Source organism: Muscardinus avellanarius (genome assembly GCF_963383645.1).
Source record: "Muscardinus avellanarius genome assembly, chromosome: 12".
Classification (NCBI taxonomy): domain Eukaryota; kingdom Metazoa; phylum Chordata; class Mammalia; order Rodentia; family Gliridae; genus Muscardinus; species Muscardinus avellanarius.
In genome coordinates this window covers 95559683-95703861 of record NC_137798.1, presented here as the reverse complement: position 1 = coordinate 95703861, position 144179 = coordinate 95559683, and the positions used below count along the sequence as shown (strand labels likewise).

Genomic DNA, 144179 nt, shown 5'->3' with positions numbered 1-144179 from the left:
TGAGCAGGACCCTGTTTTCAAATAAAAAATAAAAAGGTCTGAGAGTGTAGCTTAGAGGTAGAATGCCCCTGTGTTCAATCTACAGGAAGGAAAGAAGGAACGAAGGAAGGAAGGAACCCAAGGGAGGCAGCCTTTAAGATGACCCCCGATGGTCCTGGCTCCTGATTCTCACATCTTTACTGAGCGCCCTTTGGCTTGGGTCCATTGACTCACATCTCATCAGTAGAATACAGGAGAACCAGTGAGATATCTTTTCCAAGACACAAAAAATAAAAAGACTGTTGCCTCTTTTGGGGACCTTGGTCTCTCTTTGGGTACCTAGTCCTGGGGGAAGCCAAATGTCACGATGCGTGGGGCAGACTATGGAGAGACCGGCAGAGTAAGGGGCTGAGAATTGCCACTCACATGGAAATGAGGGCAGAGGCAGAGCTCCCACTTCTCAAGCCTTCATGGGAGACTTAAGCCCTGCTGACCTACCTCTTGACTCCTTCAAGAGAGGAGGAGACCTTGAGCCAGAAACCTTGAGCTAAACCATTTCTTTTATTTCTGACCCTCAAAGACTGAGCCCATAATGTTGTTTTAAGCCGCTATGTTCGGGGGCAGTTTGTTATGCAGCAAGAGATAACTAATACACAAGTGAAACAGACTGTCAATGTCAGTTTGCACATTCCGAACTGGTAATAAAGAATACCTTCTTACATTTCACTCACCTTCTCTTACCTGTCAGACATTCTCAAGATCTCGCCACCAGGGTTTCAAAGCAGCACTGTCATTTGTTACTGGATTGGATTTGCACTGAACATTCAGACCATGTGTTATAATAACAGCTACAATGTGATAGATATGTTTCATGTCCCAAGTGGAGTGTTGGGCACCATAAAAATTAATCCTGCCTTACAAATATTAGGTGTGACAGAGGAAACCTGAGTTTCCCTGGCTGTGGGGCCAGACATCCCAAGGCCCCAGCTCCCAAGGTACCAGTTAATTTTTACTTTTACTGAAAGTATGAGCAGAGTATAGAATACAACAGTGCCCTAGAATTTTCCAAGACTTTCCCAAACACAATCTATAAATTCCCAAAGCCAGGTTTAGGAAACACATTCGGATACTGCCAGAAAATCTTGTTCCCTAGGAGGAGTGAGCCCAGGCTGTGTCTACTTTGTTCAGCCCCCCCGTGTAGGAAAAGACAAAGGGCACCTTCGGCAGGAACGCTTGTTCGGGGCCTCTTTCCTAAGGCTGCTCGGGCCTCGCTGTCAACACCTCAGCCTCCTCCTCTGCTGTCTCAGGGCCCCTGCGGAGCAAACACCCTATGCTGAAGACTCCCAGAAGGAAGGCGAACCGGAGAGACTGGAGAGACTCCGGACAGCCAAACAGCCACTGGGCTCACCTGACTGAGCCCGATTCCCAGAATCCTCCTGTGACTTTGCAGGAGAATAAAGCCCAGGCCCCTCAGCCAGGCCTGGGGTGAGCTGCGCGCACAGGGCTGTTAGGAAAAGACAGAACGGTCTGCAGCTGCCTAGATTCGGGTCAGCACGGGAGAGGGCGAGCTCAAGGGGTCTCCCTGAGTCCTAAGGCCCCGGGCGGCCTAATGGGGCCCTCGCCAGAGGGCCAGAGCGGATGGTGGGAGCGATGGTCGAGGCTGGCCGGATGCCGCTGGGTCTGTCTCAATCCCAACCCAAGTCTTTTGGTGTTATTAGTCCCTATTTGACGAGAGGGGCTCTGTCGTCTTCCGGCGGGACCATCCACCACGACGTTTAGGCAAACGGTGTTTCTGATTCATGGTGGTACTCAGCGACTGAGTCCCCACAGACCCCCCCGGCAGGGCCCTGGAAGAGAAGCTAGGGCGTAAAGTGATGTTTTCAGGAAAAGCTCAGTTCATAGCTGCTTATCTAGAATTTTCCCCACCTGACTCAGCCCGCTAGTTATAGCCCAGGGTGGAAGGAGTTAACTACTTCTGCCTCTAAAGGAAGAGGGGAGCTGATTTTGCCTGAGCCCCATGTGCTAGGAACTGCGCCAGGCCGGGTGTCATAATAATAGTTCCACCCCACGAGCACACGTTACGCGCTGAGCACTTTGCATATGTCGTGTGGGCCCCGGTTTGGTGCTGAGCGGGATTCTGCTGGGCCTAGTCACGTCTGGAAGTCGCTTGAGGCCTGAGAGAGCCCAGGGAAGAAGGGAATCACATGTATGAGTGAGTGGGCCCATGTCTTCCGTGAGGATTAGTTCCAGCTGAATATAGGAGGGGGGACCCCTCCAATTAGCAGTAGCTTAAGCAAAACGCAAGCGTCTTTGGTTTTTGTTTTTCATGCACAAGAAGCCCGGTGCTGGTCTGCAGACTCCATCACGTTATCAGGGACACAGATTTCAGTCTTTCTCCTCCGCTGTTCAAGGATGTAGGTTCCCTGTGCACTGCTCTCCTCCTGATGCCAGGTGGCTACTGGTGCCCCAGCCATCACGACTCAGGCTCTTGGCTGAAAGGCAGAGGAAAGAGCTCAAAACGAGGCCTGCTTTCTGCTGATTCCTGTTGGCCAGAATTTGGCCATATGGACATACTGAACTTTGAGGGAGGCTAAAACATCTTTGTCTTTTATTCTAGGTGACAAGAAAACCCACTGAAAATCAGGATTCACTTTTAAGGAAAAAGAATGGATCTGTGGACAAAGAGCAACTCCAGCCGGGGTGAGCCAGCCCCCACCAGGCAGTGAGGTTCCACAGTCAGGCCTCTTTCTCCTGGGCATTTGATCAGGGATGGTGTCTACCAGCTGGCTCTCTTTGTGGGTGATCAGAATTCAGAGGTGTTCCAAATTTTAGGTTAGGCTGAGTTAGGACCAACACCAGAATCTTTCGTGGTGTTCATAAAATTTGTCCTCTGAATTCATCCCACCGACCCGCACCAAAGGCTCACCGAAATTAGTTTTCCCGAGTTGAGACAGAAAGCTCTGCTCTAAGCTTTCCTGTCTTTTAAGATAATCCTTTGTATTTGCAAATTTACAATTGTCCAAAGTGCTTTTGGACGCAGTGGGTCACCCAGATTCCCGATGACTCCCGACGAGGACAGATAGTATTTTCCCGCATTTTACAGATGAACAGATTATTTTAGAAGAATTAAAACAAACTGAATGGATTTGCCTGGTACCACACAGTACCCGTGCAATCGAAGCAGGACTTGGAGCCGCCTGGCTCCCAGCATCCCCGGGGAAGCTACAGGGTCGGCGGAATGACATCCAGGCTGAGTGGCGTCCAGGCCGAGTGACGTCAAGGCCTCCCGGCAGCTGTTTGTCTAGGCAGAGCTTCCATTCAGAGGGCAAGAGATCTCAGCGCTCGGGAGAGAATTGCCTTTGAGCTTCCTTTGCTGAAGGATGCCCTAGCAAAGTGTAGGCTAGTGCCAGGCTCAGCCTAGGGCTTTTCACGTTCATCGTGTTGTGGGATTCTTGCTACTCAACGTGGCCTCCCACCAGCACCGCCAGGGAGCTTCTTACAAGCCCCATCCCAGCCCACTGTATCAAGTCCACGTTTGAACAAGATGCCCCAAGTGACAACGGGCGCATTAGAGCTGGGAAGTTCCCCTCTGGATGATTCAGATTTGGGGCTTCATGACTTCACGTTCTCAAATAGTGCCTGGGGGGTTGGGGGAAAGTGCATTTGTACGTTCAGTTAATTTTGAACAGGGTAAGTCAAGTAACTAAAAAATTTTTTTTTTATTTTTGGGTGTTGGGGATTGAACTCAGGGCCTTGAGTATACTAAGCACAGCCTCTACCACTGGGGAGTTACCACCCCCCAGACCCCCCTACAACAACTTAAATTGGTGTCAAAGCAGCAGACAGGGAGAGGTCAGTCTTTGTGTGTGTGTGTGTGTGTGTTACTGGGGTTTCTGTAAGCCCTTATACCTCTGGGCTACACTCCCAGACCTATTTTATACTTTTTATTTGGAAACAGGGTCTCTTAAGCCAGCACTGCTGACTTCGAACCAGCGCGATCCTCCTGTCTCCACCTCCCAAGCGCAGGGATTACAAGCGGGCGCCACCACGCCCACCCGGCGTGAGGTCAGTCTTTAGATAAATCTATTTGAAGGCCTAACCATTGCGAGCAGAGGCTGCCTTCTGCCCAGAGACCTCTGGGTACACGCCGTACCCTGAGGGCGTGGTAAGTCATCGCTGTTCCGTAGATGGGAAACTGGATCTCAGAGAATGGGGGACCGCCTCAAGATCACACTGCATGGGGGGCAGAGCCAACTTCAAACCTGGGGCTATCCGAGCCTCTCTTGAGGGGCCCACGTCGCGCCTCAGTTCGGTGGTCCCCAGGCCTGCAGCCGTGGCACCACCTGGAAGGTTACTCGCAATGCAGACTCCTGGGGCCCACCCATGGAGTCAGAAAGTCTGGGGGTGGGACTGGGCTAGCCACGCTCCACCAGACCTCCAGTCCTAGTGCACTTGAATGTCAGAGAAGCTCCATCTGCGAGGCCGAGCCTGGGGAGATGCAGGGATGGAGGACCGTGTGCATCCTATCTACCAGACGGGACTAGAAGCCATCACACTCGAAGCTCTCCAGCCTCGCTGGGCACAGTGTGGACCCCTGCTGTCCCAGCTACTTGGGAGGCTGATGCAGGAGGACCATAAGTTTGAGGCCAGTCTGGGCAACTTAGCAAGATCCTGTCTCAAAATAAACAAATTTTTAAAAAGGGGCTGGAGATGTGGGTCAGTGGTAAAGGTGCCCCTGGTTTCATTTCATTTAAACTCGAGAGTGTGTGTCTGTGTACTTGGGTCAGTTTGCCCTCTCTGGCCCAGGATCGCTGGCAAAAAGATTCTAGAACGTTCAACTGACCCTCACAGCAGCTTACCGGTGCATGCGTGACCTTGGGAGTGTTTTGATTTGCTGTGAATCCACTGGAGAGCGTGCTTGACTCCTTTCTGTGGAAGGAGACCGGTGTCTCTGGATCAATTCCCAATCAAGAGCTCTTTTCTGGTTGCTCTTCTCTCCCCGCCCCCTGCCCCTTCCTGCTCCCCTCTAGCTTATCTACTTACAGCAGACAGCGGAACCACTGTCTGCTGGGGACTTGCTAGACACACAGTGTCCAGGGCCCCGCCCGTACCCAGCACAGAAGAACCCACAGGCCAAGAAGGTTGCCGTGCATCCTTTTTTTGGGGGGTGGGGAGGCTAGAGGCTGTACCCAGAGGCAGTCTACCTCCGAGCTACACCCCTGCCCTATTTTATTTTATTTTATTATCTTGAAATTGGGTCTCACTAAGTTGCTGAGGGTCGCACCGAGTTGCTGAGGCTGGCCTCGAACCTGTGATCCTCCTGTCTCAGCCTTTCAAGCACTGAGATTGCAGGCATGTGCCGCCACACCTGGCTCTCAGGGCAGCTGCAAGTGGGAGAAGTGCTCAAGGGCAGTGGGCTCCAGGTGTGACGTCTTCGCTCCTGAGCGTGAGCTCCATCCAGCTTCACCCGCTCCTTGGGTCCTTTTAGAACTCCCAGCCACGCAGCTCCTGACTCGACTTTAAAGCAGCTCAAAATGAGCCTCAGTCAGCACCAGCTCCTCCTGGGATCCTGCCCCTGTCCCTGAGACATCCTGGGATATGAGGATGCCCTGAGAGTCTCCAGGGACAGAAACCAGGAAAACAATAAAGAAGCTGACCGCACTGCAGCTGAGGCTGAACATGTGGGTGGGCTAAGGGCGGGAGCGACGGCGGCGAGAAAAAGGAAGAAGTCTATGACTTAGAAGATTCAGTCTGCAGACACCTGCCGGTGCACCATGCGGACAGCCGCGTGGTGGAGAACTCCATCCTACTATCAGGGTTCTGCCTCGATCTCCCACCATGCACCCCAGCCTCTGCCCTAGCTGTGTCTTTAAGAGCCAGCCCGATGGCCAGTGTCCCCCACCCCGCCTTGTCTTCCAGATCCTATCTGCCTGTGGCCAAGACCACCTAGAGCACAGTGAGATCGTACAGAAACAAGGGCCTGAGAGAGCGCTGAGAAAGAGAGTCGGTTCATCCGCTGACAGGCAGGGAAGACTGACAGAGACAGAGAGGTGACCAAGACAAACCACCCCAGCTAGGGATCATGGGAAGGGAACAGAAGTTCAATCCCAGTGGTAAAAGCATATGTGCTTTGAGGGAAATCTAATGTGCACACATCCGGGACTTCTAAATCATCAGATCACTTTCTGGTGAGAGCCATTTGATATCCAGGAAGGCTTTGGAAATGTTTTCTTTAAGTAGTCCTTGTTAAGTTCTTTATTCTCAACATCAGGAAGTTGTGTTCTGCCAGGAGAGGATTACTTGGACATCAGACTGAAGCCTATAAGATTCCAGAAAAATCTAGCATGGCCCTAACGTAGGTGGGACCCTGCTGGCCGATTTGACCATGCAGCCTTCCTGGCTTCTTCTCCGTCTGTAACTTGTGGATTCTGGTGTCCTCATCAGCTAGAGATACTATGACAGAATATCACAGGCTTGGTGACTTATATGCTAGAAATTTCTTTCGCCCAGAAGCTGGAAGCCCATGATCACGTGGCAGCGGGGTTGCTTCCTGGCGAGGGCTCTCTTCCTGGAAGGCCACCTCCTGGCTGTCCTCAGCTGGCCTGACTTATAACCTCCTTTAACCTTAGTTAGCCCCTTCAACGGCCTGTTTTTGAACACAGCTGCATTAAGGGTTAGGATTTCTGCATAATCATTTAAACAAGAACAATGGAGTCCAAGCCACACCAGCTGGACCACTTAGCAGGAGGCAGCAGGTGGAGGATGCTCGGGGGAGCATCCTGAAGGCTATGGGCCTCCAGAGTCACCCGCCTTCCTGAGCTCAGTGTCTTTCTCTGTCAAGACTAAAGTGGGACAAAAAAGAAAACGGGAAAAAAAATCTATTGGGATGCTAGGGCCCCACCACTCCGGCCCTGGTTTTGCACTATTCAACTAAATATCAGCCTTAGAGATAGAAAGCAGACAGTGACGGCCAGGGGCTGGGGGGGTCGCGCGGAGGGACAGCCAACGGCCATGGGGCTTCCTTTTGAGATGATCAAGACGTCTTGGAACTAGAGGCGGTGGTTGCATGATACTGTTAATGCACTAACTACTGCTGAACATTTAATGGTTCATTTCATGTTATATAAATTTTAATTTAAAAAAAAATCAGGGGTCCACTCCAAGTGTTCATTCGGGATCGAGAGAAAGACACTCACTGTGATTTTTTTTTTTTTTTTTTTTTTTGTGGGTCTGGGGATAGAAGCCAGGGGGCATTCAACCTCTGAGCTACACTCCCTGCCCTAGTTTTCTAATGCTTTAATTTGAAACAGGTCTCACTAAGTTGTGGAGGGCCTCTCACTAAGTAGCTGAGGCTGGCCACAAACCTGCAATCCTCCTTTCTCACCTCTCAAGTACTGGGATTATGCCAGGCCTGGTGGCGCACGCTTGTAATCCCTGCACTTGGGAGGCGGAGACAGGAGGATCGTGCTGGTTCGAAGCCAGCCCTGCTGGTTTAAGAGACTCTGTTTCAAAAAAAAAAAAAAGCATAACATAGGTCTGGGAGTGTAGCCCAGAGGTAGAAGGGCTTCCAGGAACCCTAGTACCACCACCAAAAAAAAAAAAAAAGTACTTGGATTACAAGCATGTGCCACCACACCCCACATGAATATCAGCTTTTTTATGATCCATTTTTCTCCTATACTAAAAGAGATATTAACGCTATAACAAAAATTAACCTACCAGGCATGGTGGCACACACTTGTAATCCCAGCATTTGGGAGGCTGAGACAGGAGACTGGTTTGAGGCCAGTCTCAGAAACTTAGTGAGGCCCTTTGCAACTTAGTGAGACCCTGTTTCAAAATAAAGAATAAAAAATAGGGCTGAGGGTGTAGCTCAGAGGTAGAATGCCCCTGGATTCCATCCGCAGTACCACACACACACAAAAATATTTTTCAATCCTCAAATAAAATATTTTATGATTCTTTTTTATATTTGCCACACTTAAATTAAAATTATAGTCCTTTTCACTTATTGCACTCTGGTAAAGAATGTAAATTTCTACCACTGAATACAGTAGCTCTATCCAAATATTCTTTCCTCAAGTAAAGATTGTCCAAACATGATTAGAGATTATGCTACGATGCTCTCCCTTGAGTTTGTTTGATTTCTTTCTTGTTTTCTCAGGGATAAGTCTTTATGTCTTTCTGATTGCAAGCTTTGCTTTCAGCTATTGCAGTTTGCTGAAATATTTTAAAGCTAGAGTTTTATTTTTGTGCTCCAATTATTGAATATCTCTATAAAATATTTACAAATGATTTTTAACCAAAATATAGAGTGCACACACACACACACACACTCACACACACTCACACAGAGTGGTACCATTGCAAGACTCAAGTTAATTTACAAAGTACAGGTAGCCATCCAAATCCATGGATTTTGTCCCTAGGGATTCAACCAACTGCAAATCAAAAATATTTGAAAAAAAATGCATCTATCCCCAACAGGTCTACACTTTTTCCCCTTTTTATTGTTCCCTAAACAATACAATATGTCAATTGTTTATATCACATTGGCACTAAGGCTGGCATTCCAAGTAGTCTAGTAAAGGATATGGGAGGGTGTGCAGAGGTTCTAGGCAAATACACTATTTTATATATTATTTTATATAATGGACTGAGCCTCGGTAGGTTTTGGAATCCACAGAGGGTCCTGGAACCAAACTAGCTTTATATTTCCGCAGCTGAGAAAGGGAGTGTGCGCTACAGTGCCAAGAATTTTTTAGTAAGTATTTCTTCAGCATTATCACAATGACTCTAAGTGTACAGAAAATATTTGTAACATTTAACAACTGCAGCTTCTGTTCGCAGCATAGAATACCACAGCTGCTTTGAATGAATTAAAAATTACATGTTTATGACAACCAACTCCAGAGCCATTTCTACTGGATAGTTAAATTTAGCCAAAAAAAAAAATCAATTTTTTTGAAACCAGGAAGCTGTGCTTCACCTAAACATGTATTTGTATTGCGATCACAAAAGCAATTTCATCTTCACCGCTAGACGTTTTAACTAAATCTCTGACAGTGCCTACACTCGCTCGGAATGCATCCTCTTTGGCAGAACAAGCTTCCCGCAGCTTTATTTTGATCCCAGGGATTGATGGGGGGAAAGCAAACCCTCAGCAGAGCCAAGTGCTCTTCTGCTTGACACCTCAGATGGCACCGATGTCAAATTGGCATCATCTGTTTGCAAAGTTGTCCTGCCAGCGAAGCCCACACATGAACAGCTATCACTTATCATCACACGCATGCAAGAAAACTTGGAATACAACCGAGCAAGAATAGGCTTTTATTGTGGTTAAAATAGAACCTAACATCGACCCTTTGAACTATTTTAAATTTTTATCTTAATTATTATTTTTTTCATTAACATGTTATAGCATATGTGGCTGGGGATGTACAAGCTCACTGGTGGAGTGCTTGCCTAACACGCGTGAGTCCGTAGGTTCAATCCCCAGCACTGAAAAAAAAAATTATTACACGTGCTTACGGGGTACAAAAATGATGGAAGTACCCAGTCAAGTGGCATTAAGTACACTCACATGGCTGGGCTATCGCTACTAGGCAACACCAGAACTTTAATCTCCAGGACATTTTTGTCATCCCCAAGCTGAAACTTTGCACTTTAAACAATAACTCCACTACTCTCTGTACCTCCGATGAGTACCCTCATATACAAGCTGTTGTTTGGTGGCTGCCTTATTTCACTTAGCATAGTGTCTCCAGGGCCCATTCCTACGGTAGCTTGTGTCAGAACCTCCTCCTGTTTGAAGGCTGAATAATATTCCACTGTCTGTAGAAACCTTTACATTTGGTTTATCTGTTCACCCACGATGGCCCTTGACTTGCTCTCACCTTTTGCCTACTGTAAAGAATGCTGCTGTGGACATGGGCACAGGACATCTATGAGTCCTGACTCCATTCTTTTATGTACAGACTCAGAAATGGGGCTGCATGCCGGGCGTGGTGGCGCACGCTTGTAATCCCCGCGCTTGGGAGGCGGAGACAGGAGGATCGCGCAGGTTCGAAGCCAGCCGCGCTGGCTTACGAGACCCTGTTTCCAAATTTAAAAAAGTATAAAAATAGGTCTGGGAGTGTAGCCCAGAGGTAGAAGGGCTTCCAGGAACCCCAGTACCACCAAAAAAAAAAAAAGAAAAAAAGAAAAAAAGAAATGGGGCTGCTAGATCCCATGGTCATTCTCTGTTTACACTTTTGTGGAACTGATGTACTATTTATTTTCTACTGGGCTATATCATTTTTAACATTCCTACCAGCAATGCACAAGCCTTCCACTCTTCCCACATCCTCCCCAACTCTTGTCATTTTATTTGTTACATTATTATTATTATTATTATTATTCCATCACTGTGCACTGTGCACTGTGCACTTCCCTGATAATTAGTGCTATTAAGCATATTTCCATGTGCTTGCTGGCCATTTGCTTTGGAACAATGTCTAGTCACTCATTGCCTCCCAGATGAGTAAGATTGCCTTTAAAGAACCATCAGTTCAGACAAACGAAAAGTCACGATTCCCAGAATTGTATATGAATGTACTACTTTGCTGTCTCTGCATGTGTTAAACTGTCCTATTTGGGCATCATGTTCCAAAGACAACCAGTACCTCCCTTTAGTACATGTTGTTGCTTCTTGGGAAGATTTGTGTCTTCTGGTTTTCATGTGGTCAGTGACTCTAGCCCCATGGTGTGTTGGCAGAATCAACATTTTGTGCTAGATACATGTTTGTTATATTTAGGTATAGAACATTCCCTGAAGAGAGAATACTGATGCTCAGAATTGATATATGTTCAGATTATGTTCAGGACATTATGATTAATGTTCAGAGTTGATATAATTAATTCATGAGGTTGCAATGGATTTACTAAGCAGGTTGGATGCCCTGGAGGGGGTGGTCCCTAGGACTGTGTCTTGGGGACTGTGTTTGTATCTCTGAATCGCCCGGCTTGCTCTTGCTTCTGGCCTCTGTGATGTGAGAGCAGAGCCTTTGCCACCAGGCCCTGAGCTCCAGAGACCTGGCCTGACATAGACTGAAATTTTGAAATCTTCAAAAACTGTGAGCAAATAAATCTTCCTCCCTCTAAGTTGTGTGGTCAGTTGTTTTGGATTACAGTAGTGGAGTGTTGACTGAGACAGTGTTTATCATCAGCTTTCTTGAGAAACAGAAATGATCTCAAGTTTTCATTAACGTGCACATAAATGTTTTGAGCCCATTATGGCTGGACGGGTTTACTAAAAGATATAAAAGTGTTTCCAAATTATACAATGACTAAGTAGAGAGTTGAACCATGTCATAAATGACAAGAGTATTCAGACTTCTCTCAATAGCTCTCAGATAAAAATGTTCAACCTCTATTTCCCATACAGACTATAAAAATTTAGTGTTTCCAGATTTTCTTTTGATACCATCACTGGAAGCTTGGTGGCTTTAAGCATTTTGCAAGCCATGGTATAGACTTCTGGTATATGCCATTGGCAGAGGTGGTGGGAACACCAAGTGCTCACAGGTGCAGCAGCATCAAATCAAACACTTTCTCCTCCCATCAGAACAAACTGACAGCTGTTATCTTTCCCTGATAACTCACGGCATCGTACCTCCTATTTGTGAGCATCCTTCATGCTGTCCTTGAAACCAGGGTGTTGCTTAATTTATGCAACAAGGAAAGAGAGATTTTGCTAGGAAAAAACTGGACTTACTCATAGATTAATGTGTTCCCACACTGCTCTGCCTCAAATGTGCCCCTCAAAAGTTCATGTGTTGGGAACTTAGTCCCCAACTTCCTATATTAATGGCATTAGAGGTAGGCCCTTAGGAGGTGATTAGGGTAGGATGAGGTCACAGGAGTGGGGCCCCATGATGGCATCGGTGGATTTCTAGAAAGAGGAAGCAGGACCTGAGCTGGAACACTCTCTGTCTCACCATGTGAGGCCTTCTACCATATTATGATGTTTCAAGATGGCTCCCACTAGCTGCTGAGCAGATGCTGGCACCATGATTTTGGACTTTCCAGCCTTCAGAACCATGATCCAGCTAAACTTCTATTCTTTGTAAATTACCCAATCTCAGGAATTCTGTTATAGCAACTGAAAACAGGCTAAGACATATGCTATATACACCTAGATGAGACCATGATAGAAGCCAAGGGGAGCTTTACCAAACCCATCCAATATTAATATAATGTACCTTGTTTAAAATTGAAGTGCTAAACCAGATGACACTCAAAGCCCAAGCTGGAACTACCCCCAGGAATCTAGGGCAGGTGGTCATTTACCAGTGGCCCGAGACTCTTCTACAGGAAAATACACACCCTTTTCCAGGACCAGCTCTGGTCCTAAATACAGTGGCAACTCTTTGTTTCTCTGCTCAGGCAGCGCTCAGATCCATCTCTCTTGTCTAAAAGATTTTCCAGGCAGGAATCAAACATCAATCTACAATGCTTTCCAATGGCCTCACCACACACACACACACACACACACACACACACACACACACACACAGATTGCTCCCACTTTGAGGTGCAGCTCACTTAACTGCTGAGTGACAGGGAACCAGAGAAGACTCTACAGAGGCAGCCGAGGGGCACGTTCTGGGGTCACACTGCCTGGGTCGCAGCCCAGCCCTCTACTTAGCAGCCGTGTGAACCTGGATAAGCTACTCAACTGCGCTGTTTGCTTATCTGCAACATGACATTATTTGCCTTGTAGTATGTAGAGTTGCCAGATAAAATGGAAATTCATTAAATTGGCATCGCAGATAACAAATCATTTTTTAGTGTAAGTATGTCCCAAATTTGACTGAGCATCTTGGAGGCTATGTGTTACTGAGGAATGAATCCAGAGACATTCTACCTCCAAGCTACACCCCCTAGTCTGAAGCACCATCTCGCTCAGTTGCGGACGGTCTCCCTCCACCTGCCCCTGCTGCCGTGCTGTTTCTGTCTTGCAGCGGGTCAACTATGGACTGAACCTCTGAAACCATAACACCAAAACCACCCTTTCCTTCTCTAAATTGTTATTGTTAGGTACTTCGGTCACAGTGGCAAAAAAAAAAAAAAAAAAAAAAAAAAAAAAAAAAAAAAGCTAATTCAGCTGTACAACCATCCATTGCTAAATTCCTGCATTTTTACTCATGTCCTTCAGCTCCTGGTCACTAATGTTGAAGCAAAGACTGGCCGCTGGTGCCGGTTTAGGATGCTCATCATTCATTCATGATGGAAATCACGTTATGTCAGTCTTCTGTCCAGCACCCCAGTGACTTCTGACTCACTCACTAGAAAAACCAATGTCCTTAGCCGCCCCGGCACCCTGCAGAGTCTGCCCTGCCCTGGCCAGCTCTGGGTGTCCTCTCCATTTCCACTCCCCACCCTTCCATATCCTACTGGGAGGCTGACCTTCAGCGAGCTCTCTGGCTTCCAGCTGGGCATGAACAATAGAGAGACGGGCTGGAGAGAGGGGAGGGGGCCGGGGTCCCTATTCCCCCAGCTCCCTCCCTGTCACTCAACCAACAAGCAGGTCTCCCCAGGGCTCCATAACTTCTCTCTGCTTTCCCCTCCCTGGTAAAGCTCCCCTTGGTACTCCATGGCTTTTTCCATTACCACCCTTTCTAGGGTGGTAATGGCATCCAAGGGTCCTCAGTGCTCCTTGAGGGAGTCCCTACAGCATGCTCACCCTTCGCAGTAAACCCCCAGCCATCGCCCCTGTCAGCTGTCCAGTGGCTGCCTGCTGGGACCCTGGCTGACATTCCCCTTCTTAGTCCTCTGACCTCATCTCTGTCACTCCCCTCTCTTCCCACTTCAACCACACCGGCCACCCCGCTGTGCCTTGACTTCCCCGGGGACGCTGGCACTTTGGGCAGGCCCTTTTCTCTTCCCTGTAGCAGTCCTTCCTGGAGGTCCATGAGACCAGCTCCTGTGGCTGTTGGAGCCCTTGATCTGCTGTCCACACACCGCCCTGGCACTCCCAAGCCCCCTGGCCTCCTGGCCTCCCTAGGCTTTTCAGAGCACGCATCTCCTTCTGCCATACCACATAACGTCTGCGCGCTATGTTTACTGCCTGTTTCCTGGGTCACTAGAATGGGATCTCCAGAGCAGCAGGAGTGTCCGACTGTTTTGTGTTTCACTGATGCATCCTAGGACCACCACGCTGGAATGAATGAGGTGCCTGTTCACTCGGTCACATGCTTATGCAACAAATATTTCCTGCACATCATACTGGGTGGGGCACTGTTCCGGCACACAAATGGTCTTCATCCTCATTCCTGGCCTGGTTTCTCTCCCTTACCTGGCCTCTGGCTTGGATTGCCCAGGCCCTCTGGCCTCTGTGTGTCCCACACTGCCCTGAAAAGTGCCAGCCTTCTAGGCCCAGCCAGAGTGGAACCTGCCATCTGTCTTTTTCATGGAGAGAGAGAGAGAGAGAGAGAGAGAGAGAGAGAGAGAGAGAGAGAGCCTTCTATGCAGCGTGATCAAAGACCAGCCTCCCCTAATTTCTCCTGCTGCCCTTTGTAGGCTGAGCCCTCTGAAGCTCAATTCTCTGGGTCTGCTCATTTTTAAACAATGACAGGTTTACGCACTCAGCACTTCTGCACGGGCCCTCTGGCAGCCGCTGGCCCGTTTCCTTCCAGCTCAAATAAATTGGCTTCTGAGCTCATCTCTTTCCAACTTAGCAGCCTCTCACCTGTAAAACTCACGTAATCAAAGTGGGACAAGACCATGTGTGCAGAGGCATGAGGGAGTCTCTCCACAGCATCGCTCAGGCGGAGTGATCATGGAGTTGGCCAGAGTCTCTTGAGACTTTCCCTCTGGGCTTCTGGAAATGTAGCTAGAAGTAAGCCAGCGATAACAGCAACAACAGACATCTATGCGTGCAGAATAACCTTGTCTTAGCAGGTATATTGCTCCTTCTACTTTGTAAAAACAAAGGGGCTGGCGATATAAACTGGGGGCTTTGCTGTCAAGGGCCTTCAGGCAGAGTTAAGCCCTAAGGGGACTGCAGATGAAGACGGGCCCTGGTACTGAAGAGTGCTGGAAACCTGTCAGCACAGCACAGGGCATCGCCTGCAGTGGGCAGCAGGTTTTCCTGGTGCCTCCCTGGACACAGGAGGATAGGACGTCTTCTGTATTCTCTAGTTCCAAGTGACCGTGAGGAAGGACACGCAAAGCATCCTGAGGGGTTGCACTGGGCTAAACACATTGCTTCATACGCTGGGGCAATGGGGTTGTGTTCTCCCTGGGCGGAGTACAGAGATCAAAGGGGGAAATGTGGCTGGAGGGAACTGAGAGAAAGCAAAAGGCTGTCACGTGGAGGCAGAACTGAAGCACCTCTCCCTGTCCCTCCTCTAAACACAGGCACTTTGTGGTCCGCTGCCTGCTGCCCTGAGGATGCAGAGAGCCTGAGACACCGCTGGCTGGGCAAGGCGCCTGTGACACCAAGACCCATGAGGACCTTGGAGAACATAACACAGGGCCCTGGGGATTCTGGAAGACGGCAACTCTCAGTGTTGGGTTCAATGTGATCGTTTCAGCCTTTGGATAAAAGTCTTTCTCTACACCTTCTAACCCCAAAGAATACAAAGGATGCACAAAGACCCTCAGGAGGTTTGGGTTCACCTGAGAAAGGGGAGAAGGGTCTTTAGTTCCTAGGGAAGTTGCAGGATCCTGGTAAGGTGCCAGCATCACCTGAGACTCCCCAGCTACTGGACCACAGCCCGGCATGAGGGGCCTCCCCTCCCCAGGGCCATTGCACCTGGGGCCCTACACGACATCCTAGAGCTGGCTCCTCCCAACTCAGGAAGATCCTCTGGGGCTCATCTGCCCGGGCCCTTCTGAAGCCTGCTGCCTGTGAAGCGTTCTTACTGGTACCCTCAGGGAGGGTGTGAAGATATGCCAGGGCACCACCCCATGGTGCTCCCCCAGTGCCAGTCCCAGGGAGCACAGAGCCTGAGGTCCTCTGGAACCCACAGCAGCGGGCAGAGTGCTCCTCCTCCTCCTCTTCCTCCTCCTCCCCTCGGCTCACGCTGAGCGTCAGACGAGCCTCACTGAAGTGTCTCCAAGGACTGCCTCCCACACTGCCTGTGGATCCACAGTTCTCCCCTGTAAGGCCAGGCCAAGAGGGACCCGAAAGAGATTCCAACAGGACTTTTTTCCTCTCTGGAGCTGGGGCAAGACTTCTCTCCTCCAGCCCCAAAGCCTCGTCAGCGCCCTTCTCGGCTCTGCCCGTTGGTTCATTGTACTTCGCAGACTTAGCTGTGCCACTGAGGGGCCGCTTCCGCCTGTCTCTTTGTTTACACCAGTGTTTCTCAACAGTGGGCTGGAAGTGTCAGCAAGGTGTGTGTTGGGGCGGGGACAGGGAGGGAATGGAGGTGCCTGGAGCACTGGAGCTGGAGCCTTAGAGCTGTGTATAGCCTCAGTCTGAACCTCTGGTTCTGTCCCCTCTCCTCTCGTCTTGGTCACTCCTGTGATGTGTGTGTGTGTGTGTGTGTTACCGGAAATTGAATCCAGGAGCATTCTACCTCTGAGCTACACCCCCAGCCTTATTTTATTCTGAAACAAAGTCTAAGTTGCTGAGGGCCTCACTAAGTCACCATGCACTGGCCTTGAACCTGTGATCCTCCTGTCTCAGCCTCCTGAGTACTGGGATTGCAGACATGGACCACCATGCCCGGCTTTGTCTTGCTTTTGAACCTTCTGGCCACAGCTCCTGTGATTTGTGTCCTGAAACCTCATCCTCAACTTGCCTGTGTTCATAGACACTGTCTTTCTGGCCTTGACCTTGGCTTCTCCTTGACAATTTTCTGGCTCGCGCCCCTACACGCCCCGGGCATGCTATCTTTAACAAACGTACTTCCCTGCTCAACCTGGTCTGAAACACTTTTTTACTCTGGAACTGTCTCATTGTTACCCATTGTCTGCTGTGGGTCATCCGGTGGCCAAGGAAACTGCAAGTGGACAACATTCCTAAACTTAGCAACCTGGGAAGGAGGGGTTATATAACCTGAGCTCATCTGCTGGGGACTTAGGGTGTGGGAAAACGTGTACTGAATGTGGTTTTTGTATAATCTGGAATACAAACATCTCAGGAAAGAGGTTCACGGTACAGTTCAATTGCACAGATAGGCTGTTTCTACACCCGCCCATGGTGGGAAAGTGAGGTCCAGAGGCTGGGAACAGGCCAGGAAAAGGAAACGGTGACAGGTGCAAGAACAAGAGCCCTCCTGTACTCGGGAGACCGTGCTACCTGCAGGGTGCCCCCACTGACATAGTGTCTCGGGAAAGGGACCGAAGGGGGTGAACGTGAGACTGACGGAGACTGCGGGTGCAGGAACATGCTAACAACCCGACCAGTGGGCAGGTGGCATAGACGTCAGGTTAAAGGAACAAAAGTCTAGTGATTATGCCTAAGGATTGAGACTGAGTTAGCCGATGGTGGGTTTCAGAGCCAGGCGTGGAACGCTTCAAGTTTTGGGAACAGACAGGTGACCTAAATGTCACACAGTGCAAAGGGGGAGGATGGAGGTTGTGGCCCACGCAGAGGACCTGTCTCTGGTTGTCATCAGTGCTGTTCCCCATGGTGTTGACGTGGCTTTCTAGCCACTTTATAGGACTAGTCCCACCCCCTCTAAAATTAGGAGAGTCATGTGACTTATCTGGCCAATGAAATCTTGGCAGAAGGGCCAGTGTCCTGTCAGGAGGAAGCTTTGAGAAGCAGCAAGCTGTTCACGCTGCCTGCAGGGGCTCTGCCGGCAAATGTCAAGAGGAAGGTGTTGGGCGTGGTGGAGCACCCCTGTAATGCCAGTATTTGGAAATCTGGGACAAGAAGATCGCAAGTTTGAGGCCAGCCTCAGCAACTTAGTGAGACCATGTTTCAAAATAGAAAATAAAAATAAGCCAGGTGTGGTGGCATATGCTTGTAATCCCAGCATTTGGAAGGCTGAGACAGGAGGATCGTGGTTCGTGGACAGCCTCAGCTACTTAGGCCCATTGCAACTCAGTGAGACCCTGTTTCAAAATCAAGAATAAAGATTAGGGCTGGGGTGTAGCTTGGAGGTAGAATGCCCCTGGGTTCCATCCTCAGTACCACAAAAAAAAAAAAAAAATAGAAAAGAAAAAGGGCTGAAGGTATAGCTCAGAGGTAGGATGCCCCTGGGTTCAATCCCCAGTACCAAAAGTAAAAATAAAAATAAGGAAACTGGCATTTAGCCTGAGTCCCTGAGTGTGCACTGAGCAAAATCCCCTGCTGACACTTCTTTGGACATATGCTCTGAACAGGGAATAAACTCCAGTTGGGCTAACATACTCAGTTTTAAGAGCTGTTTGTTACTGCAGCTTAACCTAACCTAGTCTAGCAATTGGAAATTCAAATGTTTTTTAAAACAAGTTGCTGCCCAAGCAAAAATTTGTAGTGAAGGAATTTAGCCCACAGAGGGGCTGGCTTATCACCTTTGGCTAGAAACTGAAACTCAACTACCGTGAACTGCCCGAAAATGATGACCAGGGTTTTAGCAGTGGTGACTCACAGAATGAAGAGTGCTTCCTGCTTTCCCTGCCTCTTCCTCCTGGCCCCGCATCCTCTCTCCTTCCCATCACCACCTCTGTGACAACTTTCCCCCTCCCTTCTGCTCATAGTCACTGTGATGGGGGTCAAGAAGTGTTCTCTGGGCAGGGGCTCTTGAGCATGTCTGTCTGTGATTAAGAGGATCACCGGGCCAGGCGTGGTGGCGCACACTTGTAATCCCTGCCCTTGGGAGGCGGAGATAGGAGGATCGGGCAGGTTCAAAGCCAGCCGCACTGGCTTAAGAGACCCTATTTCCAAATAAAAAAACATAAAATAGGTCTGGGAGTGTAGCCCAGAAGTAGAAGGGCTTCCAGGAACCCAAGTACCACACAGAAAAAAAAAGGATCACTGCCAACAGGCCATGTCACTAAGTTTTCCCATTTCACTGGTGAATTGTTACCAACACCCCAGGCCTGATGCCTGACTCTGGGGGTCCCAACTAACCAGGTGGGCCACTCGCCCCAAACATGGAACAGAAAAGGCACTGTTGACAAGCAGGAAGTGAAATTTAGTCAATATTAAACTGTAAGCATACTGGGAAGGCAAAGTGAGACCCGGTATCCCAGCCCTGTCCTCGGGTGCTGAGTTTAGATAGAGAAAGAATTGGGGCAGGGGTTGAGCGTGCACGCTGAACAGCCCTGGTCACACTGCGGGCTGGCTGGTCACTCTCTCGGATCTAGTTGTGTGGGAGGTGGCTCTGGAGAAGTCCTGGCTTGCAGGGGCGATTTCCACTTGCTGCTCAGGGCATCTATCAGACCTGTGACCCTGGGAGGCGGCTAGACACCAGCCAGGGCTCTGAAATAGGAGGCTGTGAATCTTGCCTTGGTCTTCAAGGGAGACAACACAGGTTGGGGAAATTCAGGGTTGTACACCTTTTATTACTTGTGTTTAGATGAGCACTCTTTAAATGATTAACGGGAGAAGCTAGCTGATCAGGGACCTGACTGGAGATGGTAAATGTAAGAAGTGAAAAACCATCTTTTCCTGTCGAAGTAGCAAATTACATAGAAACGTACTTTCATTTTTTTGTAACTGTAACATGTAATAATACATGTATCTGTATGTTCTACTTCCTGAATCTTCCAAAAACCAACCTTCTTAGTTTTAATTGTCCATCTTAGCTCATAGTTGCTCCCAGAATGTTAAACTTTGTTTCCTATTTACTGTCTGTCTTGGAAAGTAGCCAGGAATACAGAGTTGTGAACCCAAACCCTCTCTAAATCAGGGGGAGGGACGGGATGGCATTAGGAATAAAAGCCGACCAGACTGCCTTCTCTATGTGCCTGCTAACTGGACTCTAGGTCCATTGCACACCCTTTTGGAGAAATAAATTGCCTTGCCAAGTTACTTTGGGTTTTGTGTACTTTATTTTCAGCATCCCTGAAATCCATTTCTAACAATGTGGGGCCATGCCCAGGATCCTTGCCTTTTGAGTGCCCCGGGCTCCCCACTTAAGGGGAGACTCACCCTTCTGTTCATTGTGGTGGCCTCTGGGTGCCGGGAGCAACTTGGCAGATCCCTAACTGGCAGAGACATAGCAGAAAGTTTCTTGGCAATGTGGGGGAAGGGTTCTAGTAAAAAACACTGCAGTGGCCAGGTAACTTCATGCATAGAGCAGGGTAAGAAACACCACAGGAGGTGTAAAGTATTTCCTTGGTGGTTGGGTCATCTTTGGGATTTGAGTGCAAGAAACTTCCAGCTAGCCAGGTGTAGTGGCTCACGCTTGTAATCCTAGCATTCAGGAGGTTGAGACCAGAGGATCACAGTTCTCAGACAGCCTCAGCTACTTAGCGAGGCTCTTCACAACTCAGTGGACTCTGTTTCAAAAGATAAAAAGACTAAAAAATAGGGCTGGGGTTATAGCTCAGAGGTACAATGCCCCTGGGTTCCATTACCAGTACTGAAAGAATAAGAAGAAGAGGAAGAGGAAGAGAAGGAAGAAGAAGAAGAAGAAAAAGAAGAAAAAGAAGAAGGAGGAGGAGGAGGAGGAAAGGAAGGAAGGAAGGAAAGAAAAGAAACTTCCAGTTAAAGGGGGTCAAGCCTCTGATAGGGTTGTGTGTGAGTGTGAATGAGACATGTCAGTCAGGAGAGAGAGCACCCTTTCTTCTACCTTTACCTAACCTGTATTAAAAACCTGCTTAAGCATTGTGATTGGAGTATTTCCGGTTCATTATTTTTATATTAGCTGAGGAAAAGGACCCACAGCAACACCAAAACCATTACAGTAGAGGAGACAGGTTCTAGATGAGGATAGAGAGGCCAAGCCTCATGCTTCTTTTAATTACACATAGGGCATCTGTTGGCCTAGGTAAGGAGTCTCTGCTTTTAGCAAAGGTAATGTCTTCAAGCCCCTGTTGCAGAATCATAGAGTCAGTGTTTGATGGTGAGCATCAAGGAGCAGAGAGCAGCCTGGTCCAGACAGAGGCAGGATGGGGAAGAGCTCTGGCTGCATGGTGGTCCCTGGGTACAGACACTGCCCAGCACACAATTCTTCAAGGAAGCCAATGACACCAAGCTTGGTTCTAGTTGGTGTCCCTCTCCCAGGAGGGAGCCGATCCCACGTGGGTCTGTCAAGAGGCAGCTGTGAGGGTTAGCGGGAAGAAGCCCCAGGGTTGAGCTACCTCCTCTCTGTGGCCTGTTTTCTCATCTGTAGAATGAGACAGTACAGGGCCAGCAAAGACCCCCCTCTATTAGAGACTGTGATAGACCCTGGGGCCACAGTAATTCAGACAGCGATGGTCTGTCAAGTTTTGGATTCGTTTCCAATAAGTTAAGGAGCTTCCTCTAGAATGTAAATACATTTTTGTCACTAGGGCACACCATCTACACCAGCTGACTTTTTTCTTTTCTTTTCTTGGCACTGAGCATTAAACCCAAGGGCATTCTACTTCTGACCTACACCCTTATTATTTTCTTTTATTATTTTCTTTTATTATTTTCTTTCTTTCTTTCTTTCTTTCTTTCTTTCTTTCTTTCTTTCTTTTTGCAGTACTGGGGATAGAAACTCAGGGGCATTCTACCTCTGAGCCACACCCCTAATCCTATTTTTGATTCTTTATTTTGAAACAGGGTCTCACTGAGTTACTAAGGAGTAGCTGAGACTGTCCGTGAACCATGATCCTCCTGTCTACAGGGTCTCACTGAGTTAGTAAGGAGTAGCTGAGGCTATCTGCGAACCATGATCCTCCTGTCTACAGGGTCTCACTGAGTTAGTAAGGAGTAGCTGAGGCTATCTGCGAACCATGATCCTCCTGTTTCAGCCTCCCAAATGCTGAGATTAAAGCATGTGCCACAACGCCCGGCTATTATTTTCTATTTTGAAACAGACTTCACTAAATTGCCAAGGCTGGCTCTGAACCTGCAATCCTCCTGTCTCAGCCTCCCAAATACTGGGATTACCACCAACACCCAGCTCCAACTGGTCCTTTTATAGCAAGACTTTCTCAATGAGGGATGAAGGGAGTTGATTACAAATTCTGTGGGGAGCCATTAAGGTTTTCCCCTAAAAGAATATTTTTTTTTTTTTTGGTGGTACTGGGGGTGAAACCCAGAGGCTTTCTACCTTCAGGCTATACTCCCAGACCTATTTTATATTTTATTTAAAAACAGGGTCTCACTAAGTAGCTGAGGCTGGCTTCAAACCTGTGCAATCCTCCTGTCTCAGCCTCCCAAGTGCTGGGATTACAAGTGTGCGCCACCACGCCCGGCATAAAAGAATATTTCTGACTCAGCTGACTGTCCTTCGCCCAGAGTTAACAAGGTTTGGGGTCATGGAAAGTTCAAAGTAAAATGTCTAAGAGAAGCTCAGGTGGTGATGGCATGAGGGATTGATTGACCTGGAACTGTATAAATAGGACAAGAGAGATAAACGCAGGATCGGCCAGTAGAGATATCGACCCGGGAGTGGACTGGCAATCCTTCCATGCTAAAATTAAATATTTTTTAATTAAATTCTTAGAATTGAATTCTTTCATCCTCACTCCTCTCTTTGGAACCCGTACTTTTGCCGGCTGGCTCCGGCAAAATTCTTCACCATGAACAGCAATGGCAAATAGTTTGTGACACTAAGCTATTGACTGTGCTTTGAATAGTACAGCCTAGGAGTGCTGAGATCTACTATGAAGAGTTAGTGAACTAGTTGCTGGTACAGCAAGAGCAGAAACTGTGGATGCCCCTCTCCAGGACCCCGGCACTCAGATTGTGCTGCAAATGGCGGCTCCTAAAGCCCCCTCCTGTCACACCTGAGGGCTTTTTCTGAGGCCCAGCATGAGGACAAGGCGGAAGTGCTGGAGACCAGCTGCCCTGCACGTGTCTGCCTCTGCCCCGAGGCTCCTCCCTGGGTCTTCACGGTGATACAGCTCCTCGCATGGCACCACTCAGTTCAAATGTGACTCCTCCACTGTGAGGTCCTCCCTGGTTACCCTATCTAAATGGCCCCCTACACACACCTCACCAACCCCAGTGATTTCCCATCATAGCACCCTGTTGATTAGCTTTATAGCAAGCAGTTAGCATTAATCAACTCTTACCTTGTTTAATCATTGAGTTTGAAGACCTGGTGCATAAGGGGGGGGGCAGCCAGATGCAGGAGGCCATTGGTGTGGCCCAGGAGAGCTGGCGAGGGCCTGGTTGGGCTCCCACCCACATTGCAGCACCCCTAATGGAATAACAGCCAGCACCACCATGAAAGTTTAGATTTGTCTGCCTCCTTCTCGTCCTCCTTGTCCTCGTCCTCGTCCTCGTCCTCGTCCTCCTCCTCCTCCTCCTCTTCCTCCTCTTCCTCCTCCTCCTGGTGCTGGGGATTGAACCCAGGGGTATTCTACCTTTGAACTACACCCCAGTCCTTCCCTTTTTTTTTTTGAAACAGTTCTCACTAAGCTGTGAGGCTGACCTTGAACCGGCCATCCTCCAGTCTCAGCCTCCCAAGTACTGAGATTGCAGGCGGGCACCACCACTCCCGGCTTACCTGTCTTCTTTTGTTGCGCCGCCAGCACATGGACAGGGCCTGACACACAGTAAGTGCTCAGAGCACATCGTCAGCGTTGTTTCTTTATTAGAGCAGAAGTTTCGTTACATCCCTTTATCATTTGTAGTAAAATAGACATAACATAAAGTTTACCATTTTAGCCCTTCTTGGTGTACAGTTCGGTGACATTAAGTATGTCCACACCATTGTACAATCATCCATCTCCAGAACTTTCTCATCTTCCCAAACTGAAACTCTGAACCTGTGAAACACTAACCCCCTCCTTACATGCACTGGCAACCACCGTGCTGCTCTGTCTCTTATGAAGGGAATCACCAACATTTTATTTTTGTGTCCGGCTTATTTTACATAACATAATGCTTCTGAGCTGCATCCATGTTGTAGCATGGCTCAGGACCTCCTTTTTGAAGGCTTAATAATGTTTCATTCTGGGTATAGACCACATTTTGTTTATCTTCCCATCTATCAATAGACAATGTTTAGATGTGATTCTTAAATCCCAGTATCTCTGAGCCCCACCTCTTACAGTTACTATGTGACTCCATTCAGGATATTTAGTAAGATTTCATTTCCTCAAGCATAAAATGAAGATGCTGTAGGAATTTCCTTATATAAAGCTTCCAGCGCAATCTTACACACTTTGTTCAGCTACACAGAACCAAAAAGTCAACTCCTGGGGAGTTAAACAAGCAGGGCTTTGTTAACTCACAGAATCAGAAAGCCTGTATTAGGGAAGTTCCGGGCTGGTTCTCATCGGTGCCATCAGGGACTCGGTCTCTCGTCTTCCTGCTCAGTCTTCTTAGCCCCGTCGTTTGGCCCTAAGCTTGTCTATGGTCACAAGAAGGCTGCCACCGTCCCAGCATTACTCATAAATGCAACATCCGGCTGGAGAAGAGCATTCCACCAGTGCAGCTCCTGGGATTAGGGAGGAAAGCCTTACCCAGAAGACACCAATAAACCCTACCTTTTACTGGTTCCATTGGCTAGGATTAGAGGATATGCACGTCTATCTTTGTTGCAAAGGAGGAGAGGAAGAGGAGGATTTAGCCATTTCGGCCTCTTCGTGGGAAAAGAAGAAGAAGGGGTGGAGAAGGTTTGATGGGTGTTAATCTAAAACTTTGGAGACCATAAGATCTCTGAAATAAAAGGGTTTGATGAACCATGACAGACACCAGCCAGAAAAATAAAGGACCAGATCCTGGGGGGAAATTCTGCATGCTTGGGTGTGGTGATTCACACCTATAATCTCAGTGCTTGGGAGGCTGAAACAGGAGGATCTCATCTTCCAGGCCAGCCTCAGCAAGTTAGCAAGACCCTGTTTAAAAAGCAAAAAATAAAATAAAATAAAACGGGCCTAGTGGTGCACGCTTGTAATCCCAGCATTTGGGAGCCTGAGACTGGAGGATGGTGGTTCACAGACAGCCTCAGCTACTTAGTGGGGACCTCGGTAACTTAGTGAAACTCTGTTTCCAAATAGGGCTGAGGTGTAGCTTGGAGGTCTAATGCCCTGGGTTCCATCCTCAGACCTGCAAAAAAAAAAAAAAAAAATAGGGCTGGGGGTGTAGCTCGGAGATAGAATACCCCTGGGTTCAATCCCCAGCACCACCAAAAAATAATACTGCATGACCAGCAGCGGGGATAGGCAGCAGGTAGCAAATGGCCACCAGATGAGCTAAGAGCACTTTTTATAAACTCTGGAGAAGAAAAGAGCTGTGACCTGTGTTAGCTACAGGTGAGAGGGGTGGGGAGGCTACTCCATAAGGGGAAGTCCTTGGTTGTTCTGTATTAAGTCCTGGAGCCTGATGCCGTGATGTGCACTTGGAATCCCAGCTACTCCGGAGGCTGAGGAAGGAGGATAGCAGTAGAAATTCAAGGGCAGCCTGAGCAATTTAACAAGACCCTGTCTCAAAATAAAAAAAGAAAAAAAGGGAAGGGCTGGGGGTATAGCTCAGTGCTAGAGCGTCCCCGGCTTTAATCCCCAGTAGTGCAAAACCAAAATAAAAACAGCCCTGGAAGTTTATGGGGAAACAAGGCCTGCTCCGATGGGATCTAAATCAAGGTCTCGACACAAACCCTCTTTGGTTGCTTTGCTGCAGCCAATCACTGATTAACGTCCCGATCTCTTCCCTCTCCACTCTCTGGCTTGGTAATGAAATTGCAGAACTCTGGGCATCCTGGAGTTTCCGGCCTCCCCGTCCTGGGCCTCCTTTCTCCGAGGCCTCCCAGTCTTTGCTGGGAGGGCTGAGCAGCAGGCTCTGCTGGGGGCAGCTGTGTTACTCTCTGCCTGCCAAGAGCAGCCTCAGGTGTGGTGCGTGGGCCTGAGGGAGGAGGAGGAGGGGGAGGAGGAAGGGGAGCAGGGGAAGGAGGTGGGAAGAGAGAAAGGGGGAGCAGGGGGAGGAGGAGGAGGCCGGGATTGTTGGAGCATTTGGAGAATGTACCCAGGGTTAGAAAGGAGGAGACAGAGAAGGTCCAACAGGGAGAAGACAGATGAGAACCAGAAAGGGGAGAGGCAACTCCGGGCAGGATGGCGCACACTTGTAATCCCTGCGCTTGGGAGGTAGAGACAGGAGGATGGCGCAGGTTCATAGCCAGGCTCGCTGGCTTAGGAGACCCTGTTTCCAAATAAAAATATATATTAAAAAATAGGTCTGGGAGCATAGCCCGGAGGTAGAAGGGTTTCCAGGACCCCCCCCCGCCCGCCCAAAAAAAAATGGGAGAGGCTGAGCTTCCTGGGCCAGAGCTTCTCAGGGAACTGGATGAGGGGAAAGGGTTTTATTTCCAAGCCAGCTCGGCCTCCCCTCTTCCTCCTCACACCAACCCTGTCCTCTGTCTCCTCCCTGCTCCTTCTGGGTCCTAAGCTGCTTGAGTCCCCGGCCACCTCTCACCCCAGGACCGGGAGCCCTTGCCTTCCGGCTCCTCCTCCTGTTCTCTGGGACCCGTCTGCTCCTTCCTGACTGAGGACGCACATGGTGCCTCAAGGTCCAGGTGGGATCTCAGCGTAGATGGCGGGAGAGGACCAGCCGGAGGGCGGGGGGGGGGGGGCAGCTCGCATGATGGAGGGAAAGCGTGTGAGACGATCATGGGATCCTCTAGCAAAGGAAGAGCGTGACTTGGGCTTCATTATGCAAAACTGCCATTATGTGTGCTTGTATTTTTTTTTGTTTGTTTTTTGTAAAGACAGCATTTCCTGGCAGTTGTGCATGCCAACCCTTCCCCAGCATCCCCTTCAGTCAGTGAGGCGGAGAGGCCGTGAGGCCATGTTCCCACTAATGGAAGCACAGCACAGAAGCCCCACGCTGGAAATAAAGCGCCCAGCAGTTTCCCACCATGCCGTTTCTGTGCACCTGACTTACGGGTGGCAGGATCCCTTTTACAAAAAGTAAACTCACCTTGCTGAGCTGCTTTGGGATATGTGTCTTTTCTTACCACGCCACCGAAATGTGTTTTTAACAAGAGTCCGCGTGACTATGTGTGTGGCCACGCGTGGTCGTGTGCCCAATCTTCTAACCTATTCCTCACTCAGTGGTTCTGGGTCCTGGGAGCAGCCTTTCGGTACCACCGAACACCTGTGAGGTAGTAATGAAGCTCTTGGCCCGGGTTGGAAGGAAGGGCTGGAAACCCAACTTTCCCACTTGATGGTCATGGGGAATGTTCATTATCTCTTTTGGCTTCTAACATTGGAACCTTTTTATTCTGTTATACATATCCTGAAACGTTGAAAATGGAGATAGGGAGTCATGAAGGAGGTAAAATACCAGCCAGGTTATCAAAAGCTGCTGCAGGCCGTGGGGGAAGGGACCAATGAGCCACGCGTTTGGAGAGTCAGTCGCGTGTAGTCCCAATTGGCTGGCGGAGTGGAAGCACCGATGTTTCATAGGCATGCCGATTCTCTCGCGTCATCTGTAGTCTCGTGACCTCTGGAGTCTGTCTCGCGATGTTTGGAGTCTCGTGACACCTGGAATCTCGCGATATCTCCACTTCTGGCTTCCGGGGTCTGCCTCCTGTTCCCACTGAGGGGTGACGTGGGGGACCCGACCTATCGTATCTCACGATATGGGATATAATGGGAGCCTGCCTCCCATTATAGAAACAGAAGAAAACCTGTGGCCCTTTCTGTTTTCCTGGCTGAACACTCACTGATGGTGTCCAGGAGACTCTGGGCATTGTCCACCCCGCCCCCCCCCGGTAGTCCCCAAATGAGTTCTCTGGCACTCTTAAAGACCTCATTTTTTTTTTCAGGTTTATGGAGGTATATTTTACATGCAGTGATATTCATGTTTTTAAGGCATACAGTTCTGTCGATTTTGTCAAGTCATACAGGTTACACAGCTCTTACCACAATTCTGATGGAAAACATTCCCTTCTGCCTGGCATGGTGCACACCTGTCATCCCAGTACTTGGGAGGTTGGAAGAGGAGGATCGCAGGTTTGAGGACAGCCTCAGCAACTTAGCGAGGCCCTCACGAACCTAGTAAGAATCCATTTCAAAATAAAAAATAAAAAGGACTGAGGGTGTGGCTCAGGTGGAATGTCCCTAGGTGTTTGAGAATATAATTAGATATGTTCTATAAAAAAAATAGCTTTACTTGGGCTCCGTTTTGTAGAACTGCCCTTGCGTAACTTTGTATGTGTAACAGTGTGAGATGTCGCCGTGGGTTCTTGTTCTTAGCTAGTTTAGAAAAAAATAGCCAGAACTATACTGCTATAAGCTTAAGCAATTTTTATTATTACAAAGTTAGAAAGAAGGAACAGAATAATAAGGCACTACATCAGAGGGACATAGTGTAATGCCTTGAAAATAAGACAATGAAGGTTTTGAACATAAAACAGTTTTTATATGGATTCATTATCTTCTACCCTGCTTAACCAACAGATAGTCTATCTGCTCCTGAGGTAGGTGTGGGCCCGCCCATTATCTTTTGGTATCATTATGAGGATTCACTATCTCCCATCCTGCTTGACAAAAGCCTTTTTCTCTGCTAGAAGTTATTTATTATGTAAACTTGTCTTTAAAATATGAAGGCCCCGGGCTACAGCTCTTGTGTGTACTTGGTAATCACTTTTGGTAACAGCTGCCTCCTCTCCCTCCTTGAGTGCCTGCGTAGCACCCGGGCCCCGGCTACTTTTTACATTTTGAAATTAATACCAAAGCCGTTTTCCAATACTGACACATTCCCCATCAGTATGCACTTGTATCTTTTGTAAAGAGAGCATTTTGCGGAAATTGTGAGTGCCAACCTCTCTCCTGGCATCCCCTTCAGCCAATGGCATAAAGATTGTGAGGTCACGCTCCCACCAACTGGAGCACAGCACAGAAGCCCGTGCTGAAAATAAAATCCCCGGCAGTTTTCTGCCACGTTGTTCTTACTTACCTAACTTTACTGGTGGCAGGATCCCTTTTGGCAAAAATCAAAATTTGCCTTGCTGAGCTACTTTCAAATATGTGTCTTTTCTTACAACACAACGGAAATTTATTTCTAACAGGTTCAATCCTCGGAAACACACACACGCACACACACATGTACACACCATGTACACCCACACAAAGCTTTCCTCCAAAAAGCTCCCTTTGTAGTCAGTCCCCTCCCCGTAACTCGAGCCTTGGGTCACGACTGCCCCGATTTCTTTCCCTGTATTTCTGTCTGTTCAGAATGTTCTGTAAATAGCATCATACAGTCTGCGCCTTTTGAGTCTGGCTTCTTTTGCTTGACATAAGGCCTCGGAGAGTCATCATCCCTGTTGTCGCACATGTAAGTGGTTTCATTTTACCTCTGAAGAGTATTTCTTTTATTTATTATTTATTTATTTATTTGTTTATTTTTGCGGTACTGAGGATATTGGTGGACATTTAGGTTATTTCCTGATTGGGACGTTTATGAACAAAGCCACTATAAACTCACACATAGGTTTTTGTGTAGACAGTTACGTGTGGTGCCTTGTTTAAATTTGGGAGGCACCAAGGAGGCCTTCAGGGAACCCCAAAAGCGATTGCTGACCACCAGCCCCAGAGAGTCCCATCTGCTGTGTTACAACTTCAAGGACTTGGCCCCATGGTGAGCACATCTGCACCACCATCAACAGAGCAGAAGGCCATCTTCCCTTGAGGGTCCAGACAAAGAAAGAGCCCAGGCCCACACCCTGCAGGCTCAGCATAAAGGGCTACAAAGAGGGCCCCCTGCGTGGCTCCCGGGGTCTCGTGGGAGCCATCCTGAGGCTCTTCCCAAGGCTCACCGCTGGGGAAGACAGTCTTGCCACCCAGCACTAATGCTAATGCTTTTCTTTTAATAAAATCTATCAGTACCTCTGTCTGTCCTTTGTCTTGGAACTTTTTTTTTTTCAACCCACAGTCAGTGCCACAACAATACCTCTTCATTTTCTTTGGGTAAATAACAAGGAGTTGAATTATGGAGTCATATGATAAATGTATATATGTATACATGGATATGTATCCTGAATGCCAACATCTCTCCTGGTATCCCCTTCAGGGTTTTTTAAATTTTATACATATACATATATACTTTGAAACTAAGGTTTTTATTTTATACATATACACATATACTTTTAAAGAAATTACCACTGTTCTCCAAAGTGGCCATACCATTTTTTTTCCCACCAGCAACATTCAAGAATTCCAGTTGTTTCACATCCTCACCAGTATCTGACATCATCGGGTTTTAAAAGTTTGAACCATCGTCACACTAGTGCACTAGTATCTCATTACGAAGTTTTGTGTTTCCAGTGTTTTATTTTTATGGTACTGGGGATGGAATCCAGGGATATTCTGCCTCTGAGCTACACCCCCAGCCCTATTATATTCTTTTTTATTTTTTTTTTTTTTGGTGCTGGTGGTACCAGGTTTCTGGAAGCCCTTCTACCTCTGGGTTACACTCCCAGACCTATTTTTATATATATATATATTTTTTATTTAGAAACAGGGTCTCTTAAGCCAGCGCGGCTGGCTTCGAAACTGCACGATCCTCCTGTCTCCGCCTCCCAAGAGCGGGGATTACAAGCATGCCCGGCTATTACATTCTTTTCCTTTGAAACAGTCCTCCTTACTAAGTTACTTAGGCTGGCTGAAAACCTGTGATCCTCCTGACTCAGCCTCCCAAGTACTGGGATTACAAGTGTGTGCCACCATGTCCAGCTGTTGTTTTGGTTTTTGATGTGGGTCTTGCCCGAGCTGGCCTCAAATTCTTGGGTTGAGCAGCTTCCGGCCTCCGCCTCCCAGTGCTAGGACTGCAGGTGTGCACCAGTGCACCCAGCCTCACTATGGTTTTGATGTGCATTTGCCTAATTATAAAAGACGCTGTTGTGCATCTTTTCATGTCCCTGCCACTCATAGCTCTCCTTTGCTGACATGCTTTATGGATCACGCAAGTCACTAAGGCAAGCCTGGATCCCCAGTGAGGAGCATCAGACCAGCCTTTCAATGAGAGATTAGCCAAGACTTTATGGCCACCTTTAAGGTACCACTTGTCTTTTTTTTTTTTTTTTTGGTTTTGTTTTTTGGTGGTACTGGGGTTCCTGAAAACCCTTCTACCTCTGGGCTACACTCCCAGACCTATTTTATTTTATTTTATATTTTATTTTATTTTTTTTTTGGAAACAGGGTCTCTTAAGCCAGCGCGGCTGGCTTCAAACCTGTGCGATCCTCCTGTCTCCGCCTCCCTAGCACAGGGATTACAAGTGTGCGCCACCACGCCTGGCTAAGGTACCACTTGTTTCAAATGATAAATATGTATTGAGCACCTGCTGTGTACCAGGAGCTACTGTAAAGTGCTGGGGACACAGACAAAGTTCCTACTTCTACGGGGATTACATTTTAGTGTGTGGAGATGGATAATAGATGAGAAACAAAGCTAAACAAGCCATATATAATTAATATTAATTGCTTACATGTTAGTTAATTAATTGATGTCTCTCTTTCTCTCAAGTCCCCAGAAGCTTTATCTGTACTTGCTTTGGGCCCCGCTGTCTTTCTGCCTTACATTTCAGGTATTAATATGCTAGTTGGTATCTCTTTTTGGGGGGTGGGACAGGCCATTTCTATCTTGGCCATGTCTAAGAGCCATGGGGAGGAGCCCTTAGGATCACTCAGCAGTGACTGTATTGCACAGTGGTTAGCATATCAGGGCCTCAGAGTCGGACAGTGTGGGTTCAAATCCCACCTTTGCACCCTGCAGCGCTGGTCACTCAACTTCTCTGTGCTTCGGTTTCCCCATGTATAAACCAAGGAACTCGGGTTAAAAGTAGAACCCACTTAGGGCCATAATGAGAAGTGACATTTGCAAACCTCTTGCAGTAGTGCCTGGCACACATGGTGGGGTACCGGGCTGGTGTTCCTGGGATAAACGATGCATCCTGAAGCCTCGGCCACATCGGGTCAGCTCTTCATCATACGGCAGGTGGTCCAGGCGCCATGTGGAAATCAGGAGCAGCAGCCACCAGCACGCAGGCCTGCGAGAGTGAACGCTTGCCGTGAGGCCTCTGAAGGTGGGCTCCGCAATGTTTGTTCCCAAGTAATCCTTTGGTGCTGGTGATGAGCAGGCCAGCTGCACCTGTCATTTCAGAAGAAGTGAGCAGACACTCCTCTCAGAAGAAGGCCGCTCTAATAATTGACACCTCGTGGCAGGGCCTAACGTTGCCCTCAGTGGAGTTCATGGTGCACTGCCAGAATTCAAGTCCCAAAGCCCTGTGGCCTGGGACGGCCGCCAGCCGCCAGCTCCCGGCCTGTGAAAGGGGAGCGCGAGCTCCCACCCTGCAGGCAGCTTGTGCTGGTGACATGCTGTGGGTCCCAGCCCTGCCATGCCGCGGTTAAGCTGGGTGGCTTACCTCGTGTGCCTTCCAGCCCAGCGAAGTAGGCTAAGGCCAGCCTGGGAGATTATTTGCAGGGAATTAGCGCAGGCGAGAGCAGGATTAGGGCAACGTTCGGGCCAGAGGCTCAGCAGCTCCCATCTGCAAAGGATGGGTGGCACCTTTACCCCAGAAGGATCACCTGCTGCTCTAGGTCTTTGGAAAGGCTTGACAGGCAGAAGAAGCAGTCGTGAGCTGGAGGAGCTGCTGAGCCTTCTGAGGGACCTCAGGGTGGGTACTTCCCTGAGCCTCTTCCCTCCTCACACCGCTCTGGGATCTGGACCCTCTCTGGGCCTCACCTGCAAAGTGACCTGAAAGGCCCAGCCACCCATCTCTCACGCATGCGTGGATGGAGAGGCCCTCACCCAGGCTCAAAGGCTTGCGGGCTTGGAGCTTGCTCACTCACTCGTGCCGCCTCCACCCCCGTCTCCATCTTTAGCTTTCTTCTGTGTTGGCTTCATCCTCAGGCAGGCTGGCCTTGAAGTAGTAGCAAAGAGGCAAAGTTGCCCACCATCCCCAAGTTTAGATCCTACCCATTTTGCAGCCTGGCGGAAAGCAGAGGCCTCTCCCAGCATTGCTTTAGAGTTTGGTCTGGGGCTAGAATGTAGTCCAGTAGCAGAGTGCTTGCCTAGCACGCATGAGGCCCTACTTTCAATCCCCAGCACTGAAAAAAAAAAAAAAAAAAAAAAAAAAAGCCCATCTGGGGCGAGGACTCAGCACTCAGTGGTCTGGCCTGAATCACGTTCTCAAACCTCAACTGTCACTGTGACTCTCTCTTGTCTCACATGCTCAGCCTAGAGCCGAGTCTGCGGTCCTGCCCTTTCAGAGCTGGGAAGGGATGGGATTTTCAGAGGAAAACCAGATGTCATTCCCAGCAGAAGGGGAATGGAGGCCGGGGAGGCAGGACCCTCAAAGGTCCATTTACATTCACCCTCAGTCAGCAGGTGAAGCCAGGAGGCACGGTCCTGGGTCCCACAGCCAGACTCGACTCCGGATCTTGTGGCCCACTTCCACCTTGGTAGAGAGAAATCCGGAGACCTGCCGTAGAGTGGTTGAACTGAGTCGGGCATGGTGGCACATGCCTGTAATCCCAGTATTTAGGAGACTGAGACAGGAGGATCACAGGTTTGAAGACAGCCTCAGTAACAGAGTGAAACTCTCAGCAACCTAGTGAGACCCTGTTTTCAAACAAAAATTAAACAAAACAAAACAAAACGAATAAAAGAAGGGACTAGAGATGTAGCTCGGAGGTAGAATACCCCTGGGTTTAATCCCTAGTACCAAAAAAAAAAAAAAAAAAAAAAAAGTGGTTGAACTGGCACCAGAACACAGCCCGTCTGACCCCCTGTATAAACTCACACTCATTGTCAGAAACCCCAGCCTGTCTCCTCCTACCACATTCTCATTCCTCATTTAGAAAGAATATGTTCTTGGGTACAAGTTAAACCAAGGGTCGAGCCACCTCACGCTCCTCCTTTAGATTTGCTGTGAGACAGAGAGAGAACGACCCAGCCGCCCTCCGTCTTTCCGAGGCTAGCCCTCCGCCCCGAGCTGCGGGGACAGGAGGCGGGCTCACTAGCTCTCCCACGTCCCTCTCTCTCTGTCGCCCTGCTCTTGGGCATCTACCTGACGGGTACAGTTGCCATCCGCTGAAGAGACTGCTGTTCATATGCTTAAGCATATTCAGTGGCAGGTAAGGGCTTCATTTCTTTACCCCTCCTCTCCCCACTCAATGACTAGCCTAGCATGATGCATATGGTCGTGGTGTGTGTGTGTGTGTGTGTGTGTGTGTGTGTGTATGTGTGTGTGTGTGTGTCTGTGTGTGTCTAGCCCTATTTTCTTTCTTTTTTTGTGTGTGGTATTGGGGGTGGAACCTAGGGGCTTTTCTACCTCTGAGCTGTACTCCCAGACCTATTTTTTTATACTTTATTTGGAAACAGGGTCTCACTGAGTTGCTGAGGCTAGCTTCGAACCTGTGCGATCCTCCTGTCCTCCCAAGCGCTGGGATTACAAGCGTGCGTCACCACGCCCAGCTTATTTCTTTCATTTTGAAACAGGGTCTCGCTAAGTTACTGCACGCTGTCCTTGAACCTGCGATCTTCCTGTCTCAGCCTCCCATGTACTGGGATAACAGGCAAGCACCACAGCACCCAACTATGGTTGGTTTTCAGTAGGTGATTCTGACTGCCCACTTTGAGAGCACTTGAAGGTTAACATTCAACAGACCAAGAGAAGGCACAGTGCATGATGGGTATTACTCATTTCTAAATCTTCTGATCATAGATTGTTCCAGAAGCTACACATTGTTCAGCATGAATGGGAGCTACTTCACAAGCATTACATACTACATGAATCTGTTTTTGGGTTATTTTGTTAAAGCATCATTTGGTAGCTTTATGGCATATAATTAAAAAAATAATTTCCTCAAATTGTGTCTTTTCTTAGCCTAGTTCTTCACTATAAAAGAGTTCCTCTTTTGTATTTTCATATTCTTTCTGGAAATAGATATCTATAGGTTAATTAATGGATTTCATTCCCCTCAAATTTTTTCTGTCTTCTCTGGATTCTATCCCCTTCTTTGGGCTGAGAAGAGAGAGTTGGATTATCCACAGCATGAAAGATTTATCACATCCACCACTCTTTATAGAACTTCTCTTATTTCTAGGGAATATCTATCTCATTTGCTTAGGTTATTTTGCAGAAGAGTTTAAAGGAGAATTAATGCCTTTCTGGAGCCCTGTATGAGTTTTTAAAAATCTGTAGAATGGTGAGTTTTTATTAACTCCAACTAATTACCATTTTTAAGATGAGGTGCTAGGTTGGAGCCTTTGAAAACTACTAATAAAACCAATTTTTATTAACCATTTGGGGTCTCAATATGAAAATACCTGCAAAGAACAGCCATTTGTACAAGAAAGATTTGCCCTGGTTCATGTCTGGGGGTTCTGTAGTAAATCTATCCAACAAAGGAGTGTAGTTTCCCCCATTGCTGATAACAACGAGCTGAATTAATGTCGTGTTTGTTTATAGCCACTGAATGATAATGGTAACGGGGAAGGGAAGAGCGATGTGGAGGATAACAGCCGTGGAGACCTGGACAAGCTCTCATTTGCCACGTCTTACATGTATTACTTAGTTCCCAGTGTCCTGGATCTGAACAATAGATTGGCGTGCCTTCAGCAGCCTGATATATGGGACTAGGATGATAAAAATGTAATGCGGAAGAGCACCTTACGAGGCAGGTGTGGTGGCACACGCTTGTAATCTCAGCATTTGGGAGGCTGTGGTAGGAGGATCACAGTTCAAGGACAGCCTCGGCTACTTGGTGAGGCCCTTTGCCGCTCACTGAGACCATTTCAAAATAAAGAAGAAAAAATAGGGCTGTGTGTAGTTCGGAGGTTGAACGCTCCTGGGTTCCATCCCCAGTACTGAAAAAATAAAATAAAAATAAACAAACAAACAAACAAATAAATAAAATAAGAACAAAAATAGGGCAGGAGGTGTAACGTGGAGGTTGAATGCCCCTGGGTTCCATCCCCAGTACCACACACACACACACACACACACACACACACACACACACACACAAAAGGAACATATGAATTATGCAGTCTAACCTCCATCCCAGATCCAGTTTACAGATAAATTGAGGGTCAGAGAGAATGGGAGAGTCAGCCAGAATCCCACAGAAAGTAGTCTTGCCAAGCCCTCCAGACAGACCTCCAGTGCCTCCCTCCATCAGATCATCTGTTCTTACTCATCATGCTTGTTACCTGCGTGACGTAGTCAAGCTGTGTAAGACCCAGAATACTGCTCCCAGACCAGGAGTCTATGCTCTTAAAACCTCTCACCTGAAACCATATGGAATAGTGTGTGCCAGGCTTTTTATTTAACTTTTTTAATTTATAAGTTTTTATTATGCATTGTAGTCATACATCTCATTGGGGTATAAAACTTGTGGAGATAAGCATGCACACATCACCCAATTAGCCCTTACCCAATCCCTAGCCCCTTCCCTCCCCCTCCCTCCTTCCCATGCTTGGTCTCATGATTGATTTTGCTGTTTGAGTACATTGTGTGCTTTAAGGAGTTTCCCTTTCCCCCTCTCCCATCCCCTCAGAGAGGGCACCTTCATCGCTCCTCTATAGGATCCCTTCTTCATCTAGAGTTCCTCCTGTCACCCATCTCTCTCCAGTTTTCGCACATTAGGGGAAGCATCTGATTTCTTATTTTTTGTGACATTTCCCTGTAAATGCCATAATTTTGTTCTCCTTTATGGCTGGGTAAAATTCCATTGTGCATATCCCATAGTTTTATAATCCACTAATCTGTTGATGGAGATCTTGGCTGGTTCCACAGTTTGGCAATGATGAATTGTGCAGCTATGACCATAGATACTCATGCAATAGTTTGGGAGTTTGGTTTTCATTCTATTGGGTAGATACTCAGAAGTGGTATTGCTGGATCACATGGTAAGTTCGTTCCCATTCTTCTGAGGATCTAGCTAGGCCAGGACCAGGGCCTGCTGCTCAGCGAGGCCAGGCCTGGAGCCAGTGAGGCCAGGACTGGGGCCTGCCACTCGGCGAGGCCGGGACTGGAGCCAGCGAGGTGGGGACCGGAGCCTGCCATGCAGTCAGGAAGCACTAGAAGCTGATGCTGCATCACCTAGTCTCTCAGCAGACTCCCAGATCCAAGTGAACTCTATTAAAAAAATGGGTTGTGAGTGGATCATCTTGTCAAAGTTACTGACCTTCTGGCTTTCAGGATTTCAGTAAGCAGGAATCAGTGTGGAAAATAAAAAAAGGACTTCCAAGGGAGAAAGAAACTGTAATTGATCAGATGTGGAGAAGTAGAAACTCCAATACATTACTGGTGGGAATGTAAATTAGTGCAACCACTTTGACCAGGCTTTTTAAAGGGCAATGGATTGCATATTGAAAATGAGATGGGCATAGATTAGACAGAATTGTGTTGTACTGAGAGAGAAGGGCCCACTCTTTACCAGGGTAGGCAGTGGGGACCCAGGGCAGTGATGCGCTGGGGCGGTGCCTCCTGCTCCTCCTCCCTCCCCGTCATCTCTCTAACTCCATTGCACCCTTGCACTGAACACAGGGGAGGTGAGCATTCTCATGTGACATCTACAAGGTTCCTTTCAGACAAAGTCCTCCTAATTGATTCATAAAATCAATTTATGAATTGGGTAAAATTCATAAACCAAGCTGGGCGTGGTGACACATGTTTATAATCCCAGCACTTGGGAGGCTGAGACAGGATTGCAGGTTTGTGGCCAGCCTCAGCAACTTAGTGAGGCCCCGTGAAACTTAGTGAGAATCTGTTTTAAAATAAAAAATGAAATACCAAGTCAGGCATGGAGTTTGTGGCCAGCAATTTAGTGAGACCCTCCACAACCAAGACTCTGCTTCAAATTAATAAAATAAAATAAAATAAAATAGGGCTGGGAGTGTTGTGCAGAGGTAGAATGTCTGTGGGTTCAATGCCCAGTACCACAAATAATAGTAATAATAACAACAATAATAATATACAAATTAAAAATTCATAAACTGAACACTTGAAAAAATTCATCTTTAATGCAGGGCCATGTTAAGACTCTCCATTCAGCCGTTTACATATATAATTTTGAAAAATAGCCTTACATGCCGGGCATGGTGGCACACACCTGTAATCCCAGTACTTGGGAGGCTGAGACAGGAGAGTCACAGATCCCAGGCCAGTCTCGGCAATTTAGTGAGACCTCAGCAACTTGGCAAGACCCTGTTTCAAAATACAAAAAGGCCTGCTGTGTGTATATAGCTCGGAGGTGGGATGCCTGTGGGTTTAATTCCAGGTACTCCTCCAGTGGCCTTACATACACATTATCTACAACTTACTTTCATTTTATTTACTCATTTTTGTGATACTAGGGATTGAGCCCAGGACCTCATGCTTACTGTTATTTTAATGTGAACAATCTTCCAGATCAGTATGTAGTATCAATCTATCCATTTAAGTTCTTTCCTTAAATAAGGGCCAGTAGCCCACAGTGTGGATGTCACTATCGAGTTCCCACTCTCCTGTTTATGAATTTCAGTGTTAATCAGATTCACTTTGCAAACATGCAATAATAAAGTGTCTATCCCATTGCCTGCCATATAGTGAATCCAAATGTCAGATCCTCTACTCCCCTTGGCTATATCTGTGCCTTCAGCCAGGGAATTAGAATGAAAGTTAAGGTTAATGATTCCAAAGACCTACTACTAATCACTTTGTACACCTCTCCTTGCTGCTTGCTGAGTTTGGATGTTTTTCCCGAATTTCTGAATTTGCATTTGACACTAGCCCTTTCCCTACTTTATTTCAAATGTAGAGACCTCAAAATGTCAAATCTACTACCAGCAGAAAGATGCTCCCTAAGAGAGGTAGGTGAGCGTTGTCTTGCCATGAAACCATTTACTACAGGGGAGACATCCTGTGGGTCTGGGTTAAATCCCACCTTGAACTAAAACGATCATTGTTTTATTTTGAAATGGTGTTGAGAAAAGCAAGCCCAAAACTCAGGAAATCCAATGGAGAGAGAAACATGGAGGCTTCTTTTTTTTCTTTTTGTGGTACTGGGGATGGAACCCAAGGGCATTCTATCTCTGAGCTACACCTCCAGCTCTATTTTTTATTCTTTATTTTGAAACAGGGTCTCACTGAGCTGCAAAGGGCCTAAGTGGCTGAGGCTGTCCGCAAACCGCGATCCTCCTGTCTCAGCCACCTGAATGCTGGGATCACAAGCGTGCGCCACCACGCCTGGCTAACATGGAGGTTTTCTAGAAGATAGGAAACATGTTCATCTTCCTTTCTGAATGTTTTCACACCCACCTCTCAACCCATTCCTCCAATGCCTTCCTTCTCCCTGAACCAGCCCAGTTGCCGCCGCCTTGGGATAGGTCTACGGTTTAAGCCACTCTTGAAGTCTTTCATTTTATCCTAGTGCAAGTGTGCACTTGGGGATATCCAGAAGTCTGGATTTGTAGCCCAGCGATGGTTCTTATTTCATCATGGAGGCCCAGGGAAATTCTCAGCCTGACTCTCCTCTTCCTCACTGGCAAAGAGGTCAAGCTGGATCTGGCCTGGGCTGTGGGGAGCATTAGGCCAGCACTGATGACAAGCACCGGGCGGGGAGCCTGCGATTCATAGCAAGCGTTCACTAATAGCCCTGGTCGTTCTAGGCCAGTGACTCAGTGGAAGCACTGGGCCTGCTTACTGCAGCGGGCACGTGCCCCGTCATTCTGCCATACAATTGACTTCTCGCCCTCCATTGATCTCCGTAGCATGGCCAGTGCTTAATCCTTTCAGAGCGCTGAAGCGAACTATGCTAATATTGGCCTCCCGCCTCAGGACAGCAAAGTCTGGGGATGGACTCACCTGGCTTCTTGAGCTGCCTGCTGGAGGCTGAAGGGTGAGTTTGTACTTACCATGGCAGCCCTGATTTTTCCCCCAGTCAAGCATTTATAATTACTAGAAATAAGGTAATGAGGAGAGGGACTGTTTGAACAAATATGCCTCCTCCAGGACGGTCAGGGTCAATATAAAGACCCTAGTCGGGCGTTTGAAAAGCAAAAAAATAAAAATAAAAATAAAACGGGCCTAGTGGTGCATGCTTGCAATTCCAGCATTTGGGAGGCTGAGACAGGAGGATCGTGGTTTACAGCCAGCCTCAGCTGCTTTCAGCTACTTAGTGAGGCCCTTTGCAAATTAATGAGACCATTTCAAAATAAAAAAAAAAAATAGGGTTGGGTATATAGCTCGAAGATAGAATGCCCCTGGGTTCCATCCCCAGTACAGAAAAAATACACACACACACACACACACACACACACACACACACACACACAGAGAGAGAGAGAGAGAGAGAGAGAGAGAGAGAGAGAGAGAGAGAGAGCGCGCGCGCGCAAGCTTAAAAAAAAAAAAACTTTTCCTATTGTAGTACTGGGGATGGAATCCAGAGGCATTCTACCTCCAAGCTACACCCCCAGCCCTATCTTTTTTTTTTTTTTTTTTTTTTTTTTGTGGGTGTAGGGATGGAACCCAGGGGAATTCTACCTCTGAGCAATACCCCTTGCCCTATTTTTTTTTTTTTTTGGTCTTTATTTTGAAACAGGGTCTGTTAGAGGGCCTCACTAAGTAGCTGAGGCTGTCTGCGAACCACGATCCTCTGGTCTCAGCCTCCCAAATGCTGGGATTACAAGCGAGTACCACCATACCTGGCTCTTCTTCATTTTGAAACAGGGTCTCACTGAGTTGCAAAGGGCCTCACTAAATAGCTGAGGCTGTCACTAAATAGCTGAGACTGCGATCCCCTGGTCTCAGCCTCCAAAATGCTGGATTACAAGTGTGTGTGACCACGCCCGGCTTTTTTCTTTGTGATACTGAAGATGGAATCCAGGGGCATTTTAACTCCGTGCTACACTCCCAGACCGATTTTTTAGTCTTTTTTTATTTTTTATTTTTTGTGGTACTGGGGATGGAACCCAAGGGCATTCTACCTCTGAGCTACACCCTGACCCCTATTTTTAATTCTTTATTTTGAAACAGGGTCTCACTGAGTTGCAAAGGGCCTAAGTAGCTGAGGCTGTCCTTAAACCCGGATCCTTTTATCTCAGCCTCCCAAATGCTGGGATTACAAGCGTGCATCACCACGCCCGGCTAGTCTTTATTTTTGTAACAGCGTCTCACCGAGTTGCGAACGGCCTTGCTAAGTAGCTGAGGCTGTCCGTGAACCGCAATCCTCTGGTCTCAGCCTCCTGAATGCTGGGACTACAAGCGTGCGCCACCATGCCTGGCTTCTTTCTTTTTTACAGCAGCAGAAGGAAAGGCAAATATAGATAATCTACGCGTAAGATGCTATTATGCTAGTGCCGGGGCCGGCTTGGCACAGTGATGCTTTGGGAGACGGTGGTGGGAAGGTTGCCAATGCTCGCATCCAGTGTGGTGCTGGGGATCGGCTCAGGGCCGGTGCGTGCAAGGCAAGTGTTCTAGGCTGAGCTACCCCTTGAGCCCTCACTGCACTGTTAGATGCTGAGGACTTACTTCTTCCCCTGAGTGTAGGGAAAGCACTGAAAGCTAGGTCACTATTGAGGAGAACAGTGGGCTGACCTGGGGACCAGCTCCTTGGAGGCTTTAGGTCCTTAGCTCAGTTCTTTGGAAGGTACTTTCTTCTCTCTCCCCAAACTAAGCCTTACGGCGTACTCCAACCTAAATATCCTTAATTCTTATTTTCTGTGCCTTCCAGGTCCTTCAACAAACTGGTTATTCTCCTTTTGACCTAAGTCAGTTATTAATGTTCTTAAAAAGTGGTAAACTATTTACAGTATTTTTGCCAGTATTAATATCACCACGCATGATATTGTTTCCAATTGCAGAGAAAAAAAAGTTGAAAACTATCTAACTGGGAAGAGCTGAGGAAATATTGACATGGCCATTTGATGAAGTAGTTGTAGCCATTAAAAGATGTTTAGATGCCAGGCGTGGTGACACACACCTGTAATCCCAGTATGTAGGAGGCCTGTAAATTGAGGCCAGCCTCAGCAGCTTAACAAAACTTGGAGCAAGCTAGTTGAGACCCTGTTTCAAAATAAAAAATAAGGAGTTGGGAGTATGGCTCAGATGTAGAGTGCTTCTGGGTTCAATCCACAGTGACACACACATACTAACATAACACACACACAAAATTATAAACAAGATTTTCTATAAGGCACAATACAAATTGCATACATATCAAGGATATTTTAGTTGGGCACAGTGGCATGCACCTGTATCCCAGTGACTTGGGAGTCTGAGGCAGAAGGATCACAAATTGGAGGCCAACCTTAACAACTTAGTGAGATTATGTTTCAAAATAAAAAGGGTTGGGGCTGGGCATGGTGGTGCACGCTTATAATCCCCGCACTTGGGAGGCAGAGACAGGTTCGAAGCCAGCCTCAGCTACTTAGTGAGGCTCTCAGCAACTTGGTGAGCCCCTGTTTCCAAATAAAATATAAAATAGGTCTGGGAGTATAGCCCGGAGTAGAAGGCCCCTGGGATCCACCCCCAGTACCACAAACAAACAAATAAATAATATATAAAAAATAAAAAGGGTTGGGAATGTAGTTCATCCACAGAGTGCTCCTGGGTTCAATCCTGGTAAGATCCTCCACACACACAAAAACAGATGGATACAAGGCAAAATGAAAAAGTCAGTACATTTAGTATAGAGCTTTCTTTGTTGTGTTTTCTTATACCTTGTCCATTTTCCATAATATGCATTACTTCTTAGAGGGGAAGGTCCAGGGAGGGTGTGTGTACCTAAGAGGCTGGGTGGATTTTCAGCGCTCAGATGAAGCAGGCCCGAGCACCTGCGTGTCCACGTCTGTAAGCGCAGAGCCCACGAGCGTCAGTGCTGCGGCCCTGCGCTCATGGCCTTTTCTGGCAGCCATCTCGACTTTTAGTTCTGCAAAAGGCTGCTTTTTAAAACCTGGAACTCTAAGCTCTATCTCTCCATTATCTATCTGTGCCGTTGACTTAGACAGGTGACATTTCATTTTCTTACATTTAGCCCACTGTCCGAACTTGTCAGAATCCTTTCAGAGATCTGTCTTCTTATGCCACAGCTACTTCCTCCAGCGGCAGTCATCTGTAGATTTCTTAAACTGCCCCCGATATCCTCACCCGGGAAATTTATACAAATGTCAAGTAAAGTAAGGTAAGGACAGAGCCTGCAAATTCAGACTAGCACAGATTCACCAATGAACAACCTCTGAAAATAGCTTTGAAAGAGTTAGAAATCCACTTGACAGATCCCAGCCCTCTTATAAAGATTGAGAAACCGAGATAGCCTTTTAGATTCTGTATCTGAGCATTCCTGAATAAACATGTTCTAAGATTTTCAGGCAGTCTGTGGGTTTTCTTATTTCTGAGTAAGAGCTGCCTGTTTTCTGTTATTCTATGGTGAGTAGCATAAAATCAGTAGTAAATATGAGAAAGGATTTAATATCTTTAAGACCAGTGCATTACCACATTGGCTAAACGAGCAAGTTTGCTGCGTTTAAATTGTCTTAAAAAAATGTCTACGGATAGAAAAGCCTTAGACCTCCATTAGGTCATATGGTACAAATCCCACCGCTATTTAGAGGAAATTGTGGGTAATACACTGGAAGTTATTTTGAAAGGATTCGTGTCTCAAAGTTAAAAGGATAAATAATAGAGTGCTTTTTTGCAGATCAAGTGGTGGTAAAAGCACCAATTCACCAATAATAGGCTGTGTGACTTTGAAAAAGCCACTTATCCCCCTCAGAGCAAGATTCTTCCAGTGTAAAAACAGAGGTGACATTGAGGCTTGGCGGTCACGACGCAACATGGGGCGGCGTGTGTGAAAGTGGCCCTGGATGGGGACCACCTGTGGAGGTGCTCACCAGCTGCCTCGGCTGGCTCCCATCACTCACGCCGGGAAGGGCGCAGATACTGGCCCCTGAGATCTTAAGTGCCAACACAGAAATCGACCCCACCCACACAGCGATGGCCTTGTGGTCCGAGGCCTCCTCTCCAGAGCCCGCACCTCAAAGACTGTGTCCACACAGTGGCTATTCGCTGTTGTTCCTCCCAGCGCCGGTCTACCTTTTGCCAACAGCCTCTCACATCCTGGAGAGAACCCTCCCCAGCGTCTGATCGTGTAAGACTGACGATGAAGGAGCCCTCCCACCACCAGGGTTGGCCCAGAACACAAGACCAGCCAATGCCAGGTTTGCCTCGTGCTGGGGACCCACCCTGCAGCTGATTCGTTCTCTCAGTAGAGGGACTGTTGGACCTGCTGCCGAGGTCCCCAGACACCTGCGGTTGTCATCTCAATAAACACACTTTTCTTCCTAAGGTAGCTGATAGTGCCTTTTGCTCAGACTTGAAGAATGCTGATAATTCATCAAAACCGTGACACACTGGAAACGGGGCCAAAGTACACATGTGCCTCCATCCTGATGATGGAGACAACGCACAGAAAGTACTTAGCACAGCATTTGGTGCAGAGAAAATACTCAGCGAGAGGTACTATTACTAGGGGCTCAGTTATTTTTATGTTTTTTGTAAAAGGGCACTTGAGCAATCATTCCCATTAGGTGAACCAAATCTCCCAAATGGAAATAATTACGGTCACTGAATCCATTTTTCCCACAGGTAGAAATGGTATAACAATTATTACACAGGTTGCCCACATACATCTCTTACATAATTGGACTCCATCCCGAGCTTGCCGAGGAATCATTTGTCCAGGGGCATGATATTATTCCTCCCACTCCAAATTGTTAAGACAGAAGAAAAACTGACTGTTTAATAAAGGAACACCTCAGCACTCAGCATGGTGAACTTGGCCCTGACATTCCCAACACTCAAGTTAAGGGGGTGGATGATCCGAATGCTGAGCTGACAGTCACAGTTCCTTGGCAAAAACGGTTATAAAATAATCTGAACACATGACTTACGGTCTTTGACTGCTAAGGTGTCCTGGCTTAGAGAGCACTGTGGATGGAGACCACGATGTCATCTCCTTCATTTCCAGACTTTCCTCTACCAACCCCATCCACAGCCATCGTTATTTTGTCTGATGCTTGAACATTACATGCAAGGCTTAACTACAGAACAGAAAGCAGAAGGGGTATGGGGGAATGAACCTAGCGGCATTCAACCAAGCTATACCCACAGCCCCTTTAACTTTTTGTTTTGAAACAGGGGCTTGATAGGTTGCCAAAAGTCTTGCTAAGCTGTTGAGGCTGGTCTCGAACCTGCAATCCGTCTGTCTCAGCCTCCTGAGTTCTGAGATTCCAGGTATGCACCACCACCCCTGGGGAGGAAAACATTTTAACAAAATAGCCAAAATAAAACACCAGGAAATAGTCCCAAAGCAGGAAAAACCTGCACATATTTCTAGAACCATTGTTGAAGCCCCACATAAAGTAAACATCTATTTTGGCACTAACAGCGGAGCCAAAGGTACCAGCTTTAAAACACCCACTGCAGGGTTCAACCGGCAGGCGTTGCCATGGATCGGGGAAAGGGAGGAAACTCGGTGCCCGCAGCAGCAACTTTCGGGGCTTGGTGCAACAGGCCAGCACATTAAGGACTATGAGTTCCGTTTTCAAATGTAGGGAAAAGGTGAGGGTAATTCCTGTGAAGAAAGAGAGGACTCAGAGTCGGCGTGAACTTGCGGTTTAAGAGTCGGGGTGGGTGAGGACGCAAGAGTATTCGCACCTATTCCCAAGCCCGTCCCTACGATGACGTCGCAGCAATAGCGACAATGAGCACAGCCCAGTGGCCAGAGCTCGGCCCTGAGTCCCATTCTCCACCAGAATGAGCCAGGACTGGCCAAGTGGCTGATCCCAGGGTGGGGCAGCGGAAACGCGAGCCTGGAGCCTCTTGTGGAGGCAGAACCATAAGGGAGTGCTCAAAGAACCATGGAGCCAGCATGAACGTGCTGCCACCCGCCAGATCTAGGATGACGGAGCATCAAAACGAACCCCAATGAGCAGAGGGAAGGCAGGAACCCGGGTTCCACATGGATCCGGGGACACAAGCTGGCAAGAAGGTCAAGTTCTAGCTTATAACAGAGCGCCAATCAACGCAGAAGCAATGGCGGGACTGGAATCAACATCTGGTGAGAAGTGATTCAGGTGAGGATCATCAACAGGTGCTGAAACTAGAGGGTGAAGATGTGAGAAAGAACAGGATATCGCCATAGTATCAAAGGAGCGCCCATGAAGTACCTACTTCTGTTAATTAAAAAGTCATCCTTAGTCATCACGGCTATGCATATGAAAAGGCATGCTGTAAGCCGGGCGTGGTGGCGCACGCTTGGAATCCCCCGCGCTTGGGAGCCTGAGATGGGAGGATCGCACGGGTTGGAAGCCAGCCTCAGCTACTTAGTGAGGCTCTCAGCAACCTAGTGAGACCCTGTTTAGAAATAAAGTATAAAAAAATAGCCAACTGTCAATCACTGAATTACCAACCACTACCTTTGTGCTACAGACACTCCTGCCCTACTTTCTAGATTTCATTTTGAAACAGGGTCTTGCCAAGTTGCTGAGGCTGGCCTCAAACCTACAATCCTCCTGTCTTAGGCTCCCAAGTACTGGGATTACAGGCATGAAGATAAACCACAGAATGGGATACAGTATTTATAAATCATAAAGGTTGTGTATCCAAGATATATCTTTAAAAACTTATAACAATAGCCAGGCGTGGTGGGCACGCTTGTAATCCCAGCATTCGGGAGGCTGAGACCTGAGGATCGCGGTTCGCGGACAGCCTCAGCTACTTAGTGAGGCCCTCTGCAACTCAGTGAGACCCGGTTTCAAAATAAAGAATAAAAAATAGGGCAGGGGGTGTAGCTCGGAGGTCAAATGCCCCTGGGTTGCATCCCCAGACTCGCAAAAAAAAAAAAAAAAAAAACCAAACAAAAAAACTTATAACAATATAAATAAACTGAAAACCAAGAATTTAAACAGCCGTAACTTCAAAGACTGTATGCAGCCAATAAGCAAGAAAAGACGCTCAGCATCGCTACTGAAGGGGATGCCGCCAGACCTCAGTGAGGCCCTTCACTCCTTCACAGGCACTAGGATGGCTGAAAGAAAAGAGGCAGGTGACAGATGTAGATAAGGAAGTGGAGAAAACGAAACCCTCATACGTCTGTTGCTGGGAAAGTGAAATACTACAGCCACTCTGGAAAACATTCTGGTGGCTCCTCAAACTACCAGATTAAGATAAGCAGAGTTGCCAGGCGTGGTGGCGCACGCTTGTCATCCCCGCGCTTGGGAGGCGAGACAGGAGGATCCCGCAGGTTCGAAGCCAGCCACACTGGCTTAAGAGACCCTGTTTCCAAAAATAAATAGGCCTGGGAGTGTAGCCCAGAGGTAGAAGGGCTTCCAGGAACCCCAGTACCACCAAAAAAAAAAAAAAAAAAAGATAAGCAGAGTTAACATATGATCCAGCAATTCCATTTTTAGGTATATACTCAAAATTTAAAATACATGTTCAAATAAAAAAATCCCAAAACCATGGACACATATATTCAAAGTAGCATTCTTTGCAATGGCCCCAAATTGGGAACAAGTCAATGTTCACTAACTATTAAATGGATAGAACATATGTGGTATCCATACAATGGGATATAATTTAACCCTAAAAAGGATTCTGATACCTGCTGCATTGATAAGCCTTGAAAACGTTATGCTAAGTGAAAGAAGCCAGACACAAAAGGCCACATGTCGCATGATTTCATTTTTATGAAACATCCAGAAGAAGTAAATCCAGAGATAGAGAGATAATGACTGACGAAGGTGAGGGAGAAGTGAAAATGGAGGTTAATTGCAATTAGGCATGGAGTTTCTTTTTGGAATGACAGAATGTTCTGGAATTACATAGTAGTAATGGTTGTATAACCCTGTGAATATATCAAAAACAATGACTTATACACTTTAAAAGAATTAATATTTTATGATATGTAATTGTACCACAATTTAAAAAAAAAAGTGAATGGCTGTCTTTACATTATTGATTTCCTCATTTCTATTTCAGGTCTCTTACAAAACCATGAAAAGAAAGAATTGCAATGGTATCTGACATGTATAATCCCACTATAGCACATACAGTAAGATTTCTTTTTAACAAAATTATTTGCAGATATCAGGCGATAATCCATATACTGCTTCTAAACAATGAAAATCTGAAAGTTTAAGTTCATAATTTATCTCATTTTTAAAACTTAAGTTTTTCTTAAGTAACTAAGGCTAAAACAAGTCATTTCATAAATTTTAGTAGTATTGTTATCTTGAAACAAACAAAAGTATTGCTCTAATATATTTAGTACAGCCACCTTCAAGCAGTACTATTAAATTTAATTCCTGTTCATAGGACAATAAAAGGCCGGACAAGAAATAATTTTCTCAATATTGGCATTATGATGTAGTATGTACAACCACATGCTTTAAACCATGAAATAACTACAGACTCGCCCCTGGTAAATACAGACAGAATGATAGGCTTACTCTATAGTGACGGGTTCAAGAGAGCTTTTCTCAAGTGCTAAGAAGAAAACATACTTGTCATGTTCATCTTTAAAACACTGTACGTCTGGTTCTCAGTACAAGGCTGCACACTATTCTTCTTGTCGTACAGGGTGAAGCCCAGGGCCTCCTGCATGTTCGGCAAGTGCTCTATGACTAAGCTAGCGACCCCTGCCCTTCTTAGGAAGGTTTGAGACAGGGTCTGGCTGAGTTTCCAGGCTGGCCTTGAATTTATGATTTTCCTGCCCCAGCCTCCAAAGTAGTGGGGATTACAGCATGTGCCCCTGTGCACAGCTAGGAGGCTGTAAACTTTGCATAAGCACAATATTCCACAAGAAAAGTTTTGTAAACATTTGAAGCAGAATGAAAATGAAGTCTAATCTGATCTCACTGGTTTGAAATACACATAATGCTATACAGATTAAACAAGACGGACGGGCCTAAAACTGTGAAGTGTAAAGAGGCTTAAACACTTGAGAAATAGCATCAAAGTCTACTTGTTACAAGTACCGTAATTGTTACTTTTGAAAAAAATCACCATTGCAATAGGGCGACATGATTTCCATTGCTTAAGTTCAATGAACACTGCATCAGTTTTTACTCGTTGACAAGAGTGGTTTATTCTATACCACAAAGGATGGCAGAGGATGATTTCTGTAGTAATGTGAATAAAACCCAACCATGGCTCAGATGACCTTAGGAGCGAGTAATCCTGAGAGAAGAGACGTTGGCATCTTTTCATTAAATTACAGTTACCTTATAAAAACGCGAGGTCCAACATTTGTTTTCTTAAAAATAGAGCAATAAACAAATAAAATCACCTAGGTGATAGTTAAGACGTGCCTCGAATGTACGTGGAATCCTTAGACTACAGAACATCAAGGAGGAATGACAGATGTTCAAACAATAGTGTCACACAAACTGACTTCTGAATATAATATACACTACCTCACACCAGAGGGACTCTGGGAAATAAAGTGGGGAGCAAACAGTGTCCACGTGGGAACAATTGCATTTTAGATCTCAAAAGAAGAGTCACAGCACACATGCTTTATTTTAATCCCTAGCCTCAAAAAACTTTATCAGATTTGTTTTATTTTATTGGTAGCACATCTTTTCTATATAATTCTCACTTTTCATAAGAGAAAATATGAGAAACAGTTTGCGGTAATGCGTGTAAACAAGTTTCTATAAGGCCATGAGCTGGTTTGCTAACTTGCATTGTTTTATTTAAGTACCAAGTCCTAAAGTAAGGGGTCTGTAAAGGGAACCACTCACCTGCAGTTCTTGGACCTGTACACTTGTTAGGACCTCTATCACTCTGAACGCCAAAAGGTAAGCTCCTTTGATCATTAGCAAAATGGTCTCTATTTTCTTTTCTTTCGTTCTTTCTGTGCTGGGGATTGAACTCAGGGTCTCAAGAATGCTAGGCAAGCACTCTACCGCTGAGCTATACCCCTGGCCCTCTATTTACAATTTTAAAAATCTAATACATGTTCAGTTTTTCTGGCAGATTCTTTTTGTATGTTACGAAGCCAAACAGCAAAAGCTTGAAAAAAGGTAAGAATCCTTTCTCTTAGAAAGGTCAAGCAGATACTTCTTGACATTGTGTCCTTCACACAATGGCATACTGTTCATATAAAAGGTCTCTTATCCTATAAAAATCTTGACAAAGGCAGCCTTCTAATCCGATGCGTCCAGTTTCCGTCTAGAAATCAAATTTAAAAAAAGTTCTTTAGTACATTTTCTATTCATTAATATGCAGACATAATAGCCAAAATATATTAAATAGATTATTTCATGATTGGTCAGGAAATGGGTTCCTCTGATTCATAGAACACAGATATAGATTCAAGTAATGGATGTTACACTGACATATAAATGTCAAAGGATTTAAATAATAAAAATCTGCCGGGCGTGGTGGCGCACGCTTGTAATCCCTGCGCTTGGGAGACGGAGACAGAAGGATCGCGCAGGTTCGAAGCCAGCCTTTCTGGCTTATGAGACCCTGTTTCCAAAAATAAAAATATAAAATAGGTCTGGGAGTGTAGCCCAGAGGCAGAAGGGTTTCTAGGAACCCCAGTACCACAAAAAAAAAAAAAAAAAACAAACAAAAAAAACCCCACCAAATTACACATTTCTTTGAGATTGACTTTTATAAGCCTCCCAAGTTGTCATTATGAATATAAATTACTCGTCTTCAGTTCTGTGAGGTTACCAATCAAGAATTACAGAATTCAAAATGACAACTCATCAGAAGCACATGTTTATTAATTCATCCCTCCTTAAAAGGAAACCAAATTCAGCCAGGCGTGGTGGCACACACAAGTAATCCCAGTACTTGAGAGGCTGAGACAGGAGAATCACAGGTTTAAATCCCATTTCCCAATAAAGAATAAAACAGGGCTGGGGGGTATAGCCTGGAGGTAGAAGGCCTCTGGGTTCCACCTCCAGTACCACAAAACAAAACAAAAACTCACTCTGCGGACTGCTACTTGATTGTTGCAAACAAGTACACCTCCGACAAATTCAGCTTGGATCCCCTCGCGTAAGAGAACTTGCTTGAAGTCTGACAGTCTTGGTTCATTCATAAAAACCGACTGATGTCCAGGAACCTTGCATCGGGTCAAAGGGGAAAGAATGACTTCCAGCAAAACCCCAGACACAAAGTTGTACTGGATAAAGTGAAATACCACTTGTTCTTTTATTATTCCCTGCGGTCCTTTGACAGATGGCTTTAAGACGGTAACTCACACTCCAAGTCTGTTATTCTGGATTTTACCTCATTACTTAACATCACAAAGAACTTCACATCTTCTGCGATTTCACAATTGTGTTAGTCATGCCTCCTAATAAAGGAGACAGGTGTGATACTGTTATGCTCTTCACCCACCCACTGCCAGGGAGGGTCAACCAGAGTGCCAGGAGGCAGAGCTCAACTAGAATTCATTTCCACAGCCCAGTCCTTGGCATAGCTCAGAGGATAATTCTTCCTTAATCCCAATTCTACTTTCCCTCCTCCCTGAGTGAATGTGACGGATGCCATGGGTTTGGAATCAGAAAGGCAAGTGGTGCTTGTCTAATGCTGCTACTTTGAAACTGCCTTGAACAGCACTAGCTTTCGCACAGAGAAAAAAGATTCTTTAATTTTCCCTGCCAATTTCAAGAGTAGTATCAGAAGGGAATGTGGTGACAGAGGCTATCTCTCTAAGTCTCACTTCACAGCAGGGCTAGAGACTTCCTCTGCCAACACAGGCAGGACTCTCGGCTTTAATACTGTTGTAAGTTTAACTACCTAAAATCTTTGCTAATTAACTAGTCCCTTCTTGAGATCATGTAAATATTAGGCTAAAATTAAAGCTATTCTTAATAAAAAATTTCTATTGGTATCAAAACCAAAAGTGATTTAAGTTGAACTGATGAAATACAAAAATGGAATGCAAGGGTATGTATGACAGTCTAAGAAAACTGTAAATCTCTGATTGGAAGCAGGTAGGGATCCTCATAACCGAGCTTAATATTTAAAAATCCACACTGAAAAAACCAGCATGAAACAATTATATACCTTAAAAGAGGCTTTGTTAGTGGTTTTTTTTTTTTTAACCTGTTTTCATTCCCAAGCCAGAGAGAAGAGAACCAATACACACAGACATACACAGAAACAATGCCTTGAGCGATCTTTTTTAAGAACCTCAATCCCAGCCTACACAAGACATGTTTTAAAAGATTAAAAAAACATAAAAGGAAAACCAGAGGGATGACAAATTAAGGAGAGAGAAGGCGCAGGCCCTACCTCGTGAGGCGGCAGGGGCTCCAGAGTTGGGATGACCTCGCTCTCCTCCCCGGGCTCTTTCTCATCATCGCCAAACAGGCTCTTCATGGCTTTCTGCTGCGCGATCACGCTCGCATCGGAAGGGGCGTCCACTTGCATTTCCGGGTCGTCTCCATCATCCTTGAGTTCTCCTTCTTCTAAAATAACTCCTGTGTCGACTTTGGACACTCTCATGTCTAGAACACCGTCTATCCATGCCAATTCAGCATCTTTTGCCTTACAAAACTGAAGGGAGCTGACAAGTGAGTCTTTTAATCTCACCTGGATGTGCGAAGGAGAGGACATATAAAACCCACAAAGTGTAAGCAAATTAAATATGACCTCTTACTGGTCTTTTCTAACTATGGTACTATTATTAAAATTGGAAAATCTTCTACTCATCTGACCCTCACAATGACCTAATTATCTTTAAGATCATCAGGGCCCTTGGCTACATCCCAAAGTAAAGGTTCTTACCCCTGACTGCACATCAGAATCGCACGGCAAATGTTCTCTCCCACACTCATGCCGGGCCGCAGCTCCAGGGCTCCTAGTACTGGTGAGATGCAGCCAGCGCACCAGGCGACCCTCCTGTGCAGCCAGGCGAGAGCACTGGCCTCAGCTCTGGTTCCCAGGGCGCTGCAGGGCACCACACTGTCCATGCCTCCTGTACCAGGCAGCTCACCCTCTGTGCTCCTGGAAGGCTGCTTCCCTTCCTCTGCCCACAGTAACTTTTCTGCCTGTTAAGTTCTGACCCATCTGTTCCAGATACAGGCACTCCTCCTGCCTTAGACTGCCACTCTGTCCCCCAACGAGGTAAAAGCCTGCCTCTCCCCGTGCAAGTCTGTTTTCTTGCCTGGCTCCATTTGTTCCAATTTTAGCAGAGGAACCTTGACACCGATGATTTTTTTAACTTTGAATTCTTAGACACTCTTCCTTCCGTAAATACTGTTCCCTCTGCCTGGACCCCTCTTTGACCCTCTTTTTCCGACTCCACCTGTCCTGACAACCTATCCTCACAGCTCTTAGGATCTTAGTTAGCACTTCTTCCAGGAAACCTTCCCCATACCTCCTCTGCCTCTTCACACTCTCGTGGCATCCCACTTCCTCCACTGGAGAGAGCCGTGTGGAAATGGTGTTCGTTACAAACTCCGTGCGACCCCGGGTCTAGGGCAGGCCCCGTGCCTGTCTCAACCTGCCTGTGTTCCTATGCATCCGCCTAGTCTGCAACAAAAGCACTTGCTCCCTGTGGCCCCGCTGCGGCCTGTTCACCTGGTAGATGTGCGTCTCGCTGGTGGCGTCAACCGTTTCATGCAGCTTTGGCACGTACACTTTGATGTCTTTCCCACCAAACGCGCGGCAGCACTCTGCCAGGTCTCGGCTGGCCTCTGGGGGGCCGTGCACGATGATTAACTGGCGTGGCTTCATCTGGTTAATGATTTTTTTAATGGAATCCCCATCAGAACGTCCTTCGTAGTCTATGTAAGTAACCCTGGCTCTGTAATTAGACATGATTATTTGAGCCTACTTTTGTGATACACTAATACTGAAACTAGGCTTTTAAAAAAATGAGTTTCATCATCAAGAAAGATGTATACAACATATAAGAGGATTTAAAAAATACATGTTATGCTACTGTGCCTTATTTACATTGTGGATAAACCGAAAATAAAAATACAAAAGATTATCATTGAACAAATACTTTGCTCTTTGAGGACAAAAACAAAAACAAAAAAAACCCAAAACAACCATTTATTGGTATTATTATCTCTATTAAGTAGAAAGAGAATGGATGAAACTGGAGAACATTATGCAAAGTGATATTAGTCAGTCACAAAAAGTAAAAAATCAGATGCTCTCCCTAATATATGGAAGCTAGGGAGAAAAGGGGTCCTAGGAGAAACTTCAGATGAGCAAATAAGGCGACCAAGCTGAGGGGGATGGGGGGGGGGGAAGGAAACCCCATAATGTACACGATGCACATTCAAAGCCTATCAATGCCGGCGTGGAGGCGCACGCTTGTCATCCCAGCATCTGAGGGGCTGGGACAGGACTGCTGGTCACCACAGCCTCAGCTACTACTTAGTGAGGCCCTGTGCAACTTAGTGAAACACTGTTTCAAAATAAAGAATAAAAAATAAAATAGGGCTGGGAATGTAGCTCAGACGTAGAATGCCCCTTGTCCCATCCCTAGTACCGCAAAAAAATAAAAAAATAATATAATAACCCAAACAAACAAACAAACACAAAGTCAATCACTAAGCCAAACATGAGAAGGAGGGTGGGGAGGGGATGGGGTGGGAACTGAGGGAGGACCACATGAGAGATGTGTGCATGTCTGCCTCTATCATCTTGTACCCCATTAAGATGTATGACTATAATGCACCAATAAAAGAAAAAAGTAGAAAAGGAAAAAGGGTTTAACTACTTCAGATCATATGAAATTTTCTAGACATTAGGGCACTAGAGATGTTCAAGTCAAGGAGAACAGTTTATGAAATGAGCTGTTATTCAGAAAAATTCAACTCACAAGTTACAGTATTCTCTTTCAGAAATAATATTTCTTCATATAAATGTACAATTTAATGTTTAACTCTCTCCCCCTCCCATCAATAACTCAATTACTTTGGCATTTAAATATCATTAATGAAGAGAAAATACCACCATTCTGTACAAGTCTTTTCACAGAAAAGATTACACCCAGGACGCTGGGCACACTAGGCAAGGACTCTACCTCTGAGCGTGCCTAGCACGCCCAATGCCCTGTGAAAAGGGCCCCAGCCCAGAAACTGAATTTTACCTTATAGTCTACTGCCCACATACAACAAAAAGACTTACTTTATTTCAATAGACTCTGTCGTAGAGATACACTTAGTGGGAACATCAGATAAATCCTGATCCATGGGTTCATCTCCATTTGTCAAACCAGATTCTAATTTGCTTTTTTCTTCTTCAGTAGCTTGAAGTTCTGGCACTAAGAAGTCCTCTGGTCTGAATAATAAGTTTCTAATTAGAAGTAGTAAAAAGCAAGCTAATATTATATAATATGTATAACTAACTAGTAGGTGGCATAATTTTTAGACTCTTCATGTATTTCAAGGCTTAAATATACATTTGATCTAGAGCCAGTACAATTTCATAATCTCAATTAGCAGATGACTACATATATTAAATTCCTCATAACCACTGAAGAGTGCTCTTCAAAACATACCAAATGACTAGTAAAAAGCCCCTATCTAGGTCATTAGAAGATCTCAGTGGCTACAAGTACTGTTGCAATCTGGCCCTGCATTCTTTTCAATAATTTTTTTTTTTTGCCAACTTCTATGGTTTCTTTCACCAAGCCCCAATACCTATAAATCTCAGAGCTCCTCTGATGTCTTTAAGACCTCCAATTATTTCCTTTCTGCCCAAAGAAAGCAGACATTATCAACAAGATTAAGACACAAAATCATTATCTTCCTTATAAGCCTTCATTTTTATTTCAGAATACTATTGCACATTTCTCTTCCCACTTTTACTCCCAATGTCAGAGTTCTAATAGTAAAAACAAATCAATCTCCCCCCCCCCCCCAGGGAATCCTACCTCTGAGCCACACCCCCAGTCCTATTTTTTATTCTTTATTCTTTATTTTGAAACAAGGTCTCACTGAGTTGCAAAGGGACCCCCCAAGTAGCCAAGGCTGGCCACAAACCACAATCCTCCTGTCTCAGCCTCCCAAATGCTGAGATTACAAGCGTGTGTCACCATGCCTGGATCCTATTTTATATTTTATTTGGAAACAGGGTCTCACTAAGTTGCTGAGAGCCTTGCTAAGTAGCTGAGGTTGGCTTCAAACCCACATAATCCTCCTGTCTCATCCTCCCAAGTACTAGGATTACAAGCATGTGCCAGCATGCCCAGCTTCTTTATTTTTTTACAGTACTGGGGATAGAACCCAGGGGCAGTCAACCTCTGAGCTACACCCCTAGCCTGATTTTATACTTTTGTTGGAGGGCCTCATAAAGTTGCTGAGGTTGGCTGGAAATCTGCGTTGTTCTGGCTCAGCCTCCCAAATACTGAGATTATAAGTACCACCACGCCTGGCTCAAAAAAAAATTTTTTTTGGTGTGTGTTACTGAGGATAGAACCCAGAGCATTGTACCTCTGAGCTACACCCCCCAGCCCTATTTTTTAATTCTTTACTTTGAAATAGGGTCTCACTGAGTTAGTTGCAAAGGGCCTCACTAATAGGCGAGGCTGTCCACAAACTGCGATCCTCCTGTCTCAGCCTCCCAAATGCTAAGATTATATATAAAAAATTATTTTTTTAACATTTTCTCTCTAACTTCCTGTGTATGCATAATTCCCAAATCTACTCTCATTCCTGGGAATCCAGGCCTCTGTCCCCTCAACACCCAGGTATTTACAGAAGCTTCTTAGTCCAAATACCTCCCTGCAGCCCAGTATCTCCAATCTAAAGAATAACAATAGCAGTAGCAACCACTTAAAGCACATTTGCTGAGACAGGTTCTACACTAAGTGCCTGAAAAACACATCTCACGGGTGGCGGATGTAGCTTAGTGACACAGTGCTTGCCTAGCATGCACGAGGTCCCTAGCACAAACAACAACAACTAAAAACAAGATCATTTAAGTTTTATCCCCATCCTTCAGGTAAGAAAATTGGAGCTAAAAAGCAATGTCCATATGTCAAACAGACGGGTTGCTCATCAAGGGAATAGTAGGCAAACCTGTCAGTGTAAAGTTGTATTTCCTCTCTATTGTTTCAAAAGACAATGAAATTTTCCCAATTAATCCCAAGAATGACCTAAGACCACTCTGTGCTGGAGACAGCGTTATGAACACAGAAAGAGAGCCAGGCGCAATGGTGAGTGCCTAAGGCTGCAGCTCCTTGGGAGGCTAAGGCAGGACATCGCTGAGCCAAGGAGGTTGGGACCAGCCTGGGCAGCACAGTGAGCCCTGTCAGAAGGAGAAAGGGAGAAAGGGAGGGGATATAGAGAAGCAGTAGGAAAGTAGGAAGAAGCCAGACGGTGGGAGACATGGTGATTATGCCGAGACACCTGCCACTTACTAGGGAGGCAACAGGAACAGAGTGGAAAGGATATATGCAGGTCAGTAGTGTTTTCAAATCTGCAATTAGAACATCTGATTCCAGTTGTTTTCTAACAGTGACTGCAGATTTCGCAGGTTTTCTGATCCACTCATGCTATCTCATAATCTTTTGGTAACTAAAAGACAAATGTACTATTTGGGTCAATAAACCCACCTATCAGACTGCATACAGTTATCACCCAAAGTCCTTTTTATTCTGCATCGTTCTCCAAGACATGTCCCTTACCTCTCGTAAGTGGGAAGAGTTTTGTTTTTTGTTTTTTTTGGTGGTACTGGGGGTGGAACCCAGAGGCTTTCTACCTCTGGGCTATACTCCCAGACCTTTTTCATATTTTATTTGGAAACAGGGTCTCACTAGGTTGCTGAGAGCCTCACTAAGTAGCTGAGGCTGGCTTCGAACCTGTGCGATCCTCCTGTCTCAGCCTCCCAAGCACGGGGCTTACAAGCGTGCGCCACCATGCCCGGCTCAAGTGGGAAAAGTTTTGATCCTCAGTTTTTCTTTATATTAATTTTCTAGGTGTCCCTCAACATTTCAACTTTTTTTTTTTGGTGTGTGTGGTACTGGGGATGGAACCCAGAGGCATTCCCATGAGCTACATCCCAGCCCTATCTTTTATTTCTTTATTTTGAAACAGGGTCTGACTGAGTTGCAGAGGGCCTCACTAAGCAGCTGAGGCTGTCCACAAACTGCGATCCTCCGGTCTCAGCCTCCTGAGTGCTGGGATAACAAGTGTGTGCCACCACGCCCGGCTTACATTTCAACTTTCATGTTTCAAACTACAAATATTCTGCATCTTTTGAGCAGAGATGCTCAGAAACTAACAAAGTACATAGTGACTAAAAGCACTCGATTCACTGGGCTGAGTCAGCTGCGACCTCCTACTCAGACAAGAGCAGAGTGTTGCTCACATACTTGATAATCTCTCCATACTCGTCCCATTTAATTCTTTCTTCTGGGGCGGGAAACATAGGGTAGGACTTCTTTGCCTGTTTGAAGAAACTGCCTTTGCGGCTGCCCTCCCCCTTCATCATCAGGTCGTGCTTGGCCTTGTGTGCCGACGGCTGCTCGATGTCTTCCTCTACGTCACTCTCGTCGCTGGAGTCTATGTCTGCCCTGGGAGGGTTTGGAAGAGATCAAGGCCATCAAGTTCCAGAGACTTCTGAACTAACATCTGTAAATGATCACTGACTTCATACCTAGTATTACTGATGCAATATTAATCCAAGTGATAATATTCAGTATTACTGGATCAATATTTTAAAAAATGTAACTTTAACATCCAGTTGAGAAACACATATTGTCAGCACTGAAAGGATTTGGTGTTTTAGGCATTTGAAAGATGTTTTGTGGCAAATGTTATGAAGTTCTAAGAAAACTGAAATATTTTCAACTTAATGTTAAGTCTTAGAAATACGTTACTTACAAATTACAAGCATTATCCTATAGTCCAGGAAAACAACTCACTCTTTGGATTGCTCCAGTTTTTTAGCAGCTTCTTTCTTTAGTTTCTCTTTTTCCAAGTATTCCTCAAGTTCTTTCCCTTCAAGCTTCACACGTTTCCTTAACTGAAGAGCGGACAAAAGGAGAGATCACTATCAGGTGGGAGAGATGCTGTAGTTCTGAAGTGACCCATCATCTCTACTTTCCACTACATCTACATCACCACCTTTCCACTACATGCAATTACAGGCTCTACTGAGATTAGTACTAAAACTGAGCTGTTTATGTCTAGGCTGGGTTTCAATTAAACTGGCTAAACTGTACCAGTGGGTATGGAAAAGAAAATACAGAATAGATGGGGCAAATAAGACCCATATATGACATAATAATCAAAGACTTGTCCATAATGGAAAAGATGATAAATACGCCAACAAATACAATCTCCAACATTTTAAATCTCATAAAATCAAAAGCTGGAAGTAGTAGTGCATGTCTGTAATCCCAGTACTTGGGAGGCTGAGATGGGAGGACCACAGGTTCAAGGCCAGCCTTGGCAACCTAGTGAGGCCCTCAAAACTTGTGAGAGCCTGTTTCAAAATAAAAAATGAAATAAGGCTTATGGTGTAGCTCAGAGGCAAAAGTGTCCCTTCAATTCCCAGTCCCAGTAAATAAATGAATATAAAAGAAATGGAGAAAATCATTTCCCCCCCCTACTTTCCTAAGAGTGTTTCCAAATAAAAAAAAGATACATGTCAAAAAAGACAAACTATGCCGGGCGTGGTGGCGCACGCTTGTAATCCCAGCATTCGGGAGGTTGAGACTAGAGAATCACGGTTCACTGCCAGCCTCAGCTACTTAGTGAGGCCCTCTGCAACTTTTGTGAGACGCTATTTCAAATAAAGAATAAAAAATAGAGCAGGGGGTGTAGCTCGAAGGTCAAATGCCCCTGGGTTCCATCCTCAGACCTGTGCATGCGCGCGCGCACACACACACACACACACACACACACACACACACACAGACAAACTATATACAGGTAATTTATTAAACAAGAAAAATGCATAACAAATAGCCATGGAAAGATATCTAATTGTACTGATTTCTGAAAACTAAAAAACTAATGCAATTTAAAAATTTACAAGAATAAAGAAAGGTGCCATCTTCTACTAATCCATTATTTTCAAAATCAGCCCAACTACATTATGTGATTTGTTAAAATCTAAAAATAAAAATGTGTTTGCCATTTGACACAATTTTCCTGTTTCTAGGAATTTAGCTTATTGAAATAATCACATAAACGCGTACAAAGAAAAAAGTACACTGTAGGGATGGACATGAATAGCAAAAAACTGGACACAACTCCACAACCTGCTATTATGCAATAAATCAGTTCTTACACTTTCATCCCCCAACTACCTTAGACTCTTAAAAATTAGAGAATCACTTTGGCTGAGAAGAAAAAAGGGAGTAAAGCAGTAAACCTAGAAAGGCCATGGAGGGACTGCTGTGGAGATGCGGGGCAGACCCCTTAGGGCACGGCTGGAGGCCAGGGCAGCACTTGCTGATGGACTGGTTGGGTGGAGAGGTTGAGAGAAAGGTAAAACGTTAAAAAATAAGTTGTAATAATCCGTGCGGAACAGTGGTCACCCTTGGAGGAGGGAAGAGGGAGTATCTGGGCCAAAACGGGAATGGACGGGGAGTTGGTGATATTGTATTTCTTCTTCTTCTTTTTTTTTTTTTGGTGATCCTGGGATCCTGTTTTATTTTATTTACTTATTTATTTATTTTGCAACAGGGCCTAAGTAGCTGAGGCTGGCCACAAACCTGTGATCCTCCTGTCTCAGCCTCTCAAGTACTGGGATTATTTATAATCCATCAGGCCGGGCTTGAACTTAAAATTTTTAACTTCACTATTTCATATCTCTTAAATTTTAGTTTAACATTTCAAATCTCATGAAACTGCTTCAAGTACTTCTGAGTCCCTTTAATTTGGTTTTTCTACCTTATTTTGATATGTTTGATGTGACTCCTTTACTCAACAATTCTGTATTGAGATGAGCGTGGTGGCGTACGCTTGTAAATCCCAGCATTTGGTAGGCTGAAACAGGAGGATCGCGGTTCTTGGATAGCCTCAGCTACTTAGTTAGGTCCTCTGCAACTCAATAAGACCGTTTCAAAATAAAGAATAAAAATAGGGCTGAGAGTGTAGCTTAGAGGTAGAATGCCCCTGGGTTCCATCCAGCACCACAAAAAAATTGTTTTGGGTATTAATAGTGGATGCTGGAGACTGAACCCAGGGGCATTCTACCTTTAAGATACAACCCCAATCCTGTTTTTTATTCTTTATTTTGAAACAAGGCCTCACTAAGTAGGTGAAGCTGGCCGCGAACCGGGATCCTTCTGTCTCAGTTTCCCAAATACTAGAATTATAAGCATGTGCCACCATGCCCAGCTCAGATCTTTTTTTTTTTTTTTTTTTTTTTTTTGCAGTGCTGGAGAGCCAACACAAACCCTTACTCATGCCAGGAAAGCATTCTACTTTTTTTGTGTGTGTGTGGTAGTAGGAATGAAACCCAGGGGCATTCTACCACAGAGCTACACCCCAGCCCTATTTTTTATTCTTTATTTTGAAACAGGGTCTCACTGAGTTGCAAAAGGCCTCATTGAGTAGCTGAGGCTGTCTATGAACCGCGATCCTCCTGTCTCAGCCTCCTGATTACTGGGATTAAAAGTGTGCGCCACCATGCCTGGCCCGGCTCAGATCTTAATTCTTAATATTGTGTCTTTTTTTTTTTTTTTTTTGCAGGTCTGGGGATGGAACCCAGGGGCATTTGACCTCTGAGCTACACCCTCTGCCCTGTTTCGAAACAGGGTCTCACTAAGTTGCAGAGGGCCTCACTAAGTAGCTGAGGCTGTTCACGAACCACGATCCTCCGGTCTCAGCTTCCCAAATGCTGGGATTACAAGCATGCACCACCTTGCCTGGCTATTATTTGTGCTTTTTTAAAAATAGAGTTAAGTAAGAGAAAGATATCACTTAGCTCCAAAGTTTGTATTACTAAAATCCCTGCTATTCTTTTATTGTATTTTATTGTATTTTTAATTCTTGAAAAAATCCTGAAACATCAAGTTTTACTTTTGGTCACTGAATTTTATTTACTATTTGGTACTAGGAATTCTTCTTCTTCTTCATTGGTACTAAGGATTGAACTCAGGGGCATTTTATCTCTGAGCTACACTACCAGCCCTTTCTAAAAAAATTTTCAAACAGGGTCTCTCTAGGTTCCCAAGGGTCTCGTTAAGTTGCTGAGGTTGGCCTTGAAACTGATCTCCTGTCTTTAGCCTCCTTAGTACTGAGATGATACACATGAGCTACCACGCCCAGCTTGGTCACCGATTTTTTTTTTTCTTTTCTGTGGTACTGTGGATGGAAGCCAGGGGCATTCTACCTTTGAGCTACATCCCCAGCCCTATTTTTTATCCTTTTAGTTTTGAAATAGGGTCTGACTGTGTTGCAGAGAGCCTAAGTACCTGAAGCTGTCCAAGAACTGTGATCCTCTGGTCTCAGCCTCCCAAATGTTCGGATTACAAGCATGCACCACCACGCCCGGCTTGGTCGCTGATTTTTATACAACACATGTAATGTATCCTCCAAACAGTTCTAAGATAAAGTTTACATACAAATGCTTACCTCTATTTCTGTAATCTTTTCAGAAGGATTATCAATTAGGAAACGTGCTAACGTCCCAGGAGTAGTTCTATAAGTCAGAATGATTGAATTCTTAGGGTCCTGACACCACTGAATGAAGAGATCCCGTGAAAATCCACATTCCAGGTCAGGCTGGCTGGCAAGCACAACTTTGGGGCTAGGTACTCGAGCCAAGTCAGAAAGACCGTGACACAGAGAGAGATGGCGAAACTGGAAAGGGTTATTTCTTTTGTCTTCAAAACACCTCATCAATTTATCACTCATCCATTCTACCTGATACAGGAGAAAAGATGACAATTAGAAAATAATAAACCTTCAACATACTCTACAGCAGCCAGGGAATCCACGTTCTGTCTTGGTTCACATTCCCCCCACTAGTTGCTTAAACCTGCACCATCTGACAAGCAGCTCAGCTTACTTTCTGCTTCTCCCCCTCACTAGGTCCCCTTCAGTTTTCATCCCGAAAAGTCCAATTCGGCACTGTTTCACCAGTTAGTCACCTGAAATACTTTTGAGAGGACAGCGTATGTGTTTTAAATAAATATCTTACCCTTGAGATTGCCATTTCAAGGGAAGGGCTTGTCCAAAAGAAAGAACAATGAATGAATATTTATATCCTGTGAGCTAGGTTCTATTTTAGGCCCAATTTTATAGACTGAGTTAGCAACAGTTAGAAAAGAAACGTGCTCAGTCGACAAAATGGAGACAAAAATAGACACTACTTCATAAGGTATGTACAAATTAAGTAAAATCATACAAGTAAAGTACACAGGACGGTAAATAGTGTTTAGCTATTATTATTAACAATCTCTTCAGAAAACTAAAATCCAAAGGCAATTAAGATGCAATATCCCATAAGCCCAGTCACTGTGCAAACTTCTTTATGACAAATGATAAGATGAAAGCAAACCTGGGACTTGGAAAACTCCACCACATTATAACTGACGTTGTTCAGCAGAGCCAGTGAGTACACGCCCAGCCCCGCATCTTTAGTTCTCCAAATCTGATCAAGAAGTTGAGCAAGTTCCAAAACTCTGCCTGCTGTGTCCACAGCAATGAGTACGTTTCCATCGCCTCTAAGTGTTTCCAGAACATTTGCTAGAAAACAGGAATATAAAATCCTTAGAGACCCAAAACAACACTTTGCCACAAAATTAAAGATAACTTTGTCTGCCTGATTTTATGACAAACACTGTAACATGAATAAGAAATTATTAGGCCAAGTACCAAATGAAAGAATTTTGTTTAGGTCAGTAAACTACTTCTGATTCTATTAAATTTATCTTCATAGGAGTGAAAAAGAATGCCACCAACTCAATTTTTTAGTTGAATAATTACGAATCAGTAGTTCCCAACACTTTCTGCACCAAATACGGATTGAAAACGGTATCTGTATAACACTAAGAAAATTGAATGACTAGGCCAAACACAAGCAGCCCGGAGCTTCCAGGCCACCCTGGACTCGCCTGTCCACCCTAGTGAAGTATGTTATGATTAGTTTCTGAATTTTTATAGACATACAAACACAGACACACACCATATATATATATAGTGTGTGTGTATATATATATAGTGTAATTAAGATACAATATATGGTGTATATATCTATAGAATAAAATATAGATTTTATATTTTATATGTACAAACATACAATTTATACATATTTTGTATGTTTACCTATAGAATAAAATATAGATCATATTCCCTTCCAACAAACACATCTTTGATCTAGGTCTGCTTGGAATTTTTTTTTGCAGGTCTGGGGATGGAACCCAGGGGCATTCGACCTCTGAGCTATACCCCCTGCCCTATTTTTTACTCACTCTTTTCTTCTCTTTCTTTCTTTCTTTCTTTCTTTCTTTCTTTCTTTCTTTCTTTCTTTCTTTCTTTCTTTCTGTGGTACTGAGAAGAAACCAGGGCTTTTCTACCTCTGGGTTATACTCCCAGACCTTTTATATTTTATTTGGAAACAGAGTCTCACTAAGTTGCTGAGAGCCTCACTAAGTAGCTGAGGCTGGCTTCGAACCTGTGCGATCCTCCTGTCTCAGCCTCCCAAGCCACTGGGATTACAAGCATGCGCCACCACGCCTGGCTTATTCTTTATTTTGAAACAGGGTCTCACCGAGTTGCAAAGGGCCTCACTAAGTAACTGAGGCTTTCCGCGAACTGGGATCCTCCGGTCTCAGCCTCCCAAATTTTGGGATTACAAGCATGCGCCACCATGCCCAGCTGCTTGGAATACTTGGTAAAAGCAAACTCTAGCAAAAACTAACAACAAAAAAGCCCCAAGAATTGAAGAGCTTTATAAAATCCATGAATCCGTGAAACGCAGTATACTACATACTTTTACATAAATAGACAAAGGCAGCAGTTGCTGATGTGTTTAAAAGTGGAATCGGTTTTCGCGCTGAACTCTCATACAGCTTACTAGAGAGTGTGAATGAAGCAGCTCAAGTCACAGCGGAGGCAAGTGGAGGCCCAGGATCCTCTACACCCAGGACGGCTGCATTAGAGTGGAACACCCAGCACCAGAGCGTGGGCTACCGCATCTGCATTCGGCTCTTTTATTCATTTTCCTTTTGGAGCATGTTTTCCAATAGATATATGAGGTCTTTACATATAGATATATACCAACAAGTGCCCGGGAGAGAGACAGCCATGTGCCAAATGGCAGAAAGAAGCCAATCTTTACATCTGTTCCAGAAAAACATTTTGTATGCGAAATACTAATATGACTACATAATATTTCTCTAAAAATACTACAGACAAACTCTTGTAACCAAGTTAAATAAAACAAACACTTCCACAGCACTTTAAAATAAAGAGTTGGAGCTGGGCGTGGTGGCGCACGCTTGTAATCCCAGTGCTTGGGAGGCTGAGACAGGAGGATCACACAGGTTCGAAGCCAGCCTCAGCTACTTAGTGATTGCTCTCGGCAATTTAGTGAGAACCTGTTTCCAAATAAAATATAAAACAGGTCTGAGAGTACAGCCTGGAGGTAGAAAAGCCCCTGGGTTCCAAACCCAGTACCACCACCAAAAAGTAAATAAATAAATTAATTAATTAAATTAAATAAAGAGTAGCTATACATACTCAGAAGTTGCTCATCTCTCTGTTTCCTTCTAGGCTGCACATATGTAGCATTAAATGAATCTGTGATCAGTAGAGAGGGTCTGCTTAGCATTTCCAGAGAACATCCATTTAAATGGCTATAAAGAAGTTGAAAAAGAATATTTTATATCATTTCAAATAAACAATAGTTTTCCTTAAAAAATAAGCAACTGCTTCTATAAGGTATTTTCTCCTACTATTAAGATATACATACTTCATTTAAGTTTATCATATTAGAGAAATATATGGTAAATTAAAACTTCACAGACACTGGGTGTAGTGGTACACAACTGTAATTCTGGTGCTAGAAAGACTGAGAGAGGAGAAGCACAGCTTGGAGGTCAGCCGTGGCCTCTTACCAAGGCCTTCAACAATGTGGTGAGACACCTTTAAAAAAAAATAGCCGGAGCCGGGCGTGGTGGCGCACGCTTGTAATCCCAGCATTCGGAGGCTGAGACAGGAGGATCACGGTTCGCGGACAGCCTCAGCTACTTAGTGAGGCCCTTCGCAACTCAGTGAGACCCTGTTTCAAAAAAAAAAAAAAAAAAAAAAATTGGGCAGGGGGTGTAGCTCAAATGCCTCTGGGTTCCAGTCTCAGACCCGCAAAAAAAAAAAAAAAAAAAAAAAAAAAAGCTGGGCATGGTAGTGCACACTTGCAATCCCTGTGCTTGGGAGGCGGAGACAGGAGGATTGCGCAGAGACCCTGTTTTCAAAGAAAAAGTATAAAATAGGTCTGGGAGTGTAGCCCAGAGGTAGAAGGGCTTCCAGGAACCCCAGTACCACAAAAAAAAAAAAAAAAAAAAAAGATAGAAAGAAAAGAAAGAAAAATGAAGAAAAAAACCCCCGCACATGGCGGCACACACTTGTCATCTCAGTGCTTAGGAGGCTGAGACAGGAGGATCGCAGGTTCACAGCCAGTCTCAGGTACTTAGTGAGGCCCTCGGCAACTTGTCAGACTATGTTTCAAAATAATGAATAAAAAATATGGCTGAGGGTGTAATTCAGAGGTAGAACACTCCTGGTTCAATTTTCAGCACCTCCCTCCAAATATAAATAAAAATAAAAAAATAGAAGTTTGACATGGTGATGCATGCCTGTAATTTCAGTACTTAGGAAGCTGAGAAAGGAGGATCGCAAGTTCAAGGACAGCCTCAGCAAGTAGTAAGACACTCATTAATCCAGCGAGACTCTGTTTCAAAATAAAAATAAAATTGGGCTGGGGGTATAGCTTGGCAGTAGAATGCCCCTGGGTTCAATCCCCAGTACCACAAAAACAAAAATTAATAACAACAATAATTTCACAAAGGAAAATAAAATCTTCCAGAGGAACAGTATAAAACATCATTAATACACTACTTTGGGAATATCCCTCTAAGCATACAAATCTTTCTATGCATATACACATGAATTTTATTTTTGTATTTTGCAGCAATGGGGATTGAACCCAGGGGCAGTCTACCACCGATCCATACCCCCAGCCCTAGTTTTTTTTTTTTTTAACAATTTTTTTATTGAACATAAATAGTATACATTTACACTATATTTGGTGCCCTCTCCCCCCCCGCCCCCATTTTCACTTCCCCCCTCCCACCAATGGTTGTCCAGGTTAACCATGTCTTATTCATAATTTTACACATGTTCAGGTGTAGACCCTCATTAATCAAGATCGGCCTTTTTCCTCTCCTATCTTTCCATTAAAACTTAGCTAGTATTTCCCCTCTAATATCTGGAGTCCCACTGGTATCCTTTGTGTTTTCTAGTTTGGGCATATTAGAGGAAACATGTGTATCTTCTCCTTCTGTGCTTGGCTGATCTCACTTAACATGATGCTCTCCAGGGCTTTCCATCTTCTTGCAAATGATATAATTTTGTTCTTCTTTATGGCTGAATAGAATTCCATTGTGTGTATTTCCCACAGTTTTGCTATCCATTCATCTGTTGATGGTGATCTGGGTTGGTTCCATATTTTGGCTATTACAAATTGTGCTGCTATGAACATAGGCATGCATATGTTCCCAGCCCTAGTTTTTATTCTTTATTTTGAAACTGGGTCTCACTAAGTTGCGGAGGGCCTCACTGAGTAGCCGAGGCTGGCAGTGAACCCAAGATCCTCCTGTCTCGGCCTCCCAATTACTGGGATTACAAGTGTGCACCTCCACGCCTGGCTTACATATGCATTTTAAAAAGCAGAGATCCCATGTATGTTCCTGTATATAGTTCTGTATCTTGCTTCTTTGTTCCTATGACATTAAAAGATTTTCTAAACCCAATTTTTAGGAAATTGCAAAACTTTCTATTGTGTCTGTACTATATTTGATAATTTCCTTTTCATAGATAGGTTGCTTTTTTGCCATCATAATCTTCCAAAGAACATTTTGGCAAAAAGTTTCAGTTGCATTTCTTTAGAAAAATTCCTAGAAATGTATTTCCTAGAAATACAAGTATTGCTAAACAGCTCCCCAGAAGGTTTAAACTTTGACAGAAAACTCCCCTTTCTAGGAAGGTTCAATAGAAAGACCGACCAACTCACTAAATACTTCCCAGAAGGCTCCACCATTTAAAGGTATTTTAATGTATCTAATAAAGAAACATTATCATTTAAATTTCCTCTTTCTGGAATTTAACTTTTGCCAATTTTGCAACTAATACATCTTTAATTAATATCTGACCATATATTGGCCAACTTGCTGTAACTATTTTTTCTAGTTTGCTGGTTTTATAATTAAGTATATTATTTTAGATTCCCTAAATCTAAATGCCAAGACATCCTGCTGCCTCGGCATCTATGTGTTGAAGACCCCACTCCACATAGTAAAAATCGGCAAAAAGCCCCGAGAAAGAGGTATCGTCTCTGGCAAAAAATATCCCCCACTTTAGATATCCTTCATAACTATTATTCTCTTGGTATTCTTTTAACTCTCTACACGAATTGTTCTGATGATGTGAGATCAGAAATTGAGTCCGTGGAAATAAACGTCCTTGGCTTTGCTCAATAGTAAGGAAAAAACTGGCCAGAATTCAGATGCTGTGATAAGCATTCCAGCTGCAGCAATCACAAAGGGTCTCCGGCCCTCACTCCTACCCTGTTTACCCTTGAGACCCTGCCTAGAAACTTTGGGTGTGACTTCAAAGCAATTTGACTGAAGGACAGCTTAATTGCCAAAATACAATAGAGCCAAGGAGAAAGATTGTTGACCTTTACGCCCAGTAGGAGTGTCCCCGAGACAGTGAGAATGCCGCATGGCTAGAAATGAAAGTGACAAAATAAAGGACAGACGTTTTAAATATATATGTATGAAGGAAAGGAAATACTGTAAGAATAAGAAAGCACTTTTTCATGAAGAAGAGCTTATCATAAGAACGTCCCGACTGGGAAAGAAAGGAATTAGAAAGTTAGAAGCAGGTTGCAGAGGGTTTGTGATAGGGGCAGTTAAGGAAATACATCTGACAGCTAAATCCAAGAACTTCATGGTGTTGTTTGTGGTGTCTTATTTGCCAAGCTGTGTTGTGAGTTTTTGTAAGCTTTCAGACTTCAGAAGGCAAAGCGGATGAGATCTGAGAGACTCCCATCGCATCTCCCTGGACCGCCACATCTCCCCATGCTTGTCATATGGATATAGATGGGAACTTCAAAAAATAAAGCAAAAGAAGATTCCATGAGAAGGCGTATTCTCCAAGCCCTGGGCCTTGGGCGTGCCTGTATTGCCTTTGGAATTTGCCCTTGAACCTGCCCTGCTGCAATATCGAAAGAAAGAAAGATCCGGGAGTTAATCTCTTAAATGCTGGACTAATCATTTACTTTGTTTATATGTAATTCACTATTGTTTTGCTGTGATTGCCCCCCTTCCCTTTCTTTTTTCTCCTATTATTAATCTCACTGGTTAAGGGTATAAATTTCTCTGGGTTCCTGTAATAAATTGTCATTGGCTCAAGAAGCCTTTGTCCACCTCAGATTTCTTTCCCAAGCGTCGTACCCAAAAACTTAGGGAATTCATAGAGGGAAAGGAATCGCTGCAGATAGGTTTCTGCAGAACTCCACCTGCCTTTTGTGCCATCTTTCTGAGGATTTGACCGGGAGCTGACAATAAGGACCCAACTGAGATTAGTTGGCGACATCTAAATGTGATTGAATCTATCAGATTTTCCCCTTGTAACTTGCTCCATTATCTTTATGCTTACAAAGACTTTTTAAAATCAGAGAGCAGACGCACCAATATCCCTTCCTGTTGTATTTAATTATAAGCCATCTGAAATTTATTTTGTTATATCATAAAAGATACAAATTGAGCCAGGCGTGATGGCACAGACTTGTAATCCCAGTACTTGGGAGGCTGAGACTGGAGGATTGCAGGTTAGCAGCCAGCCTCAGCTACTTAGTGAGGTCCTTCGCAATTTAGTGAAACGCTGTTTCTAAATAAAGAATAAAAAATAGGGGTGGGGGTGTAGCTCAGAGGTAGAATGCCCCTGGGTTCAATTCCCAGTACTGCAAATAAATAAATAAATGATAAAAGACACACATTGAAATTTCCCAAACGGTTGAATTCATTCACCATTGACTCGAATATCCATGCTTTCCTCATTGGTATATGATATAGACGAGAGTCTAAATTCAACCTATTAGGTCTTTTATATTTCTGAATATAAAGGCTTTGAGGCTACTATAATCTAATACAAAATAACTACAAACTTAATGTACAGATACAACGAAAGCCTGTATGAAAATGAACACCAAAAATAGTTATGCTGAGCACCAAATGAATATGTAAAGTTATAACTACTGTGTTCAGTTTTAAAGGGAATCTGACATTAATATATGGTTATATTATTAGAATTGGCTAAAAATATTCAGCAAAGTAGGACAGAAGATCAACATACAAAAATCAGTAGCATCTATAACACCAAGAAATCAGGAAAGCAATCCCATTCAAAATAGCCTCAAAACAAGGAAAAAAAATATAATATCTAGAAATAAACCTAATCAAGGAGGTGAAAGGCCTTTACAATGAAAATTCAAAAACATAAAGAAAGAAATTAAATAAGATACTAAAAGACAGAAAGAACTCCCATGTTCATGGATTTGGATAATACGGTTAAAATTGTGAAACTACTGAAAGAGACCTACAGATTCATTGAACTCTCCAACAAAAACCAGTATTCTTTACAACTAAAAAAATACAATCCTTAAATTCATATGGAATCACAAAATACTCTGAATAACCAAAGCCATACTGAACAAAATTATTTCAACACATACTACAAAACCATAGTAACAAAAATAGTATTTTATTGGCATAAAAACAGACATGTCCAGCCGGGCGTGGTGGCACACGCTTGTAATCTCTGCGCTTGGGAGGCTGAGGAGGGTCTCACAGCTTCAAAGCCAGCCTCAGCTACTTAGTGAGACCTTGTTTCCAAATAAAATATAAAATAGGTCTGGGAAGCTGGGCGTGGTGGCCCACGCTTGTAATCCCTGCGTTTGGGAGGCTGAGACAGGGGGATCCTGCAGGTTTGAAGCCAGCCTCAGCTGGCTTAAGAGACCCTGTCTCCAAATAAAATATAAAATAGGTCTGGGAGTGTAGCCCAGAGGTAGAGGGCCTCTGAGTTCCATCCCCAGTACCACCAAAAAAAAAAAAAAAAAAAAAAAAAAAAAAAAAAAGTCTGGGAGTGTAGCCCAGAGGTAGGAAGCCCCTGGGTTCTACACCCAGTACCACCAATTAATTAATTAATTAATTAATAAAAATAGACATGTCAACTAATGGAATAGAACAGAGGACCCAGAAATAAACCATGTACCTACACTCACCTGATCCTGGACAAAGGTGTCAAAAAGGAATGTTGGAGAAAAGACAGTCTCTTCAACAATGGTGCTAAAAAAACTGGGTATCCACAAGCAGAAGATTAAAACTAGAATGCTATTTCTATATAAGAATCAACTTGAAATGAATTAAAGACCTTAGTGTTAGAACCTCCAATGTTGCTGGGTATGGTGGTACACGCTTGTAATCCCAGCGTTCAGAAATAAAGACAAAAAAAAAAAAAAAAAAAAAAAACCAAAAAAAACCAAAAAAACCCAAAACACCGGGCGTGGTGGCGCATGCTTGTAATCCCTGCACTTGGGAGACGGAGACAGGAGGATCGCGCTGGCTTAAGGAACCCTGTTTCCAAATAAAAAAAGTATAAAAAATAGGTCTGGGAGTGTAGCCCGAAGGTAGAAGGGCTTCCAGGAACCCCAGTACCACAAAAGACTGGGGTGGGAGGTGTAGCTCAAAGGTGGAATGCCCCTGGATTCCATCCTTAGTACTGCAAAAGAAAAGAGCTCCAATATTTAACCTTCCGATGTTAAAAATGTGAAAACTAGATGATTAAAAAGGGGGAAACACTTCAAGATGTTGGCTCAGGCAAGTTTCCTGCATAGAAATCCAATACCTCAGGAAATAAATGACAAATGGGATTACATCAAATTAAAAAGCTTCTATACAACAAAGGAAGCGGTCAAGAGGGAAGAGATTATCCAACCAAATGGGAGAAAATCTTTGCCAGCTATTTGTCTGACAGGATTAATACCCAGAATATATATAGTGCTCAAAAACTTAAACAAACAAGTAATCCAATAAAAAATCTAAAAAAGAAGGCAAACAATCCGAATGAGCCTTTTTCTAAAGAGGTATGAATAACACATCCATATGCAAAAACATGTTCGAAATATTTAGCCACCAGGGAAATGCAAATCAAATTGAGATTCCAACTCACCCCAGCCAGAATGATGACTCCCCAAACAACAAAACTAACAAAGGCTACAAGGATGTGGAGAAAGAACATGTACCCACTGCTGATGGGAACATAAATTAATAGCCACTCTGGAAAGCAGTATGGAAGCTCCCAAAAGATGAAAACCAGAACTACGTATGATGCAGCGCGCCGCTCCTGGGTGTTTTCAAAAGAAACGAAGTCAAGCATACAAAACAGAAAGCTGCGTGTCATGTTCATCGAGACACTATTCACAAGAGGCAAGGTAAGGAATCAGTCTAGGTGCCTGGCAACAGGTAAGTGGGCAAAGAAAATATGGCATATATATTTACAGTGAAATATTATTTAGCCATAGGATGAATGAAATTATGTTATTTGCAGGAAAACGAATGGAATTGGAGGATATGTTAAGCAAAATGAACCAGACACACAGACACAGAAAGACAAACGACACAAGTTTTCTCTGATGTGTGGAAACCAAAACAAGCAAAAAACCTGCGAGAAGGGGAAAAGGATGAGCGGGGATTCGGGAAAGGGGAGAGATGGGAGCCGAGGACAGAGGGCGGGGCGTGGTGGCGCACACCTGCAATCCCAGTACTTGGGAGGCCGAGACAAGAAAAAGGCAGGTCTGAGACCAGCCTCGGCAACCTAGTGAGACTGTCAGCAACCTTGCAAGATGTGTCTGAAAACAAAAAAATAAAAAGGGCTGGGGTGTGCTCAGAGATGATGCCCCTGGGCTCAATCCCCAGTACCACACACACAAAACAGGGTAGAAGGGAGGGTGAGGACGATAAAGCACAATATGCACATACGGAAATGTCACAGTGAAACCCAGAAGTTTGTACAATTAGTATGTATCGACAGCTATAATAAAATGTACAGTTATAACAGAGGGCAATTACTAACTTTACAAAACTAACTACTCTCCCACAAAGTTCTGTTAAGTTCTAAGATAAGAGCATAAAAAATTTATGTACAAAAATGCACTTCCTTTGTAACACTCCTAGGGAGATATTTGCTTTCATAGATACTTAATATGTAATATTTTAAATCTCCTTTATGTCCTATGCCAAATGTTTCCCTATACAATGCAAAAAATGAAAACACCCATGACCTGAGATTTGATGTTTTTAGATTACTGTAAATTTGTGGTTTTAAAAAAACAACAAGCCAAGCTGGTTGTGGTGGCGCATACTTGTAATCCCAGTATTTGGGAGTCTGAGACAGGAGGATCGTGGGTTCTCGGTCAGCCTCAGCTACTTAGTGAGGCCCTCTGCAACTCAGGGAGACCCTGTTCAAAATAAAGAATAAGCCAGAGCTGTCGTGGTGGCACAAACTTGTAATCCCAACATTTGGGGAGCTAAGACCAGAGAATCGTGGTTCGTAGACAGCCTCAGCTACTTAGTGAGGCCCTCTGCAACTCACTAAGAATAAAGAATAAAAAATAAAGAATAAAAAATTGGGGAGGGGGTGTAGTTCGTAGGTCAAATGCCTCTGGGTTCCACCCCCAGACCCGCAAAAAAAAAAAAAAAAAAAAAAAAAAGAAAAAAAAAAGAATAAGCCAGAGCCAGGGGTGTGGCATATGGTTGTAATCTCAGCATTTGCGTGGCTGAGACAGGAGGATCACAGTTCGTGGACAGCCTCAGCTACTTTGCAACTCAGTGAGATCCTGTTTCAAAAAATAAAGGATAAAAAATTGGTCAGGGGTATGGCCTAGAGGTAGAAGGCCCTTGGGTTTTATCCCCAGTACAAGAAAAAAAAAAAAAAATAGGGCTGGGGTATAGCTAGGAGGTAGGATGCCTCTGGGTTCAATCGCCAGTCCTACAAACTAACAATAACAACTCTGCAGTCAATGTGGTGGTGTGCACCAGTAGTTTGAGCTACTTGGAAGGTGGGAGGGTCCTTTGGGCCCAAGACCTACCTGGGGATCGTACCACGTTCCCAACCCAAAACACTCCAGGTTGCTTCTAATTTTTCCTTCCCAAGAATGAAATACTGATTCATTTCCTTTAGCTTTGTCTTAATGTACCTACATCTCCCTCTTGTGGTTGAAGTCCACTGCATAAACAATTTCTTCTTCTCCATCTTTGACTATTTTCCATATTGTTCCACCTATCATATGGCCGGCGGGCAGGGGGGTGATAGACAAGCCATGTCCTTTACCTGTGTCAACAAGAGGACAACGTTCAGATTTCTTTCACAACCCCGAAGAAAGGTTGTACTTCTAAGCTATATTATAGGTAACATAAGCAATGACACGTAATTCAGAAGTGAAAATGTGTACAGTGAAAATTAAGGTTCACTCTTCTGTCCCTAGTTACCCCACTCTCTCAACAGAGGCAAACACCTTGGTATTTTATCATGTATTCTTGCAGAGATACTTGTGCTTATAACCTGAAGGGTAGAGACTGGACTTTAAGCTGGTACACTATTAAATCACTTAGTATGAACTAATAAGTTTTACTTTTAATTTATTTATTCATTTACTTACTTTTGTGGTACAGGGGAATAAACCCAGGAGCAGTTGATCTCTGAACTACACCCAGCCCTTTTTATTTTTGTTTTGAACAGGGTCTCCCTATGGTCCTGAGGCTGGCCTTGAACCTGCGCTCCTCCTGTAACAGCCTCCCAAGTACTGGGATTGCAGGCTTGTGCCACCATGCCGGGCTGTTTATTTTTCAAACATGCTAGGCAAGAGTCTCATGCATGCTTGGCAAATACTCTACTATTAATGTTCACTCCCACTCTAGGCTTTAATATTTACATTATAAAAACAATTTTCAACTGTTTCCATTTCCACAAGCCTTTAACAGAATTGCAACTCAAATCTTACTAGGAAGACTTTATCATATAGAAAAACTAAGTATGGGTGGGCATGGTAGTATACATCTGCAATCCTAGACTCAGGAAGCTGAGGCGAAAGGATCACAGTTTAAAGCCAGCCTCAACGACTTAGGAAGATCCTGCCTCAAAATAAAAAGCTTTTAAAAAGGGCCAAATGTAGCTCAATGGTAGAGCACCCCTGGGTTCAACCCCAAGTACAACAAAGAAACAAGAAAAAAGAAAGAGCTAAGTACAAAGAAAGCTATTAAGACCACTGTCACTTCTTTAGAGTCCACTGTTACACCTGTTTTCAATCCCAGAGGCCATCTTTAAGCAACTCTCTAATTCAGTTCGTGCGGCATCTTGACCTAATCAAATAGCAAACTTTTAAATGCCCAATTGTAGAATTCAGTCCTTTTATTTATGGTACAGAGAACTGAACCCAGTGGCAGCCTACCTCCGAACTACACCTTCGGCTCTTTTCAGTTTTTTATTTTGAAACAGGGCCTCATTAAGCTCCAGAGGCTGGCCTTGAACCTGCAATCCTCATCTCTGCCTCCCAAATATTGGGATTGCAGGCGTGCGCCGCCACACCTGGCAGGTTGAGTCATCTTCTACTCTGCTGCCGTAGCACTTTACTTCAGTTACTACATTTGGACATCTGAGTTGCTTTGCCTCCTGAATCCAACTGTAAGCTCCAAGGAGGATCCAGACACATTACTGTTGTTCATTCTGCACAGTGAAGAGTTAAGTAAGTCTTTCCCCAACCAAAGAGTAAAACGCCCAAGTATTAATCTTTTGTTAGTTTTTAGTCTATAATGTTTTCATTTTTATTAATTAATTAACTACTTATTTTTGCAAGTCTGGGATGGAATCCAGGGCCATTTGACCTCCAAGGTACACTCCCAACCCTATTTTTTATTCTTTATTTTGAAACCGGGTCTCACTGAGTTGCAGAGGGCCTCACTAAGTAGCTGAGGCTGTCCACGAACCGCGATCCTCCAGTCTCAGCCTCCCGGATGCTGGGATTACAAGCGTGCGCCACCACGCCCGGCTCTATAATGTTTATAAATTCAGGAAGATCAGAGTTCTAGATCAAGGCAGAAAAATGCTAACTTTTTATTCTCTGACCACAGGGCATATAAGTTTTATTACAAATTCTCCTCAGTATTTTGTTGAAGGTTAAATTCCATTAGTCAACTGGGAATGCGGCTCAGTGGCAGAGCACTTGCCTAACACGTGCAAGGCCCTGGGTCTAATCCCCCAGCCTGTGAAAAACAAACCTCCATCCGCACAACTAATGTTTACGGCAGAAACACTTTTACCTTTCAGATTCACAATCTGAGAGAATTTTAGCTGCTGTATTTTATCAAAGGCCGCGTCCACATCATCTAGTGTAAAGAGCGTAAAGTCTTCTGTATTGTGTCGAGACTAAAAGAATAACACAAATAAAAGGTTAAATATGATCACTGTGGGGATAGGAAATGTTTTTACTAACTGTCTGAATTACCTGATAAAGATCATACATGAACATCTGTCCCATTTTGTAAACAGGGATGGTCGCATAGATAGCACAGTTCAGCCCCAACTTTCCCACAGCGTACGGGAGAGCTCCAAGATGGAGAGGATCGGGGTGAGACAGCAGCACCGCGTCGATCTGGTGGACGTGCCTAGAACACACCAACACGGCTGCTTTCGTGATTCTTGTTTTTAAGGGCAAAGGCAGAATAATCAAGATTATTCACCCATTCTGGACTGAGACTATGCTGAGGTAGAAGAGCAAAATAAAGAGCTCAAATTATGATGGCCACGAATTTCAATTATTACTACCCTGTCCTGCACAAATATCAAAATTATGGTATAACCTATACTTAAATATATGGTGTCTAGACACATTAAAAAAAAAAAGAGTAGACACCACAAGTAAGTTGATCCTGAATGTTACCTCGTATATTATTAATTTAAGTTCAAGAACTCAAGTTCAGGATTTCAGAAATTATTGAGGAGGATATTTAAATGACCACTGATTTAGAATGGATTTTTGCCTCAGCTTTTTAGCCCGGTGATCAACAGCATATTCCTTATAGTAAAATACCAATTAATCGAGAAAGCATATGTTATCAATGACCAAAGGAATTAGATGATTTCTTTTTGGCTTCAGGTTCTAAATTTTTAAAAATATTTAAGTCCTACTTCCTTCCATAATTCATACTGTAAATATAAATGAACGTGTTCTGGTGGATTAGGACCCTCTTATATATCATAGCAATGATTCTGAGAACCAGTCACAGTATTAGGTATCACAGGATACAGAAAGTGAGCTAATGTGATCCAGATCCAACTGCAGGACTTCCACGTGGAAGGCGCTCCCTCCTTTCCAATCATTTTTTGTGTGGGTCTTGGGATGGAACCCAGGGGCATTCAAATCTCCGATGCCCTATTTTGTATTCTTTATTTTGAAACCGGGTCTCACTAAGTTGCGGAGGGCCTCACTGAGTAGCTGAGGCTGCCTGTGGACCATGATCCTCCGGTCTCAGCCTCCTGAATGCTGGGATTACAAGCGTGTGCCACCATGCCCAGCTTTCTTTCCAATTTTTACAAACTCGCTCTTCCCTAAAATCAGGGAGCAAAACGTCCAATGAGGCCAGGCATGGTGGTGCACACGTGTAATCCCAGTACTTGAGAGCCTGAGACAGTTGGATCACTGTTTGTGGCCAGCCTCAGCTACTTAGTGAGGCCCTGTCTGAAAAGAATAAAAAATAGGGCTGGGGTGTAGCTTGGAGGTGGAATGTTCCTGGGTTCAATTCCCAGCATCACACACAAAAGAAAATAACCTTGTACTGAGCTCCATTACCGAGTAACAACTAACTTAATGTTGTTGAATCTCAACAAACAAAGCTTAGAGGTCTCCCAAAGTTTACAAGGTAAAATGGTCACTATGTTTTTAACATGAATAAAACTCTTAATATAAACTAAAGTAGTACAAACACAGCAGCACTATATAATATCAAAAAGGAATTACAAAAGTGTAGAGAGGAAATATATTTTTAAAGTTCATGTACTAAGAGTCTAGAAATATAAAATGTAACTTACTTTCTCAGGGAATCTATAATATCCATAGAAAAGTGCTCATCCCAGCCACAGTCCAATAAAAATCGAAACTCATCAACCTGGAGGAGGTAGCAGAGGGCAGACTCCTCTTGGACCCCAGAGAGGGTAGTTAACTTGATAATAGATGTCATCTTTTTGGTCCAGTAACTGTAACCTAAAAGGTTCTGTTAGAAGAAATATATAATTAAACATAAAAGCACAGTCTAACATTTAATAGACAAATTAACTTAAATTATTTCAAGTTTTAAGTGCACAGAAATTCCATAAACATGAAAAGCAAACACTGTGAAGAGCCTTTCCCATCACTGTCAAGTTTAAAAATACAAGCATGATCCTCCACTCGCCTGTTCAGTACTTCAGTCTCCCCAGTGTGCCTGGATGAAGAGAAACTCTAGAATGAGACCGATCCAGGTAGGAATCCACTTCCAGATGGTTTGGAACAAGTTAATGAATCTTTTCTCACTATACGCCATGTAGATATATATACGTATAATGGACGTTAGGAAATTACAAATATTGTATAAATTATGTACGACAGAGACTACCACATCCAAGTTCCTTCTACACCTAAACATTGACTGGATTAAAGAACTCATTGCTCAAGGTGAATCTGTCCCTCTGTGATGGTACTGATTCTACTGGATCGCAGTGACTAGTAGACAAGTTTTTCTCTATTAGATCAGTGGTCCTTAAATAGGCCTCTCTGAAAATGTAATAAAAAGCTATGGACTCTTTTTATCCTGAAATCCTCAAAACACTAAAACCTATATATATATATACACACACACACACAGAAATCCACAAACTTTTCAGAGTTTAATCTTAAGAACCCTTGTCCTAGAATGTAAACAATTGGAAAACAGAGGTGGCATCTATGTCTTTTTGTCTATTTGGCAATTCCCAAAACAGAACCTAATACATAGTAACTACTTAACATTTATCAGGACAATATCTTATTAAGTGAAACAAGCCAGATTGGCAAAGTCAAGGGTCATATGTTTTCTCTTATATGTGGAAGCTGGACAGAAATAGATGGGAGACCAGTAGAGCAGAGGATGGGGAAAGTGTGGGCAGTACTATGCAATAAAATTGACCACATTACGTTATGTGCATGTATGAATATATCACCATGAATCCCACTATCTCTATAATTATAATGTATCAATAAAAAACTATAACTTAATCTTTATACAACCAATGAAAAATAAAGCTGTTGCCATACCAGCTTTTGCAATTGCAAAAAATTCTGCAAAGAAAAACTTTACCCAACATTTAATTATAATTGCTGGGTGTGGTGGCGCACGTTTGTAATCTCAGCATTCAAGAGGCTGAGACTAGATGATTACTGTTTGCAGACAGCCTCAGCTACTTAGTGAGGCCCTCTGCAACTTAGTGAGATCCTGTTTCAAAATAAAGAATAAAAAATAGGGCAGGAGGTGTAGCTCAGAGGTCGAATGCCCCTGGGTTCCATCCTTAGACCCGAAAAAAATAATTTAATAATTGCTAACATAAAAACAAAAGCTAACATTTAAGTGCTTTTGATATCCAAGTGCCACAGCCTTCATGTAAACTAAATATACTACAATATTACCATTAAAAAAAAGTCCATCTATTTGCTAGAATCTATGTTAAGATGCCTACTACATATTCTAAACAGAGAGAGCATGAAGACATCTTTTGCGATTTACAACTGTGTGCGAGTAAACATATAAAAATGTTAATTCATAGCCAGGCGTGGGGGCGCACACTTGTAATCCCCGCGCATTGGGAGGCTGAGACAGGAGGCTCGCACAGTTTGAAGCCAGCCTCAGCTACCTAAAGAGGCTCTCAGTAATTTAGTGAGACCCTGTTTCCAAATAAAGTATAAAATAGGGAGTATAGCCCAGAAGTACAAAGCCCCTGGGTTCCACCCCCAGTCAGTCAGTCTGTCTGTCTGTCTGTGTCTGTCTGTCTGTCTGTCTGTCTGTTTCTCTCTCTCTCTCTCTCTCTCTCTCTCTCTCTCTCACACACACACACACACACACACACACACACACACACACACACACGTTAATTCATTAACAAAATTCAACTTCACAGCAATATTTCAGATTTTAGCTCCCTAAAATTGACCTTTCCTAGCTGGGCATGATGGTGCACACTGGTAATATCAGTACTTGGGAGGCTGAGACAAGAGGATCACAGGTTCATGGCCAGCCTCAGCTACTTAGTGAGGCTCTCAGCAACTTAGTGAGACCGTTTCCAAATAAAATATAAAATTGGTCTGGGAGTATAGCCCGGAGGTAAGAAGCCTCTGGGTTCCACCCCCAGTACCACCAATAAACAAACAAACAAACAAACAAACAAACAGGGTTGTGAGCCAAGCATAGAGGTAAACACTTATAATCCGAGTACTTGGGAGGCTGAGACAGGAGGATCGCAGGCTCACGGCCAGCCTCAGCTACTTTACTTAGTGAGGCCCTTTGCAACTTAGTAAGATCCTGTTTCAAAATAAAGAATTAAAAAAAAAATAGGGCTGGGAATGTAGTTCAGAGGTAGAATGCCCCTGGGTTCAATTCCTAGTATCACAAAAATAAATAAATTGACCTTTCCTCATTAATTATGCAAGCAGGAGAGGAGGTCACTGAACTACCCGAGGGTCTCTCTCCCACTACTTGAGGTCATGGACAACTAAGGTGGACTGTCCCCTTTCATACACAGCACACTGACTGGGGCTAACCCCACCGTCCTCCCATTCCTTTCTGCCTAGTTACAGGCAGCAGTCAGAGTCCTGGGCTATCCATCATCTCTGCTGCATATATATCTGAGCTGGACCCAACCCATGACCTCTTCTCCCAGATCCTTCCAGTATGCTCTCTGGAACTAGACTATACTCACCTCTCACTTCAACCTCTGAAAATTCTCTACACCTGCTCATCTTCACAGCAACCTGGTGGCTCCCTAATGACAGCAGCTTTGCCCGAGACCTTCTCAAAGGCTTTATTTTTAAGTCTCTTCTACCCACACCCCTGGGTATCAAAAGCAAGAAGTATGTGTTCCTCACTTCTCACCAAGCCTATATGGGAGGCTCACTCACTGCATGGGAGGCTGAGACAGAAGGATCCCACGTTCAAGGCCAGCCTCAGCAAGTAATAAGACTCATCAACCTGATGAAATCCTGTTTCAAAATAAAAATAAGTTGGGCGTGGTGGCACACGCTTGTAATCCCAGCATTCGGGAGGCTGAGACCGGACGATCACGTTCTCAGACAACCTCAGCTACTTAGTGAGGCCCTCTGCAACTCACTGAGACCCTGTTTCAAAAATAAAGAATAAAGCCAGGCAAATAAAGAATAAAGCCAGGCGTGGTGGCACACGCTTGTAGTACCTGCACTTGGGAGGCTGAGACAGGAGGATCGCACAGGTTCGAAGCCAGCCTCAGCTACTTAGTGAGGCTCTCAGCAACTTAGTGAGACCTTGTTTCCAAATAAAATATTTTAAAAAATACGTCTGGGCGTGTAGCCCGGAGGTAGAAATCCCCTGGGTTCCATCCCCAATACCACACACACACACACACACACACACACACACACACACAAAATAAATAAATAAAAAATAAAAAAATAGGGCTGTGGGTGTAGCTCAGAGGTAGAATGCCCCTGGGTTCCATCCCCAGTAACACACACACACACACACACAAAAATAAATAAATAAAATAAATAAATAAATAGGGCTGGGGGTGTAGCTCGGAGGTAGAATGCCCCTGGGTTCCATCCCCAGTACTGCAAATAAATAAATAAATCAAATAAGACAGGGCTGGGGGTGTGGCTCGAAGGCAGTGAGGGCTCAAAGCCCAATACCACAAAAACAAAAACTCCGGTCCCAACAAAGCTCATGCCACCGCGCTAGTTCCCTGTTAGCTCAGACCTGGCCTCCTAGACTCTGGCTGCGCAAACCTGACCTGGTCCACCGAGGACTGGAGCGGCCCAGCCACTCTCCCTCCCAGTCACTTCAATATTGATTGAATATTCCTCGACTTTTTTCATTTCAATAATATTCTTTTTACTTCAGCTGCCACCACCACAGTTACACGTACGCTCTAAGCCCTACAACCACTGCACCTTTTCTGTTTCCTTTCACAGCAAAATGTCTCAGGTTTGCCCACACGTGTGCCTGTACTTCGCTCCCTCAAATCTACTAAAACTCCCAAGTGTGAGAAGCCAGAGGGCTGCACTCTGGTTAGGTGGTGTGGAGGCGTTTGCAGATGGCCTTACGAAAGCAAACCCAGGGCTGTGCTTTGGTACCAACTAGTCTGATCTTTTTATTCTTTATTCTGAAACAGGGTTTTACTGAGTAGCAAAGGGCCTCACTGAATAGCTGAGGCTGTCCGCAAACCGTGGTCCTCCTGTCTCAGCCTCCCGAATGCTGGGATTCCAAGTGTGCGCCACCGTGCCCGGCCAGAAAGCTACATCTCTATCAGATACTCACTACTTACTGATATCTCAGTTGCACATATGGTGACACACCATGAATTCAGAGGAAGAGTTCTTTATTAATCTAAAAAACAAGCCAGAATCTCATGAATGTCATGATTTGCTTCAGTTTATGACAAGTTGAGATACTCTAATAAAAGACATAAAAATAAGCGATAATGAGCCAAGTTGGTTATAGTCAGGGGTTTAAATATGTGGTTTAGAAATCTGATTTTGAAATTTCTCAATAGTTTTGGTTACTGAGACTCATAGAGAAGGTGGATCTAAGATTATTCATTAAGGATACGTAGGACCTGGGGAGAGAGAGACGGTTTTCAAAACGAGGAATAACATGAGCACAGGCACAAAGCAAAATATACACAGAGCACCAATGGGAAATGTAGCTTGGCGAAAAATCAAAGGAAAGGCTTCACGAACAAAAAGCGGCCAGATAATGAAGGGCCTTGGAAGCCCTAGTTCTACAGGCAACAGAGGAACATTTTAAGGTTCATTAATAATAGATAACTCTGTAGCTTAGGAAAATCAGCTGGTATGTACAGCTGAACAGGTAAGAGAAAGCAGGGAGATACAAAGCGCATTTAGCAGACGGCCTCCTCCTCAAGTCTGCAGTTCCTATTTTTGGGATGAATGTTCTTTGGCTTCAAGCATTTTATGATTCCATAACATCAATTCATCCTAAGTAACCCAGGCTTGCAAATCCCCTTGTTTGATGCCTCCCTTTATTTTTCCTTGGACAGCCTACTACCAATTCCAGGCCATTCTCCCTCAGAATGCCCTGTACACCTGCCACTCCCTTTCTAATCCTATGGCCAGTTCCTGGATGTAGATCCAGCCTCACTACTTTATATTTGGGTTTCTACATATCTCTGCCTCCAACTTTTTCTCCCTGCATCTCAACCTACACATCGCTGCCAGATTAATCCACAGAAACACCCCTACATCTGCTACCCCTTGTGCAGAAGTCTTTGAAGATTTCTTACGGGCTGAGAAACAAACCTGAATGCCTTGCGTAGCTACTGAGGGTGGCAGGAAGCAATCCTAGCTCACCATCGCCTCAAGGACCAGCTCAAATTCCACCTCCCCACTAATTCCCCGTCCTTAGTCTAAACTAGTTTTGTCAATAGAAATTATAATACATGCCACAGATGTAACTTTAGGTTTTGCTCAGTCATACTGAAAAGTAAAAATACGTGAACTATAATGTTTTACTTAACCCTATACCTAAAATATTATTCAGCATGTGATCATTAAAAAACACTGCAGTGTTTTGTATACCGAGTCTTCACAATCCAGTATCCATATTTACAGCACATACCAACTCAGACTAACCACATTTCACATGCGCAATAGCTCACGTGGCTAGCAGCCACTCTAATAGCGTAGGTCTAGACTCTAACACCAATGCTTCAGACCACACGGCATTGGTTTGCCACTACTGAAGAGCTGGCTGGCACCACCCTGACTTTATGTACGTATCTCAGACTGGATTTTAATGGTATCACTAACAACCCAGACTGAAAGCCAGTCACTCGCTGGTTTACCAGCAAATTAGTGGCCACCAGCTAAATCCTGTTTGGCATTTACTTAGCCTGCCATCCTTTAGGGCCCTAACTCAGTGGGGGTACTCATCGCCTTACCAGAATGATCAGGATTCTCCCCGTTAGCTTTCCTGTTTCCCCACACCACCGTGAGCCCATGCTAAGTGACAAACATCCCCAGACCCCTGCCCCCTTGCACATGCTACCTACTGAGTAAAACTTAAACTCTTCAGTTGGAAGTCAAGGTCATGCCCAAGCTCTTGCTTCTTCACCAACCACCTTGCACCGCCTGCTCAAACACCCTTACTGTCCCGCTGGCCCTAACTGGACCCCCAATTCTCAAAGTTTCATTCCTGTTTTACATCAGAGTGAGCTCCACCTGAACTTAGCAAATTCCTTTTAATCCTTCATGACCCTGCTAAAATATATATACTCTTCTATAAAGTTTTTTTCAGTCTCCCCCCCACACACACATGGAAAGCTGGTTATCTGTACTTAGCACAAAAGAGGCACAAAGAATTTGGCCGCACAATGTACACGCGTGGAGCAAGGTGCTCATCTTTGTTCTCTCCACTAGCGGGCACAGTGTTGGGCTCAAACCAACACGCGTGTGTGCTGAAGACTGACCCCTCACCATAGAAATTCCTTAAACATATTTATCAGTTACTTGTGCGCTCTCAGTAATGATCATGCATGCCATGACAACTAAGAAGTCGTCTGCAGAATCCAAGAGAAAAGAAAGGACCCCGGATGAGATCTGGAGCTCACTGAGTTGGAAAAGTTTCTTCTTGGTCATTCGGGTAAAGCAGCACTTCTTAACAGGGTCAGAACAGGGTCAAAGGGGTTGTAAGATAAAAAATTAGAAGATGACTGGGTGTGGTGGCACAGGCCTGTAATCCCACTACTTGGGAGGCCTAGACAGGAAGAGTTGCAGGTTCAAGACCGGCCTCCGAAACTTAGCGAAACTCTCAGCAACTTAGTGAGACCCTGTTTCAAAATAACAATTAAAAAGGGGGGAGGGGAGGGGCTGGGCGTGTAGCTCGGAGATCTAATACCCCTGTCGATCCCCAGGACCACAAAGTGGAATTAAAAATCAGGAAGCGGCTCAAGTTTGCTTGGTCACAGGAGGCCAGAATTGGGAGGGCCCGGGACTAGTGTGAACTCTTGTTTTCCAATGAACACGGAAGAGTGGAAAGTCAACACCAACGAGGTCTGGGGCAACTGCAGCGAGGGTGCCGGCGCTCGGGGTGGAAAAGGGAGGCCGCGGAGGGCCGGGCAGGTCTCATAAGGCACAGGGCAAACATCTGAAAGGTCCTGAGAGCCGATGAGCTGCCTACCTCGCGCCCCGTGCTTATAGCAGCCTCGTGATCTCTGCGCCTCGACGGGCCGACCCCGCGCGGGAGGCCGGGCGCACCGCGCCAGCGGGCAAAGGAGCCAAAGCTGGCGCCGGCCGAGCTGCTCCGGCGCCCGGGGCCGGAAAGCGCCCCGGGCTGGAAGAAGGAGCCCAGGCGTGGGCCGCCCAGATGCCACGGCGCCTAGGGAGCGCTGGGCCCACGGAGTCCGGTCTCCGGGCCCGGGCGCCCTCCCGCGCCGCCCTCTCCCGCCCCACTTGCCTCGTCCGGCCTCCCCACGCCGCGGACGGCCCTTCCCGGCCCCGGTCGACGCGGGCTCGCGAGCGGGAGGGCCTCAGCAGCGGCGGCCGGCCGGCAGCAGCTCCGCGGTGGCGGCCGCCATCTTGGGCCGGGGGCGCGCGGCCGCGGCGGGGACGCGCGGGCGAGACCACCTTTGGGGGGTGGCGGCGGGCGGGCCGGGGCAGGCGACGGCGCCCCCGCCCCGCGGCCCCGGGGGCGGCGGCCGCTTCGGGCCTCGGTGACTGCCGGTGTCAGCCAGCCTCCGTGGAGGACGAGGCGCTCCTCGGGCGGCGGGCGCGCGCCCCCCCCGCGCCCCGTGGTCGCGCCCGACGTCACTTCCGGCGCGCTGACCGGCGCCGCTGTCCTTGGCGGAGCGGAGGTGCTGGGCGCCCGGCCGCAGGTGGGTCCGGGCCCCGGCGGCCGCGGGGGCGCCGACGTGGGTGGTGCGGGCGGGGAGGGCTCCGGGGGCGCCCGGCGGCGGGGCCGGGCTCGCCGAGCCGCGGCGAGGGCGGAGAGGATCGTCCTCAGTCCTCAGGCCTGGCCGCGCTCGGGAAGGGGTCTCCCAGGCGAGCGGAGGACGTCCTTGGGGATGACCCGAGGGCCGACCCCTGGCCGGACTGGAGAGGGGACCGGCCGGGATCCCAGGCCTGGCCGGAAGCGGGCTGGACGCGGCGTCTGCAGACGCGTCTTTTGCTGATTCAAGTCCCAGAGCGGTCTCCTCGGTAACCTCACTCAATTCTAAACATCAAACCTCTGAGCAGACCATTCCACAGAGTAGGCGTTTGACAGTTTGCTTTTTTTTTTTTTTTTTTTTTTTGCGGGTCTGGGGATGGACCCCAGGGGCATTCGACCTCCGAGCTACACCCCCTGCCCTATTTTTTATTCATTATTTTGAAACTGGGTTTCACTGAGTTGTAAAGAGCCTCACTAAGTAGCTGAGGCTGTCCGCGAACCGCGATCCTCCAGTCTCAGCCTCCCAAATGCTGGATTACAAGCGTGAGCCATCACTTCCGGCTCGACTGTTTGCTTTTTAAAAACGGAATAAATTTGTGTTTGGGTTCCAGGGGTTATATGTCATTAACATCTCAAGGAGGTCGATACCTGCGTGCATCTAACCCCTGTTTTTTAAAGGTTAATCGATATTCTTTGAGCAGTGCACATAAAATGCTGCGGAGACCAGATAGGTAACTGAATATGCGTCTTTTTAAATGTCGAATTGTGTATATATTTCCAACGTGAATTCCTAGTGAGTTACAAAAATAAGATGCACAGCCAATAGTTTATTTTTTAGAAGTTAGAAAATCCGGCGGAAGAAAAACAGATAAGAAAATTAGCCGGGCCAGCCTCAGCTACTCAATGAGGCTCTCAGCAACTTAGTGAGACCCTGTTTCCAAATAAAGTATAAAATAGGTCTTGGAGTATAGCCCGGAGGTAGAAAGCCCCTGGGTTCCTTGGTTCCACCCCAAGTACCACAAAAACAAAAAATACTAAAAGATTAAAAGATTGAGATTAATATAAAGGTTTGTCTCTATACTTGAGAGAGAGTAAATCACAAGAGCTTTGGCTAAGAAACCATACTGCCTAGACACAATACTAATGCACCTGTGACCTTAGGCAAGTCGCTTCATGATTGTCCTGGATTTCCTCATCTGGGGGGGAGGAGCCAACTGCATTGGGAACATTATTTAATATCCATATAATGCTATTGTGAAGATCGAGTTGGTGATTATGTAAAGCAGTGCCTGACAGTGCTTAAGAGTCAGCTCTTGTTAGAGGTGGGCCGAGAAATTTGGATCATTTTAGTATTAAAAGATATAGATAAGCTAGGTATGGTGGAACTGCTCATATTCCCACTACTTGGTAGGCTGAGACTGGAGGACACAGGTTTAAGACCAGCCTCAGCAATTTAAAGAAACTCTCAGCAACCTAGAGAGACCTTTTTGTTTGTTTTTTATTGCCATACTGGAGATGGAACCCAAGCGTATTCTACCTCGAGTGACACCCCCAGCCTTATTTTTTATTTTTTATTTTGAAACAGGGCCTCACTCAGTAGCTGAGGCTGTCCTCGAACTGCAGTCCTCCTATCTCAGCCTCCTGCTGGGATTATGAGCATGTACCACTTTACATGGCTGAAAGACCTTGTTTGAAAACAAAAAATAAATAAAAATAGGACTGGAGTCTAGGCTCAGAGGTAGAACATCCCTGGCTTCAATCCCTAGTCACACACACACACACACACACACACACACACACACACACGTAGATGAAGCCTGTGTAGTGGCACTTGCCTATAATCTCAGTGTGTAGGAGTTTAAGGTAGGAGGATCACAGGTCAAGGACAGCCTCAGCAACTTAGCAAGACCCTGTTTCAAATAAAAAGGGCTGAGGATGTATCTCAGTGGTAGAGCAATATTCGTTGAACTCAGAAATGCTGGAGAAAGCAATGTCTTGGAGAAAGAAGATATAGGTCTTTTGATTTGAAGATGATGAATTTAAATGTCTGTGAGCAGGGTGTAGTGGTACAGGCCTGTAATCTTAGTACTTAAGAAGCTGAGACAGGATCTCAGGTTTGAAACCAACCTCAGCAACTCAGGCCCTCAGCAGCCCAGTGAGAGAGGGCTGGGGGTATAGCTAGGAGGTAGAATGCCCCTGGGTTCAATCTTCAGTACCACAAAGAAAAGAAAAAATAGGGCTGGAAGTGTAGTTCAGAGGTAGAATGCCCCTGGTTTCAATCCCTAGCACTACAAAAATGAATGAATGAATGAATGAATGAATGAATGAATGAATGGATGGATGGATGGCTTGGGGTGTAGCTTGGAAATAGAATGCCCTTGGGTTCTATCCCCAGTACCAAAAAAAAAAAAAAAAAAAAAAAAAGGATAGATAATCAGGGAATTGGGAATGTGGCTCCAGCACCCCCTAAAAAAGAAAGAAAAAGATATGTGATTCCTAAAGTCCATAAAATAAAACCCAATTCATTTTCAGGAATACCATACCTACTTCTGGTTGTGAAGGAAAGGCAGAATTTTCTTATTGGTCCTCGTGTAGACACTCGTAATAATGTGTACAGTGCTCGCACGGGCGTGTATGGGGATGCAGCTTCAGAAAGCAGTTGGCCCTTTTATCTTCCTGCTAACATTTTTCTCCCCCAAACTTGGACTTCCATCAGTGGATCATGCCCTAGTCGGCACTGCCCCTGCCTGTCAGATGAAGCTCTCTGGGGTGTTTGGTCAGGACCCAAAGTCCTTTACCCTCCCCCCTCCTACCCACTCAGGAGGGAGCCATGCTGGCTCACTTTGTGTGTGTGGGGGGCAGGGGGTCTGGAGATGGAACACGGTGCCTCCTGCGAGCCCGTACCCCTACCCCCCACCCCGTGGTACCCGGGATTGCACTCCAGGAGCATTCTCCCTCTGAGCCACACTCCCAGCCCTATTTTACTTTTGAAACAGGGTCTAAGTTGCTGAGGCTGGCCATGAGCCTGTGATCCTCCTGTCTCCGCCTCCCAAGTACTGGAATCATAAACACACCACCATGCCCAGCTCTAGCCCACCTTCTATGTGTCTAAATCTCTGTCCTTCCTAGTTGTCCACTTGCAGGAACATACAGGACAAATGAGGCACAGTGAGCTGCGGGTGGGCCGCTCCCACGGCTCGCTGACTAGGGACTACACGGTTAACATTTGAAACGCCTCAGGACTGAAATTTGCCATTTACCTTTTTGAGATGTTTCTTCATGGTAGTCGAGTCCAACTTTGATCTGTCAGCCCCACTGTCCTTACTTGTGCAGTCTGTGTAGAGCCTATGGAGGAGAGCCCGAGGTCTCTGCTCAGAGTAGCTTAGCTGAGCTTCTGGCCTGGTTGAGTGCCGACAGGAACGGCACTCACCCCGCAGGTGGCCATGGGCTTGTTTAATAAAGCTGTTTGAGCTGGGAATCAGCAAGTACTAATTTGGTTCCTAACAGCTGTGCTGAGGGTAGAGTTGACAGCTCTTAAGAAATCTGAAAAGTCTGCTAAGGACAGGTAGTCAAATAGATGACCACTGGGTGGACTGGAGCACAGATCACACAAACAGAGACATTGTCTAGTGTTTTACAATCTAGTAATCTAGTGCTTTGCAGGTTTCAGTATCTTATGTAAGCCACCCTCCACTCAGTACTGAATGTAGAACCTGGAGGCATCCTACCTCCAAGCTACATCCCCAGTCTTCTTTTTTTTTTTTTTTTTTTTTTTTTGGCAGCTCTGGGGATGGAACCCAGGGGCATTCTACCACCAAGCTACACCCCCAGCCCTCTATTTTATTCTTTATTTGAAACAGGTCTCACAGAGTTCCAAAGGGCCTCACTAAGTAGCTGAGGCTATCCACAAACTGCGATCCTCTTGTCTCAGCCTCCCAAATGCTGGGATTACAAGGGTGCACGCCCGGCTTTTTTATTTTGAAACAGGGCCTGCCTAAGTTGCTGAGGCTGGCCTTGAACCTGCGTGGTCTTTGTGTCTTGGCCTCCCAAGTCTTGGGATTACAGGCTTGCACTCCTGCACCTGGCTGGCTCATCTCTGAGGCCCTTATTGTTGCCTTCATATTTTCCTGGCTCAAGTTTATAAAGCAAGTGAGCATTTAACTTGGTGGGCTCTTGGTCAACACAAAAAGTACTTTAAGATCTAAATACAAGCCGAGTGTGATGGCGCACACCTGTAATCCCTGTACTTGGGAGGCTGAGACAGGAGGATTACAGGTTCAGGATCAGCCTCAGCAATTTAGTGAGGCCCTCCTCAACTTACTGAGACCCTGTTTCAAAATAAAAGATAAAATAGGCCTGGGCGTGGAGGTGGAGTTAGAGGTAGTGGAATGCCCCTGGGTTCAATCCTCAGTACCACCACCAAAAAAGAATCTAAATACAGATAATGTTACTTAATGGAGACTCGGTGATAAGCCACCATCTTTTAGAAATAAAGTAAGCTTGGTTGCACTTAAATGCCCCCAAGAAGCATTTGCAAGGATTATCAACTGGGGAGTTCTGAAAATTACAGTTTTCCAGCCTCCCCTTGGAGAAACGGCAACCCAGGTGATTTTGATGTGTAGTCAATGTTGAGAACTCCAGCTGTAGGCAGACGGAAATGTAAAACAAACCAGTGACTAAATTGTAAACATTTATTTAACCATCTCATTGTGTACTTGGACCATAATCTTCTAGGTAAGTGTCAGACTGGAGCTTGCGGGGTATAATATTACATACTATTATGAGCTACAATTATATAGTGACTGCATCTTTTAGCTCTATAGCTGTGGTTTTGGATAATGGGAATTTGATAACGTGTGAAGTAACGCAGTTGTTAAGTGCAGACTGTGAGAAGGCGAGGCAGGAGCTGAGCTCCGGAAGCCCGGCGCACCTGAAGCTACGCACTTTTGTTGACAGTAATGTTCAGAAATGTGCGGCTCCTCCTGCTAGGGTGCTGCCAAGGCTTCTCAGCTATCGGGTGTTTTTATTTCATCTGTAGATACAAATTTTTTTATAAGAAACTGGTAATTCACTGTCTTAATTAAATTAGGGCCCGTTTGTTATTTTTCACATGATGACTACTGTTTCTGTTTTGGCTCCTCTGCCTTTCAGAAAGGAGATCGTAAAAGTTTTTTTTGTTTTGTTTTGTTTTGTTTTTGGTACTAGGGGTGGAACCCAGAGGGTTTCTACCTCCAGACTACATTCCCAGACCCATTTTATATTTTATTTGGAAACAGGGTCTCACTAAGTTGCTGAGAGCCTCACTAAGTATCTCAGGCTGGCTTCGAACCTACGCGATCCTCCTGTCTCAGCTGCCCAAGCACAGAGATTACAAGCGTGCACCACCATGCCCGGCTTGCAGCAGCATTTCTATACTGGTCACTGTCACCTGTCTTCATCCAGCAGATTTACTTGACTGTTTTACAGTGTAGTAAAGCACTAAATTTATGTACTAAACCACTGCTACCTTCAGGTGGCAAGCACATTTAGAGAAGCTTTTAATTTCTATCTCTTAAATCGCAGCTTTCTTTATCTTTCAGACAGTTTTTTGGGGGAATACTGGGGGTGGAACCCAGGGGCATTCCACCTCTGAGCTACACCTTCCGGCTCTATTTTTTATTCTTTATTTTGAAACAGGGTCTCAGAGAGTTGGCAGAGGACCTCACTGAGTAGCTGAGGCTGGCCGTGAACTGTGATCCTCCTGCTTCAGACTCCCAAATGCTGGGATTACAAGCATGTGCCACCATGCCTGGCTTTCAGATAATTAAAAAAAATATTTCAAGGATATGCTGTATTTCTTTTTGGTGGTATTGGGGTTCCTGGAAGTCCTTCTACCTCTGGGCTACACTCCCAGACCTATTTTTTATATTTTTATTTGGAAACAGGGTCTCTTAAGCCAGGCTTCGAACCTGCGCGATCCTCCTGTCTCTGCCTCCCAAGCGCGGGGATTACAAGCGTGCGCCACCACGCCCGGCTAGGATATGCTATATTTCTGGTAATTTTTTCTCCTCCTTTCTAGCAGCCATGGCGAACTTACTTCAGATTGTGCGTGACCACTGGGTTCATTTACTGGTCCCAATGGGATTTGTCCTTGGATGTTACCTAGACAGAAAGAATGATGAGAAGCTCACCGCCTTCCGCAACAAGAGCATGTTATATAGAAGGTCAGTCTGCGTTTTTTTCAAGCCAGCAATTGGCCGGGCGTGATGGCGCATGCTTGTAGTACCAGCATTCGGGAGGCTGAGATTGGAGGATCATGGTTCACAGACAGCTACTTAGGCCCTCTGCAACTTAGTGAGACCCTGTTTCAAAATAAAGAATAAAAAAAAATAAGGCAGGGACTGTAGTTCCGAGGTCAAGGGTTCCATCCCTAGACCCACCAAAAAAAAAAAAAAGCCAGCAATTGGCCAGCTTTGGGGAATAGTCTTCTTGATACCATATGTGCTGAAGATAAACCATAAACAGACAAGGTGTTTTTCCCAGCTGAGTAAGTAGATCCAAGTGACACTATGTTTTAGCCTTGTGTGTCAGTCTGGATTAAACTGTGTGATGACCTCTAAAAGTCTTCAATTTATGAACAGGCTATTTCAAATTGTTGGAAGTCTCACTTTTTAAACTTCAGAGTAGCAGCTGGCTATGGTGGTATACACCTATAATCCCAGTATTTGGGAGGCTGAGACAGAAGGATCACAGGTTCAAAGCCAGTCTCAGCAACTGGGGTAGACCCTCAGCAACTTAGTGGCTTTAATAAAGAAACAGTTTTAAGCCAACTGATCAAAGCCTACCCTATAGACAGCTTTCACATTTATTATCATATGTTATCTTACTTTATACCCCAAGCCCTATTTTATTTTTTTGAAACAGGGTCTCACTAAGTTGCGGAGGCTGGTCATGAACCTGTGATTCTCCTGTCTCAGCCTCCATTAGAAGCATGTTCTAACATCAAAAGATTTTGAGGCCGGGCGTGGTGGCGCACGCTTGTAATCCCCGCACTTGGGAGGCGGAGACAGGAGGATCGTGCAGGCTGGAAGCCAGCCGCGCCAACTTAAGAGATCCTGTTTCCAAATAAAAATATAAAAATAGGTTTGGGAGTGTAGGCTGGAGGTAGAAGGGTTTCCAGGACCCCCAGTACCACCAAAAAAAAAAAAAAAAGGTTTTGAGGCCGGACGTGGTGGCACATGGTTGTGATCCCAGCAATCGGGAGACAGAGATCAGAGGATTGAGATTCGCAGACAGCCTCGGCTACTTAGGAGGCCCTTCGCAAATCAGTGAGACCCTGTTTCAAAAATAAAAGACTAAAAAATAGGGTTAGGAGTATAGCTTGGAGGTGGAATGCCCCTGGGTTTTATCCGCAGTATTGCAAGAAAGAAAACAAAAAAGATTTTGAGATAAAATAATCTGGTAAGGGTCTAGAAGGCAATAAATGAACTTGTTGAAGCCGGGCGTGGTGGCGCGTGCTTGTAATCCCAGCATTTGGGAGGCTGAAACAGGAGGATCGCGGTTTGTGGACAGCCTCAGCTACTTAGTGAGGCCCTCTGCAACTCAGTGAGGCCCTGTTTCAAAATAAAGAATAAAAAAAAATTGAGCAGGGGGTGTAGCTCGGGGGTCAAATGCCCCTGGGTTCCATCCCCAGACCTGCAAAAAAAACCCCAAAAAACCAAAAACTTGTTGGGAGTATAGTAATTGTCACATAAACTAGAAATTAATGGTTCTTTAGCCCAGAAAAATAAAGATGTGGTAGAAGCTTAAAAAATGGAAGAGTAGGATAATATGATGAATCTAATGTAAAAATAATTTTAATAGGTCAATTTAATAGTATATATTCTTCTAACCCCCTCGTAAAGGTTTTATTTACAGTTTTTTTTTCCCTTCCTTATTTCTTTCCACACAGGGAATTGAGGCCCAATGAAGAATATACCTGGAAGTAAAGACTGGTTGAATCACAGAATATTCACGTTTTAAAAGTTATGGGAGAAATAAAAACATGTTTATTATTTAATTAGAAGAATTTCAACTGTGATTCTTTTTTCCTTCTTCTTCGTACTGAAGATGGAACCCAGGAGCATTCCAAGCTACCCCCCGTCCTATTTTTTGAATTAATTAATTTATTTATTATTTTTGTGGGTCTGGGGATGGAACACAAGAGCATTTGACCTCTGAGTTACACCCCTAGCCCTGTTCTGCATTTTTATTTTGAAACAGGGTCTCACTAAGTTGCAGAGGGCCTCACTAAGTAGCTGAGTCTGTCCACGAACCAGTCCTCCACTTTTAGCCTCGGAATTCTGGGATTACAAGCATGAGCCACCATGCCTGGCTTTATTTTTATTTTGAAACGGTCTTGCTAGGTTGATGAGAGTCTCACTACTTGCTGGGGCTGTCCTGTGATCCTCCTCTCAGTCTCCCAAGTACTGGGATTTTAAGCATGTGCTACCACACCCGGCTTTGTTATGCTTTTAATTGAAGTAACCTTCAAACATTAAGCACATTTGGCTTAAAAACAATTATTGATTGCCTGATTGTATATATAGGTATTAATTTGTAATTAGCATTTAATTTTCTATTTCTTTAGACCACTGTACCATTAAGTCATATATTCATTTTTTTTCCTCAGATATTTTTCAGAAAAAAAATCTCATACCATTTTTGCTATGGTTTGGATATGTTTCAGTATCCCTTAAGAGTTCATGTGTTAAAATTTAGTTCCCTAGTTAAGAGGGTGGAAACTTAATCTGACCACAGTAGGCAGAAGTTGGGAACTGAACAGGATGGAGCACACCTGTAAATCTCTGTACCTGGGAGGCGGAGACAAGAGGTTCACAGCTTTGAGGCTGGCCTTTGCAATTTAGCAACACTGTTTCAAAATAAAATATTTTAAAAGGATTGGGACGTAGCTTAGAGGTAGAATGCCCCCCAGATTAAATCCCCAGCATCACAAAAATAGATTCATGACATGTACAGATAGAGTATAACAGTTATACCTCAGTAGAGCTGTAAAGACCAAAAGTAAACCACAACTCAATCCGAGCTAGAGCTCAGTGCATTTCTCTAGCACATGCAAGACCTTGGGTTTGACAGCACTGCCAAAAGGCACAACACAAAAAATCCCACAACCTCTTAGGGTACTAACTACTGGGAATATTCTAAAAAGAAAAAAATAAAAACACCAGAAAAATTAAGCATCTATTTATTTTTTGTGTGTGGTATTGAGGATTGAACTCAGGGGTATCCTTCCTCCAAGCTATACCCCCAGCCTAATTTTTATTTTTAATTTTTAATTTTTTTTAATGGCAGTACTGAGGGGGGAACCCAGGGGAATTCTACCTCTGAGCTAGTTTCCCAGACCTATTTCTTATTCTTTATTTTGAAACGGTCTCATTGAGTTGCAAAGGGCCTAAGTATCTGAGGCTGGCTTCAAACCTGTGCAATCCTGTCTCAGCCTCCCAAATGCTGGGGTTACTAATGTGGGCCACCTTGCCCTAGATTTATTTTATTATTATTTTTTGAAACAAGGTTTCACTAAATTGCTGAGATAGAGATACTTTAAAGTACTTGACATAAAATTTTGCTGAAGTAGATTAAAGTTGAGTTAGCTGAGGTGACATAGAATTCTATTTGACCTATTCTGCCTCAGTAACACCTCTCTTCTGCCCAGTTTCTGTGATGATTTTTGTGTGTGTGCCAGTCAAAAAGAATTTTGCCAGATGTGGTGACACGGGCCTGTCATCCTAGTACCTGGGAGGCTGAGACAGGAGGATCACTGTTCAAAGATAGCCTCAGCAAGTAGTGAAACTCATCCACCTAGAAGACCCTGTTTCAAAACAAAAAATAAAAGAGGGCTGGGGATATAGCTTGGAGGTAGACTGCCCCTTAGTTCAGTCCTCAGTAACACACACAGACACATACACACACACACAGAGAAAAAAACAAAAAAGAAAAACTATGTGTTTATCCATTGTTCTGCACCAACCCTGGATAAAATGTCAAGACGACTCTGGCCCTTAAAATATGATATTTTTTAATAGTTTTAAAAAATCTAGCTGGCCATGGAGGCGCACGCTTGTAATCCCAGCATTCTGGAGGCTGAGACTGGAGGATCGCAGTTCGCGCACAGCCTTAGCTACTTAGGCCCTCTGCAACACAATGAGATCCGGTTTCAAAATAATGAAAAATAGGGCAGGGGGTATAGCTTGAAAAAAAAAAAGAAAGAAAAAATAGGGCTCGGGGTATATCTCAAAGGTAGAATGCCCCTGGGCTCCATCCCCAGTACTGCAAAAAATTATATATATATAAAATTATATATTATTAAATTTATTATTTGTTTTTGCAGGTCTGGGGATGGAACCCAGGGACATTTGACCTCCAAGCTACACCCCCTGCCCTGTTTTTTATTCTTTATTTTGAAACAGGGTCTCACTAAGTTGCGGAGAGCCTCACTAAGTAGCTGTCCATGAACCGCAATCCTCTGGTCTCAGCCTCCCAAATGTTGGGATTACAAGAGTGCGCCGCCACGCCTGGCTTGTATTATTAAAAAATACACACACACACACACACACACATCTGGGGTAAATCTTGGAGGTAGAATGCCTCTGGGTTCAATCCCTGCCTCTGCACACACAAGAAAAATCGTTATTATATGGAAATCACTTAGAAGAATGCCTAATTAAAAGTAAGCCTTATCTAAATATTAACCATTTTTGCACAAGTGCTAGGTGTTGGGGAATGCATTGATGCCCTTTTCTTTTTTTTGTGGTACTGGGGATGGAACCCAGGGCCTTCTACCTCTAGGCTATACTCGTAGACATATTTTATATTTTATTTGGAAACAGGGTCTCACTAAGTTGCCGAGAACCTCACTAAGTCACTGAGGCCACTTCGAACCTGCTCTATTCTCCTTTCTCAGCCTCCCAAGTACTGGGATTACAAGCGTGTGCTTGTAATGATTCCTTTTTTTTAATGAGGTTTTCAATGGGGAGGAGGAAGAAGATACTAAACAATGGCATACAGGTGAGTAGAAAGTACAAAGAAAACCGAACACAAAAAGAACATAGAACCCTCCTAGGTGATCCTCGTCCAGACCCCTAGAAACCTAAGAATCCATAGCAATGGGTGTGAAGCGCACAGATCCTCCGGGCTGCAGGGGGCGCTGCAGCCCTTCAGACGTCCGGGCAACAGGCGCTGGGAGGACGCGCTACCAAGGTCACGTGGCTCCGCGACCAGCGCCCCGGCGTTCACAAGCCCTTGGGTCCACGTGACTCGCGTCCTCGAAGCTGATTGGTCTGTGCGCGGCACGTGAACAGGGGCGGGGCGGGGCCGGGTGGGCGGAGGGGTGGGGTCGGGGGCGGAGCTGGAGGGGGCTGGTTCGGTGCGGGGGCCGTTGGCTCCAGACAAATAAACATGGAGTCCATCTTCCACGAGAAAGTAAGTGTCCGCGTTCGGAGGGGGCTGTCCGCCGCGCGGTGGCGGGCGTGGGGTGCGGCACCGCCGCCTCCCGCAGAGCTGGGTGGGGCCCGGGCGCCCCGACGCCGGCCTCGCGGGGCGGGGGGCGCCGCCTGCCTCCGGCGCCCGGGCTGGAGAGCTGCCCGCGCCCCCTCTGCGTCCTCCGCCCCGGCGCCCCGGCTTCGGGACCCGGCGGGATGAAGGCTGGGCTGGGGGCGGCCCGGGGGCGTCACGGGGCGGGCGAGCTTCGGCTTTCTCCGCCACCTTCCGCAATCCTGTGGGAAGGCTCCTTCTCCCTTGCCCTGCTATCTAGGGTCTAGCCAGAGTCACCTGTAGGGCACCTCGTGGGACCCTCCCCAGCTCCACCCACCGCCCCTCCACCCTGGCGGGATTCACTTTTCCTTCTTTGGCTCTGCAATGGAACCTCCCCTGCGCTGGCTTCTTGGGGTCTAGCTCGTCCCGCCCCTGGTTCCCGAGCCTCCGAGGGCGGGGACCTTGACTGCCCACTGTAGGCAGGGCCTGGACACGAGGAAGCGAAGGAACCCCGCGCGTCGCAAGAGTCCTCATTACGGGATGTTTGGGATTTGGTTTCTTTTTGCATTCCTTCCCATCTTTCCGGATCCGAAGGCCAGCGGTGTGTTTAGGTATTAGAGATGAACTGGAGGAATTCTGTCATGATCTGCCCAGCCTTCTTCTTGCCTTAATTCTTCGGTGACCACACATTTGAAATACTTGTATGTGGCATCTTGAGAAACTGGCCTTTTCTCACGTACAATTATCAAGCCATTTGGGTGTGAGTGAAGCCGCCTTCGGGACAACTTTGGCATATGATATCTTGTTTCATAATAGTTTCATGTTTTGAAAGGTCTGCCGGTGAGGCTGCTATTTAGTGGGAGAAAAGGGTTTTCTGTTTTATTGAGTACTTGTGACTGATCATTCACCCAAGACATTTAAAAATTCTCATACCCACGACAAAGCAAAGATGGTATAAATCTGTACTGTAAACGCAAATGTTTAGTGCAGTGCTCTTTTAGAGAATATTTCAGTGTTTCGGAATGGGAACAAACCTGTTTTTAGGTTTGAGGAAGGAAGGACTCAGTGTTACGGTTATCATTAATCTTCTGACTTGATTGGCATGATTTATGAATCTCGGGCAAGAAAGATTTAGTTGCTTGGCTAGGAAATTGGGTGAAAACTGTGTGTGACTATGTATGCATCTGTCTGTCTGAACAATTTTTTCCAGCACTGGAGATTGAATATAGGGCATTCCTCCAGCACTCAGCTATAGCCATAGTCCTTTTTTAAAGACTTTTGAGTCACTTACTAAGTTGTCTGGGCTGGCCTGGATCGAACTTGCAATTCTCCTACCTCAGCCTCCCAAGTAGCTGAGATTACAGGAATGTACCACTGCATCCGGCCACATGTTTATATTTTTATAATTAATTTTTCAAAGACTTTGGCATGTTTCAACATGGAAGACTTTCTGCACTACTTCATTGGACTCATCCAGTGTTTTTTTTTGGGGGGGGGCTACTGAGGATGGGACCCAGGGGCATTCTACCTCTGATTGAGACCCCCAGCCCTATTTTTTATTCTCTATTTTGAAACAGGGTCTCACTGAGTTGCAAAGGGCCTCACTAAGTACCTGAGGCTGTTGGCAAGCTGCTATCCTCCAGTCTCAGCCTCCCAAATGCTGGGATTACAAGCCTGCGCCACCCCACCCGGCTCCATACAGTGTATTTTTGTTTTGTTTTGTGGTACTGCTGGGTGGAACCCAGGGGCTTTCTACCTCTGGGCTATACTCCCAGCCCTATTTTATAATTTATTTGGAAAGAGGGTCTCGCTAAGTTGCTAAGAGCCTCACTGAGTAGCTGAGGCTGGCTTTGAACCTGTGTGATCCTCCTGTCTCAGCCTCCTAAGCACTGGGATTACAAGCATGTGTCACCACACCCGGATACATACAGTGTATTTTTGACAAACCACGGTAGTAAAATAAGTTAGATGACTTTTCACACAGTAATAACAAATAAATAAATAGGGGTAGCATTTTTTTTTTTTTGAAGTAGAATGCCTCTGACTTCAATCCTCAGTACAAAACAGATTTTTTTGGTAAACATTTTAAGGCTTTGCTGGCCATATATGTCTCTCTTAAGATATTGTGTGTGTGTGTGTGTGTGTGTGTGTGTGTGTGTGTGGGTGGTTTTTTACTCCAACTGTCTAAAAATATGGAAATCATTCTTACCTAATGGAGCAGGTTGAATTTGGGCCAAAGGATAGAGTTTACCAACTCCTAGTTTAAACTCTAATACTAACCAATAGCTGCTAGGCTTATGGGTATGTTTGGTTCTTGTTCCTGTTCCTGCTTTCTCTCATTCTTATCCCTTCTGTTACTGGCTGCTCCTGGTGCACTCACAGTATCATCGGAAGTGGTGCTTTTAATGTAATATGAAATGCAAAAAGGATGTTGAGTGTTGACTTTGTGGCATCCATTACATTGTTTTGCGATTGCTGGCTCTTCGCCATCTTTAGGTGATTGGGGTTTAGGAAAAGCCAAATTCCGAATAAGTGACTCAAGGAAATGGTAATGGCAGAGACTCTGAAACCTTTACCTAGGTTTGGATCAGCTCTGCCCGTTCCTGCCTGCGTGCTCGTGGGCAGTCAGCGCTACAGAAATGTGCTACTCAGATCCTTGTGTTTATGCTATGGGTGCAACACAGTGGTAGAGTGCACCCTTTATGATGCCCAAGGCCTTGGGTCGTTCCCTAGCACCAACAAAACTCAATTGAGAGATGGGAGAGCAGACATCACTGGAGAAGGAGACTTTACAAGGCCAGGATCAGAAGGAAGTCTTCTCCCATCTCTGTTGTCTGCTGGAGAGGCTCACCTGGGTGTGTGCAGATCGCAGATACCTCCTGTCTCCCTCCTTCCCTGAGCTTTGATGTATTCCCTCCTGCTGGTTTGTCCAGGAGTGAGCTCTCAGGGCCCATTTGTGTTCTCCTCATTGCACTCTGCTTAATCTGTGTACATAATCTGCAGGGCTTCCTGAGGAAACTTCAGCTCTAGAGCTGTGAATCTTAATTTGGGACACAATTTCTTACCTCTATCAATTTCAGGAACAAGCATTTAGATCCAGTAGAGATTATCATGTTAAATGAATAAATGAGCCAGGTGTGGCAACACATACCTATAATTCCAGTACTTGAGAGGCTGAGAGGCAGGGAGGTCACAGGTTCAAGGACAGCCTCAGAAGTTTACCAGGACTGTCACAACCTAGCAAGACTCTCAAATTTTTGAAACATAGGCCAGGCATAGTGGCACATGCTTGTAATTCCAGTACTTGGGAGGCGAGACAGGTTTCCGGTCAGTCTCAGCAACTTAGTGAGGCCATCTGCAACTTAGGAAGAGACACTCTTTCAAAATAAAAAATAGAGCTGAGGGTATAGTTCAGAAGTAGAATGCCCCTGTTTCAGTCCCCAGTACCATAAAAAAAATTAATGTTCTAGGTATTGAAACTCACTTCCAGCCGGGCGTGGTGGCGCACACTTGTAATCCCAGCATTTGAGAGGCTGAGATTGGAGGATTGTGGTTCGCGGACAGCCTCAGCTACTTAGGCCCTCTGCAACTCAGTGAGACCCGGTTTCAAAATAAAGAATAAAAAAAATAGGGCAGGGGGTGTAGTTCGGAGGTCGAATGCCCCTGGGTTCCATCCTCAGACCCAAACAACAACAACAACAACAAAAACTCACTTTCAATATTAGTTTGCCATGTAATCTCCAAAGATGAGTTTATTTCTGGTACTGAAAATTAGATAAGGCAAATTTTTTTTATAGGTTCTGGGGATTGAACCCAGGAACATTTCATACTCCCAGCCATATTTTATTTTTTCATTGATAAGGTAAAAGCTAAGATTTGACTATATTTAAAAGTTAATGATTAAGCCGAGTGTGTTGGCGCACTTGTAATCCCGGAGCTTGCACTCTGGAGGCTGAGACAGGAGGATTGCACAGGTTCCAAGCCAGCCTCAACTGGCTTAAGAGACCCTATTTCCAAATAAAATATAAAGTAGGTCTGGGAGTGTAGCCCGGAGGTAGAAGGCCCCTGGGTTCCATCCCTAGTACCACCAAAAAAAAAAAAAAAAAAAGTTGATTAGCTGAGCATAATGGTGCACACTTGTAATCCCAGTTTTTGTGAGGTTGAGATAGGAGGATCACAGGTTTGCAGCCAGCCTCAGCTACCTAGTGAGGCTGTCTGCAGTTTAGTGAGACTCTGGTTTTTTGTTTGTTTGTTGGTGGTACTGGGGTTCCTGGAAACCCTTCTACCTCCAGGCTATACTCCCAGACCTATTTTTTAATATTTTTTATTTGGAAACACCCTCCGTGATCCTCCTGTCTCCGCCTCCCAAGCATAGGAATTATAAGTGCACCACCACGCCCACTCTGTTTAAAAAACAACAACAAGTAATCCGGGTGTGGTGGCGCAAGCTTGTAATCCCCAGCTTGAGAGGCTGAGACAGTAGGATCGCACAGGTTCAAAGCCAGCCTCAGCTACTTAGTGAGGCTCTCAGCAACTTAGTGAGACCCTGTTTCCAAAAATAAAATGTAAATGGGTCTGGGAGTATAGCCCAGAGGTAGAAAGCCTCTGGGTTCCACCCCCAGTACCACCAAAAATAAATAAATAAAATAAATAGAAAATAAAACAACAAAAAACTAGGGTCCGGGTTTAACTTAGAGGTAGAGAATGCCCCTGGGTTCAGTCCCTAGTACTGCAAAAAAAAAAAAAAAAAAATTAATGATTGAATACCAGATGTGGTGGTGCGACCCTCTAATCCGAGTACTTGAGAGCCTGAGACAGGAGGGTGGCAGATGCCAGCCTCTGCAACTTAGTGAGACCCTCTGCACTTTAGCGAGATATTTCAAAATTAAAAGGACTGGGGGGCCGGGCATGGTGGCGCATGCTTGTAATCCCCGCGCTTGGGAGGCGGAGACAGGAGGATCGCGCAGGTTCGAAGCCAGCCGGTTTGAAGCCAGCCGCGCTGGCGTAAGAGACCCTGTTTCAAAAATATAAAATAGGTCTGGGAGTGTAGCCCAGAGATAAGGGCTTCCAGGAACCCCAGTACCCCCCCCCAAAAAAAAAAGGACTGGGGGTATAGCTCAGAGGTAGAATGTCCCTGGGTTCATTTCCCAGTACCAATAAAGAAAAAAAAAAAGATTGTTTAAATTGTTTAAATATCCAGATCTACTTAATAAATTACACTTGTATTTTTCCTTTTGGAATTATTAGCAAGAAGGCTCACTCTGTGCTCAGCATTGCCTGAACAATCTATTGCAAGGAGAGTACTTCAGCCCTGTGGAATTGTCCTCGATTGCACATCAGCTCGATGAGGAAGAAAGGATGAGAATGGCGGAAGGCGGGGTTACCAGTGAAGACTACCGCACGTTTTTACAGGTACTGATTTTAAACTCACTGGACCACATTCTTAAAAGCCACGGGCACTGTTTAGAAGAGGATGCGCCATTCTTCTCATAGGGATCTGACTTGTTAATTATAACTCTGCTCTTGACTTTGTAAGTGGGAATGCACACATGTTATTTTAAATCTGTGTACTGATGACAGTTCTGTCCTTCCTCTCTCCTCCCCTTCAAATCCCCATCAAAATGAACACGCAGCAGCCTTCGGGAAATATGGATGACAGTGGCTTTTTCTCGATTCAAGTAAGTAGTCCCAAGCATGTACTCTCTGTGCCCCAGGCATGTTTAAACTCAGGTAGTGGCTGATGTGAAGTATCTTTACTCCGCCTTTATTGTAGTCACTGTGATGATGTGAGCTCCAGAGATTCCTCCAGTAGACTGAGTAAGGCTTTTAAAAATTATCTTTTTTTTTTTTTTGCAGTACTGGGGATTGAACCCAGGAGCATTCTACCGCTAAGCTATACCCTTAGCCCTATATTTCATTACTTATTTTGAAACAGGGTCTCACTAAGTTATGGAGGGCTTCACTAAGTTAGCTGAGGCTGGCTATGAACCTGTGATCCTCCTATTTCAGCCTCCCAAATGCCCTACCATGCCCAGCTGTAAAAATTACTTTCTGCCCGGCATGGTGGCACACCCTTGCAATCCCAGCATTTGGGAGGCTGAAACTGTAGGATTGCAGTTTGCAGCCAACCTCAGCTATTTAATGAGGCCCTCTACAACTTACTGAGACCCTATTTCAAAATAAAGAATAAAAAATAGGGTGAGGGGTGTAGCTCAGAGGTCGAATGCCCCTGAATTCCACCCCCAGACCTACAAAAAAAAAAAAAAATTACTTTCTGAAGTCGAGCATGGTAACACACGTTTGTAATCCCAGCATTTGGGAGGCTGAGACAGGAGGATCACATTTTTGGGGCCAGTCTCCACTATTTAGGGAGGCCCTTTGCAACTCAGTGAGACCCTGTTTCAAAATATATAATAAAATATAGGGCTGGGGGTGTCGCCCAGAGGTAGAATGGCCGTGGGTTCCATCCCCAGTACCGCAAGACAAAACAAAACAAAACCCCAACTTTCTGAAACTTTATTTATTTATTGCAGTACCGGGGATGGAACCCAGGGACATTCTCCCTCTGAGCGACATGCCCAGCCTATTTTTTATCTTTTATTTTGAAACAGGGTCTCACTGAGTTGCAAAGGGCCTCACTGAGTAGAGGCTGTCTCAGATGTCCCAAATGCTGGGATTACAAGCGTGCGCCACCACACCGCTTCTTATCTCTTGGGTAAATTTGAGAAAATGCAATACCTGCTACATTTAATTTAAACCTGCCTTACAGGAGTGGGTTCTTTTAATGTGGTGTGTAGCTTGTGATATGCTGTTATCTTCTTGTTTTATATATTTATTTATTCGGTGCTGGGGATTGACCCAGGGCTTCCTGCATGCCAGGCACGGGCTCTGCCACTGAGCTACCACCCCAGCGGGGTAGCTGTTCATCCATGTATCTGAGGGTGTTTCATTCTGTTTCTCATAGTGTGAGGCATACCCAGAACCTCTCTGAGGACCCATTTAGGCAAATAACCTTGTTTCTGTGCCGCCTTCCTCGCCTCCCCATTCAGCAACATGTTTATTCAGTGAAAATATTCTGTGCCATGTTAGTGGGAAGAGGCAAGGCAGCTGAGCCAAGATCAGGTCAGACTGGCCAGCACCTGACATTTCCTGCGCATGCTCACTGTTCTTGGTGCGGCTCACGTTTGCCCACTTACGTTGTCTTCACTTCTTGTTTGTGCTCTATCTGCTTCACTTGCTGTGTGTGTGTGTGTGTGTGTGTGTGTGTGTGTGTGTGTGTGTGTGTGTGTGTGTTTTGCTGGGTCTTGCTAAATTCCTGACAGCCTCACTAAGTTGCTGAAGCTGGCTTTGAACCTGTGATCTCCTGTCTCCAAGTCCTGGGATTACAGACATGCACCACCACGCCCAGCTCACTTGCTTTTCTGTTGGCTATCTTGGAGGGTAATAGTGGATTTTCAGAAATTCCCCACCTTTTCTCAGACAATTTGAAATAATGTTTGCCTTTTGATCTACAGATTATAAACTCATGAGCACAGAAGTCTTAACACCTATGGAACCTTCAGTTTAAATCCCTAAGGAAAACTTATTTAAATAGACACGTGATTACTGACATTGCAGGTCGTCGGTTGGGTATAACATTTCTAAAGCAGCACTTATAGCAGCCTAATTATCCAATAAGTGCAATGGACTAATTTTAAGAACACCTGTAGGTTGAAATATACATCTGATTTCTGAGGCAGTTTAACTAGAAATCATGCATTCTCTGGAACATGCCAGAAACCTGGCATAAAAAGCACTTTATTTATTTATTTATTTATTTATTTATTTTAGTGGTACTGGGGGGTGGAACCCAGGGGCTTTCTACCTCTGGGCTATACTCCCAGACCTATTTTCTATTTTATCTGGAAACAGGGTCTCACTAAGTTGCTGAGAGCCTCACTAAGTAGCTGAGGCTGGCTTTGAACCTGTGCGATCCTCCTGTCTCAGCCTCCCAAGCGCAGGGATTACAAGCGTGCGCCACCACGCCCGGCTTAGAAACACTCTATTTAAACATATATGTGTGTGTTATTTATGGATTTAATGATGTATCTATGCAGACGTACTTTTTAAAAAAGTCTTTTAGAGAAATTTACATATGAAGTTAATTTATATAATTAGTATGACTATGCTATTTAAATTTGGAAATGAATGGTTTAGCTCATGGAAAGTTGATTTTTTTTTAACAGGTTATAAGCAATGCCTTGAAAGTTTGGGGCTTAGAACTAATCCTGTTCAACAGTCCAGAGTATCAGAGGCTCAGGATTGATCCTATGTGAGTTTTTTTCTTTTCCTGCATATCTTTTTTGTAAATTTGATTCTTAAAGTAAAAACTTCTTAAAGAAGAAAAATGCATTTTGATGCTTTTGTTTCACTGGTGGCTCTTTCATTCCCTTGCACTTTCTGTTTCATCTTTCTGATGACCATGAGCATCTGCCTTCTAAGCCCCGTGACACCCATCTCTCTGGCAGCACATAACCGGCCCGTGCCGTGCAGAAGGCGCCTCGGCACAGCATTGCTAAGCTGCTGCAGAGAGGTTCAGAAAACTGTGTGTGCGTTTTAATAATAGTGTTTAACTGTAAACTTGTATTAAATTTGACAAATTTTGCATAATACTTGATATTAAATAAAATATAATCTCAATATTTCAACTTAATGTGTATTTTTCTTTTCTAGAAATGAAAAATCATTTATATGCAATTATAAAGAACACTGGTTTACAGTTAGAAAATTAGGAAACCAGGTAATACTTCTTTTTCGTTTTTATCTTTGTTCTTGGTCTGCACTGTGTTTGAAACTAAATTGTAAGATTAGTGCCTGTAAAATTAACCTAACTCATGATGCACGTGGCATGGCTTCGGTCTTTTTCGGTAGTGGCGGCTAACGTCCTGGGTGGACTTGAACCCAGGGCTCCGTGCCTGCCAGGTAAGTGCTCTGCCACTCTGCACTCAGCTCTGTTCCCTTCCTGGATTCAGTGGATTAAATCTTGGTAGATAGAAATTTGTCATCTTAAGGGATAATGTCGGGTTCTCTTAGAGATTTATTTGTGACAACCACATACAGTTTAACTATATTGTAATAAAATTATATATTTAAGCAGTGCAAATATTGCTACTTTTAGTGGGATTTTATGTGTTGAGTGTCTCTGGCAAGTTGACAGTCACATTTATAAATTTGTATTTAGCAAAGTAATGAATACAAGCATTCAGCCATGTTTAATGTAAGATTATTGAAATGAGTCCTGAATACCTTAGTAAATTCTTTTTTTTTTTTTTTTTTTTTGGTGGTACTGGGGGTGGAACCCAGGGGCTTTCTACCTCTGGGCTATACTTCCAGACCTATTTTATACAATATTTGGAAATGGTCTCACTAAGTTGCTGAGAGCCTCACTAAGTAGCTGAGGCTGGCTTTGAACCTGTGCGATCCTCCTCTCTCCGCCTCCCAAGTGCTGGGATTACAAGTGTGTGCCACCACGCCCAGCTCAGTAAATTCTATTTTTAAGGAATATGTTTTGAATAGCTTTTTTAAGAAATAGAATCATTTAATGTCCTTTTTATTAGGATTTTTGATGCTGGAGGCTGAACCTAGGGGCATTTGACCTCTGAGCTACATCCCCAATCCTTTTTTTTTTTAGGTACTGAGGGCATTCTACCTCCCAGCCAAACCCTCAGGCCCCCCCTCCTTTTTTATTCTTTATTTTGAAAGAGGGAGGGTCTCACTAAATTGCAGAAGACCCCACTAAGTAACTGAGGCTGGCTATGAACCTGCAATCCTCTTGTCTCAGCCTCCCAAGTACTGGGATTATAAGCATGCACCACCATGCCTGACTCCCCGGCCTTATTTTTTTTTGAGACAGGATCTCATTGAGCTGCAGAGGCTGGCCTTGGGCCTGAGATTCTTTTGTTTCTGCCTCCCAAGAAGTACTGGGATAATAGGTGTGCGCCACCATGCCCAGCTTAGAATTTTGAACCTTTGATAGAGGGTTATTAAAAAGCAACTTGTACAATAAAAAGGAATTATCTATTAATACACATTATAACATGTCTCAAAATAATTTTCTTGAAAGAAGCCAGACACAAATACTACATACTGTATGGTCCCATTCATTTAAGAGTCTGGAAAAATGAAAACTAGCCTATAGTGTCAGAAAGCAGATTGGCCCGCAGTTATATAGGGATGGGGAGAGAAAGGAGGAGTGAGAGGGGGAGACTTCAGGAGACCAAGCCACAGGGAATGTGTTCACTGTCTTGGTTGTGTTGATGGTTTCACAGGTGTGTACAGAAGTTGAAACTTTAAAATTGTACACTTTACATATCTGCAGCTTACTGTGGTTCCGCTATACTTTAACAACATTGCTTAAAAAAATAACTAAAAAGCAAAGCACAAAATGAAGTCAAAGAGCACATTGAGTTAAATCAATAAAAGACAATTTTTAAAAACCCTGCTGTTATCTATTAAGTCAGCCACCTGGAAGCAGCTTCATCTTAAATATTATTGCTTGGGGATGTCGGTCAGTGGAAGAGTACATGAAATGCAAGGCCCTGGATTTAATCTCCAATACCAACAAAACAAAACGTCATTTGGGAGGGGGGGGCACTGGGATTGAAACCAAGGGCATTCTACCTCTGAGCTACACCCACAGCCTTATTTTTTTCCCTTTATTTTTAAATAGGTTCTTGCTAAATTGCAGAGGGCCTTATTCAGTATCTGAGGCCAGCTTTGAACCTGTGATCCTCCTATCTCAGCCTCCTAAGTACTGGGATTACAAGCATACACCACCATGCCTGGTTTACAAAATATTTTTTTCTTAAGGTTCTCCCTGGGGAACTAAGACCAAGTAAGGATATGTAGAGGTTGAGACTAGAAACCAACCCACAGAGAATCAACTCTGGGGAAAGTCAGAGCAGGAGACTGCCAAGCTTATTTAAACCTCTGGGTTTTACTTATACCTTCAGAAAATTAGGATCCAGAATTATGATTCTTTATTTTTTTCCTGTATAAGCTAATCACTGGGTTTTTAAAGTCTTGAGAGCTTAGATTATACAGGTTCTTTTTTATTGATTTGTAGGGAAACTTACATCCTATTATTTTATTTTATTTTATTTATTTTTTTATTTGGTGGTACTGGGGTTCCTGGAAACCCTTCTACTTCCGGACTACACTCCCAGACCTATTTTTATACTTTTTAATTTGGAAACAGGGTCTCTTAAGCCAGCGCGGCTGGCTTTGAACCTGCGCGATCCTCCAAGTGCGGGGATTACAAGCATGCGCCACCACACCCGGCCATCCTATTATTTTATTTCAAGACTTTTTAATTTTTTTTTCTTTGTGGTACTGGGAATTGAACCCAGGGGCATTCAAGCTCTGAGCTCCACCTCCCAGCCCTATTTCTTTTTTGTTTTGTTTCTATTTTGAAGCAGAATATCAGTAGGTTGCTGAGGTTGTCCTTGAACCTGTGAATCTTCTGACTCAACCTCCCAAATACTGGAATTATAAGCATGTGTCACCATTCCCAGCTAGACTTTTTAATATTTTAGTTCTTCTAAATTGGATTTTCAACATTTTGAACTAATTTGACAAATACAGGTGTCAAATTTTGGTTATCTTTAGTTCTGATTTATATCTTTGCTTAAAATTAGATTTCTTGCTGCAGATCCTTTCTGTTTGAGGTTCCTGTATAATGAAGGAAATGACTGGAAACAGTCTCAGGAATGTCAAAATCTAGAAAAAGTAGTTGCTCCAGTTATATTGACAATAACTGTTGAAACTTTTTATGTTTGTGGCTCACTTAGGATTCTTATCAGGTAATAACCAAATGCTGTTGATTGTAGGTGATATCGTGGTTTACTGATTCTGTTAAAATGCACTGGTGATCATAAATTCTCTTCTTGGGATATCTTACTTTCTCACAGTTGGAGTCTTTTGACCAAAATTATCAGTAGTGGGAAAACTTTAGTTCTCATATTTTTCCACATCAGTATGATATGATTGCTTATGTTAGACTGATACTTTGAAAAAAGATTTAATTATGCTATCAATAAGACATTTTAAAGTACTATCAGTTTCTGCTTTGAGAACTTTCAAGGTTTAGGAAACTTTGGTTCCTAAAAAATATAATAGTGATAAGTCTGTAATATTTTAGTTATTTTTAAATCACATTATTTAATTTTTAAAAACCTCAGATTGACATTTTCATTGTTCAGACAGTCTTACTAAATTTTGATGGGCTATATCTATTCTTAACCTGTGAAGCTTCTTTATGACATATAATGTACACTAACTTTAATATTGGCAATTTTTTTTTCCAGTGGTTTAACTTGAATTCTCTCTTGACGGGTCCAGAATTAATATCAGATACATACCTTGCACTTTTCTTGGCTCAGTTACAACAGGAAGGTAAATAAAGACTGAACATTTTGTATTGTTGTCTTTGAAAGTAGCTAAATAAAACTGGGTCATTAGATGCGAGTGTGATAGTACTGGCCGTGGTAGAGAAGTCATCTTTACATTTCAGGTGGTGAACTTCAGGCTGGGGTTTGGATGATACTGTTCATTGTGAGTTCTCCCTGACACCTGGACCTCCCTGAGGCTTCCTTCCCAACCCTTCTAAGTAATGATTTTTCCCTCCATACTCCACGTACCACGGGGTGGGAGGAGAGGTGGATATTCTTCTGAAAGGCCACTGTTCTTCCCTGAAAACGCCAGCTCTTAAGTACATGCCCCTAGATTAAACTACTCTAATCTTTTTGCAGTCATGAACCACCTCTTTTTTCACTGGAGATTTTAGAATCTGATTCACCATCTATCTCGTCGTACTTCAATTCCTTCTATCATTTTTAGTGATCTCTATGTCACTAATGAACCCAATACCTTTTTACTTTTGGAGATCATTGCCTTTACTTCTTCCTCACCATTACTGTTAGCTGTAACCACCTTCAGATCCCAAGCATCCTGTTCTTTGACCGACACCTCCATTTGTGCCCCATTCTCTGTTTTGCCATGCTGGTGGTTCCTCAGTTCTGCAGTGAGGGCCCGGGTGCTCCTCATGCACCTTACTTTCCCATGCTGCTTGTTCCCCATAACCCATCAGCTCGCCCCTCCACTGCATTCCTAGCTCCTTTCTCCTCCTCCATCATACCCTAGGGACAGAAATCTCAGCCCTCCTTAGAGCAAGTCTTTGGTTGGGCGTGGTTGTATATGCCTGTAATCCCAGTACTTGGAGAGGCTGAGGCAGGAGGAGGGGGGTTCAAGGACAGCCTCGACCAGGCAGTCTCTCAGCAATATAGTGACACTTGTGTGTGTGTGTGTGTGTGTGTGTGTGTGTGTGTGTGTGTGGTACTGGGGGTGGAACCCAGAGGCTTTCTACCTCCGAGCTATACTCCCAGCCCTATTTTTTTTTTATATATATTTTATTTGGAAACAAGGGTTTCACTAAGTTGCTGAGAGCCTCACTAAGTAGCTGAGGCTGGCTTTGAACCTGTGCGATCCTCCTGTGTCCGCCTTCCAACCGGGGGGATTACAGGCGTGCGCCACCACACCTGGCTAGTGACACTATTTTGAAACAAAAAATAAAAAGAAATGGGGGCATAGCTCGGAGGGTAGAATGCCCCTCAGTTCAATCCTGGTACCAAAAAAAGAAACAATCTTGGCCATTTCTAGTCTGTAGAGCAACTGAACATGGCTAAAGACTAACACAAAATGTGTTGATTGATTTTACTTCAAGTTTGTGATTAAACATTTTAAATGAGCCCTTGGCACGACATCCCTATTTTGTTTTAATAAATTTGAGGTCCAGTTTCCAAAACAACATTTCACAAGTTGCCTCTTCGAGCCTCTAGCCGTTTCACTGCCCCTTCCTTGCACCCTAGATAGTGGCATCTATATCCTCCTGAGAACATCAGTAGAGTTAAATGAAAGCTTCTTTTTGTTGTTGTTGTTTTTATTATTTGTTTGTTTGATTATTGTGGTACTAGGGATTGAGGCCAAGAACATTCTTTCTACAAGCTACATCCCCAGCCCTTTTTTGCTTTTTTTTGGTTAGGAAACAGGGTCTCACTAGGTTACTGAAATCTTCCCTAGGTGGCTGAGGCTGTCCTGGAACCAGGTTCTCCAGTCTCAGCTTCGCAAGAACTGGGATTAAAGGTGCTGGTCACCACGCCCAGCAAAAACTTTCTTCTATCAGCAAGTCTATCAACTTGCATACATCTCTACTTGTGCTTTGAGCCTATTAAAATAGATGAACTGAGAAGCCAGGTGGGATGGTGCACGCTTGTAATCCCAGCATTTGGGAGGCTGGGACGGGAGGATCACAGTTCATGGACAGCTTCAGCTACTTAGTGAGGCCTTTGGCAACTGAGACCCTGTTTTAAAATAAAGAATAAAAAATATGGCTGGGGGTGTAGCTCAGAGGTAGAATACCTTTAGGTTCTATCCCTGGTATTGCAAAAAAAAAAAAAAAAAATAGGTGAACTGAGGCCATCTCAGTGTAGAGTGCTTGCCTGGTATGCTTGAAGCTGTGGGTCCAGTTCCCAGAGCAGCCCCGTCCCCAAACACACAGGTACACACAAAATAAATGAACTGTCCCCTGCATGTAAGCAAGACCATGTGGGTTGGGTCCCAGCTCCTCTCACCTACTGCTCTCAGCTCCCCAGTCTCCTGAGTGATCAGTCCCCCACCCTTTTTTATGGCGCTAGCAATTGAACTGAGGGAATTCTACCTCTGAGCTACACTCCCACCTGGATTCTTTATTTTGAAACAAGATCTCACTAAATTGCAGAGGCCTCACTAAGAGCTGAGGCTGGCCGCGACCCGAATCGTCCTGTCTCAGCCTCCCAAGCGCCAGGATTCCAAGTGTGTGCCTGGATCAGTTTCCCCCTCTTTAAATTTTCATTTAAAATTTTCACTTTACAGCTGGGCATGGTGGTGCACACTTGGAATCCCAGCCCTTGGAGGCTGAGACAGGAGGATTGCACAGATTCGAAGCCAGCCTCAGCTACTAGTGAGGCTCTCAGCAACTCAGTGAGACCCTGTTTCCAAATAAAGTATAAAATAGGTCTGGAAGTGTAGCCCAGAGGTAGAAAAGCCCCTTGTTCCACCCCAAGTACCACACACACACACACACACACACACACACACACACAAATTAATAAAAATAAAATTTTCATTTTGTTCCCAATAAAATAAGAAGAAATAAGTTCATTATCTCAATTGATTAATAGGAAAAAAAGCCTGTCCCAGCCCATGGAATGCTGATGTCTCCCACTTAATTTTCCCTTAGAGCTATCTCTAGTGTGTTGCCTCCTATTCTTGAGCTGATTAACCCAGCCAGCATGGCACTGAATAGTCTGTCCCACTGCTACCAGGGCCCCTGCCTGCGCCAGAAGTCCACTCAGTCTTCCCTTTATTTGAGGATGTAGTTGATTATACTCTTTTTTCTTTTTTCCTTTTTTTAAAATTTTTTTTACTGGGGATGGAACCCAGGGGCCTTCAACCTCTGGGCTACACTCCCAAACCTATTTTATATTTGTTGCTGAGATCCTCACTAAGTAGCTGAGGCTGGCTTTGAACCTGTGTGTGATCCTCCTCTCAGCCTCCCAAGCTCTGGGATTACAAGCGTGCGCCACCACGCCTGGCTCTTGATTATACCTTTTTTTTTTTTTTTTTTGCGGGTCTGGGGATGGAACCCAGAGGAATTTGACCTCTGAGCTACACCTCCTGCCCAATTTTTTATTCTTTATTTTGAAACAGGGTCTCACTGAGTTGTGAAGAGCCTTGCTTAGTAGCTGAGGCTGTCCATGAACTGCGATCCTCCAGTCTCAGCCTCCCAAATGCTGGGATTATAAGCGTGCGCCACCACGCCCGGCTTGATTATACCTTTTTCTAAACAGAACAAAACAAACTTTTTTTTATAAAAAATCCAAGCCAGATGTGGTTGTGCATGGCTGTAATCCCAAGACTGGGAGGCTGAGACAGGAGGATTGTAGGTTTATAACCAGCCTCAGTAACTTGATGAGGCCTCTGCAACTTAGTGAGACCTGTTTCAAAATAAAATAGGGCAGGGAGTATACCTCAGAGCAGAATGCCCCTAGGTTCAATTTTGGGTAATAAATTAATTCATCCAAACAGTTATAGAAGGGAAAATAATATAATGACGACTCCATTGTGCCCTTCATCCAGTTTAAGAATTATCTGTCCTCTTTTATTTAGACCCTGCTCTCTTCTTTCCTCTATTTAGAAGCAAATACTGGGCTTCAATTTTTTCATTTTCTTTGTAAATATTTTCTTTACTTTTTCTATTTATTTATTTATGATACTTGGGATTGAACCCAGGTACATTCTGACTCTGAGGTACACCTCCAGCCCTATTTTATTAATACCATTTTGTGTGTGGCACTGGGGATTGAACCCAGGGGCATTCTTACCCCCAACTATACCCCTGGCTCTATATTTATTTATGTATTTATGTATTTATTTATTTATTTAGGTGGTGCTAGAGATGGAACCTAGGGGCCTTCTACCTCTGGGCTACACCCCGAGACCTATTTTTAAATATTAAGAAATGGTCTAAGTTGCTGAGAGCCTCACCAAGTTGCTGAGACTGTGAACCTGTGATTCTCCTGTCTCAGCCTCCTAAGTACTGGGATTACAAGCATGAGTCACCATGCCTTATTTTATTTTTATGTTTGAAATGGTCTTGCTGGTTTGATGAGAGTCTCAGTACTTGCTGAGACTGTCTTCGAGCTTGTGATCCTTCTTTCTCAGCCTCCCAAGTACTAAGATTATAGGGTATGCCAACATACCTGCCTCTGTAAATATTTACTTAACAAAACCTTTAAAAATGAACAGTGTTGTTAAAAAAAAAACAGCCACAATAATGTATTTATGCCTTTAAACTTTTAACTATAGTTCTTTAATAATATCAAATATCCAGTCAGTGTTCAAATCTCCAATCTCCCTGGTTGTCTCATATCTCTTACAATTAAATCTGGATTGAAATACACTTCAGTAATTGCCCTGGATTCATGTGTTTCCTAACTGTAGGTTGCACTTCCTCTTGATTTTTTTTTTCTGATTTATTTATTTCCACGGAAAAGCTGGGTCATTTGTCCTGGGTCACACTGTGGGTTGTGTGCTGCACTCCTATTTTCCCGACCTTGGCGTCTTGTCTACTGGTCCTGATCTGGAGACTTGGTCAGATGCAGCCTAATGGGGCGGGGTAGGAGACTTCACAGTGATGCACCTGATGTCCCATTCTCCCTGTGACCTTAGCTGTAGTGATCAGTGCTCAGACTGTTCATCAGTGACTGAAAGATGGTGACTCTACAGTCCTATCATTTCTTCATTAGCTGGAATATTTCGATACACATTAAATTGTTTTTATCAATTATTTGGTTGTATTAAAGTACAGTTTATACAGGAAAGCAAAATAAGACCTGGCACATGTGTATGTGCCAGGGTCTCAACGCAATGCCTTGCATATACTAAGCATGTTCTCTACGACTGAGTTAGAAGCTCTGTCTCCTATGTCAGTTTTTATTTACGTGTCTTCCAAAAGTGATGAATTAATTTTTCTTGTTAAAATTAAAGCACTATTACAATAAGTTAAAACATAGTTTATTATAATTGTTACTCATTAATATTCAAATTATACCATCATGGACTAGTGGGAACATTTTGAAATATATTCCCAGATGTTTGTCATGACCATTTTAATCTTTAAAAAGATGTCGCAGGCTTATCTGTGTATTTCCCACCATGGACTTGAACAATCGTTTCTCCAAGGTCACCTGGCTCCCTTTAGTCATAATATTTAGCGTTCACAGTCTTGGCCACTGGAGTGCTTGTTGTGACTGGATTGGTCATCGTGTAGTAATTTCCAACTTGCATTTCTGATTATAATGTTTTTATTTGTATGGTTTTATATGCTTGTGTCGCTTTTCTTTTGTACCTAAAGCCTTGGTTTCTAACCATACCCTCCTTCTGAGATATTGTTTGCTCTTGGCTTCCAGGAACCATACTCAGATTTTCCTCGTTTCATTGGCTTCTTCTTTCAGATTCCTTTTGTGGTTATTCTTTCCAATCTCTTAACTATTGAAATGATCCAGGGTTCAAGAGTTCTTGGACAACCTAATTATGTGCTACCCCAGTATCACACCTGTCATCTTTAAGATATATATGTCGATAATTCTCAAGCTTCTGTCTTTAACCTAGACCTCTGCCTCTAATGAATTCCTGACTTTGACATCTTCACTTGAAAGTTCAGAGAGTATTTCAAATTTAACATGTTTACAAAAGACTGATTGTTTTCCTGCCAGTACATGCTCTCTCTCAATTTTCCATTTCCGTAAAGACCATTCTGCCTGTACCCTGGGTCCTATATACTATTGTGCTAAAGCTGCTGGAGCACTTGTTGGAAATAGAATGCATATTATGTCTCACCCTCAAAATCTTTACCATTCGTTGGCTTGTCAGCACACTTAGAATACACTCTCCAGTCCTGACTTCAACCCCAGAGCTATTCTGCATTAGCTGAACAAGTCAGAGCTCTGCTCTTTATGACACGCTTCATGGAGAACCATGGTGAGATGACGTAGAATACAAGGATCTAGGAACAGCTTCCCTGGCGGGGAACAGGTTGAACCCTCTGAACTCTGAATATATATGTCCTTGTGAAAAATGTTAAACATAAGCTCTGGAGTTTTACTTAGTCATTTTGAGCCTTGCTTCATTGTCTATTAATGCTCACACAAGATAGCTGATAACAATCAGCAAAGTTCAAGAAAAATTTGTGGTAGAAAAACTAAATTGAGCCGGGTGTGGTGGCGCACGCTTGTAATCCCAGCACTTGGGAGGCTGAGACAGGAGGATCGCGGTTCGTGGACAGCCTCAGCTACTTAGAGAGGCCCTCTGCAACTCAGTGAGACCCTGTTTCCAAATAAAGTATAAAATAGGTCTGAGAGGATAGCCCGGGGGTAGTAAAGCCCCTGGATTCCACACCCAGTACCACCCAAAAAAATAAAAAAAAAAGAAAAATTGAATTGATGACTAACTTAGGGATAGCCCACCCATATTCAATTTCTGTGTGAAAAGTCTAGCTGGGAAAACTCTAGCTTTCCAGGTTTATATTTATAAAAAAATCACTCTGGGCCTATGTAATTCATTCCAAACATGGGCCACATGTTTAACACTTTGACTCGATTTGGGGTGTTGGCTCCCTGCCTCCTCTCTTCAGTTAGGAGTCTGTGAAGAGTGGGAGCAGCTATTTCCACAGGTTGCCCATTTTACCTCCATGTCCCACTAGGACACACACAGTGTCCTCACATTAGCTCTATGAGGAAGGGTCTAGATCTGTTCAGCAATTGAAGAAACCAAGACAGATGAGTAAATGGTTGGCAGTCCCTGCAGGTGGGAGGCAGAAGCTCTGGGATTGCACCCAGCAGCCCAGTTCCAGCCCTGTGCTCTTTTAGCCTGTCCGGCTGCTGGTGGGTTGCCCTTTAGTAAGTAGTCCCTCAGGCACCATTTCCTTGGTTCCTCCTAGCCCCTCTGGGAGACGCTGTTCCAGTGTTACAGAAGGAGTGTATGAGGCTCAGAGACTAAGCTCTCTGCTCTAGCTTACCCTGCTAGTACATGTAAGAATCGTTATCTGAAGCCGGGTCTTTCTGAAGTGGTTCTCCCCACTGTCCCATACTGCCTCTATCAGGTGTCATGTTAAGTCACATCTGAATCCCTTACTAGTTGTTTTAGTTTACTTTTACCTTTTTTTTAGGTTATTCTATATTTGTTGTTAAGGGTGATCTGCCAGACTGTGAAGCTGACCAGCTTCTGCAGATGATCAGGGTCCAGCAGATGCATCGACCAAAACTGATTGGAGAAGAATTAGCACAACTAAAAGAGCAGAGGTAAAAATCAAGCCTGTAGTATGGGATATCTATTAGTATTTCACTACAATAATTAAATTTTTATTCTTTTTTTTTTCTTTCTTTTTTTCTTTGTGGGCCTGAGGGTAGAACCCAGGGGCATTTGACCTCAGAGTTACATCCCCTGCCCTATTTTTTATTCTTTATTTTGAAACAAGGTCTCACTAAGTTGCAAAGGGCCTCACTAAGTAACTAAGGCTGTCCACGACCAGGATCCTCCTGTCTCAGCCTCCCAAATGTAGGGATTATAAGCGTGCACCACCATGCCCAGCTACCTGTTTAGTTTTTTTTTTTTTTTTTTTTTTTTTTTTTTGGTGGTACTGGGGTTCTTGGAAGCCCTTCTACCTCCGGGCTACACTCCCAGACCTATTTTATATTTTTGAAACAGGGTCTCTTACGCCAGCGCGGCTGGCTTCGAACCTGCGTGATCCTCCTGTCTCCGCCTCCCAAGCGCGGGGATTACAAGCGTGCGCCACCACGCCCGGCTTGTTTAGTTTTTAAACTTATGTATTTGCAGTGCTGGGGATTGAACCCAGGGCCTCGTGTGCCTTCTGCTACTGAGCAACACTCCTATCTCTCTTGTTTTCCTTTGAAGAGACAAGGTCTCGCTATATTGCTGGAGCTGACTGCTGACTCACCATCCCCCTACCTCAGCTTTCCAGGTAGCTGGAGCTACAGCCATGTGCCAACCATGTGATATTTTAGCAAAGCTTATTCAAATATATTTAAATAATTCAAAGTCAACTCTTTGAATTATTTAAATATATTGACTTAGACTCATACTATAATTATTAGACCTACCTGTGCGTGCGTGCGTGCGTGTGTGCATGTGTGTGTGTGTGTGTGTGTGTGTGTGCACACGCGCATTGAACCCAGGGCATTCTACCTCTGAACTACACCCCCAGCCCTTTTATGTTTTCTTTTGAAGCTGGGTCTCATTAAGCTGCTGGAAGTCTCATTATGTTGCTGAGGCTGTCCTTGAATTTGTAATCCTCATGTGTCAACCTCCCAAGTACTAGGATTACAGGTGTACACTAGCATACCCACCTATAATTGTTCTTACTCACTTAAAATCTTGTTTGCAAGACAGTTGTGGTAGCGTACATTTGTAATCCCAGTATTTGGTAGGCTGAGACAGGAAGATCACAGGTTCACAGCCAGCCTCAACTACTTAGTGAGGCCCGTCGCAACTTAGACCCTGTTCTAAAATAAAGAATAAAAAACAGGGCTGGGGATTTAGCTCGGAGGCAGAATGCCTCTGGGTTCAATTCCCAGTATTGCAAAAACAAAACAAACAAACAAAAAAACTAGTTTGGAGTTGGGCATGGTGGTATATGCCTGTAGTCCCAGTTCGTGGGAGCTGAGACTGGAGGATCACAGGTTCTAGGACAGCCTCAGAAATTTAGAGAGACTCAGCAACCTAGTGAGATCTGTTTCAAACATAAAAGATAAGCTGGGTATGGTGGCACACTTTGTGTGTGTGTGGTACTAGGGATGGAACCCAGGGGCATTCTATCTCCGAGCTATACCTCCAGCCCTAATTTTTATTCTTTTTTTCTCTTTTTTTGCGGTATTGGAGATTTAGTCCAGGGACATTCTACCTCCAAGCTACACCCCCAGCCCTATTTTTTAGTCTGTTTTGAAACAAGGTCTTACTGAGTTGCAGACAGCCTCACTGCGTAGCTGAGGCTGTCCTACAACTGCGATCCTCCTGTTTCAGCCTCTCAAATGTTGGGATTACAAGTGTGTGCCACCATGCCTGGCTTTTATTCTTTATTTATTTGGATACAGGGTCTCAGTAAATTGTGGATGCCTCACCAAGTAGCTGTGGCTGGATACAAACCTGTGATCCTCCTTTCTCAGCCTCCCAAGTACTGGGGTTACCAAGTGTGCCACCAAAGATCCTCCTTTCTCAATATCCCAAGTACTGAGATTATAAGTGTGGTGGCATACTTTGTAACCCCAGTACTTGGGAGGCTGAGAAAAAAGAATCACAGGTTCACAGCCAGCCTCAGCAACTTCATGAAGCCCTCTGAAACCTAGTAAGACCCTGTTTCAAAATTAATGAATAAAGAGCCAGGCGTGGTGGCGCACGCTTGTAATCCCAGCATTTGGGAGGCTGAGACTGGAGGATCGTGGTTCGCAGACAGCCTCAGCTACTTAGTGAGGCTCTTTGTAACTCAGTGAGACCCTGTTTCAAAATAAAGAATAAAAAATTGGGCACGGGGTGTAGCTCAGAGGTCAAATGCCTCTGGGTTCCATCCCCAGACCTGCAAGAAAAAAAAAAAAGAAAGAAAGAAGGAAAGAAAGAAAGAAAGAAAGAAAGAAAGAAAGAAAGAAAGAAAGAAAGAAAAATTAAAGAATAAAGAAGAGCTGGGGGTATAGCTCAGAGGTAGAATGCCCCTGGGTTTAATACCCAGTACCCCCCACACACTACAAATCTAGTTTACAAATGCCATTGTGTTATTATCACTGAGTTGCAGTTATTATGATTGTTTTTGTTCTTTAGAGTCCTTCAGACAGGCCTGGAACAAGTCTTAGAAGCTAATGATGGAACAGAAATATTAGATGAAGACGAGGAGGATTTGCAGAGGGCTCTGGCACTAAGTCGCCAGGAAATCGACCTGGAAGATGAAGAAGCAGATCTCCGCAGGGCTATTCAGCTGAGTATGCAAGGTGTGAGCATTTGATAGGCACTTCATTCATTTGTGAAAAACCAATCTAGAGTATTCTCTCAGTTAATAAAAATATCAACTAGAAGTTTATGCACTGTTAGAGGTTCTTTGACAGTTACCGCAGAAGTAATAGCTTTGTACAGTTGTTTTTAGATTTCTCATAAATTACTTTTACAGCCTATATTGTATTAGAACTACCCTAGTTACTTATTTTTATTTATGATAATTTGGTTATAATGCCATATTAACACAACGTAATTTGAGATTGATCTTTGTAGGGGTCAGATAACTCGTATCCAAGGCAGCCGTTTAATAAATGTATGCCATTGGATATGATAGAAAAGCTGTAGCCAGCATATAAATTGATTTCACAGAAATTCAGCAGTGCAACGTAAGGCTCAAACATGCTTTTTTGGTGGGCACACTTTTGCAGTGATATAAACCCATCAACAGTAAAGAGTGAAGTTATATCCCCTAGGGAATGCAGGCTTTTTTTTTTTTTTTTTTTTTTTTTTTTTTTTTGAAGGGGAGTAAATGGTTTATTGGAAGTAGCAGGGAATAAGGAAAGATGGATGAACACCCCAAAGGGGCTGTCGGAACTCTGGGGTCCAGCAGTTGTCTTCAGGGCAATACTTGGGAGTAGCCCAAGCCGAATGCCTTCAATTACAGGTGGCCTTCTTCCAGAGTCCACGCAATCTGCCAGAAAAAGAGGAGCAGGTCACCCATAGGGATCCTGGTCGGCCTTGATGTCCAGCAGAGGCCTTCAGGTCACTACGTGAGAGTAGCCTGGGCCATGTGCCGTCTGTTACACTCCACCTTCTCTCAAGGTTAACACGACCTGCGAGAAAGAGAAAAACTCCCCGAAGGGGAGGGGGTCCCCGAAAGGGAAAAACCCCGGGAATGCAGGCTTAAAGAAATGTTGAGACACAGTTCCAAGTGGCATGTCTAAGAGTGTGCTTTATTTTTGTAGTTTTTGTTTTAATCTAACTCAAAAGAATATGCTTCTATTTTCTAATGAAATTTTTTATCAGCTGTATTCCCTAAATGTCTGAGTATAGTCAAGATGCTATTAATCAGATTATTTTTATCTTGAACTTTGCACGCTTTTGAAGCACTCCATAGGGGGTATGGTTCTTTTGTTATTATTATTGTTATTATTATTATTAGTGGTACTGTGGATTGAAACCAGGGACATTCTACTTCTGAGACACAACTCCAGCTCTTATTTTGAAATAGGGTCTCACTGAGTTGCTGGCTTGTTGCTGAGTGGCTGAAGTTGCCCTCCAGCCATGGTCTTCCTCTCTCAGCCTCTCAAGTACTGATATTACAGGCTTCTCGCCGTGCAATCCCATTTTGATTAGTAGATCCCTTGGTTACCTATTAATGGATGGGAACCGGTTTTTATAATTTTAAGTATTTGTATGTAATTAATTTTCTTACCACTTTACCTTATAATTGGTGTAGAATCTCTGATTGGTACAATTATCAGTGATAATATGGAAACATTTAAGTTGTTAAAGAATCTAGATGTTGAGGATAAAGAGTTAAAGAATGGGTTTTTTATTTTTTATATTATTCTTGTGTGTGTGTGTGTGTGTCTGTGTGTGTGTGTGTGTGTGTGTGGTACTGGGGGTGGAACCCAGGGGCTTTTCTACCTCTGGGCTATACACCCAGACCTATTTTATACTTTATTTGGAAACAGGGTCTCACTAAGTTGCTGAGAGCCTAAGCAGCTGAGGCTGGCTTCAAACCTATGTGATTCTCCTGTCTCAGCCTCCTAAGTGCTGGGATTACAAGTGTGCGCTACCACGCCCATGGTGCCCATGTTTTTTTTTTTTTTTTTTTTTTTTATGGTCATCTGCCTCAAGTTGCTTTGAGGAGCACTATGTCTTTGAAGGTGTAGATTTATTTTTAATAAGTTAGAGTGTACACATAGGTGGTGTTGTAGTGACTTCTCAGACCAATACTTGTTGGACTTAGATTCTTTTTTTTTTTTTTTGGCGGTACTAGAGATGGAACCCAGGGCATTCTATTTCCGAGCTACAACCCCAGTCCTATTTTTTAGTCTTTTCATTTTTGCAACAGGGTCTCACAGAGTTGCAGAGGGCCTCGCTAAGTAGCCGAGGCTGTCCGTGAACTGCGGTCCTCCGGTCTCCGCCTCCCAAGTGCTGGGATTAGAAGCGTGCGCCACCGCGCCCAGCTTGGACTTACATTCTTACAGCTGTTTTGTCACATATGGTGTCAGCCTTGGCTGAAGTGGACATCCGTTAGATTTGGGATGCTTAGACTCCCTGAGACTTCCACAGGCTACCTTATGTTCACAGAATATTAGCAGATTTTTTTTTTTTTTTTTTTTTTTTTTTTTTTTTGGTGGCACTGGGGTTCCTGGAAGCCCTTCTACCTCCGGGCTACACTTCCAGACCTATTTTGTATTTTTTTATTTGGAAACAGGGTCTCTTAAGCCAGTGAGGCTGACTATGAACCTGCGCATTCCTCCTGTCTCCATCTCCCAAGCTTGGGGATTACAAGCGTGCGCCACCACACCTGGCTTAGCAGAATATTTTAATCTTGTTTTATTTTTTGGTGCTGGGTGTTGAACCTAAGGTCATTTTTTTTTTTTTCCGGTGGTATTGGGGTTTCTGGAAGCTCTTCTACCTCCGGGCTACACTCCCAGACCTGTTTTTATATTTTTATTTGGAAACGGTCTCCTAAGCCAGTGTGCGCGGCTGGCTTTGAACCTGTGTGATCCTCCTGTCTCTGCCTCCCAAGCGCGGGGATTACAAGCGTGCGCCACCACGCCCAGCTGAACCCAAGGTCATTTTACCTCTGAGCTACACTCCCATACCTTTTTCATTTTTTATTATTTATTTACTTATTTATTTATTTATATTTGGTGGCACTGGGGTTCCTGGAAACCCTTCTACCTCCGGGCTACACTCCCAGACCTATTTTTATACTTTTTTATTTGGAAACGGTCTCTTAAGCCAGCGCGGCTGGCTTCGAACCTGTGCGATCCTCCTGTCTCCGCCTCCCGAGCGCGGGGATTCCAAGTGTGCGCCACCACGCCTGGCGTCATTTTTTATTTTGAAACAGGGTCTCACTAAGTTGTGGAAGGCCTCACTATGTAGTTGAGTGCTGGCCGCAAACCTGTGATCCTCCTATCTCAGCCTCCCAAGTACTGGAATTACAAGGGTGCAGCACCACACCTGGCTAGAATTTTTTTTTGGGGGGGGGTGTCTGGGTCTAGAACCCAGGGGCATCTACCTCTGAGTTACATCCCCAGCCCTGTTTTTTTTTTTTTTATTCTTTAGTTTGAAACAGTGTCTCAACTAAGTTGCATAGGGCCTCACTAAGTAACAGAAGCTGTTTACAAACCGTGATCCTCTGGTCTCAACGTCCTGAATACTGGGATTACAAGTGTGCGCCACCATACCCGGCTTATTTTTTTATTTTTATTTTTATTTTTTTGGTGGTACTGGGGTTCCTGGAAACCCTTTTACCTCCAGGCTATACTCTTAGATCTATTTTATATTTTTATTTGGAAAGAGGGGCTCTTAAGCCAGCGAGGCTGGCTTTGAACCTGCGTGATCCTCCTCTCTCTGCCTCCCAAGCATGGGGATTACAAGCTGCGCCACCACGCCCAGCACAGTTTAGAATATTTTTAAAAGAACTTTCTTAAAGTTTGTTAAAACATAAATGTATCATTTCTTGAATTGGTGAATAATGACTTTTTGTTCTGTTTTATTTTGTTTTCAGGCTGTTCTAGAAATACACCACAAGATACTCCACAGACATCAGGCACAAACCTTACTTCAGAAGAGCTGCGGAAGAGAAGAGAAGCCTACTTTGAAAAGTAAAGTAGTTGGTACAAATTAAAGTTGCACATTTAATGTTTGCTTTGGCTATTTTGTCTGTTTGTAAATAAAAGTTTTCACCACAAATGAAATTATGAAATGGATGTAGTTTTAGGAAAAACTTTCCCCCAAAATGGATAAATTTCCCCAAAACTGGAAGATAGGGTGAAGGAAACCTTATTAAATTTTATTTATCAAAAGGAAAATGAGCTGAGTGTGACATATACGTGTAATCCCAGTACTTGGGAGGCTGCGATGGGAGGATTGCAGGTTCAAGGCTAGCTTCAGCAACTTAGTGGAGCTGTCAGCAACTTAGCGAAACCCTGTTTTAAAATAAAAATTAGGGCCAGGCGTAATGATGCATGCTTGTAATCCCAACATTTGGGAGGTGCACACTGGAGGATTGCAATTCGCGGACAGCCTTAGCTACTTAGCGAGGCATTTCACAACTTAGTGAGACCCTGTTTCAAAGAAATTAGACTACAAAAGAAAATAGGACCGGGGGTGTAGCTTGGAGGGAGAATGCCCACTGGGTTTCATCCCCAGTATTGCCAACAAAACAAAAAGCAACAACAATAAAATAATAATAAATAGGGGCAGGGGGTATAAGTTGGAGGTAGAATGCCCCCTGGGTTCAATCTCCAGGTGTACCTCCACCCAAAAAAAAAAAAAAAAAAAGGAAAATGGAATACAGGCAAGGGAAAAGCAATGCCTGTTGATCCTCGGAATGAGCTTTTTGGCTACTTGACTCACTTTATAAAATTATTCTGTCAGTACATTACAGGCAGGGGAAAATACTCTTCCACATAGTGGTGGTGGTGGTTCCTGGTCCAGCCTGTTGTCACTCGAGGGAACTGCAGGCCTATCAGCATTGATCATGGAAGCAGACTTTAAATTGGAATCATCAACTCCTAAAATCTTATTTTGTACCCAGCTTTATAAGTGCTTGCAAAAGAGAAACTTTCACCCTATGAAAGTATCTTTTATCATCTGCAAGTCTTTTCCTTTTGTTTTTTTTTTTTTTTTTTTGAAAAATAAAATTACACCTTAATCATTATAAGACCTATAATAGGTATTCAGATTTTTTGACCCCAGGTCAGATAAAAAAAAGCCAGTGGGTAGCCGGGCGTGGTGGCGCACGCTTGTAATCCCCGCACTTGGGAGGCGGAGACAGGAGGATCTTGCAGGTTTGAAGCCAGCCGGGCTGGCTTAAGAGACCCTTTTTCCAAATAAAAAAGTATAAAATAGGTCTGGGAGTATAGCCCAGAGGTAGAAGGGCTTTCAGGAACCCCAGTACCACCAAAAAAAAAAAAAAAAAAAAAAAAAAAAGCCAGTGGCTAAAACTAGTCTATTATTTTCTGTAATTCTTCAATTCAGATGTGCACATATTTTTACACTTAAACATCTCTAAAACTGAAAAGCATCTTATAGTCATAATTGGCAGTATTTTAGTAGTATCTCGAATATTGGCACATTTTCTATCTGATAGAATAATGAAGAAAATATTTACCTTTCTTCTGTCTTCTGTTTTTTTAAGTCACAACTCAAGTATATGAAGGCAAGTTCTGATCAGCTGGCATCCTCTTAATGTGAGATATTTCTATATTCAGCGATAGATTAGTGGATTTATATTTAAAATTTTTAAATAATACTTATTAGTATAATAATAACAATACTTATTAGTGCTTTTCACTTTTTAATTTTAAAATTAACTTTTTAAATTATGACAAACCTTAAATTTTATACAAACATAAACTAGCACAAGGACCCCTGTTTACTGTTACTCAGGTTTAATAAACATCGGCAGCTGGCTGATCTCATGTTTTATCCTCAGCTCTCATTCTTTCTATTCTCTCAACTCCAAGCTTGCATTGGTTTGTAACAAATCACAAGCATCATATTGTTTAACTCATAACTATCTTAGTGTCTGTAAAATACGTGAGCTTTTTAAAAAATATAGCCAAATGCTGTTGTCACAAAATAATAATCATGATAATTAATGGCAGTCATCCTATATCATCAAATATCTAGGATATTCTAGAAAATTAAATTTTTTTTGTGGTACTGGAAGTAGAAGTCAGGGGCTTTTTTCTACCTCCGGGTTATACTTCCAGACCTATTTTTATATTTATTTGGAAACAGGGTCTCACTAAGTTGTTGAGAGCCTCACTCAGTAGCTGAGGCTGGCTTCGAACCTGTGCGATCCTCCTGTCTCAGCCTCCCAAGCGCAGGGATTACAAGCGTGCGCCACGACGCCCGGCTAGAAAATTAATTTTAAGAAATACCAAAATTTAATGAAAGCATACTCCACAATCCTTCAGTAATTAATATTGATATTAAAATACATCTCTTCTTGCCTCGCAGACACATACATCTTGTATTTGTACTGTTTCTCCACTTGCCTGTAATGTTAAACACTCTTTTAAATCTTTTATTGGTGCGTTGTAGCCACACGTCTCAATGGGGTACAGGAAGGTGGAGGCACCATGCACACATCACCCAGTCAGCCCCGTTCCCTCCTCTTCCCACCTCCTCGTGTTTGGCTTAGTGATTAAATATTCTTTATAACAGGCTGCATGATGTTTCATAGAATGAGTGGGCATGTCAGAATTTATATGTAAACCTTTGGGGTTTTGCTGGAATGACAGTGTGACCAAACAGTCCTTGTACTGACTATGCTTCCGCTCTCGTCAGTTCTTCTAATTATTCTGAGGATGTCAGATTCTGGGTTATCAGGATAAGATCTTTTTAAGGTCTCAGTACAGATTTCTAAATTTCTTTTCAGAATAGTTCCCAAGTGATACTTCTGCCAACCTTATTTGAGCCTTTTTTTTTTTTTTTTTTGCCAGAGTAAAATGGTCCAGACAGACATACCTTATAGAGAAACTACAAAATTCACAAGTATACTTAAGAAAACATCTAAATATATAAGGTATTAAAAAGAATCTCTTTTTAGTGTTTTGGATTAAAAATGTGAAACTTTCAATTAATTTGTACCATATTTATGTTTTGGGTGGTGCTAAGGATTGAATTCAGGGCCCTGTGCATGCTGTCAAGCACTCTGCCATCAAGCTACACATCCACCCTTCAGTTTTTAATAGTGGTAAAGATAACTTAGTAATAATAACTAAATACCTATAGCAGCACAATTACAAAGTAGTAGTAGTTCTTTTTGGTAAAGAGATGTTTCAGTCAACCTTGCCCGCTCTGTAAAGTGTCCAGATGTCAGTGTGTCCTTTCTAACTGGAGTGTCGTTAACTGCAGTTGATGGCGTGAGGTTACCAGCTCCACCCTTTCAGCCTCTGCCTCCTGGTTTGACCTTGGAAATACTGGTAAAGACTTGAGAGCTAGAGAATTTAGGTAGTCACATGTTGCTGAAAAGAAGAACTTCTTGGCATTTTTTTTTATAGTTGGCTAGCAGTGGAAACTTTGTAAAATAATTCAGTAGTAGAAGAGCTAAGGAATTAATATTTGCCATTCCATAAAATTTATGATTATTCTCCCTGGATGAGTCCTTACCTCTCTTCACCTCTGTCTTTGGGCACTTGGCCCTAAGCTTTTCAATCTAAGTCTTTCTTCCTCTCTACTCTCCCCAAACTGACCCTGTTGCTAACTCGCTATTCAAACAATTTTATAGTTTTCTTCTTTTCTTGAGTATAAAGCTACATACTTAATGTAGCAACCACAGTAGTCTATATTAATTGACATGATAAGATTTCTTTCTTGTGTAAAACATGCTCTGAAAATCTTATTATATATTCATAGTTTAAATACTACTTTAGATTTACTAAGTACTAGTTTCTTAACCGTAACTTTTTTTCCTAGCTATAATCTCTAAATCAGTTTTACCTGTCATAAAACCCCAAGAAAAATTCTTTATTATGTCAGCCATGTCATTATAAACCAGCCTTAACTCATGAGTTATGAGCACCAAAGTAAGCCATGAGTAGAAAACTGGTTTGTAAACTATAAAGTATACCATAGGTACTTGTTAGCCTGTGTGTGTGTGTGTGTGTGTGTGTGTGTGTGTGTGTGTGTGTGTGTGTGTGTGTTACTAAGGATAGAACCCAGGAGCATTCTACCTCTGAGCTACACCCCCAGCCCTATTTTTTTATTCTTTTTTTGAAACAAGGCCTCACTGAATTGCAGAGGGTCTCACTAAATAGCTGAAGCTGTCTGAGAACCGTGATCCTCCTGTCTCAGCTTCCCATGTCCTGGGGTTACATACGTACACTACCATGCCAGCTTATCATTATTGCTGTCTTCTTCGGGTGTAGTTTAAAACAATGCAAATTTCTTCTATCAGAAAGCACAGTGCTTCCCAACAAGGAGGGACACAAATATTATTTTCATGGCCATGGATTGCTGTGACTTTTTTATTGCCCAGTACCTGAGCTATCACATCAGAGGCTTGGCAGAGTTTATCAGACAGGGTTCAAGTTAAGAAAAAGCAACTTGTAGGATGTTTAAGCAGAAATGCATTTAATATAGAAATTAGGGCCTTATAATCTTAGGAAAAGTGGGAGGTGCTATTTTAGGCCAGGCCTCTAGAATGCCATCGTCCAAATTGGGGATACTGCCCCGGAGGGATGATAGGAAATTGGGATGCTGAGATTAGAAGCCACTGCCACCCTTGTCTGGGAGCATGAATCCTGCCTCCCACTGAGCAGCCACGTAGCAGGGCAGGGACTGCGCAGCCAGCCTGTGCTCACCACACACTGCCCAGGAGGAAAGAGATGCTGTGCCTAACTTACGCCGTGAAACCCCACATGCATGCTTATCTGTAACCAAAGCCTACCTGGGAAGGAGTGTAAGTGCAGGCTTCATCTGTGGCCTCTGCAGTACTAAAGGCAAGTTGGAAGGCCTGGTGGGAATGGCAGCTGAGTGCTATTTGAACATGCCCCATCTCAGTGGCTTAAGAAGGTGGTAGGTATCAGATTGTTTGAGGGTGGGCAGTTGGTTTACTTCTCATTTATTATAAATATTTTAGAGTGACCCATATATATTTATAGTTACTAACTAGGCTTGTTATTAATCTGTTAATTAAAAATAAAAAGTAGAAACTAGGTGTGATGGAAGACACCTGTAATCCCAGTACTTGAGAGGCTGAGACAAGAGGATTGCAGGTTCAAGGCCAGCCTTAACAATGTAGTGAGTCTCTCAACCTAGTGAGACAGAAAAACAAAAATTATTTTTTAAAAAGAGGCTGGGAGCCGGGCGTGGTGGCGCACGCTTGTAATCCCCGCGCTTGGGAGGCGGAGACAGGAGGATCGCGCAGGTTCAAAGCCAGCCGCGCTGGCATAAGAGACCCTGTTTCAAAAATATAAAATAGGTCTGGGAGTGTAGCCCGGAGGTAGAAGGGCTTCCAGGAACCCCAGTACCACAAAAAAAAAAAAAAAAAAAAAAGAGGCCGGGAGTGTTTCTCCGGCAGCAGAAGCTTCTGAGTTCCCCTCTACCATGATAAATTAATAAATTAAACATAGAATAAAGGTCATTCCTCTGAGGCCTGCCTCACCTGGCCTCCCTCGCATTCGGCGTGCATTCTCAGGGGAGGAGTGAGAGGCCAGGGTGATACCTGATGTGCCAGGACCTCCCATTACTCAACCATAACTCAGTTTGTCTCGTGCTGTGTTCCACAGTCCGCGTGCTCGTGGGAGCAGAGCGCCCAGCTGCGCATCACTGGCCATGCACACTGGGCCCGTACACCCGTGCCAGAGCCCAACAGGAAGAAGTGGTAGTAACCATTGGCTGAATTTTCTTTTTTTTCTTTTACTTGGGAGGGGAGCGTCCTGAATGATATATTCTTTTTTATATACTTTTATTGGTGCATTATAATCATACCTCATTGTAAGGTTCAAAGTCATATAAACAAACATGCACACGTTTGGTGTGCTTCCCTGCAGGTCTCACCCTTCCCATACAGGAGATTGGCGGTGACACCTCCATACATGGACGTTTCTTAATTAGTTCTTCCTTTCCCTTCCTCACTCTCCCCCCATCCCCTTCTGCCCTTTTTTTTTTTTTTTTTTTTTTTTTGCGGTACTGGAGATAGAGCCCAGGGGCATTCTACCTCTGAGCTGCATTCCCAGTCCTATTTTTTGTTCTTTATTTTGAATCAGGGTCTCACTAAGTAGCTGAGGCTGTTTGCGAACCACGATCCTCCTGTCTCAGCCTCCCAAATCCTGGGATTACAAGCGTGTGCCACCACGCTTGGCTCTGATGTGTGTGTGTGTGTATTTTTTTTTTTTTTTTTTTTGGTGGTGGTGGTATTGGGGTTCCTGGAAGCCCTTCTACCTCTGGGCTACACTCCCAGACCTATTTTATATATCTTTTATTTGGAAACAGGGTCTCTTAAGCCAGCGCGGCTGACTTCAAACCTGCTCTATCCTCCTGTCTCCGCCTCCCAAGCGCAGGGATTATAAGCGTGCGCCACCACGCCCGGCCTTATATTATATATTTTTAAAGCTATGGCTTCTCAGTTAAATTGCCAGCCATTTATAAGATTTGGTTTTTAGTTCTCTATGTTTATACTTATGAAATAACTTATTTCATTATATATTTTCTTCTTTTTTTTGATACTGAGAATTGAACCCAGGAGCGTTCTACTCCTGACCTATACCCTCATACCTTTTTCTTTCTTTTTATATATTAAAAGAGTCTTGCTTATATTTTCTAAATCCAAGTCTACACTCTATGTATTGTTTGTTTGTTTGTTTGTTTGTTTTGTGATGGGGTCTAACTATGCTGCCTAGGTTTCTGAGCTCATGGGATCCTTCAGCTTCAGTTTCCTAAGTATTTAGAATTAGGTTTGTGCCTCTGCACCCAGCTTAACTCCTACTTTTTATTTTTTTGGATAAGAGATTGAACCCATGGGCATTCTACCTCTGAGTTGTACCTCCAGCCATTTATTCATTTATTTATTTATTGGTTGTACTGGGGGTGGAACCCAGGGGCTTTTCTACCTCAGGCTATACTCCCAGATCTCTTTTGTATTCTATTAGGAAACAGGGTCTCACTAAGTTGCTGAGAGCCTCACTAGTAGCTGAGGCTGGCTTTGAACCTGTGCGATCCTCCTGTCTCAGCCTCCCAAGCACTGGGATTACAATTGTTCGCCACCACGCCTGGCTTATTTTTTTATTTTGAAATAAGGTCTTGCTAAGTTGTCAATGGTCTCACTAAGTTGCTGTGTCTGGCCTTGGACTACAGTCTTCTGTCTTAGCATCCCAACTCTTGGGATCACAGATGTGCACTACAGCACTGGGCTCACTTCTAGCCTATACATCAGTATGTTTACTATTTTAAAATATGGATTTTTGTGATATTGCTTTTATTTAAAACCAGAGATACTACTAAAAGTGTTAAATCGTTGCTTTTGTGTGTAACTCATCAAGTATCTGGTGAATGTCTCCTAAGCAACTGGCCTGGTTTTAGACACTAGGGAAGCAGATAAGCAATAAAAAGTGTGTGTTCTTGTTAGCCTTCACCCTAAAAAAGGAAGCCGAACCAAAGAATACCAGATGGCAATGAGTCTGTGCTGAGAATTGACATGAAGCAATGAGAGGCCAGATGGCTCCTTTAGGCTGAGGGGTCAGGAGTGGCGTCTCTGGGGAGACAGTTAATCTCAAACCTAAACTGTTAGAAAGGACTAACCAAGGAGAGTACACCTGAACTTACATGGTATTTGAGATGCTTTATCTTCTCAAAGGTGTTTGTCAGTGGCTTTTAATATATCATGGATCTATAAACCAACACTCCCTTGCATTAAGATTTAACTCCCAGTGATGCTTATTGTGGTGAAAATACCTCTTTATTTGATGGATAAACTCAAATTTTATATCTTGGTTTCTTAGGATGAGCACTACTATGCTATAAATATACTTATATGCTCTTTATACCTTTAATTATCAGACTGATTGTTCTTACTGCATTTGTGGTATTCATACCAATGACAGTTTTTTGTTTTGTTTTGTTTTGTTTTTTTTTGAGGTACTGGGGATGGAACCCAGGGCATTCTACCTTCAAGATACAACACTAGCCCTATTTTTTAATTCCTTATTTTGAAATAGGGTCTCACTGAGTTGCAAGGGCCTCACTAAGTAGTAGCTGAGGCTGTCCTTGACCCGTGATCCTTCTGTCTCAGCCTCCCAAATGTGCTGGGATTACAAGCTTGCACCACCACGCCCAGCTTCAATGACTATTTTTAATTTGTACCTATTTTCCACTTGAAATAGCTTTTTTCTTGGCATATTTGTCTTTAGATTTTGTTTTTTAACATAGGTTAACTTTTGAATGTTTCAGACAACAGCAGCAGCAGCGGCAAGTAGACCCACCAGGACAGGGTTCACATCCGGGTGAAAGGCCGACCACAAGTTCAGGAGCGAGTGGAAGTGATCTAGGTACAGCTCTCTGTTGGTCACATTTGTTACTTGTATACTGTATTTGATACACAACTCCCTATGATTTTATTTTTTATCATTTATTTTTCTCTTTAAATGTATCAAAACTCTGAAGTGAATTTATAATCTGCTCAATATCCCTGAGCTAAGGAGCAGGCAGACTAGAGCACTCAGCGAATAATTGTTTTGGTTTTTTGTGGCAGTGGGGATTGAACCCCGTATTCTACCTCCCAGCTACACCCCAAGCCCTATTTTATTTTTATTTGGAAACAGAGTCTCGATAGTTTGATGAAAGTCTCACTACTTGCTGAGATTGTTCTAGAATCTAGAACCCTCCTGTCTCATCCTCCCAAATACTGGGATTATAGGTGTGCGCCACCATGCTGGGCTTGAATAGTTGGTTTTTAAGTTATAAACATAGTACTTGCACCTTACAGTAACTAGTGTTTTCTCCAAAAACTTCAGAGATAATGAATATTAATAGGTGGAAAGTAAATATTTTACCATCTGGGAAGCTAAAAACACTTGAGTGTAATGAAAATAAGAACAGGATATCTAGAGTTACTCACCAGGCCTTGGTTTAATAGGTCTTAAACTTGAGCCAAGAGTTGGGTGAAAAGAAACCATCTGACAAAAGACTTGAAAACAGAATCTATAAGGAACTCTTACAACTACAGTAAGAAAATAACTCAATAAATAATGAGAATTTTTTTAAAAAATTCACCAAATAATATATAGGGATTGCAAATAAGCATATTAAAATATGGTCAACATCACTAGTCACTAAGGAAATGCACATTAAAACTGTAATATACCTAAGAAGCCAGTGAATTCCACACTGGAACCAGCAGCTAGAAATCAAAGTGCAGATGACCAAGCTGTCTTCCTGTTAAGCAAGAGTGGGGTCCCCTGTGCTCCGGTAATTACCATGGGCTCTGTTGCACCTGCTCCCTACCTGCCTCACACATGATCCTAACTCTAATAACTAGTCTTCCTTAAATCTCTTAACAAAATTTACAGTTCCTCTTCACTTAAAGGAAAAATTTTACCAATAATTCCTGATATCAGCTGAATATTTGCCAAAACTCTAAAAGTTTTTCTTCCCTATGTTAGAATGTTGCATCAAAATTTAAGGTTTTTTTAGAAATGCTATTAAATTTCTTCCTTGTACTAGTAATATGAATCCACTGAAATTACTTTTTTTTTTGGTGGTACTGGGGGTGGAACCCAGGGGCTTTCTACCCCTGGGCTATACTCCCAGACCTATTTTATACTTTATTTGGAAACAGGGTCTCACTAAGTTGCCGAGAGCCTCACTCAGTAGCTGAGGCTGGCTTCGAACCTGTGCGATCCTCCTGTCTCGGCCTCTTAAGCAGTGGGATTACAAGCATGCGCCACCACGCCCAGCGAGATTACTTTTTAAAAATATGAAATATTAGCCAGTTGTGGTGGGGCACGCTCATAATCCCAGTGTCTCTGATGCTGAGAGCAGAGGATTGCAGTTTTCAGACAGCCTCAGCTACTTAGTGAGGCTCCTCGCCACTCAGTGAGACCCACTTCAGAATGAGATGGCTTTCAAATGCATCCTGGACATTTGAGGCATGCGTTCTGAGACTTAAGTGTTAAGGTTTCTGTTCCAGGGAGCCTCCTCTAACAGTCCTGGTGGGGGTGGAGGCCCTGTTCACCATGGCCAGGTGGGAGTGTAAGGCTCCCTCAAGGCACTGATGGCATCAGTGCTGCATACACCTGGGAGCAGTGCACCCCGCTTGTCCTCCCTGACATCTCCCTACAAGGGGCAGGAGCGCCACACAGCCTCCAGTGACACTGCAGGGTGGCTTTATCAGACCTCTGGTCTGATACCACCCACTTGTGGAGTTAGTGAGGCCCTCCACAACTTAGTGAGACCCTATTTCAAACTAAAAAGGGCCGAGTGTAGCTCAGAGGTAGAAAACACCCGGGTTCAATCCCCAGTACACCCCCACCCCTACACACACACACAGACTTCTGAAAACTGAAGACAAAAACCAAAAATCTTGAAACTGGCAAGAAATAACCTTCCATACAGTATTTTGAATGACAGATGATTTCTATAAGAAATCACAGAGACCAGAAAGAAATGGTTAGCATTTTTCAAATTCTGATGAAAAACTAAATGCTGGGTAATATAACTAGTGAAGTCTTCTTAAAAAATGCGGGGATGCCGGGCATGGTGGCACACCCTTGCCATCCCCGTCAGTACTTGGGAGGCTGAGACAGGAGGATCGCAGGTTCACTGCCAACCTCAGCAATTTGTGAGGCTCTTCACAACTTAGTGAGACTTTGTTTCAAAATAAATAATAAAAAAATAGGGCTGGAACTGTAGCTTGAAGGTAGAATGCCCTGGGTTCAATCCCCAGTACAAGAAAAGAAAAGGAAAAAAAGTAAAAGGAAGGAAGGAAAGAAAGAAAGAAAGAGAGAAAGAGTAAAAGAAGGGAGAATTAATAGGTTTTATTTCCTATAAACTTGTCTTAAAAGCATGGCTAATGGAGGTTCTCTAAAGAGAAAAGAAATATTAAAATGAAGTGATTTTAGAGTATCAGGATGAATAAAAAATAGTGTAAAATAGGGGGAAACTACATTTTTTCCTTGTTTTGAATTTTCTGAGCTATGTCTGATGTCTAAAGTAAGAATTATAGTACTGATGCAGTTTTCAGTAAATGCTTAGGAAATATTCAGGGCAGTTACGTTATAAATGAGGGGGAAGGTGAAGGGACATAAAGGGAGGTAAGCTTTCTTTTTTTTTTTTCTTTTTTGGTGGTACTGGGGGTGGAACCCAGAGGCTTTCTACCTCCGGGCTATACTCCCAGACCTATTTTATATTTTATTTGGAAACACGGTCTCACTAAGTTGCTGAGAGCCTCACTAAGTAGCTGAGGCTGGCTTCAAACCTGTGCGATCCTTCTGTCTCAGCCTCCCAAGCGCAGGGATTACAAGCGTGCACCACCACACCCGGCAAGGGAGGTAAGCTTTCTATACTTCATTTAACTGGCCCAGCCACTTGAGAAGATAAAATTGGCGGCCAGGCGTGTTGGCGCACTTTTGTAATCCCCACGCTTGGGAGGCGGAGACAGGAGGATTGCGCAGGTTCGAAGCCAGCCTCGCTGGCTTAAGAGACCCTGTTTACAAATTTAAAAAAAAAAAGTATAAAATAGGTCTGGGAGTGTAGCCCAGAGGTAGAAGGGTTTCCAGGAACCCCAGTACCACCAAAAAAAAAAAAGATAAAACTGGCCATTCTTTAAAAAACCAAATATGTGCTGACCATATGATACTTGGTATTAATACTCCTGGGCATTTATACCAGAGAAATTAACATTTATGTTCAAAACAAAAACCTGTATATGAATATTCATAGCAACTTTTTTATAATTAAAAACCAGAAACAAACCAGCATGCCTTATAGTAGGTGAATAATTAAACTGTAGTAAATCCTGCTTGGATACTGTTGACACTGTAGCAACTTGGATGGGTTCAAGCCTTATGCTGAGTGTAAAAATAAGTGAAAAGATCTTAAACCATGTGATTCTGTTTCACAACATTCTAAAAATCACAATGTATAAAGATAGAGAACCAATTAGCACTTGCCAGCTATTAGGGCGGTGGTGTGGCTGTGGGCGCAGCTGTGCAGCAGGAGGGGAGCCGTGTGGTCTGGGCCTCCGGCGCTGCCTTGGCTGTGGCGGCGCGGGAGCGTACACGTTCACGGGAGGAGAGGCAAGGTGCACACTGTGCCAGTGCCCGCATCTAGATTCTGGGTTGAGGTTTCGTTATGTCTGATATAACTGTTAGGTGAGGTTGGGTTGAAGAATACATGGACTTCTCTTTTGCAGTGTCCTGTAGTTGACAATTATTTCGATCTAAAAAGTGTGAATTGTTGATATAATAAATCTCAAATGCATTATTCTAAGTGAAAGGAGCCATACGCAAAAGGCTAATATTCTCTGTATGATTCTATTCACATGATTTGCAGGAAAATTCAAAAGTCCATGACAAAGAACATATAATTAATTGTTTGGGATTGGGGATTGGGATTGGGGACTAACCATTAAGGAACTTTCAGAGGCAATGGAATGGGTAGGTGTCCTTCCTTTCTCTCTCTTTCTTTTCTTTTCTTTTTTTGTGGTACTGGGGATTGAACCCAGCAGCATTCCATCTCTTACCTACACTCTCAGCCCTATTTTTTATTCTTTATTTTGAAACAGAGTCTCGCTAATTTGGTAATGGCCTAAGTAGCTGAGACTGGCCTCGAACCCAGATCCTCTTGTCTCAGCCTCTCAAGTACTGAGATTACAAACATGTGCCACCATGCACAGCTTTTTTCTTCTTCTTCCTGGCTGGCTGGCTGGCTGGCTGGCTTGCTTTCTTCTCTTCCTCCTCCTCCTCGTCTTTTTCTTCTTTTCTTCTTTCTTCTTCTTTCTTCACTGGGGATTGAACCCAGGGCATTCTACTTCCAGGTTACTTCCCAAGCCACCCCTCCTTTTTTCTATTTTTTGAAACAGGAACTCACTAAATTGCTGAAAGTCTTGCTAAATTTCTGATATTGGCTTTGAACCTGAGATCCTCCTGTCTCAGACTCCCAGTTACTGGGATTATAAGCATGCACTACTACATATATATATATATTTTTTTTGTGTGTGTTGTTGTTGTTGTTGTTGTTGTTGTTGTTGTTGTTGTGGTACTGGGGGTGGAACCCAGGGGCTTTTCTACCTCCGGGCTATACTCCCAGACCTATTTTATACTTTATTTGGAAACAGGGTCTCACTGAGTTGCTGAGAGCCTCACTCAGTAGCTGAGGCTGGCTTCCAATCTGCGCGATCCTCCTGTCTCAGCCTCCCAAGCGCGGGGATCACAAGCGTGCGCCACCACGCCCGGCTCAGGTGTGAATCTTGATGGTGAGGTTGGTTATACAACTCTATGCATCTATCAAAGATTGTAAAACTAGCCAGGTGTGGTGGCGCATGCCTATAATTCTAGTACTTGGGAGGCTAAGACTAGGAGGATTTCAGGATCAAGGTAGCCTCGGCAATTTAGTAAAACCTGGTTTCAAAATAAAAAATACAAAGAATAAGGAGTAGCGCGGAGATAGATTGATTCCAGGTTCAATCCCCAGTACCTAAAAAGAAACAAAAAAAGATTATAAAACTATCAAAGGATGAAAAGGGTGAATATTACTGTATAAAAGTGAATTTAAAAATAAAAAAGTTGAGTGTGGTGGTGTACGCTTGTAATCCCCACGCTTAGGAGGCTGAGACAGGAGGATTGCACAGGTTCAAAGCCAGCCTCAGCTACTGAGTGAGGCTCTCAGCAACTTAGTGAGACCCTGTTTCCAAATATAATATAAAATAGGTCTGGGAGGATAGCCCAGAGGTAGAAAGCCCCTGGGTTCCACCCCCGGTGCCACCAAATAAATAAATAAATAAATAAATAAGAATGTCAGGCGCGGTGACACACGTCTCTTATCCTAGTGATCGGAGGCGGAGATAGGAGGATCACAATTCGGAAGCCAGCCTTAGCAGTTTAGCAAGACCTGTTTCAATATAAAAACTAAAATGGACTGGGGGTGTAGCTCAGTGGTACAGTGCCCTTAGGTTTAATCTTCACCAGTACCTGCCCCAAAAAGAAAGAAAAACAAACCAGTGTTTAAATAGAAAAATAGAAGTACATTTCCTAGGAATTTACCTATTGATGATGGAGAGTCTCCCAGAATCTTTTAAGTAATGTTTGTGTTTTGTTTCTTAACAGGTGATGCTTTAAGTGAAGAAGACATGCTGCGTGCAGCTGTGACCATGTCCTTAGAAACTGTCAGAAATAATTTGAAAACAGAAGGAAAAAAGTAATACCTCTTGAAAGTCATTTAGGTACTTTTCAGCACTGTCCTGTGTGGTCACAGCATAGGGGCCATTTTGGTGATGTGTCAAAGACAGTAATTTTCATCAGAGGAAATAAGTATGTATAGGGGGTTTGCAAACAAAGTGGTGAGAAAGTGGGAAAGTGCAGCAGTCGTAGGACCAAATAATGATCCTCCAGGTACCAGCCAAAGAGGCACTCGGCAATTAAAGAAATTTACCAGAGTTTTCTAAGTGCTCCCTTTTCTCTTTGAGTGTGCAATATCTAACATGTCTCCAAGTAGGGCACTTCCTTGGCTGTTCCTGCAGCCCAGCTAATTCGCTCTTGCCACTGCCCCACGCCGTTTCTTTCCTCTCCTCTGTTATAGGGTGATTTGACTCACTTTCATCTTCTAATAATTATTTTTTATTGTCTATTCCTCATTAACCTTTCAGGAGAATGTCTGTCTTGATAACAGTAACAGTTCTATAAGGATAAACTGTTCCATACACAACTACATGTATCGTGCACTGGACGTTTTCTCGTTATATTCTCTGGTCACAATTTCCTGCCTTACCTGGGTTTCATTTTTTTCCTACAATTCTTTTGAAAGATGGCAATCTTTTCTGAGGTTTTGCTTATTAAGCCCTCCACGATGGGATCATTATTTCATAACTTTGGTGCATTCCTAAACTCTGAAATCAGCTCTGCACAAATATTTGAGAATAAATGAACATTTTTTTTTAAATGTGTGCGCACGTGCTTTCTCAGTGCTTTATGAATGTCTTTTCATTTATGTCAGAACTTTATAGCTTTGTTGTAAACCCTTTTTTCTATACCTTATTATTTCCTTTCTTCTCCATTTGAGAAAAGTAGAAGCATAGTATGTAAGCAAATTTCCTTCAAAGACTTAACATATATACTCACCATGAATGTATGACAGATTTTGTAATCTGGCCTTCAATTTTAGTGGCAATTTTATTTTATTTTCTCTTCTGTGACTGGAGCTTTGTGTTGTATTTAAAATTAAGTCATGGAATATAGATGTCTGCTTACATTTTTTAGTAGGTTTAACTTGCCAGAGATGATAAATCTGGAATATGAAAATAATTTACTAATGAAAACATATTTAAAATTATACTGTGATATGACATTTGCATCATGTTTAAATAGCTTAAGAATTATAGAAGACACAGTACTTAATGGGTCTGTATATAAGAAAGTTCTTAGTTTTGATAAACTTCTTTAATTGGGATGCACAGAGGGTTTTCTGGGTCAGTACACTGGTATGATTATGGTTAAAACTGTGTCTCTCTGAAATGGGTGTCTGTTACCTGTTTTGCACCTACACTCCATCCCTGTTTACAGCTCTTTTGAATGTTGAATTGTTTGTAAACTAAATTTTAAGAAGAAATTTCATGACAAGTTAGAAAAGTAAAGTATGATATGTTGCACTACTGGTTTGTGGCTGCACACATTTTATCAGGGAAAGTTTTGGATCTAGGATTTATTGCTGAGTAACTCAGAGATGAAAACTTGTCTTTTATTTATGATTATCAAATAGCTTTTTCTTGGATAGGACAGATACTTTTAGTCATTATTTTGTGCCAATTAAAGGTTTCTGAAGTTTCCCTTGCACAAAATTAGTTTTGTTTTAAAATCTGCAGGGTTTTTTTTTTAAACAATTGAAAATGTTTCAGAAGAATTCCTAAACTTTAAAACTGCGAGGATTGCCAGTTTAGACTACTCACTCAAGACTTACAAAGCCAAATATTTTAAGGCTGAACCTTTATGTAATTATCTTCAGTGTTTTACTTATATTTTCCATGGATATTTGGTCTTTACCTTTTCCCTTTAAAAAACATACAGTTGAACTGATAAGCTACTTAATGTATAAGGTAGAAAGGTAATATGAATTTAAAAATTACAATGTTAGCATTTATAAAGTTCATACATTACACACCTAGTTACAGCAATTAAAACATATGGCCTCTTGCTGGGGATGTAGCTCAGTGGTAGAGCACTTGCCTAGAACATGCAAGGCAAAAAATAAAGTAAAATAAATATATGCCATTTTGGCCTTTATTTGCTAGGGAATTTTTAAAGTGCTGAACACACACTGGATGCATTTGCATATGTTTGTTTTTTGTTGTGAAATTGCTGTTTGCCAGGTAGATCCAGAATCACCATTGAACTGCCATCCTGTTTGGATTGGCCTAAATTTATGAGAACACATAGGTTCCAATTATTAATTGAGTAGCCAGTTTGAAAAGATACCAGTACTTGTACCCATAGTAATGGAAAATTTAAAAGTTGTACAAAGCTATAGTTCATACATCAGGATCTGCCACTCACTGTAGCCCACCTTCCAGAAAGTCAGGATTAAGTAAATTCATAGTAACTATCCTGCTAAAACTTTATAAAGACTTCCATTCTGTTTTACCAATTGGGAATACTTTAATGTTTAATATTTAAACTATTGGTATCATTTTTCTAATGTATAATTTGTACTAGCAAGATAAAACAGATATAGTGGTGATGCTAGTGTTCTAAGTAAAGTTTAAGCCAACTTTGGAAAAGCCACTTTCATATTTTCAGGTGTCATGGATTTAGTAAGGAGTCATGTTTTAAAAATTCACAGTAGTTGACCTCTAATCTGATACCATCAATATACTTTTTATAGTTATCAACATAAAGTACTCAGTAATATAAATTGAGATGGTAGGTACAGATGAACTCAATATTTAAACTCTTAAGATCTTAGCCAAATAATTTACAATTCACAATATTTTATCCAGGGAGGTGCTTTTTTTGCTTTAAAACTTGATTTTCCTTAAGTAAGGCTTTATTCATGATGCCAAAGTTAATGGAGAAAAAAGCTGTAAAAACTACGGAAAAAACTACCAGTAATCTATATTGTTTCATTTAGTAGCAAGTTGAATAATGTGAATTTTATTCCAGTCAGAACCTAAGTCACATTTTGTCTATTGGTTGGATTCTCTTTTTAAAATCATGCAAGTGCCAAGAGTTGCCAAATTCTTAAAACTGGCCTATCAGACCTGTGCAGATTCAAAGATTCAGTATGTAACAAAAATGTAGTTTTAAATCTTAAATTGAAAACCCTTGATGTATTAGCCAGGCGTGGTGGCACACGCTTGTAATCCCCGTGCTTGGGAGGCTGAGACAGGAGGATCGCGCAGGTTCGAAGCCAGCCTCAGCTACTTAGTGAGGCGCTCGGCTACTTAGTGAGACCCTGTTTCCAAATAAAATATAAAAATAGGTCTGGGAGTATAGGTCGGAGGGAGAAAGCCTCTGGGTTCCACCCCCAGTACCACCAAAAAAAGAAAAAAGAAAACCCTTGATGTTTTAAGTTATTATTAGGAGGATGCAGGGCTGGGGGTGTGGTTAGAGTGATTGCCGAGCATACATAAAGCACTGGGTTCACTCCTAAAAAGTGTTCTTTAGGAGGATCCAATAATTGGTGTTAAAACAATTGGAATGGTGCACAGCTATAATCTCAGTACTTGGGAAACAGTGGGTCATAGGTTTGAGGCCAGCCTCAACAATTTAATGAGACCTTTAGCAATTTCATGAGCTCCTGTTTCAAAATAAAAAGGGATGCAAGTGTAACTCAGAGGTAGATTGTCCCTAGGTTATTCCCCAGTATAAAAAGAGAGACAGACTGACAAGCTGACCTCCTACTAAAAACTTTATCTGTGGAGGTGAATATAGCTCTGATTCCTTGATATGCTCAAGGCCTAGGTTCTACACACACACACACACACACACACACACACACACACACACGCCACAAAAACAAAAATCTTTATTTGCAATCAGAGAGACCTTGGGCCAGTATTTAAAAGTTAAATACTGAGCCCTGTTGTTGTATCTGAGCCCTGGCAAGTATGGAGGTGGGAGATATGTAATCTTAGTTAAGAAAAACCAGATTGGATCAGTTAATTATTTTATTAGTATAAATTTTTTTTGTTTTTTTCCTATTCAAAATTAAAACTTCCCGCCCTTTATAACTAGCATCTTTTATTAACGAAATGCACTGGCTTTGATTGGTTTTTACAAGTCTTATACATAATAGATACGCTTTGTTCTGTTTCATGAATGAAAAGATCATGAATGAAAAGATCGACATGGTTCGTTCCAAGGCTGAGGCAAAGACAAAGCAGTGACAGGCCTGAGTGGCCTGGACGGAAATTCCTGATTGGTTTAGGCAGCACCCGTCGTGTTTTGCATAGTTCAAAGGTGAATGTTTCCTGGAATGCTTTTAATGTCTTTGTTTTTAATTTGAAAGAGGAAAACATACATTTGAAATGTGATTATTTAATTCCTATAACACTGGACTGCTAGGGATAATTTTTTTTAATTACTGTTCTGTAAAAATATTTGAACTCCAAGTACACAAAAAACATGAAGTAAAATGCACCATCTTTTGGCCATGGTACACGTGCACCGTGGCAGTGCGGTTTGCTCAGGACAACTGCAGCCTTCCTCGTGTGGCCCTCTCTGAGAGTCCTTTGCCGTCACTCCACACACAGGCCTTCATCTGGTCCCTCCAAGTCGGTCTTCCAAAGCACTGTTGAATGAACAAATGCATAAGGTTCTGTTGTTGATGTGGATGTTCAATGAGTTGTATTTTAAATATCAAAGATTATTAAATAAAGAGAATGTTTGCTTTTTATCTCTTTTTTTATTTGCTTTTATTTAAAATTCATAGTCTTGTATTAAAAGTATAGTTGGAAGTCCAGCAGTATCCATATCACTTGCAAACTTTTCTAAAATTCAGTTTTAGGCTACCCTCAGGCCTGCGAAACAGAACCCTGCATTGGAAAGTTCCAGAAGTATTGTCTTCTGCTCCTACCCAGCTGCAGTGCCAAATGAGGCGGGTCGGGCCCACCCACGTTCCTGCCAGGGGCCCATCATCCCCTCATCCCCTAATCTTTTTCAAGAAGCTAAAGAAATACTAATGTTATTTCACAAAAAGCCAAGCTAAATATCAAGTGTTAAGAGAGGGATGAAGCCAGGCTCTGTAGTACAAGCCTGTAATCCCAGTACTTGGGAGGCTAGACAGGGAGGATCATGTGATTTGCAGCCAGCAGCAGCAACTTAGCTGAAGCCCTTTGCAATTTAATGAGGCCCTGTTTCAAAATAAATAAAATATGGCTGGGAGCACAGCTCAGAGGTAGAAAGCCCCAGAACCACAAGTAAATAAGAGAAGGTTGCCTAGCAGATTGGAAAGGAAAGGGAGGAGCACCATGAAAGGTGGGAGTGAGATGTGGACTTGTATCAGGTTTGGTTAAAAGTCTGAAACAGCAGATTCATTAGAAGGCCTATAGCAATAAAAGTATTTTAAGTAATTGAGAGCTGGAACATGGTTTTTGAAGGGACTGGGTGCCGAGTATAGTAAATGAAACAAAAACCCTTGTTAAAGCATATTATTGCCAGGCACAGTGGCAT

General features: G+C 43.9%; 3 protein-coding genes across 9 annotated transcripts; 2 read left to right on the top strand and 1 right to left on the bottom strand.

Moving 5' to 3' along the window:
* Positions 1-50117: 50117 nt before the first annotated feature.
* On the bottom strand, positions 50118-78501 carry CPSF2 (cleavage and polyadenylation specific factor 2; the record flags this gene model as incomplete). 2 transcript variants are annotated; one of them, XM_080708198.1, is made up of 14 exons in its annotated part: positions 50118-50210; positions 50983-51117; positions 52296-52595; positions 53586-53811; positions 55152-55304; positions 58342-58542; positions 58894-58994; positions 62561-62851; positions 63489-63676; positions 65672-65787; positions 74470-74599; positions 76585-76690; positions 76770-76929; positions 78353-78501. In XM_080708198.1, 14 exons carry the CDS (start codon positions 78499-78501, stop codon positions 50118-50120), a joined length of 2349 nt encoding a protein of 782 aa, XP_080564324.1. The 2 variants fall into 2 exon arrangements, with proteins under 2 accessions (XP_080564324.1, XP_080564325.1); XM_080708199.1 differs by lacking the exon at positions 55152-55304.
* Positions 78502-92526: 14025 nt separating this feature from the next.
* Positions 92527-94430, top strand: NDUFB1 (NADH:ubiquinone oxidoreductase subunit B1; the record flags this gene model as incomplete). Its single annotated transcript, XM_080706779.1, has 2 exons — positions 92527-92666; positions 94394-94430. The coding sequence occupies 2 exons, from the start codon at positions 92527-92529 to the stop codon at positions 94428-94430; spliced, it is 177 nt and encodes a 58-aa protein (XP_080562905.1).
* Positions 94431-97896: 3466 nt separating this feature from the next.
* ATXN3 (ataxin 3) lies at positions 97897-138718 on the top strand (the record flags this gene model as incomplete). Of its 6 annotated transcripts, none has more annotated exons than XM_080708125.1 (11): positions 97897-97920; positions 103219-103383; positions 103605-103649; positions 106197-106282; positions 106684-106750; positions 110316-110403; positions 117773-117905; positions 120433-120599; positions 124355-124451; positions 132751-132848; positions 138624-138718. In XM_080708125.1, 11 exons carry the CDS (start codon positions 97897-97899, stop codon positions 138716-138718), a joined length of 1065 nt encoding a protein of 354 aa, XP_080564251.1. The 6 variants fall into 6 exon arrangements, with proteins under 6 accessions (XP_080564251.1, XP_080564250.1, XP_080564254.1 ...); XM_080708124.1 differs by having other exon boundaries at positions 132730-132848; XM_080708128.1 differs by lacking the exon at positions 103219-103383 and having other exon boundaries at positions 132730-132848.
* Positions 138719-144179: the final 5461 nt, after the last annotated feature.